This window comes from Mytilus californianus, unplaced genomic scaffold, assembly GCF_021869535.1.
Source record: "Mytilus californianus isolate M0D057914Y unplaced genomic scaffold, xbMytCali1.0.p SCAF_3, whole genome shotgun sequence".
Classification (NCBI taxonomy): domain Eukaryota; kingdom Metazoa; phylum Mollusca; class Bivalvia; order Mytilida; family Mytilidae; genus Mytilus; species Mytilus californianus.
Genome location: NW_026262679.1, coordinates 94,591,081 through 94,712,976, shown reverse-complemented (window position 1 = coordinate 94,712,976; position 121,896 = coordinate 94,591,081). Strand labels below are relative to the sequence as shown.

Below are 121,896 nucleotides of genomic sequence, written 5' to 3'. Positions count from 1 at the left end.
TTTGTTTGCATCCCTATCTTGTTTTTAGTGTAGTTTGTTTGCATCCCTATCTTGTTTTCAGTGTAGTTTGTTTGCGATCCTATCTTGTTTTTAGTGTAGTTTGTTTGCATCCCTATCTTGTTTTTAGTGTAGTTTGTTTCCATTCTATCTTGTTTTTAGTGTAGTTTGTTTCCATTCTATCTTGTTTTTAGTGTATTTTGTTTCCATTCTATCTTGTTTCGGCTTAGCATGTTTTCAGTGAAGTATGTTTGCATTTCAATCTAGTTTTCTGTGTAGTTTGATTGTGTCCCTATCTTGTTTTCAGTGTATTTTGTTTGCTTTCCTAACTTATTTTAGAAAAGTTTGTTTGAGTTCATATCTTGTTTTAGAGTAGTTTGTTTCTGTTTCAGATCGTTTTCAGTGTTGTTTGTTTGCGTTCCTATATATTTTTGTAGTTGTTTGTGTTTCTATCTTGTTTTTAGTGTCATCTTATTTTTAGTTTAGTTTGTTTGCAGTCCTATCTTGTTTGAGAGTTTGCAACCATAAATACCCATTTAAATTTACCATAGTGCTAACTTAATCTATTTTATAATAGAATTTAAAATATGGTGTCAAATCTTTCATATGGATTTTTTTGTAAAAAAAAAAGATGCAACATTTGCAGATATGTTTACTGGTCTTCCTTTATAAATATGCATTTCTTTAAACATAATTTAAAAGCAGTGTAAGGGAGGTAATCAAAATGTTGTATTTGGATTACCTCCCTTACACTGCTTTTAAATTGTCTTAATTGTTCATTAACCATTACTTTATACATAATTTAAAAGCAGTGTAAGGGAGGTAATTCAAATGATCTATTTAAATTACCTCCTTTACTCTGCTTTAAATTATGTTTAGTACTATAGTATTTGTCCATTAACCAGGACACCCTTGTTTTCCCCCCTTTTTTGCCCCTAATTCCTAAACGATTTGAGCCATAACCCCCCAAAGCAAATCCTAACCATCCCTTTGTGGTATGGAAACTTGTGGTATAATTTCAGAGAGATCCATACACCGTTCCACAAGTTATTGTCTGGAACTAGAAAAATGCTTATTTTTGGCCCCTTTTTGGCCACTAATTCCTTAACTGTTGGTACCATAACCTCCCAACCTTCCTTTTATGGTATTGAACCTCATGGTAAAATTTCATAGAGATCCATTCACTTAAACTAAAGTTATTGTGCAAAAACCAATGTGTCTTCGGACGATGATGACGACCACGCCAACGTCATACCGAGTATAAAAACTGCATTTTACCCCATGTTCTATTTTTAGCCATGTCGGCCATGTTGGTTGGCAGAAGGGGTCATCGGACACATCTTTAAAACTACATACCCTAATGATGATTATGGCCAAGTTTTGTAAAATTTGTCACAGTAGTTTCAGAGTAAAAGATTACAAAAATTTACGAAAAATTGTTAAAAATTGACATAAAGGGCAATATCTCCTTTAGGGGTCAATTGACCATTTTGGTCATGTTAACTTATTTGTGGATCTTACTTTGCTGAACATTATTGCTGTTTACAGTTTATATCTATCTATAATAATATTCAAGATAATTAATAAAAACTACAAAATTTCCATAAAATTACCAATTCAGAGGCAGCAACCCAACAACAGGTTGTCTGATTCATCTGAAAATTCCAGGGCAGATAGATCTTAACCTGATAAACATTTTTACCCTAGTCAGATTTGCTCTTTATGCTTTAGTTTCAGAGATATAAGCCAAAAACTGCATTTTACCCCTATGATCTATTTTTAGCCATGTCAGCCATCTTGGTTGGTTGGCGGGGTCATCGGACACATTTTTTAAACAAGATACCCCAATGATGATTATGGCCAAGTTTGGTAAAATTTGGACCAGTTGTTTCAGAGAAGATTTTTGTAAAAGTTAACGACGACTATGACGACGGACACCAAGTGATGAGAAAAGCTCACTTGGCCTTTTAGGCCAGGTGAGCTAAAAAGCATTGCAATTTTTATGGTGGCTCGTAGTGCCTAGCTTGTAGCATAGGGTGTTGCATGCCCTTTTTAAGAGTGATAAATTATGAATTTTTTTTTTAACAACAATAAATAGATATATTTTAAAAGTGCTTTTCCTTCACTGATATTTTTTTTGTGTATGTTCTTTATTGTACATTTTTTTAGTCCACTGATCAAGATTAAAAAAATCTTTTTTTAACTCCGCCATAAGTTCATGTATATGTAGTTAGTCAGAAACCTTGTCAGTGGCTATTTTTTTAAAACATGTATCTAAATGTTTTTTGACATTTTGAGAACTTAGTGTTGATGGCTGATCTTTGATTTGTTGCCATATTTTATACACTACTTTTTAAGACTTTGGGTAAATCAGTGCTTTACATATTGTATAGACACCTGTCATTTGTTGAAGACCATTGTTGACCTTTAATGGTTAAATGGATGAAATCATGCTTTTTGATCCTGACCAATCTCTTGCCCGGTCAAACAAAATACTGAAGAATTGATATTACAGAGTAGGAGATTATTCAGTTAGGACTAAAACTATAATTGTGACTTGGGCAACATTTTTTCTTTGAACTGCTTGCTTGTCAATTAACGTTTTTTTTTAAATGACTAAGTATGTCAGTCTAGCACAAAGCACGTCCATCTTCACATCTCATCAACCTGTTGCTGTCTCAGATAAGGTTGAAAGATTTCCAAGAGGGCATTAACAATACACCAACTTTGATTTACACAGGTTAAATTACTATTATAGAATATTTATTGTGTATCCCCATAGAAAAATTCAGTTTACACAAGTTCCAGATTATGCAGCAGATGTTCAGGTTAAACAGGTTGTACTGTATATTGATTGATTGATTGTTGGTGTTTTAACGCCACTTTTAAGCGCCACATTTGGGCTATTTCGTGGCGGCCAGTTTTTATTGGTGGAGGAAGCCAGAGTGCCCGGAAAAAACCCCACCGACCTTCGATAGGAAAACTGGCAATCCTAGTGTACTGTGTATAGAACCAGCTTAAAACATTGTACTGTATATAGAACCAGCTTAAACAGGTTGTACTGTATATAAAACCAGCCCTCAGCAGGTTGCACTGTACACAGAACCAGCTTAAACAGGTTGTACTGTATATAAAACCAGCCCACAGCAGGTTGCACTGTACATAGAACCAGCTTAAACAGGTTGTACTGTATATAAAACCAGCCCTCAGCAGGTTGCACTGTACATAGAACCAGCTTAAACAGGTTGTACTGTATATAAAACCAGCTTTCAGCAGGTTGCACTGTACATAGAACCAGCTTAAACAGGTTGTACTGTATATAAAACCAGCCCTCAACAGGTTGCACTGTATATAGAACCAGCTTAAACAGGTTGTACTGTAAATAAAACCAGCCCTCAGCAGGTTGCACTGTACATAGAATGGCCATAATAATAAAACATAAGTAGAATAAATGATCAAGATATTTTATTTGTTTAAGTTGATGTAAACTTTTTTTTTCAAATCTTATTGAACGTTTCTAGAAACCTTAAACAAAACCACTATATTACAGTAAGAACAATAACTCTATGGTATCACACAACAACTGTAAGCAGTTCGGATTTCTACGTAAAATTTGCATACTGTGCCTCTTAGGCATGACTTAATGATATGAAATGCGAGATCAGAAATTTGGCAAAAATGTTGCTGTACTGCCCAATAGAAAGTTCAAAGTCAACAATTAATAAAAGTTTTAAAAAATGTTACGTAAAGGAAAATATTCTTTATAAGTAAATCATTTGGTATTGAGAGAAATTTGGCATAGATTTGGTAGAACGGCCCAATAGATATATCAAACTCAACAATCTGTTGAATAAAAGTGTTTTTTTTTTTTAAAGTTGCATAAAGAAAAATTCCCTTTTTAAAATAAATTATATGGTATTGAGATAAGAACTAAAGAATAACTGAACTTTTATTTTATTTTCATCAATTGGTATTTAAATGTCACAACTGGAGTTATGATGAAAGTGTTACATGAAAAAGATTATTGATAAGACTTATATTATTTTTTATCATATATATCAGTCAGATAGACAAATATTTCAACTTTAAAAGTTATTCTACAATTTGATTAAATGAATTTTTTTTAGGTAAATGCAATGTGTTTTTATTCAATTAGTTGATGCATAATACACAAACTTTTTTTATAACATGATGGAATAAAGTCTCCAAAAACCAAACATGAATACTTTAAAATAAATATTTTGAAAAATTTTAAGGGTAAACAATCTTGTACAATCTGAAAATTGTTCCCATACATAGGAAACTACACTAAATCTGTTACAATTTGATTTAAAACATTTGTCATAATAAACAATAAAGAAAAAATTAACTAAATTGAGATTCTTCCATATTGAGGGGCAAGCTGTGAATAACAAACTTTTCTGAAAACTTTATTAATATTCAAAATTCATCAATGTCTAAGTTCATCCATTAAAAAAAATGTAAATTGAAAAAATGAAAAAATGGTATGGATTTTCTTTGCAAAAATGTAAAGCAAGGGTATTTATTACAAATGATTCTATGCAAGTGCATGACGAAGAAGAATAAATAGACTGGGTTACAGTTTTCTTGTGACAAGAAAGATAAGAATAACACCAGTTAAACTTTTAAGCAATTAATGCACACTGGTGATTTAGAATTATGCAATTTACTTCTTTGAGGGGGTATAACCACACTGACTGGCTGTTAAGCGTTCAGACAATTGGTAACATAATAATTAATGTCAATGTTATATTGATCACTATAGATATATATAAGTGCTACTATGAAAAAAGCTTTCCGAGTTCTTTCCAATATTTATATTTATACTAAGTCTAACTAAAGCATAGGTATATAATGATTGTTGTGTCCATTGGTTTGTCCATAAATTCATCTGTCTACACATTTTATACACAACTCCTGTTCAAATAGTGACTGGATTTCCTCAAACTTTCAGAGAACATATATTATTATAACTATAATTTATTAACAGTTACTGAAGAAATATAATTGAAACCTTGTTGACATGTTTGGCCTTGCTGCTATTGGCATGCAATTGTCTCAGTTTTTACTTTGATTTATGAGATTTGAACATTGTTATGTTGCCTCTATTCAAACCAGTATATTTAATATAAAGCAGCAGAATTCGTAAAAAAAGAAAAAAATTCTCCAGGAAATGAAAATAAAAATCTTTATCCCAGTCAAGTATAACAATGTGAACGTGACCAAACTTATAAAACTTTAAAATCTGTCGGAGTTTTCCCACAATATCTTAAGACTAAAATTGACAGCAGTTTATACTGAATTCACCGTTTTAGAGTCTAAAGGACTATGGGTAATTTAATTGTGTGTACACCAAAACAAAAACAACGTTACGTCATTGGTTGAATTTCAATTTGTTTGGGACCTTATTAGCCAACCAGTGTTTTGGTGTATGCTTTTGAAAATATTACCCAGAATGCATAAGATTCTATATATTGTTCATGACTAAGATATATTTTTTTGTGAAAATGGTTACTGATGCTCTTTTATAATCTTTATCAATACCCCATCTTATATTTTATGCAAATGTACATAATAATAATAAAACAAAATTATTTACATGTTAAAAATTCTGAAAGACATGGTAACATCAGATACCGGTAATTATTTTTCAACAGATAAACAAAAACTAGATCATATAATTAGATAATCACACATGCATCTTTCATATTATTTAATAAAATTTTAATTTCGTTATTATATAAGTTTGGATTGCAATTTTAATTACTGACCAACAACTAACAATTCGTCATTATTTATTTGTTATCCAGCCATATTATGAACATATAGAATACAGCTGCCTTTAAAATGGGGAAAAAAATCTTTGGAGAACATTCATGAGGTATGCTGCATGTAAATTTTCATGTTTCACTATTACTGATGTAAGAAAGTCATTGAAAAATAAAAATTTAATATGGTATGATGGAAAAATAAAAATATGACTGAATGTTTACAAAATGGTTGGAATGTTTGCATCTACAACAGGAATAGGGTACTTGAAACAGTTTATTATTAGATTTAAGCCCATTTCTACACCAACTGATAGCATTAAATGTTCACAAGAGTTATCTTTCCTTTCCTACGACACAAGTACTACACATTTCATCTTCAAAAATACAGATCAGAAAATAGCTAATTGATTCCACACATGAAAGCGAAGTTGGCTGATTTTCTAATACTTTTTCTTAATAATAAGTCATTGAAAATGTGTGAATGTTAAGAATTGGTTAAAACTACATCCACTTAGGTTATTTTGGAGATATATTCTCTAAAAATAAAAATTCACAATAAGCCAAATGATCAATATTGCATCGAACAGGTAGTGATAAAAACTTCTTACTTAATAAAATCTGTACATGCAAATAATTCCTTCCAAACAAAAACCACAAATCAATTTCAAAATTTATTCATCAAAACTTTTTTTCCAGGTCGAACTCAAGTTCAAACTAAACTAGTAAACAAGACAAACATATTACTAAACTATTCAACATTACACAAAAATAACACCATCTTTAAATAATTGCACAAATTATAAAACAATCATTTATTCTTCACGATCCTTCCATTTCTGTTTACATATAATCCATTCATCCAAACATAACCACATACACATCAATCACTCTGTTGTCATACACATATGCACCAGGTAACTTCCTTCTCACTTAGATAACAATATGGAGAGCTCGCTCCGGGTCATGTCCCTAAAGAACATTATCCTTATTTTACACTTTTAATGCATCGGAATTTAAACTGATCTTACAAACGTTGCAGATTAAGCAAAATTGTCTTTTTTCTATAAATAAAGCTGTTAATGGCTTTTGTAGATAAAAATTTTGTGCTCAGTGATGCGGAACTTTAGCGTGTCCCATTTTTTATCCCCGACTGTCTGATATGCTACTATTTATTGTGAATCCTATTCTCCATTTGGTATACCATTTTTTGCATTCAGTTTTTGTTCTTTTTCTAGTGCTAATCTGTTAGCTACAGCAGTAACAATGGCTGCTCCTTTACCACTACCATCATGAGACAACATCAATTTGAACTGAAAATTAAAGATGAAAAGATTAGGTTTTCATATATTTAACAGATACATACACTTACCAGTAAGGGAAACAATGTATTTCTTTGTTATAATACACTTTTTTGGTTGTGTAATAAAAAATATGAATAAACATAGATGTGAGGTATATGTCAATGAGACAGAAACCAAACAAAAAAGTTTATTTGAAGGTGAATAGAGCAATCTGTTCTAATTGCAGCCTATTTAAAAATTTGTGAGGACATTTCAAGTACTTTGAATATTTTGATAAGATATTGTACTCTTTCCAGGTTCTAATTTCTCAAAGAGTATAACATAAGGAGATGTGATGTGGATTTAATCAATTATAGTTCAATATACAGCCTTTAACAATGAGGAAAACCAATACTGCATAGTCATCTCTAAAAGGCCCAGACATGACAAAATGTGAAACAATTAAAACAAGCCTGATTTAAGACAAAACAATAAAAAGATAGACCTTGTTTTTAGGAAATGTTTATAGCCAGAAGAGGACCCAACTGTCGCAGATTTAATTATTGTTAAAATTGTGTCTGTCACAATTATTCTTCTTTGCTGCAACAATCAAAATATAACATTATCTTCACAAGACTGTTTCATGACTAATCTTACTTTCCCAATGTAAACAATCACATCACTACACTGATCATCTGATCATTTTTAACCAATTACTACACTGGACCATGTGTTCCAATATACATAAAATTTCACTTACTGAGTAGCAGAATGAAAACAAATATTCAAGCATTGTCATGCTAACCATACCTCATTTATAATTCAAAGCATGGGAAAACAGGAAGTAGGTGTCTGACAGATTCAAAAAGGGCTCACATGTTACATCTCATCACTGCCAAGCTGCTGACCAAATACAAAGAAATTTTTTTCAGTTGTACTGGAGAAATGTGTGATAGAAACTTTAAAGTTCATTCAACATATTGAAAAATTCAAAGTATTGGCAAACAGGAAGTAGGTGTCTGACATATATGCTCACGCTTTTCAACTCATTCCTTCAAGCTGCTGACCAATTATGAAATCATTCTGTAGGTAGTACCTAAGAAAAGTGTTACTAAAATAGGTTGGTAAAATGTACAGATGGACGGACAGACTGACAAGGAGAATGCAATATAGCCTTCACTCTTAGAGTTGGGGTATAACAATCATTTCTAATACTCACTTTAATACCGGGATTGACTAGTTGTCTGATTTTTTCTTCCATGAGATCATGAAAATGAGGATGAAATCTGTACAATGATCCATCAACACCTATTGTTACCTCTGGTCGATTCATTTTATTTAGTAATGTTGCAATTCCTGTAAAAAAAAGAATGAAATCATGAAGAAATATTCATATTTACGAACGTGTAATCATTTCTGTTTATATATAGAATAACACACAACTTGAAAGTAAATGGAACTATGCAGATATTTTTAGGCACATTTGATAATGTGTTTTGTAGAGCCAGGATTAAAAAACTATCAAACTACACCTTTTTTTCTTCAGAAAACATCAAAAAATAAATTCAGCGTATCCTTAAAGCAACAAATTAAAAAACCCTTGCCAAAGAGCTTTAAAAAAATGGTTGGCTGCTGAGGTGAAACTCGGTAAAAGTAAGGGAAAGCTAGGTGAATAAAGTGTTGTGTAACTTAATCAATTTAGATTCAAATAACTTAGTTTTTGTTTTTCATTTTTGTCATAATCAAAGAAGACATGAAAATTTCCAAAGGAACCGGTTAACACATGAGGAGTTTGTGCTGTAAGCTATTTCATTATTTATTTATTTACCTGCACTGGCAAGATAAGCAGCTCTAGTTGACACCAGTGAACACACATACTGTACAATTTTACAGTCCTCATCAGTATACTTATGTAAATTTAATTCTGCAAATACTTGTTTTGTACACTTAAAATCGCTATCGTCACCGTCACTGAAATACAAAAAAAAACGTTGAATTATAAATGTGATGAAAAGAATATGATTGTAATTTTCATAATTGTTGAAATAATTGCGAGTAGTACTATTCCTTAAGACGAAATAATGCCTAACTTGATTTAGGTAAACTGGGGAACATTATTACCCCTGCCAAGGCTAACATTACAGTAATTTGCAGTGTAACAAAGGGGAACAAGTCTTTAACAATGAATGTGAAATTAACTAATGTTCCTAGTATGCTATGCTATGCTCATATATTACATCTGTTTCTTCTTCTTAATGGAAACTAAATAAGACATGATACAATAAACATACCTTTCAATTTCAGACACATATTTGGTATAGAATCGGCCTCTCTCTGATAATTCTTCAGAACCTTTTCCATTAAACAACAGTTTGGCTTTCCTCAGTTTCTCTATCACAAGTCTAGCAATCTCTCCCATGTACATTCCTGAGATCATTTTTTCGTATCTGCAAACAAACAAAAATAAATAGAATATAAATTTTGTCTCTGAGCTTTAACATGTCAAAACTTACATTGGAAAGAAAAAAATAAATATTCCTTAAATTATTCACACTTCAGTACATACTTTAAGCTCTAATCTTTTCATCATTTTTCTTCTGAATATTTAATTGTGCGATATGAAATCTTGTATTTTTTCTTCTCTCTGTATAAAGCAGAGAAATGTATCAAAACAGTTTTCACATAACTTCATACTTAATCCTTTATGTTTCATTTTCCCCAATTTATAAACTTTAAATTTCAATGCGTTTATACTGTAAATTCAGAAATGTTCACTACACTATATTTTCTTATACTTACATTTGTTGACCAGCATTGATTGAATGCTTATCAACTTGTTTGTCATAATCTGTCATTATAAAATCTAAACTACCATCATTCCCTAATGCTCCCCATTCTGTATTGATCATTACCTGGAAAATTGAAAAAAAAATATTATTCTCATGAACTTTTCTTTCTTTCTGATAATATTCCTATGTAACATAGGCCTGGGCCTGGGCCCTCTGTCGTAAAACTTTACTCAGTCCTAGGAGTACAAAATTTGTCTTCAAAACACTAAAGCCAGTATTTTGATTGGTTAATTTCTGAGTCTGAGTATGATAATTGTGGTCGAATTGTTTTTGACTTCAAGGCCAGGTATTTTGACTTTTGTCATCTGTATATCTGCTGGGGCAGAAATGAGGAATTGAAAATGATAAGTCGGAGGACCATTTAAATTGGGAACGGTCTGCTAAAGAAGGTGTATAAAACTGTTTTGAGAGTTTATTAAAAACACTTAATCTGATTTCTCAATTTTAAAGCCACAGAGAATTCACTGTAGTAATATGTAAGATCACAGTACTTTAACCAAATAACTTAATTTCTGTTAGTACATTACTGTGAACAAGAGTGCACACTCTGAAATGTCTCGCCTTCTTTACTAATCATTGATATTATGTTGATAGTCCTAAATATAAAGCTTTACTACAACGTTAACTATCACATAAACTTAACATGATCCAAGAAAATGAGGTCAAGGTCATATAAACCAAACAAGAAATACATGTACACCTTACAATCATTCAATACACTAAATATAGTTGACCTATTGCTTATAGTTTCTAAGAAACAGGCTTAACCAAGAAAACTAAACATGGACAAATGAACCATGAAAATAAGGTCAAGGTCAGATGAACCATGCCAGGCAGACATGTACAGCTTACAATTCTTCCATACAACAAATATTGTTGACCTATTGCTTATAGTTTAAAAAAAACAGACCAAAACACAAAAACTTAACACTGAGCAATGAACAGTGAAAATGAGGACAAGGTCAAATAAAACCTGTGAGACTGACAGGTACATCATAAAATATTTCCATACACCAAATAAAGTTGACCTATTGCATATACATGTAGTATTAGAAAAAAAGACCAAAACTCAAAAACTTAACTTTGACCACTGAACCATGAAAATGAGGTCAAGGTCAGATGACACCTGCCAGCTAGACATGTACACCTTACAATCATTCCATACACCAAATATAGTAGACCTATTGCATACAGTATAAGAAAAACAGACCAAAACACAAAAACTTAACTATAACCACTGAACCATGAAAATGAGGTCAAGGTCAGATGACACCTGCCAGTTGGACATGTACACCTTACAGTCCTTCCATACACCGAATATACTAGACCTATTGCTTATAGTATTTGAGATATGGACTTGACCACCAAAACTTAACCTTGTTCACTGATCCATGAAATGAGGTCGAGGTCAAGTGAAAACTGTCTGACGGGCATGAGGACCTTGCAAGGTACACACATACCAAATATAGTTATCCTATTACTTATAATAAGAGAGAATTTAACATTACTTAAAAATCTTAACTTTTTTTCAAGTAGTCACTGAACCATGAAAATGAGGTCAAGGACTTTGGACATGTGACTGACAGAAACTTCGTAACATGAGGCATCCATATACAAAGTATGAAGCATCCAGATCTTCCACCTTCTAAAATATAAAGCTTTTAAGAAGTTAGCAAACGCCGCCGCCGGATCACTATCCCTATGTCGAGCTTTCTGCAATAAAAGTCGCAGGCTCGACAATAAATCATGTAGTCTTGAGTACAAAAAAATATTAAAACTTTTATTGTCTGTTTTTTCTTTAGTCAGGGCAAAATCTTTATTCAAAATTATATTTTAGTGCATTAAAAAATGATTAAAAGAAAAGGAATTTGGAAACTCTTTCAACAATAATTTTTCTGCACATGATGATTTGAATTACCTGATGTGGTTCGTCATTATCACCATCCCACAATTCAGTATTTTCTAACGTTTCTATATAACATGCATTTGTCCCTGTACCTGTAAAAATAATAAAAATCCTAAATGTATTCTTCAACTGTTATTTCAGATAAAAATAAACTGATATAATTATGACGTGTTGGAAGGTTATTTTTATTTAACCTTAGAACCATTTCGTCAATAAGGGATCTATATAAAACATGATAATCTGGACTTATAAAAATATAGGGAGACAATAATGGAGTAATTTCCCTTAAGCCTGGTCTACTATTCCAACAAGTGAAAAATTGTCCTGATGCGGCATGCAGAACTCAAATTCATGTCAACCAAATAAAATCACCTCTTGATCTTACGAAATGTTGTCATTTGATAAAAGTTTTTCACTTATAGTTATTATCCTTTTAAAACTAGATCAATCCTTTTTAGATAGTGATCATGTGTACTTTTGAAATAAGTATAATTCTTTAAAAAATCCATAGACCAATGTTTTTGTAATAAACTTTTGTTTACAATTATAATGTGTAGGTGTATCAGCTGTTACTAACAAAAGAGAAATGTCATATTGTCTGACGTATGCTATTCTGGTTGATATTTTGTAACTTAATATCTATAAAATGCTCCCCGATGCACAGCTTGATACGACCGCAGAGGTCAAACCCCTGAACAGTTGGGGCAAGTATGGACACTACATTCAAGATTGATATAGCTCTGAATTTGGATTGTGATTAAATATTTGACACATCATAGGTTTCTTACAGAATAAATATGGTCAAAGAACTGAAAAATTTGAAATTGGACTTTTACCTATTTTGGTCCAATATCCAAAATCTGAATAACAGTTAGATTCTGCAATCATAGAACCACAAGACTTTAATTTTTGATGAAATCAAACAAAGTTTAATTTTGGACCCTTTGGACCTCAATGTGGACAAATTTGATAACAGAGTCCTGAAAATCCAAAATTTAAATACAAGGTTAGATTCAGCATATCGAAGAACCTCATATCAATTTTTGAACCCCAATTTGGACAGATTCAGCATATCCATGTACAGCAAGAATTTAATTAATTTATTTATTAATGGACAATATGAGCTAAGTTCACAGCTGTGACAATAACCCTCAAAATCAATCCCAACTTTCCTTTTGAAGTATGGAACCTAGTGCTAAAATTTCACAGCGATCCATACACTTATACTCAAACTATTGTCTGTGAACCAGGAAAAATGCTTGTTTTTGGCCCCTTTTTGGCCCTTAATTACTAAACAGTTACAACAATAACCCCCAAAGTCAATCCCAACCTTCCTATTGTGGTATGGAACCTAGTGCTAAAATTTTTAATAGAGATCCATACACTTATACTCAAGTTATTGTCTGTGAACCAAAATGTCTTCGGACAACAAGAAAAATGCTTGTTTTTGGCCCTTAATTACTAAACCACCCGACAATAACCCCCAAAATCAATCCCAACCTTCCTATTATGGTATGAAACCTTGTGCTATTATTTCATAGAGATCCATACACTTATACTCATGTTAATTGTCTGCGAACCAAAATGTCTTCGGACGACAAATTTCTTCGGACAACGACGCAGACATCGCCATAGCATAATACGAACGCAAAAATTTTGAGGTCAGATAAAAATTAATATATATATATATTAAGAGTAATTATATATATATAGCATTCTGAAAATTAGTTCATACAGAATAAATATATTTATTAAAGTTATTGGTCACATGATGTAGTAACGGTCAAGTGACTGTTTACTATAAACATGTGTTTGTGTTTATACTAATCACATGGTTGTGTTTATGTTAGTTATGATTGGATGGCATATACCAGCAATGCGGCTTTTAAGGGTATATGCAGCTCATGAGATTCATGAAAAGCGCGATTAAGTATTACTTAAGGGCTTCATTTGAGAAATTAAAATTATTCAAAGTTTGCCTATAGTTTACGTAGCAGCAGTTCATTATCATGTTTACCCACCCACCCACCTTTTTGAGTGGATTATTGTTAATGTGGGTAAATAAATAATAAATAAATTAAATTATATTAATATGTATTTTTCCTCTTTTGTAGATAAGATTTTGATTGTGTATTCTATTAATACAAATGTATATGATTGGATTGGTAGTGCTTGCCTGAATTTATAATGAAGGACTTTAGTTTGATGAATAATGAATGTAATTAATATTAAAGGCTGCTTCACCTATTAGCACACTTATCCTATTTATGTGTTGTTTTATTTATTAAATAATTTATATTCGTTTGAGCTTGATAAATTAGAATATAACAAACAAACCTACCACAGAGTTCTGCAAAAAATGTACAAAATAAAAAATGAAAACAATTTCCAAAACATCATTCATCATTAATATAGTGCCTTTAAAAAATCTATAAAACTTACTTCTTTTCAAAATTAATAATGAACAGTAAATTTCAATCTATATTTATACATAATTTCTAAAATTAGAAAATGATAATATATCTATTTTTAACTATAACTCAACTTATAATTTCAATCAATTGTACAATACTGCTTTTTACCCCTTTTTGGACCCTTAGTATTAAACAGTTTGGGCCATGAACCCCAAAATCAATCCCAACTTTCCTTTTGAAGTATGAAACCTTGTGCTAAAATTTAATAGAGATCCATACACTTATACTCAAGTTATTGTCTACAAGCTAAAATGTCTTCGGATGCTGATGCAGACATCACCATAGCATAATATAAATGCAAAAATTTTTGTGGTTGTATAAAAATCCTTACTGTAATGTATATAAAGTCTGTTTAAACCTTTCATATAGCCGTCACACAAGTTTAAACATTGGTAATTGTTATACCTCACATCAGTGAAAAATATTTGATAAATCACAAGGATTAAATCACTGTAAATTCAGAAATATTGCAATGTTTTTATTATTGTGTAAATTGCAACAGAAAGTGATTGGAAAAAATAAATTTCAGTAGCATTTTTTGTATGCAACATTTTCTGAAATCTCAATAATTTATTTAAAATGTATGTCGATAGTTCAACAATAGCAATAATAAATGGACTCTGAATTTACAGTATCAAAAACTATAGAAAATTATTTATAATATATCAACAAAATTTAAAAACAGAGTAGATTATAACATTCACAATACAATAACAGGTATGGATTGAGGATTTGATGTTTGGAGGACCATATTTTGACCAAAAATTGGCTGTTATTTTTCCTATAAATTACATTTCTGTCTGTTTTTAGCGGTAACTGAATCAGTGTCTGAATTCTTCTCTTTTTTTATATTTTATCATAGCAGCAATTTTTTAAATTTCCCACTTATTGTAGATTTTTGTGTACTCAATTGATCTTCCCACGTTATCAAAAATTCAAGCAAACTAAATTCATTTGTTTTTGTGTTTCCATTACGTAATATATTCGGTTGCTGGTGATTAGAAATAGTCATTTATAGATTTTCCGTTTATTTCATTACACACATTATTTCAGTATTTGTACCTTGGAGGTGTTTCTTTTTGTTTGTGCAGATAATAAAATATACCAATATAATCTCATATTGGCTTAACCAATATCCCTATCAAGGAAATAGAAAACAAAGTTTGTCTACATCCTTGTTGACAGCTGTACTTTAAATCTAAATACTCACATTAAACAATTCCTTGGAGGAAAACTGCTGTACATCATGTGAAGATTTTTAATTGATTACATAATTTTAGATTCATTTGGAAATCCTATTTCTGATTTTTTCTATCATAAATAATATTTTGCACTGTACTTTCAGTCACTTTACTTGGCAGTAATGCTCTGTAACAAAAGTTTACTGCAATCAATTTTCTATTTGATTTTTAAGGGTTATCTTTCATTTTCTAATTTTTTTAGGGAGGTTGCAATGTTGTTGGAATACTCTATTATATAGGTTTTACCCAGTATCTCCTTTATTCAGAATCTTATACAGACTTTCTAAAAAAACTTACCCAAAATTAAACCCACAGCACATTTTCTGTCTTCATGTGCACAAGACATCAAAGCACCTACAGTATCATTTATCACAGCTAAACATTCTACATCTAAATCCTGAAAAAAAAAACCTACAAGTTTTATCAATTCACTGAAAAATTATTTCAATTCAACAGTTAAGATTTTAAGCATGTTTTCATAATTATAATAAACATACAATAGTATACTGAACGATTAACAAAAAATTACAAATTTCTTCAATTCAAGAAGGTAAGTGTTTTTTTATATAAGAAGACATAATGCCCTATCAATGCTGCAAGTTTCATAAAGGTCAGTTCAATATATAAAAGAACTTGAGAACTGTAATATTCTAGTCAGCAGCTCCAAACTAGTGTAATTTTATTCAGACTAGTAAGTATTTGCAAAACTTTGTTTAGACACTTAACAAAAATGTTGGAATATTGGTCTTCGGACTAGTAGTTGGAAAAGATTTTGTTGCAGAATGTTGTACACTAAGAAATTGATCCTGATTACAGAAACGAATGTAGAAAAATCAAACTATAGTCCAGTATACCGAGAAACTTTCTGACCACAACACTGGAGACATGACATCCAAAAAGTTTCTGACCACAACACAACACAAATGGCTTGAGAAAATTTCTGACCACAACTCTGGAAACATGTTATTTTAGAGGTATTTAACTCTAAAGGCAGTTATGATCACAAATTGGAGTTCAATAGAACATTTTAACAGGTTATGAAATTAAAGTATCTTATTCACATGGACTAAAAGTTTCACAACAGACAACATGTTTGATATTTTGTGTGGACTTTAGTTGCTGAATTTCAAATAAATATTAAAAGTTTTGCTTATTGGATTTTTTAGCCTTTTGGTGAAAATTAGAAAAATTTTACAAAAGGAATATCACAATCAATATTGAATAAAAATTCAATTTCTAAATGACTTTCTTCAGTAATTTTATTCTTTCACTTGGATAAGTCTAATGTAAAAATATAGGACTTTTTATTAATTATGTTTTATCTCCTAGACATGCCGTTTAAATCCCCCTTTTGTTAAAGTAATCTTTTAATAAAACACTTTTTAAATTTTAACACTTATTCCCATGTTCTTACTATTTAATAAATCACTTATTGTATTGACAACTAAACTCTTCTTTTAATATATATAAGGTGAACAAAAAGTCATTCCCATTCTATTGTTCAATATATTTTTTATACACTGTGGATTTATTTGTTGTCATGGGTACCAATTGATTACATAATTTTAGATTCATTTGGAAATGTTCACATCAGAAGAAAATAAAAATTGAAGACAAAATTATAAACAGATAAACAAATAAACTTCAGACCATTCTGTATTTTCAACACACGGGGGTTTGTTAAAATCCAGCCATAAATGCCTTCAAAGCTATTGAAATATAGTAAAAAAAGATTTAGGTGACGGATACTTATTGCTAGTAGCTACTACCTGAAATATTAAAAATCTACACCTACCCCTCTTCTTTCTATAGCTTCATGTAACAACTTTACAATATCATTCCCTTCCACTCCGGCACATTTGAATCCTTTCGTCCAATGAGTTAAGATGGCTTTATTAAGTCCTTCTTGCCGACATGGGAAAGAAAATGTAAATCCTAATGGAATCTTATGGTGTAACAAATTATGATCTTTCATGAACTTATGTATACATTCTGCTATATGGTCAAATAACTGCAAAAAAGACAAAAATATATAACCATTATGTTGTTTTTTTTATAAATAAAACCAGTATTTTTCTTAGTGCCTATTCTACGTAGAAATGACAAAATTGAAGGGTTATGAGGTTCTTCATTTAAAAAGTATAGGTGGTGAGATATTTTTGTTTGCAGGAGCAAATCACAGAATAATTCAAAATTTTATACTTGGAAGACATTTACAAAATTTGCATTCTGACATTTACCCGCATCCAAATCAACTCTAATCAGACCCAATTACCCCTTACCCATTATATTCTAGAGGATTTTTCAGGCACTTGGCACTTATCTAGTTTAGAAAACTTCAGTTATAAGAAACCTATAATATAAATAAACCACTAAATAGAAACACATGGAAACTAAAAATAACCTTTCTCCCTTATTTCTCTACAAGGTAAAACACCATCACATATCTTCACTGTTTACGAACTAGAAAAACTCATATTTCTAATTTACTTGCATTATAATAAGTATCATCTGACTACACACATATTGTGATTTATGATTTGATATATTAAAACAACATCCTTTGTATAGGCTTTGTAAGAAATGTACTCTAAATCTGGTTGAAGATGAACAACATTTTATTACTAGTTGTCCAGCATACAATAATGATAGGGAGATATTTTTCAAGGAGATAAACTGTATCTGTCCCAATTTTATATATCTTTCAAATGAGGCAAAATTTGTTTGGTTATTTACTAATGAAAATTTGTCTATACTTAAATATTTAGGGAGCTATATTATTACATGTCTAGATGTTAGACGAAATGTTAATTAATGTATGTAATAACAATGATAATTGTAATGATTTTATAGTTCTGATCCTGCCTGGAACTAAATGTATGTGATTTTTTTATAGAATGAAGATAATAACATCTGTCTGAACTCTTTAATGTTTCATTTTAAAATATAAATATGTTTTTCTGTTACAAATCATGATGTATTGTTTTATGTGTACATGTTATGCTGCCCATCAAGGGCCCTTGATTGGAATAATAAATATTCTTATTCTTCTATTCTTATAGTTAAGTGTGAAGAAACATAGATGACTTAGTACTTTCACAGTGGTCTCTCTTTATATGATTTAATTAATTGTTTACATTAGTACAACACAGTTCATTTCACTTACATTTGTAGAGATAATGATTTTATTAAAATATAAATAAATTTTCCTTACTTTTGTTGCTCTTTTTTACTTCAGAATTGTTTGGACCATTGTGGATATTTTGGACCAAATTATAAAATATTGTGAACCTTTCAGTCAAATCTAAATAAAAGCAATGTTCCATGTGAAGTTTTAATACAAATACATAAAACATTGTTGACACTTCATTTCTGGCTTTGTCCACATGTACATGACAAAAGCTTTGATTTATTTTACTTCAATGACAGGTATTTCACAACAATGGGTATTTCATTGTACCACACATCTATATTTGTACATGAACCTGTTCAACAGGATTAGCTATCAGAAGAAAAGGTCGAGACTTTTCTGGTGTTATTTCAAGGTTATGTAGGACATGAAGCATCCAAGCATGTACAAATTTATCAAATGAGTAATCAACCAGTTTAACCCCATCACTGCTTCAAATTTGACATTTTGGAATCAAGTGTTGTTTGTTCTTGTTTGACTTTGTATGTTTAGTTTCTCAGAGGAGTAAGGTATTGGTGGTTGGAGAGATCTGTCCAATATTTTTGGTAGTTCATTTACCGTATATCTTTTGTTTGTATTTTCTATTGTACCTAACAGCTAAAACCAAATGAAAGTTGTATCTGGTACTCTTACCTGTATCCCTGTTCCAGTCATGATTGTTTGTGGGATGATATAGATTTTACTCTCCATGTTGACCTCCTGACCGTCCAGTGAAATGAGTAGAATACGAAAGTTAGTTCCTCCCAAATCTAAGGCTAATACTTTACCAGTTTCTGCAAAAAAAAAAACCCATAATTATCATGTACAATGTACAAGAATAGTATAATAAGAATACCAGTATCCAATCTAGATATCAACTGTAAAGTATACTAACAAAATATATTCCTTTATTGTAATAATATGTTAAAACAGAGCTATTTTGAAATTGACTGTTAAAACGTCATGAGATTAACCTGTTTATTCATGTATCTATGCAGACATTGCAGAGCTCTTTCATGAAAAGGATTTGAAAAAATAAAAAAAAGATTATCATTTACAATAGCAAAACAGCAGACACCAAATGAAAATGTCTACTAAAATGTGACCTTAGTTTAAAACAAACAAGTGAAACAGTGAGCTACTGCTCACTGATGATACCCCCCACCCAAATATTTAGGTAAACAGAAAGTTGTTGAGTGATGAATCTGAAAACACATCACATGGTATAGCTGACTTATATAAACCCTGAAACCAAATTTCAGAAATCCTTATGATATAGTTCCTGAGAAAAATGCGACGAAAAATATTCATGGGACGGATGGACGGACTGATGGATGGACGGATGGACTGACAGATGGATGGACAGACAGAGGTAAAACAGTATACCCCCACCTTTTTAAAGCGGGGGTATAACCAGCATGACATACTGGTAATCTTTTTTTGTATAAATTTTTTACAAAATATACATACATGCAGAAAGTGGTACTCAGTCTCTACAACTTAACATTTAACTACTAACCTGTTCCGTCAGGTACTGATCTGACGTATGTGGGAAACATTTTCACAGCAGCTTTAGCATTTGTCTCTTTTCCCAATCCTTGGTTAAAGCTGTCCAACATAACATCCATAATTTTTTGATAGTCGTCATCTGACAAGATAAATGGTTTGACAACATTTTCAACCTGAAACACAAAACAAAAACATTTAATGCAAAACACTTTTTATTCCTTTGCTTTCCAACACTGTATTCTTGAAATATTAGTCATTCCTTGAAAATATGAAGATAATCATTGACAAATAAGCAACTGTAATTCTTCCAGCTTAAATTGTCCACAACAGTGTTATCTCAACAAAAATAATATGTAGAAAGCGCATTACTAGAACATTTGTATTCTAAAACAAATCTTAAAATAATTCATAGATATAGCCGTCCTCACCGAATCACTTGCTAACTGGTTACCCATCTTAGTTTTATGTCCAACTTCTTCATCCTGTCTGATGCAACTGAACGGTAAAATTTCCAAGACAGTTCCGGAAATAAGATGACCAATCAATTATAATAAATTCTTGGTCATCTATATTTTCATCATAACACAGAGGTAAAATAAAGCCTTGTCTACTTTGAATATGAACATTAATTCACCAACTCCCTTTAGATATGAATCCATTGCAATTCAAAGCAGCTTTCCAAATACAACCAAAAAATTCCATACCTCTTTCATTGGAATAATAAATTCTGACAAAACATCAAATTAGCTTTGCATTTGTGCTGTTAGAAAAGCATTCTGAGGTTTATGCAGTGCATGCATCTGTATTTTTAAATTAAAAGACAACCTTGATCTTATTGATCATGATTTAAGTCAAGCAAACCTTTACAGGGCTTTGTGTGGATTAAAATCTACTCATCCAACTGTATTGTACATGACTGCACTGCATGTATTTAGCTTTCCTAATACATGCAATACATGTGTATTTCTGGTAGACAATTGTCCAACATTTCTGACATAAACCAGAATTACAGGTATTGTAGGTCTACAGGTAAGACATAAGCTAAAGCCTACAGGAATTCCTCAAACACATGTAAGCATGTGGGTCTAACATAAAACAAGTTTGTTCAGGGAAATCTGTGTTTACTTGTAATTCATGGGTTGATATATGTCAAGTACAATCATTCTCTTAGTATTTCTTGTAAGATCATCCCATATCCTTATATGACATGTATATGCAGGACATGTATATGTTTTTGTCACATCTCTTAATTTCATGTTGCCAATCCTACCTCCTAATCCTCTGTTAAGAGTTTCCTGAACTCAAAGTCTACTTCATATCCTCTTCAACAACATATAATACAGATGGGAGTAACTTTCCCCTCTTTCCCTCATGTGTTTCTACTTATTCATAGCCTTGTACTTTCTCTTCCTTTTCACTCCTTCCATGTTTGTTTCCTCCCTTCCCATCGCTTCCATCTCCCTTACAATGAATCCCTTGTTCTCTAATTCTTTAAAAAACGTTCCTTACTCCCTTTACTTTAACCTTGCATGCATTACAGAATTTTTTGCCAAGTTTTTAGAATGAATGCAAATGAATATTTGGATATTTACAGTATTAAAATTGTTTGCTGTGGGTTACACCATCTTCCTCCCTAATCTTTTCATACCATCCCCTTTCTTAAGTATTCTAATATTCTTACTTCTCTACTTTCAATTCAGAATAATTTGCATAGGGTTATTTCATTCTATTCAACTAGAGAGACAATTTTTTACCCCTTTTTTCACACCAAACCATCCAATCATAATTTCTCAAATAAAATTCAACTTTAGCCTATCCTATACAAACCAATATTATAAAATGAACATTTGTTCAAAGTTTTACAAACAAAAACAAGCAATAAAACTATCCCATTTTTTCTAGATCACACTTATATTCCAGGTTAAATGTTGACCTTGATGTAAATATTTGACTTGACTTACTGTTAATGGTGTCCCATCACTAGCCAACTTTTTACTCTTTCTTCGACCACTATAAGTTTTAGTAATTCGCACAGGTACATTTTCTTTATCAATCATATTCATAATGTAGATTTCACAAAAGGAAATAGATTACTATGAATGAAATGGATTTCACAACAAACAATCAATACTCTCACGTAAATATTCCCCTTATGAATAATAAAATAGAATAAATATGTAGACAAATTCACACACTTTGACGTCACAGATTAATGAATTTACAGCATACTTGAAGTAACTTTCTTCAAATATTAAATATTACACAAAAATGTATGTACACAATAATAAAGTGTGCAAAAAGGTTGCTCTCTTATTGATGTTAATTGAATCCAGTTCAAGAAGGCCACTACCAATCAGTCATAACACATAAAATACTATTTTTATGTTTCCTGTGTGCTCTTAGAAGCTAGTAGGTGATGACTTCTACATATAACTAGTTCCCCTCAATTACAAATCAAATATATATATAATGGTTGGTATCCTGTTATAAATGTGTAAACAAAAATAAATGATTCAATCCTATGTTGACCAATATCCATCTATTCATATAAACAAAAACAAGGTTTTCAGAATATCACCTACAGCCTGGAGGTAACCAATTCTTTTTAAACTATAAATAAAACTTAAATAATCCACAGCAATGATCAGTATAATAAGTAAACAGATTCTATAAATAAAACACAAACAATCCAGAGAAGTGACCAGTAAGTAAATAAACAGACTTTCCAAATATATCCAGTTAATACTGAGAAGTGACCACTGGTGTTTTGTCAATATAAACACAAAATGACCAATGCTTGACTTAAAGGTCAATCTAACTTTAAAACAACAAAAAATTTACTTATAGCTCAAGCAAGTGAAATAGCTATTTGGATTGAATGTTTACAAATAAACACAAACAAAATTTTCTTAAATTATATGTTAACTTTGCCAATCCAGAACATCCTAGTTACATGCAACTTTTGGAATTTAATTAAAATCAGTTTCCATGCGACTTGAAGCCATAAAAGGGCATATGACGTAATATCTAGATTACATTCCCATCTTTCTATAAACTAATTGACCACCTTTAAATCGATAATTGGAGAATTTCTGGAAACCACCCAAAGCCTGGCAATCAAATCAATAATTACAAGCATTCCAACAGTTTTCAATGTCATTCAAGGGCATATTGATTTATTTTTAAATATATCCATGTGAATGTGTTAAAAAAGTAAGAATATCATTGAACTTATAGAATAAGTTAACAAGACTTCATACCAAAATTTCAAAGGATTTGTTTATGTTTTTCAGTGCTTGTTTACATTTTCTTTATTTGTATCTGTTGCATCATCATGTAAGAGGAGATAGTGGAATACCTAAATGATTTTAAAATGTTAAACAGGTGTTGCAAAAAAAAGTGCCCAGAGGGTTACACAGAAATTATGCATTAACATTTAGTGAATAAATCCAACATCAACATGTTATTTATGTTAATGCCTTCTTATATACTTATTGCACAAGTTATATTTGACACAGAATGCAGAATTACTGCCCTTTCTTCTTAAAAAATGCATGAAAATAACTTGTCTTTTGCGTATTGCTTCTCCATTAATCAGTAAGTCAAAGACTCTTGTGTCCTGAAGCTAGCATGTACAGTGATCAGATCTACACTTTTCATTATTTGGTTTGGATTATCTGGGGAGAAGTTTGGCAAAGAACAAAAATTGTGAATGCCCTAACTGTCATTTGATTCAATTCCATTTCCCAATTAAGTTAGTTCTTCTAAAAACCAACACTATATCCAAACAATACACAACATACTTAGAGGAAACAAGATTGGTTCAAAAAGCAACCAAGATATTCAAAGAACAATCGTCCAAGACTAGCAAAATGTTGTCCATGACAATTGAAAAAAGGCAATTGAACATAGCAATAAACAGCTGTACCATGAGCGCATGATACGCCTGTCGCTTTTTTAAAGAATAAAGTTAAATAACTTCTCAATGTCATTTCAGAAATTTATAAAAAAACTAAAGGGAGGTTCGAAAACTGGAAAATCACCCCCTTTTTATGAATAAAAACTCAGAAAAGTAATATCTAAAATTTATAAAAATCGAAAGGGAGCTTATGTCAATAGATATAAACAATTCACCAAACTTTCATGAAAACTGCTGAAAGCATTTTTGAGTTATTGTCCAAAAACTGGAAAATCCCCCTTTTTTTAATGAATAAAACCCCATAACTCGGAAACGTAAAATCTAAAATTTATAAAAATTGAAAGGGAGCTCATGTCAATAGATATAAACAATTCACCAAAGTTTCTTGCAAATTGGTGAAAGTATTTTTGAGTTATAGTCCGAAAACTGGAAAATCCCCCTTTTTTAATGAATAAAACCCCATAACTCAGAAACCTAAAATCTATAATTTATAAAAAATGAAAGAGAGCTCACGTCAATAGATATAAACAATTCACCAAAGTTTCATGCAGATTGGTTAAAGCCTTTTTTTGAGTTATTGTCCGACATGTTGACAATGGACAGACAACGGTATTCCATAATACATCCCGTAAGCGGGCGTATAAAAAAGGTTACTTACTCAACACTAGTAATTTCTGCTAGTACTTCATATTTAGCTGACAATGTGAGTTTTGAAAATAAACATGATAATTCACATGTGTGTTTATGTTTTTCATTCTAAATAAATCTAAAGGTTTAGAAAAATAATGTAATTTTTCATTTTTCAAATCCAAAATCCAGATTTGATGCTATCATATGCATGTACATTTAAAAAAAACAAATTTTACATGTTTTTATTCTTAAATTTAAAATTTCTTTTTTATGGTTAGACATTATGTATACAGAAATTTCATATTAAATATATTTTAATATTTTTTTCTAATACAGTTCAAACACAGTCCTTAACTGATTAAAATATTTGCTACTGGACATAAATATAAACAATTCATCAGAAATAAGAGATGTTGCCCTTCATCTGTTTACTAAATTTTACGTCAATTTAATGTTAACTTCATTTATTAGTTTATTGGCTTTATTTCAACTATGTCACTCTAGGTGTTTAATATTATGTTTTGTAATAGTTTTATTTTGACTGTAATTGGAAATTTAAAATTTACTCATGATTTGTAATTGGCATAAGAATAAAACATTAAAAATAAAACAAAAACATTAATTGGATTTTTACCAGATGAGATAGTTGATTTAGAGTTCATTTTAACAATTGCAATGTAAAGCATGGGCTTTTTGCCAAGTAGGCTAGGTTATGTTTCATAATTATAAGCTCATTATCATATTCATAATTCTAGGCACCTGCATAAAAGAAAATGTATATATCTTAATATCTGATATATTGCCAGACAAATGACACTAAAAACATGGCACTTCTTTGATCATCATTATTATTAATAAGGATCATAAATCTTCAAATTAAAAAAAAAATCTTACAAATGTATTTATAGCAATTTATGAAAATGATTAGTTACACTAAGTCCATCTTAACATTTTTATATTTTTTTTGCAATTTCTGTTGAAGAAAATAAAATCATAACATATATGCCTGATTGTTTGTAAAAAATTAAGATTTTTTTAAATGAGACAAACAAACAGAGGTATCTTTAAAACAAGAGTCTATGTTTTAATATGAGTTTTGAGTTTTTTAGATACTTTTAGCATCATGGCAATGTGATGCTTTATTGATTTAATGGAATTATATCTGAGGATTTAGAATTTTATAATAGAATGCATTATGAATGTGCTATAATTTCAAGAAAAAAAGATTCTATGTAGAATCCCTTGTTGTCCAGCTTTCTGAAATATCTGAGGAGAACCTTGCCTTGGATGTACTATAAAAATCAACAAATTTAAATCACATATTATTACAATTCAATAACACAATTCACAATCTAATTAAAATCAAATCTCCGCACTAGCTCATTTTGTATGTTTGGTCACTGCCTGGAGTGAGTGCAGAGATTTAATTTTAATTAGATTGCTCAAATCAAAATTTGAATTTTCCATATTATCGATGTCTTCTACAGATGTGTTTAAGAATCTATAATTATAATAAATTGGTTATTTTGTTCTGCATACCACAATTGAAGGAATCTAGTTATGGTCTAGGTAAATTTGTTATAATGTCAGTTTGAAACTCATCTAAACCTTTTTAAATGTCTTGAATCCTAAAAATATGGTTTTATTGGGTTCCATTTTCTATATTAAATTAATATAAAATAATCTCTTTTTATTCCTATTGTAATAAAAGCAAATCAATTTCTATTTTAATATTTCTAATACATTTATGCTTGATGAGATTTCATCACAACAAAACAGAAAAACAAACTTCATTCTTGATCATCTATTTGCTTTCACTGTCTAAAATCCTTTTTAAACATGTTTATTTTTTATGTAAATTAAGGTGAGGAAAAGCTGATAAATGTAATAAAAATTCACCCTACACCTAAAATATACCCGGTAGGTCTCTTTACACTCGTCTGAACCTTAGATATAATTTTATCTCAAGTTGTTAATGGACCCTTCACAAAGTAATATAACCAATGCAGTTTGAGTGTTTAATCAAATTTCTTTTTAGTTCCTGATTAATTCAATTTTAACAACCTAAAAGAATGAAATTTCAATAATGCATATAAAACATTTGATTAAATATCTGCAAGATCCTGTCTGCAAGTCGTCCCCTGTTTAGATTTACCATTAAAGTCACCTTTATAAAATTTGAAGAAAACAATTAGGACAAAGTTTTAAGGAAACATTTTAACTAATTTTACAATTCAAGAATATATATTCATTTTTAAGAAACTGTAAAATTATTATTTGTAATATTTCCTTCTAGAGGAAGTCCTGGATTAAAACTTTATTATGACTTAATAAAATGTGCTTAAACTGCATTGACAGTTATAATTTCCCATGCTTATCAATGAATGGAGTGCTAAATAAAAGATCCTCAATTAGCAAAAATTGTAAAATTAGTAAGTATAATAGGCACAATATAGCTCCAAAAGGTTTCAGTAATCAATTGTTTATCACTTTACAATAAATATCTAACCTGATTTTCAGACTTGTAATAAGTTGGATAATTGTTGATACACTTATCCTTTTAGAGAAAAAATGAAGGAAAACACATCTTTGTCCAAAGAGGAAGATTCATAATCACAATTCAAAGTCTTTGTTTAGTTTAATGGGTCTGACTTCTAATTGAACCGTTCCTTATTTTGTCAGTTAGAATTTTACTGTCAGGAATCGAGGGAGTATACCTCAATAACACAGCAATCAAACAATGTGAACAAATCAAACAAAACAGTAGGCAAGGTTCGGGGGACTTTCTAGAAATTTAGGCCACTTTGTAGCATCTCCCACCAATTACAGGTGGAAAATGACAAAATACAATGTAGTGATAATGTCATGCTCTAACCAGTCCAAAATGTCATTTTGCACCAAGATCAATAATGTATTATTTTATTGAGGACTTATTATAGAAGATGTCAATCATTACATCATCCTCTATGAATTTTGTATTATCATCCTATAATTCTGATAAATATATCAGTTATCAAATCAGCCAAAAATATTATTGTCCTTGTCAATGAAAAATGAAAAGTCATCTTGAATAAGATATTCAAATGAAAGGTCAATATTTAGGAATTTGCAATAAAATTGTCCATACCTGATCAGGATGTATGGGACAAGCCCATCGACAGAATGCATTTATATCCATAACATCTAAACTCAAAGGACACTCCAATTCACAATTATCATACATTCAAGTTGACCGTAAAACAAATCTTCAAATCTTCCCTAATGCGTAAAAATATTTCGGGATCCAGACAACGCACTAATTTCGTGTTCATTTTTATGTATATACAATGTACCTTATAAAAATGAAGATGTGTAACAGTCCTAATTAATCTGTGTTAAAGTCCATCTGGCTATCTCTAAGGATTTTTTTCTAGCTTGAAAAGGGTTAAATGTAAACAATTAAATTACGCATTTCAATGAATCATGTGTTTTAAATTTCTTTTTCTGAGAAAAAGCTTGGATTGTATCGCATTCTGGTTTAAAATTTAACACTTGTTTAATGCAAATTAAATCTAAATTCCTTTATATGCATGCATCCTACATGTATTTTATGTTAAGTTCTGCACTCATTAAAGTTGCTTACTTTTGGATCAAATAATATTTGATCAGGTATTATCAACTTAAGTGTAAAATTTATAAGATTTTACTTCGTTATGCAATTTTGGCAATATACAACTTACATGGTGTACTATTTGAAGAGTCTTTCAAATGTGGCTGCTTAAATCAAATGTATCCCTTAGCTTATTTCTTATCCTAATTTTATCACCAACAGTTATTTGCTAAGAAAATGTGGAAAACACTTTGATTTGTTACTTCATCAATACAAACAAAGAGATTGGTAGCAAATTGTTATTAGCAATGAAATTTGTTTTTAAACAAGAGATAAATCAAATTGGATGGTCACAGTGACATACTTCAAAATGAAAACAAAGCTGAGAACCAACTAATAGTAATGCACACCTGGTAACAGTGACCTACATTATACTTACCAGTATCACTTATTCTTATTTTATGTGGATGCTATCAAATAATTTCATTGATGGTAATGTTTGCAAATATTTCCTCAAACCACAGCAAGAGGTGCAAAATGCCTGATACTACAAAATGTATTTCAAAAAGGTGTCAGAACCGTTTTTTTTATATATTTTTTTTTATATCGATTATTTTTCAAAAGATGTGTCTATTTCAGGAAGTGAGTAACAGTCGTATGATTTTTTATTTTTATTGTAACAGGGAAGTACATACAAGTGTAAATATTCTTACAAACAATTAGTGAACTCAGGTCCAATTCTTTTCTTGGAATCATTCCACCACATTCCTTATATGCAAAGTATATAGGTTATTGGAATTTCGAAGTGTGTCAACCTTTTCCATCAAGTAAAGACTGTTTGAAAACACAACATTTTTAAAAATATATACAAAAGATCTGATACCTTATCACAAGGTAATAGTAAATTAGAAAATTATTTCAACCTCAAGACTGACTTCGTAAAGGAGGCTTATTTATCAATTAAAGATTTTAATATAAGAAGAGCTATATGTAAATTGAGAATAAGTGCACATGATCTTAAAATTGAGAAAGATAGGTATAGTAAAAAATACATAGAGAGAAGTCAGCGTCTATGTCATCACTGCCTATCACATGGATCAAATTCTATTGAAGATGAGACCCATTTCACAGTAAGTTGTCCTTTATATAACGAACAGAGAAAATTATTATGGGATAAAGTAAACAGTTTTTGTAATAATTTTAAAGAATTACCCAAGGATAAAAAATATTTCTGGCTGTTCACAAATGAGCATTTACCAACTCTTATGTGCCTAGGCAATTATATAATTAAGTGTTTAGAAATAAGATCCAGGTGGATACAAAATATATAAAATTATTATGCAATTATTGTTAATGTTATGTAAGACACATGATGTGTTAGGCTCTGATCCTGTCCAATATATGATAGTATTATATTAGGATATAGTTTTTCTTTTTTCCAATCATATTGTGCTTAATATTGTTGTAAATGATGCCCTTTATGGGTTCTTGATTAGATTAATAAAATTCTCTATAAACATGGGACAATAAGTGTCAATTCTGTACTTAATCATAAGTTTCGATTAAGTTTTCAACATGAATTTTTTTTCAAGGGATGTTACTCTTAAAGTGAAAGTTAACTCAGTGCTTCGTAAAGCAAAACAGCAACAACAGCAAAAGGAAACCCATCTCTTTCATTCAGGTGAAAATAATTTATTCAGGACAGAAGTATGGGAATGCACCTTTACCACATTCCACTAACCATAATAATATTTCCTGATACTTATTACTACAATTATTTAAAACAAATCGATGCATGACCAGTTTCAATTCTTAAAAAGCTTACGATTTAAAAGTATACTATTAACAGTTAGTGCACAATAGGAAAAACAAGAAACATAAGTAAAAAATTCCTACCTTAAATATCATTTTAATTAAAAATATCTAAATATTTTGTATTGCATCATTTATAAACTTGAGGTCATCTGACACCATAACAGCCAATCAAATTCAAACATGCCATTGGTCAATAGGACCACTCATTTTCTAATAATTACGAAACATGGAAGATCTTAAAAGTTCTAGGTAATTTTGCAAATGCTACTGACGAAACATTTCAAAATATTTACACAATTTCTCTCATATATCTAGAAAGCATAGACTGAAAAGAATTAAATGCCTTTCAATAATATTGATTTTCACTCTATTCACAACATTTAGGCATTCTATTAGTAAATTATCGATTTACTTTTAATGTGGTGTGTTTTATTAAAAACATGTTCTAAAACATACATTCTATCATTCCAAGGAACAAAGACACACATCTGTTATCGGCCAATCAAAAACAAGGATGATGACAATCCTCCATCAAGGTCATTTGATGAAGATCAATATGACTACATGTGTTACCAGAAACATCTTATTGTTATTACATTGTTCAGATCACGTACTTTGTAAAAGTATTGATAATTTCTTATATTATCATGGAAAGTCTGCTATCAAGATTTAACTATGCATAATATTTCATAATAAAGATGTTCATACTAAGTTTAAGTTTGCTATGAATCATACTGCACAAGGAAACATAAAATGTAGTTTTCCATGTTTATGTAAATAGAGAAATATAAGACCCAAAACTTTGAGAGGAAAATTTTAATATATTGAAACTTGAAAGAGACATAAAATTTCAAATGAAGGCTTCAATAAAAATTCTTCAAATTGAACAAAATGCCAATTTAATGTTAAAACATTTTCAGGAATAATGTTATTAAAAAAAAAGAAGAAAAAAAAGCAGACTGTACATTAGTAGCTTGGTATTTCTATTCTCCTGACAAAAATCTAAAACAGTCTTACCATATAATCCTTATTGTGAGGCATATGTTTCAGCATAGCATGCAAAATAGCCTGATATTCTGGCTGTAACATCTGCTTGGCTGCGTGAACCATTTTTTCCTTGGAAATAATGTTCCCATCAGGCATTTCAATTTCAGGCTTCAAACCAATCACCCCACCATCTCCCTTTTCAGCCTCGGCTTGCATATTCATCATAGACCCTTCTTCAAAATTTTCATATTCTGCAGCCATTTTGCACAAAATCTTTTACTATCTTCTATACACGTCAAAAACTTTAAGTCTGTTTTAACAATAAAACCACACAGTTCAAAAACCTTCTAATCAATAAACTGATTAGTCACAGGAAGTTTTCTTTTATGTTTTTCTTTTTAAAATTATGAAAAAAAATTCTTCTTTAGTCAGTAGTCTTATAATGTTTACATGTGAATGAAATATTGAATAAGCCAATCAGACTATTTATACTGGTTAACTACGTCACTGACATTAGTACTCTTTATATATGTTTATGTCCTGGATTACCGTTTATAAACTTTATTATTAAGCTAGTTGTGTTGAGATTTAAAACCATGATTGGTTATTATAATTGTTAATTGTGACCTATGACATTTACAGGAAAACAGAAATAATTAAATATTTTTACAAGAAAACAATTGAGAACATGACTTAAATGACATTTTTTTTGTATTGATCTGAAATGAAAATTTAAGACTTTTTAAATCTATATATAAAAAGATCTTTTCATTTATAAAGGCTCAGAGACATGGAAATTGTCTAAAACTGCTTTACTCTTACAGAAGATTATTTGAAGCATATTCAAAAGTCTCAACTAATTCAGCATTTAACATTTTTTGTAGACTTTTTTAGATAATGGCATTCAAAAATATTCAAATGGTCCCCTAATAATAATAATGTATTTATGAAATTTGATATAGCTTTTTAAGTTTTATGCAAAAATGATTTCTGGTAACATTTATCTGCATTTAAATAGAGAAGGGCATTGTTCACCATTTAACAGGTTGGGACCAATCACCCAAATGGCATATTTAAAGTGCAAATTAAAAAAAAACAAATTAAAAATGCAATTTTATGCTACCACAACTTGATAATCTTTGTAATGGTCAAATAATTTCCAAATTGATGTTTCGTCATATAATTGCCACTGAACATTTTTGGATGTATTCAGATAATGAATAATGATGTAATTGTATCATCAAAACACAATGAGAGGACTTTTTTTATATCTTTAATTCCTTTAACACTAACTCAAGTTTCTTTCCATATTTATCATGTTTATAAAATCTTAGTTTTTCCTTCATATAATGCTGAATTTCTCAAAACTATCATAATATAGATGAAGAATTGATATATTAAGCAGATGAAAAAGCTATATATACAGTGACACTTGTGTCTTCTTACTGTAATTTTCTAAGTGTCAGACATTTAAATACAAAAAAGAAAGGTAACTGTATAATATGTAAGAAAGATGAAACTTTAATTCATTTGAAATATATAAATTTATTTTCAATTAGTTTCATCTTTCTTTTTTTTTTTAGGACATATGAACAGACAGATATGGTGATTGCATTATATGTAAGAATAAAATGCTCCGCTGGGGCGCAGCTTGATACGACCGCAGAGGTCGAACCCTGAACAGTTGGGGCAAGTATGGACACAACATTCAAGCTTGATACAGCACTGAATTTGGATTGTAATTAAATATTTGACACAGCATAGGTTTCTCACACAGAATGAAAGTAGTCTAAGAACTTAAAATTTTTTAATTTACCTATTCAAACCATATCATTATTATTTGCTTTTATATATAAATCAGAAATAACCAATTTAAAATGGAAAATTTTAAAGAAAAAAAATGAAAAAAAAATCCCCCCCCCCCCAAATTTTTTGAAACCCCCAAACTCAATCCCAGCCTTCCCTTTGTGGTATGGTACCTTGCAGTACAATTTCAGAGAGATCCATACACTTGAACACAAATTATTGTCTGGAAACTAGAAAAATGCTTGGGTTTTTTGCACCTTTTTGGCCCCAAATTCCTAAAAGTTTAGGGCAATTACCCCCAAACTCAAACCAAGCTTTCCCTTTGTGATATGGAACCTTGCAGTACAATGTCATAAAGATCCATACACTTACACACAAGTTATTGTCATGAAACTAGAAAAATGCTTGTTTTTTTGCCCCTTTATGGCCCCTAATTCCTAACATTTTGAGGCAATTACCCCCAAAAACAATCCCAGCCTTCCCTTTGTGGTATGGTACCTTGCAGTACAATTTCAGAGAGATCCATACACTTGAACACAAGTTATTGTCTGGAAACTAGAAAAATGCTTATTTTTGGCCCCTTATTCCTAAACGTTTTGGGCAAGTACCCCCAAACTCAATTCCAGCTTTCCCTTTGTGATATGGAACCTTGTAGTACAATTTCATAAATATCCATACACTTACACACAAGTTATTGTCATGAAACTAGAAAAATGCTTGTTTTTTGCCCCCTAATTCCTAAAATTTGGAGGCAATTACCCCCAAAATCAATCCCAGCATTCAAACCCTCAATCAGCATCATTTAACAGTAATATCTAAAAATGGAAATTACATAATAAAGGTATTAAAATAGAAAATGACATCATAGTCATGGCCAAAAATAAACAAAATCCTTAATCAGCAACATTTTACAGTAATATCTAAAAATAAAATTCCTTTGTAACCATAAAAGCCCATTTAAATACATCATGACAGATATTAAAATAGAAAATGACATCATAGTCATGGCTAAACATAGCAAAAACCTTAATCAGCATCATTTAACAGTAATATCTAAAAATAAAAATTTCTTTGCAACCATAAAAGTAAAATAGAAAATGACATCATAATCATAGCTAAAAATAAACAAAAAATTTTTTTATTACCAAATTTTAAATGGAGTTTATTAAACTAAAACAATAAATTTGCAACCATAAAACCCCATTTAAACACATCATAAAAGTATTAAATAATTCAACTACATCATAAGGCTATAAAAATAGAAAATGACTTCATAGTCAAGGCTAAAGGTAAACAAAAAACCTTCATCAGCAAAATTTTATATTGGCAAATTTCCAATGAAGTTTATTATACTAAAATTGTTGGCAAATTTCCAATGCATTTATTAACAATAAAGTTATTGGCAAATTTCCAATTTACATAATTTAAAAGCAGTGTAAGTGAGATATTTAAATGAGTTTGAATTACCAACCTTACACTGCTTTTAAATAATGTTTTGTACTTATTTGTCTATTAACCTGGAAACCCTTGTTTTTTCACCTTTTTTTCCCTTATTATTTAAAGGTTTGAGCCATAACCCTACCCCAAAGCCAATTCTTAAATTCCAATGTAACCTAAATTTACAATATACATAACTTCAATTTAAGTTTTTGATAAAATCAAACCACATCATTATTATTTGCTTTTATATCTAAATCAGAAATAATTAACCAACTTTAAGTGGAAAATTTTCACACATCACGCCCCCCCAAACTCAATCCCAGCCTTCAGTTTGTGGTATGGTACCTTGCAGTACAATTTCACAGAGATCCAATTACTTAAACACAATTAATTGTTGGAAACTAAAAAAAAATGCTTATTTTTAACCCCTTTTTTAGCCCCTTATTCCTAAACATTTGAGCAATTATCCCCCAAACTCAATTCCAACTTTCTCTTTGTGATCAGAATTAACCAACTTAAAATGGAAAATTTTAAAGAAAAAAAAAGGAAAAAAAATCCCCCCCCCCCAAAATTTTTTGACCCACTTCCCTTTGTGGTATGGTACCTTTAAGTACAATTTCAGAGAAATCCATACACTTGAACACAAGTTAATGTCTGGAAACTAAAAAAATGCTTATTTTTGCCCCCTTTTTTGGCCACTTATTAATAAATGTTTTGGGCAAACATTTTACAATAATATTTAAAACTGAAATTAATTTGTAACCTTAAAATTAAATAGAAAATGACATCATAGTCATAGCTAAAAATAAACAAACTATTGGTAAATTTCCAATATAAAATTGGCAAATTTCCAATGAAGTTTATTATACTAAAATAATTGGCAAATTTCCAATTTACATAATTCAAACATAGTGCAGGTGAGATATTTAAATGAGTTTGAATTACCAACCTTACACTGCTTTTAAATAATGTTCTTTACTCAATTATTTGTCTATTAAAATGGAAACCCTAGTTTTTTAACCTTTTTTCCCCTTATTCCTTAAACGAAAAAAAATAATTACCCCTTTTTTGACCCCCCCCCCCCTATGATTCATCACCCCCCTTCCCCCCCAAACCAAGCTCAATAACAGCCTTGCCTTTGTGGTATGGTACCTTGTAATACAATTTTAGAGAGATCCATACACTTGAACACAAGTTATTGTCTAGAAACTAAAAAATGCTTATTTTTCACCCCTTTTTAGGCCCCTTATTACTAAACGTTTTGGGCAATTACCACAAAACTCAATTCCAGCTTTCCCTTTGCGAAATGGAACCTTGTAGTAAAATTTCAGAAAGATCCATACACTTACACACAAGTTATTGTCATGAAACTAGAAAAATGCTTGTTTTTTGCCCCCTTTTGGCCCCTTATTCCTAAAATTTCGAGGAAATTAACCCCAAAATCAATCCCATCATCGACCCTTTGTGATATGGAATCTTGTAGTACAATGTCAAAGAGATCCATACAATAACAAACAAGTTATGTCTGGAAGTTACAAAAATGCTTATTTTCGGCCCCTTTTTGGCCCCTAATTATTTAACTGTTGGTACCATAACCCCCAAAATCAATCCCCACCTTCCTATTGTGGTATTGAACCTTATGGTAAAATTTCATAGAGATCCATTCACTTAAACTAAAGTTAGAGTGCGAAAACCATTGTGTATTCGGACGACGACGCCGGACGACGACGACGCCGGACGACGACGACGACGACGACGCCAACGTCATACCAATATACGACCACAAAATTTTTTTGCGGTCGTATAAAAACGAAACTTGAATCATCTAGTTTTATCCTTTTTGGAGTGTATCACCTATAACTTTTGTATGATATCTAATGCCATATAAAGAAAGTTCAACAGTATATCATTTAGAAGGTAATAAATTACCCTATTCAAGCTGTGAAGGACAGGGCAATGGACCAGGTAGTCATTAAATCCTGTCATAGGCTAGTTCAAAGTCAAGATTTAAAATTTGCAAATGCATTTCAAAATATACATTGAATGATAAGGTAAATTTTCTTACCACTGATAAAAATAGGTAAAATCAAAACACTTAACCAGAGTCTTAATTAAGAAAAAGACCTGCTCAACGAAAAAAGTAGGAGCACTTATTCTATCAAGAAAAACAAACTACTTCTAAGAAAAACGAAAACACTTGGTCAAGCAAAATATGAACCTTGTTAATACTTAAAGGCCAATTAAGTAAATGCAAGGTCAGACAACATTTATGGCAAACTATTAATTTTTCTAAAATGAAATAATCTGATGCAAAAAATACTTATTGATAAAAACTGGAATATATCATCAAAGGTTAGTTGTTACACACAAAATTTTCCTTAAATACTTTGGCTTCATAAAACATCCAAAACTATATTCAAGTCAGACAAATTGTATTTATTTTTCAATCCGTGGTACAAGTGTATAACATATGAATGCATCTACAAGCAACTGAGAAACTGAAAAGTGTGGGAAGTCCCAATATTTATATTTAACAAGCATTCTGAGAGTATTGCATGGAAATACATAGTCCCCTACCGATTAAAAACTCATTGTATAGGAAGAAAATGCTAACTTGATCTATAACTTGTCATGGTGTAACTATATAACAAATATCAAGTCAATATCTTCAAGCATGATGAAAAAAAGTGTTGAAAACTGAAGTGAATTTTCTAAGTCCAAAGACCATAACTCTGCACATAATCATCAAACCGGAACAAAATTCGAACTTGATCTGTAACTTGTCATGATAAAACTGTATACCAATTATCAAATCAATATCTTCAAACATGATGAAAAAAAGTGAGGAAAACTGATTATTTAAGTGAATTTTCCAAGTCCAAATACCATAACTCTGCACAAGATCATCAGACTGAAACACAATTGGAACTTGATCTGTAACTTGTCATGTTAAAACTATACATCAATTATCAAATCAATATCTTCAAGCATGACAAAAATAAATGGGGAATGTGTCCATGGGACACAGATGATGCCCCAGCTTGCATATCATATAAAGTTATAAAGGGACATAACTGAAGAACAATAAAAGTGACGCTACCCAAATTTGTACTAGATCTAAGTTTTGTGGTAATAAGTATTGTGTATAAGTCTCATATCATTTGGTTGAGGCTAACATAAGTTAGAGAACAGAAACGAAAAATTCAGCAATTTTTCCATTTGTAAACAGGCATAACTCAAGAATGGTACAAGTGATGCCACCCAATTTCATACTTGATCTGTATTATGTGGTAATAAGCATTGTGTATAAGTTTCATAACATTTGGTTGAGGCAAACTTAAGTTAGAGAATGGAAACGAAAAATTCAGCAGTTTTTATGTTTATAAAGGGTCATAACTCAAGAACGGTAAAAGTGACGCCACCCAATTTCAAACTTGACCAGTATTATGTGGTAATAAGCATTGTGTAAACGTTTCATAACATTTGGTTGAGGCAAACTAATGTTAGAAAATGGAAACGAAAAATTCTGCAGTTTTTATGTTTGTAAAGGGGCATAACTCTAGAATAGTTATAGTGACGCCACCAAAATTCAAATTTGATCTGTGTTTTGTAGTAATAAGCATTGTGTATACGTTTCATAACATTTGGATGAGGCAAACTAAAGTTAGAAAACGGAAAGGAAAAATTCAGCAATTTTTCCATTTGTAAAGGGGCATAACTCTAGAATGGTTATAGTGACGCCACCAAAATACAAACTGGATCTGTGTTTTGTGGTAATAAGCATTGTGTTTAGTTTTCATAACATTTTATTGAGGCAAACTAAAGTTAGAGAACGGAAACCAACTTTGGGACGTATGTACGGAGGTACAGAAGGACAGGGGTAAAACTTAATGCCCCCTCCCTACGGCGAGTCATAAAAAGTGTGGAAAACTGATTATTTGAGCGAAATGTTCAAGTCCAAGGACCATAACTCTGCACAAAATCATAAGACCGGAACAAAATTCGAACTTGATCTGTAACTTGTTATAATAAAATAATATACCAAATATCAAATCAATATCTTCAAGCATGAAGAAAAAAAGTGTGGAAAACTGATTTGCCGGACTGATGGATAGACATACATACAGACAGACAGACAGACGGAGGGCAATCCTAATGTTCCCTTTGACTTCGTTGGTAGGGGACTAATAAAATGACAATAATGAAATGTAAACTATTCCCTTATTCTGCAGAATATACAGCTTCACCGGAACAGGGTTTGGTCTTCTATAAACAAAAGTTCTATAAATTAATGTAATCTGTCACTGCATATTTTAGTTAGCACCACTGTAGGTTACATTTCTTCTGCTATAAAGTTTAATTGTATTTTCTAATTATAACACTGAAAAGTTCTGTCAATGGCTATGGGAAAGTCCAAGCATAAAACTATAAATCAGACACAATAGTCAGTAAAGTTCATTCACTTCGTTAAACAGTTCTGCAGTCAATAATTCTCCCTTATCTTATAGAAATAAATTATTCACTAAAGTAAAATATTGTCAAATTTTCAGTCCTAACAGTAGTATGCTTTTTATATTCCAAGCTTTTGTAAAAGGTACAAGTCCAAGGACCATAATTCTGCACAAAATAATCAGACCGGAACAATATTCGAACTTGATCTGTAACTTGTCATGATAAAACTATATATCAAGTATTAAATCGATATCTTCAAGCATGACAAAAATAAGTGAGGAAAACTGATTATTTGAGTGAATTTTCTAAGTCCAAGGACCATAACTCTGCACAAAATCATCAGACCTGAACAAAATTTAAACTTGATCTGTAACTTGTCATGATGAAACTATATACCAATCAATAAATCAATATCTTCAAGCATGACAAAAAAAAGAACTGAAAACTGATTAATTGAGTGAATTTGCTAAGTCCAAGGACCATAACTCTGCATAAAATCATCAGATCGGAACATAATTCGAACTAGATCTGTAATTTGTCATGATAAAACTATAAACCAAATTTCAAAGCAATATCTTCAAGCACGAGGAAAAAAAGCTTGGAAAACTGATTTGCCGGACTAACGGATGGACAGACAGACAGACAAAGTGCAAACCTTAAGTCCCCTTCGACTTCGTCGGTAGGGGACTAAAAACTGACTCAAATCCAGAACCGTTAAAGTGAAGTCCCATGCTTTGATACTTGAAATTGAATATTGGAAATATATGAAATAGTAAGTAAATAGATATTTTATAATGTAAAATCTGTTTAGTTTTGTTCTATACATGTCCTTGTGTAAGTAAGAAAAGTTTGCAGTGACAAATCCCAGTAATATACAGATGTACCGACAGGGGGACAAACATGACAAAAAAAAATGTTCTTATGTAAATGTGGGTCGGTAATAAAAGGTTGATATGCCAAATTTTCCAAATAATTGATGTAATTTGTTTAATATCCAGTGCCAGGTATTTCTTGCATATTCAATGCATGAACCTGAATATACATGAACCTGCAATAATACCTGTATATATAACAAGAGTGCACACCCTGAAATGTCTCGCCTGCTTTACTGACCATTGATTTTATTTTGAAAGTCCTAAATATAAAGTTTTACTACAAGTATCAAATTCACTTAACATGATCAAAGAAAATGAGGTCAAGATCAGATAAACCAAGCCAGAAATACATGTACACCTTAAAATCATTCCATACACCAAATATAGTTGATCTATTGCTTATTATATACTAGAAACAGACCAAACCATGAAAAAATTTATATTGTTCAATTAACCATGAAAATGAGGTCAAGGTCAGATGTACCCTGCCAGACAGACATGTTCACCTTATAATCATTAAATGCTTTAAACATAGTTGACCTATTGCATATATAGTATCTAAAAAACAAACTTAACCAGAAAAACTTAACATTGACCAATGAACCATGAAAATGAGATCAAGGTCATATAATAACTGCCAGACAGACATAAAACTATAAACAGACCAAAATACAAAAAACTTAAGTTTAACCACTGAACCATAAAAATGAGGTCAAGGTCAAATGACACTTGCCATTTGGACATGTACATCTTACAATCATTCCATACACCAAATATAGTAGACCTATTGCTTATAGTACCTGAGATATGGACTTGACCCACGAAAACTTTACCTAGTTAACTGATCCATGAAATGAGGTTGAGGTCAAGTGAAAACAGTCTGACAGGCATGAGGATCTTGCAAGGTACACACATATCAAATATATTTATCCTATTACTCATAATAAGAGAGAAATTAAGAATACTAAAAATTTTAACTTTTTTTTCAAGTAGTCACTGAACTATGAAAATGAGGTCAAGGACAATGGACATATGACAGACAGAAACTTCATAACATAAGGCATCTGTATACAAAGTATGAAGGATCCAGGTCTTCTACCTTCTGAAATAGTAAGCTTTTAAGAAGTTTGTTAACTCTGCTGTTGCTGCCTCCGCTGACGCTGTATCACTATCCCTAAGTCTCGCTTTCTACGACAGAAGTCACAGGCTCGAAAAAAATCTGATGGCCTGGGAGGCAACTTGGGAAAATTTCACTGCAACTGGAGAGTTAATGCATACTTGTGATTGTTTAGAAATTTTGACTTGTATTTAGTTTTTTGAAACAACATTTGTAATATGATTTTCCTGGATAATTTACTGTTTACATAATGTCTTGCGGCATCTATTTCATGCATCCTACATGAATCTACCTACCGGTACATGTATACAAAATAATATTGCACAGAAAATTTAGTAATATGCCAGCAATAAATATCTGTGTAGGTTTCAAAAATACATGTGGAATGTCAATAATCTATCTGCATGAACCTATGTGAATCAAAACCTGCATTTCATGTAAACAATCCTTTGAATATTTACTACTAAATATGACAAACAAGTTGAAAAAGATGTTATAATCCTGTAAATATCAATTCATACAGGATTATAGAAATGCGTAATAATTAAAAGATGTTAAATACACTGCATATCATTCTTTTTGTGTTAAATAGTTTATGAGCTTAATCAAATTAATATTTACGTCAAACGGAAAGCAAAACTGGCAAAATGACAAAATCTTCAGCAATTAACAATATTATTTTAAATTTTGTGGCCATAAATCAAATGAACAATTTCAAAACTTAAGTTAAATTCATTCCATTTAGTTTGATAATTATTAAAATAATATTACTAGTTAAACTGTCATGGTAGAAAATCAACAAAAAGTCAATATCGAGATGTGTTGTTAATTTCAATCAGACAGCAACCCAAAAAGAAAAACACAAATCCATCCTAGCCTAACAAGGACTCAATCTGTTAAAATCTGTATGGCATAGATATTGTTGTTTATCTTTGAAGACAATAGATCATGTTTTTTTTCATTTGTTCATTGTTTTGGGTTGTATTTCTCTTTAAGAAGTTCACCCCACATTTTCATTTGTTCCTTTAAAGTGTATTTGCAAATTCAATAATCATTTTGCAGAGATGAATTCTAAACCAAACAAATGTGCACAGACATATTACATCGATGTCTACAACTTTTTAATATGAAAAGTCCAAACAAACAAAATACATATCAAAAGCTATGAAATCATGATAAGAATCTCATTATAAACACCTATTCATACATAATAGAAGATCAACCTTCTTTATGAATGATAATAAATGCATGCAAAACAATTTCTATTCTCTTTGATGTTAATTAGTTTTTGACTTATGATAATTAGTCACAATTATTATAATTTACGTCAATGGTGAATTGTAAATGGCAGAATGACAAACACATTCAGCATATTATCACCTATATCAGTACCGTTTAATTCTTGTAATCAAACATGGACTTAAATATTTACATGTTTTGAAACTGGAATAAGTGCATTGGAACTCTGCCATTAGTTCTGAAGGAAACAATAGATATTGGCAAAGACTTATATATATGGTACCTTTCATGTAACAAAATTTATTGATTTTCTGCCAATTATCCATTATTTGAATTGAAAATGTCTATTTACCTATTTGGTACTGATCCAGGTGACATAAATGTGAGACAAAAGGTACTACTAATTGAACTTTTAACTTCTGTACCTTTTTGTTTACAATTCTGTCCAAATGTTTTTTTTATTTACAGTATTTTATGCTACCTTATCGTGATAAGTACAATTATTCATACATATCTACTAGTATATAAAAATTTCAATTAATCGGTATAGGTTCAAGGTTAAAGTCATGTGGGTAACGTCATGCAGTCTTTTTTTTTCGCTTGAAACTGTAAGTCAGACAGAGTTCCCTCCCATAACAAACATCCAAAGTAATTTGGAGTTATCTCCCATTTACACAAATCTCATTGAGAACATCAGAGTAGTCCCCCATTATTTAGCTGTAAAAATCTGCTATATCAGTATATTTTCTCAACAATAACAGGGAACAAGGAATGTACCAATATCAGTTGTTCACACCAAGTTAAGAAGGGTACCAGTGATGGTGCTAAAATGTTCATATACCTTCAACCCCCTCAGGTATATATAAATGTGCATTTTTTTAATAAATAAATATTTAAAAGTTAACAAAAACTTTTCCAATAACAGCACAATTCAAATGAACAAAATGTGCCTTATTATGACAAAAAACTGCTTCATAACTTAACCTTTTGACCAAGTTATAATAAATCTTGTGTATAAATATCTTCCAAACAGAAAACCAGATTTTGTCTTCATATAAACAATAAGATCTGCTTGTTCTTATAAGGTGCATATAATACATATAGCTTAAAGCAGACATATAATTATGACTCATTATGTATAATGCTATAAAGATTTTATCTGTGTCTATTCTGCATTGTTAAAACATTAATATTGCAAACAGCAATCCAAATCCTATACTTGGAATTTAAAAAGAAAACATGACTACCTGTACATCTTCTGTTTATGCAATCTTTATGAATATGTAATGCAATATTGGCCTATAGACTTTCCAACTGAGTAATCTGTCACTTTTTGATTAACTGAGGGAAAATTGTATCAAATATGAGATAATATTAATATACAAATAAACATTCTATATTATTTTTTTCTAAGATAGTAGTTTTTTTCATGAAAATGAGATTAATAAAATTGAGAATGGAAATGGGGAATGTGTCAAAGAGACAACAACTTGACCAAAGAGCAGAAAACAGCTGAAGGCCACCAATGGGTCTTCAACACAGTGAGAAAATCCTTAAAGCTCTTTAGAATTCAATTATGCCTGAGAAGACTATAAAATTGAGAATGGAAATGGGGAATGTGTCAAAGAAACAACAACCCGACCATAGAACAGACAACAGCAGAAGGTCACCAACAGGTCACATTTTTATTTTCTAAAATTATTATGAATATTTATGCATGAAATGATATTAATATGCAAGAAATGTCATGAATATCATGTAAATATATCCAGACTGACAAACAGGCAGACAGACAGGGGTAAATTAATATGCCCCTTGACATTTTGTCACAGGGGCATGTAAAAGGATATATATTATTATCAAAAGGGGGAGGTGCAAATACCCTCTAAGCCCCTCTCCCACCCTTGAATCCCCTATTGAATGTTGCAATGCATCTGCATACCAATTTTACCTAAAGCAATATATATAGAAAATTGTTAAATCAAGCACATAAATCTTAGTACCAGTGGAATTGTCATGAATTACTTAGAATCTAATGTATCATTGAATTAAGATATATTGTTGTGTAAAAGGAACTTTACTGTTTTTTGCACTCTGATTGGTCAAGAACGCTGAGATTGTTCAACATATTTCAGGAGGATGGAAATTGGATTTCTGAACTGGTCCGTTGAAACAGCACGCTACGAATAAATTATAAATCATGACCATGAGAAATTATATTATGGTGTAAAAAAGTTATCAAAAATAAAAACTTTGACGTTTTGTTGAGATTTCATTACAAAATGAAATGCATGAGTCTAAAAGATCCTTATAAATTTAATTTTCTTTCCTTTTTTTTGGGGGGGGGGGGGGGGGGGGAGTAAACTGTATTGTGTTAGAGGAGGGACGACACTTTGCACACGGCACGCAGATTTGTCTTATATTATCAATCGGTCGCAGTGGTATTGTGTCAATTATATCAAACATCTCGTGGTGTGGACTTCACCGTTATTGACACCTGGACAAGCAAAATTTGTTGAATCAATTAAACAAGAGTTCACACGCTGAAATGTCTCGCCTTCTTTACTAACCATTGATTTTATATTGATAGTCCTAAATATAAAGCTTTACTACAAGTAACACATAAACTTAACATGATCCAAGAAAATGAGGTCAAGGTCAGATAAGACAAACGAGAAATACATGTACACCTTACAATCATTCAATAAACCAAACATAGTTGGCCTATTGCTTATAGTTTCTAAGAAACAGTCTTAACCAAGAAAACTTAACATTGACCAATGAACCATGAAAATGAGGTCAAGGTCAGATGAACCATGCCAGACAGACATATACACCTTACAATCTATCCATACAACAAATATAGTTGATCTATTGCTTAAATTTGAAGAAAAACAGACCAAAACACAAAAACTTAACACTGAGAAATGAACCGTGAAAATGAGGTCAAGGTCAAATAAAACCTGCAAGACTGACATGTACATCATAAAATATTTCCATACACCAAATATAGCTGACCTATTGCATATAGTATTAGAAAAAAAGACCAAAACTCAAAAACTTAACTTTGACAACTGAACCATGAAAATGAGGTCAAGGTCAGATGACACCTACCAGTTGGACATGTACACCTTACAATCATTCCATATACCAAATATAGTAAACCTACTGCTTAAAGTATCTGATATATGGACTTGACCACGAAAACTTAACCTTGTTCACTGATCCATGAAATGAGGTGTAGGTCAAATGAAAATTGTCTGACGGGCATGAGGACCTTGCAAGATACGTACATACTAAATATAGTTATCCTATTACTCATAACAAGAAAGAAATTAACATTACAAAAAATGTTGACTTTTTTTTCAAGTAGTCACTGAACCATGAAAATGAGGTCAAGAACAATGGACATATGACAGACAGAAACTTCGTACCATAAGGCATCTATATACAAAGTATGAAGCATCCAGGTCTTCTAGCTTCTAAAATATAAAGCTTTTAAGAAGTTAGCTAACGCCACCGCCGCCGGATCACTATCCCTATGTCGAACTTTCTGTGACAAAAGTCGCAGGCTCAACAAAAAACAAGTAATATACAGAAGGGCTGATTATACAATATACATATACTTTGTACATACATAATAAACAAATTTGTTAGTTATTTCTTGGGAATAAACATTTTTATACCCAAACCAAACTGACTGTTTATTACCAAGGGCTATAATTTCGACATCGATAATCACTAAATTCTCATAAAATTAATTTCTTCAGTCGGTTTTAAGTTTTTAATCGGGACAATGTTTTGTAAAATACTAAATTTTAAATAATGCATTATTTCGTCATTTGACAGTTAACAAAACCGAGATAACACTAGAGAGAAGGCAATTAAGCAATCCAATACACAAATAATGCACGATTGAATAATGAAAAAAACTATATTTTTTCACCATGGCTATTCATAAGACAAAATTTTCATTTTGTTTTCAAAATAATTAAAATACATATGAATTTATATGCCTAAAATAACATATGTAGTCGCGGATTTGACAAATATTTTTGATATTTTACTTACTGGAAATCATATTTTAGGGACTTATTACGAAGCAACGGCTGGAGACTTAAGGAGACTTAAGAAGATTTAGAATGTTCGAATAGTGTTCTTGAATTGGCATAAATTTGAATAATTTTCACTTGCTAACATTTGTAAAATTAACAAAAATCTGTGCCTCGTGATTTCGCAGAGATCGAATAAAAATTCCCGCCATTACAGTGCATTTCTTTATTGATAAAATTTACTTTAAAAGGTAAAAAAATAATGAAAATATTTCATATAACGTGATCTTCTATCATTGATTAATCTTTTTATTTCAAAACTTTCTATATTTTCTGCGAGTGCAAGAGAGTATATTTGATATTTAAACATGAACAAATTGATCTTTTACCAGATTCAAAATTGCAGAGGGATGCTAAAATCATACCATGTGACCTTAAAAAATTCGCCCCTCCTCTGGTATTGTGTAGAAAACAGGATTGTTATTGTAACAATGATAGCTAACATTTGCTACTTATATGTTATTAAAACTTTTAATCAAGTAAAAAGCAAAAGCAAAACATTGAGTTAAAATTATTTCCTGGACAGGTGTTAATGCACAGTTGGTGCCATCCTATACATGTACATGGTATGTGTCATTGAACTGAAGTATGGATGATACATTGAAAAAAATCGCTTACAATGAATGTGAAAAAAATACTCACCGTTTCTTTAGACTCCTTAAAAATTAGAAGAAAAACATGTGAAGATTTTCGAAATCATTGGTGGAAAGATTGGAAAAGCTGTATGCACAATTTCAAATCCTATTTTAGTCTTCCATTGAGGTATATTGTGGTAGAAAAATGGATGCATAACTGCAGTTCTTTAGTATCTATGTAGTTGGAACTTGGATTACTGCAGTTCTTTAAAAAGATGAGCATAACAATTTCTTTTAAACTACAATTCAATAATTGTATCAAATCATGTTAATAATTTCAAGTTTTAAGTTACATTTTGGAAATAACCAAATTATGATTCATCTAAAAAAGTATATCCTTGTTGTTCCTGTATAAAACACGGAACCGATAGATAGAGTATCTTAGATCTTTGTCTCCAAAAATAAATTTTGTGAAAAGTTTTTTGGTGGCATTTCTTAGAATGTTATTTGCATTCTAGCTCATCTAATTTGCTTATTGATTTTGATAAAAATCATATGACCCTGAAGATGAATGGTTGTATGGCAGCATAGATTAATCTTCATTTTAAGATTTTTAGTCAGTTGTCAAAAGATGGCTAATTTTTCATTTTTTAAGGGAATTATTCTTTTAACATTTTAATTGGTGACACCATAAATAATCTATAATAATAAATATCATTGACTTATCATTGGTGGTTCCCTTTAAACTGACCTAATCACAGACACCGCTGAAAACTGAACGTCTAACTCTTTCCTTTGCAACTTAGTCATGGCAAAAAAAATGGAGCTTCATTTTCAATTCAAAATTATATATTCCCTATATTCAAATACCTTGTAATGTTTAAAAGCAATATAATCATGATAATGGAGATTAAACACACTTAATAAAATTTAATGTAATTATTAAATACCGGTACACATGATTGATTGATTGATTGATGGTGTTTAAACGCCACTTTTAAGCGCCACATTTGGGCTATTTCGTGGCGGCCAGTTTTTATTGGTGGAGGAAGCCGGAGTGCCCGGAGAAAACCACCAACCTTCGATAGGAAAACTGACAATCCTAATCAATAAAGATTGGAGTTGAGTGCACCCGCACGAGCGGGGTTCGAACTCACAACCTCAGTGTATACTGGCTAGTGATTACAGTAGTAGAACTACTTAGACCACTTGGCCACTGAGGCCCCTCCGGTACACATGATGATATAGCACTGATTTTAAAGTTTATTGCACATCACTTGCATTTTCTTGATCTATACAGATTTATCAGTGGTTGTTGTTGGTTCATGTCTGTCATATTTGTTTTTCGTAAATTGTTTTGTTATCAGTTTGGCTGTAAGTTTTCTCATTTGAATTGTTTCATATTTTTCATGTCGGGGCCTTTTATAGCCACTTTACTGACTTAATGGGTTTTTCTCATTGTTGAAGGCCGCACGGTTGCCTAAAGTTGCTTACATTCACTTCATTTTCAAGAACTTTGGTAGATAGTTGTCTCATTGGCAATCATACCACATATCTTTATTTTTAACATTAGTTGGATTTTTTTCTTTGAATAACTGAATACTGCTGCTAAAAATCTTTAAATACATGAGTTCATCCAAATCCTATCTTATGCAGATCTATACTTGTATGAATATTTATATAAATCTTCAACATTCCTATTACTTATTACTTTACAAAATGTTTACTTTTCCTTGCTTGTGATAAATAATATGTTTCCTCGTCTAAAATGTTCTGCTTATTCGATTACTTAATGTCATAACATTCTTTGTCTTATTTTAATATATTATGTAACCCTAATCAATTTGCCTTTTTGCTAAATGTTTTGTGTTTATATATTACAGGAGATGACATACTGTTAAATTTGTATGCAAAGAATCTAACAGTAAACCGCATCCAAGCTGATATAAATATGATGTAGATATTTCTGAACCACTTACATAAATGCAGCTAATAATTGAACATGACTATCAGATTATAAGTCAAATACAATAGGATATACATGTATACATTTTTTTGGGTACATCTTCATAATTATATTGTTAAAGCACACGATTGCTACTGTAAAAAATGCTTTTTGGCATATCATGAGGGTCTGGATGATGAAAATGAAGCCAAGTTAATTAACTGTTCTATTTTTTGAACTGTAATAATGATAATGAAAGATAATCATGACGTAAATTAATATAAAAATTTTATAAAAATTTTTAAATTTAGATTTTCATATGTACATTTTATCAAGTTTTGATTATTAAACACAGGTTTCAATTTTAATAAAGTTCATCTTGTTGAAATGTTCACATAAATAAAATCATTCCCTTAACTTTTTAATATACAAAATTATGTTAAAAAAGGGACATAACTCAAGAATGGTAAAATGACGCTACCCGTACTTGATCTGAGTTTTGTGGTTATAAGCATTGTGTAGTTTCATAACATTTGGGTGAAGTAAACTTAAGTTAGAGAACGCCGTTTTGTAAAGGGGCATAACTCTTGAACAGTTAAAGTGACGCCACCAAAATTCAAACTTGACCTGTGTTTTGTGGTAATAAGCATTGTGTATAAGTTTCATAACATTTGGTCGAGGCAAGCTTAAGTTTGAGAAAGGAAACGAAAAATTCAGCAATTTTCCCATTTGTAAAGGGGCATAACTCTAGAACAGTAAAAATGACGCCACCAAAATTCAAACTTGATCTGTGTTTGGTAATGATTTGATTTGATTTTTGGTGTTTTAACGCCACTTTTAAGCACTGCTTTTGGGCTAATTCGTGGCGGCCAGTTTTTGTTGGTGGAGGAAGCCGGAGTGCCGGAGAAAACAACCGACCTTCGATAGGAAAACTGACAATCCTAGTCAATTAAGATTGGAGTTGAGTGCACCCGCACAAGCAGGGTTCGAACTCACAACCTCAGTGTGTGTTTGGTAATGAGCATTGTGTATAAGTTTCATAACATTGAGGTTGAGGTAAACTAAAGTCAGAGAACGGAAACCAATTTCGGGACATACATACAAATGGACAGACGGACAAGGGTAAAACTTAATGCCCCTTCACTACGGCGGGGGCATAAATACTTAAATGAGTGATTTCTTAAATCACTGATTCAAGTAGTATTTGTCCAGAAATGTTGGAAGTAAGAGTTGTCTTTCTTCAATAATCACCTAATTCAGTAGTACAAATAAATCACTAGACTACTGACCATTGATTTTATGTTGATACAGTCAGGATTCTACTTCGTCAAAATTATCTCCCCATTACGCCACCTAATTTTTATAATCGTAAAAATGGAAGCCATTGTAGTGATGACGCGCTGTCAATTTAGCTCTTGAAAACCGATAAATTTATCCACATAGTATCATTACGATCCTTATATGCCAGTTGTATTTTAAAAGACAAATGTATCTACTAGTTATTGAGCATCATTTAATGTACTTTTAAGCATTTGGTCAACTTGAAACTATTGTCTGATCAGTTGTCAGAGGGAATTTTGGAATGTTAAAAAATATTTAAAAAAATTCTAATTAAATATTTCGTGGAAGGGCAGACTAAAAATTTTCAGAGGTTGAAGACTAATTACCATAGATAACACATACCAAAAAATTAAGTTTTTTTGAAGTTATGCATTTTTAAGATCCACCAGAAAAGTTTGTCGTCAAGTGCTTTTAGTAAAAAAATTGTTATTCCAACACGTCTACTCTGTTGTTATGACTCATTAAAGGTATTGCACTTGACCCATCTATTTCATCTTTTAGTACTGTAAATGTTCAATGATTTTGTATCAACCTGTTCAATGTTTTTGTATCAACCTACAGCCTAAATATATAAAAATAATAGAATCTAAAGCGAGATGACATGTATCAAATATTTTTTTTTTTATACGTTTTCAAGACAAAATAGTCAACTCAAACACACGTGAACCTAAAAAGGTGTACTTGACTTTCTCTTTTCGATGAAATTATTGCCTATTTTGGGGATTTTTTCCAAAAAAAACGTCACCGGGGGCAGAGATGCATATTGATGCTTTAAGAAGATAAATCTATTATCTTTCTTTGGAATTTTTTTAGGCGGAATTTATGCTTATGCACAAAAAAGATCCACGAGAATTTACACCTACCACAATCAACTGTTTTGTGAAAATTTGTCTATATTTTGAAAGTTTACAAATATCTCGAAGCTCAATTCAATAATTTAAGTAAAAACACATACATAAGATGCATAAAATACTAAATTAGGCACATTCATTAAACTTTTAAAGCCCATAGAAACAGATGTAAACAATTCGAATTTACCAACTTCGCCTTTTTTACCTTCTCTAACAAAGAGTTCCATTTCTTTCGTTTTAATTTCAACTGGGTTTTTGAATGGACAGTCCTAAATATAAAGCTTTACTACAAGTATCACATAAACTTAACATGATCCAAGAAAATGAGGTCAAGGTCAGATAAACCAAACCGGATATACATGTACACCTAGCTTACAATCATATCATACACCAATTATAGTTGACCTATCGCTTATAGTTTCTAAAAAAACAAACTTAACCATGAAAACTTAACATTGACCAATGAACCATGAAAATGAGGTCAAGGTCAGATGAACCCTGCCAGACAGACATGTACACCTTACAACCAATCTATGCATTAAATATAGTTGACCTATTGCTTACACATTGTAGTATCTAAGAAACAAACTTACCATGAAAACTTAACATTGACCAATGAACCATGAAAATGAGGTCAAGGTCAGATGATACCTGCCAGATAGACATAAACACCTTACAATCATTCCATACACCAAATATAGTTGACCTATTTCTTATAGTATTAGAAAAAAAAAACCAAAACACAAAAACTTAACTTTAACCACTGAACCATGAAAATAAGGTCAAGGTCAGATGACACCTGACAGTTGGACATGTTCACCTTACAATTATTCCATACACCAAATATAGTAGACCTATTGCTTAAATAGTATCTGAGATATGGACTTGACCACGAAAACTTAACCTTGTTCACTGTTCTATGAAATGAGGTTAAGGTCAGATGAAAACTGTCTGACAGGCATGAGGACCTTGCAAGATATGCACATACTAAATATAGTTATCCTATTACTCATAATAAGAGAGAAATTAACACTACAAAAAATCTGAACTTTTTTTCAAGTAGTCACTGAACCATAAAATTCGTAAGGGTTCCGCGGAACCCAGTGTCTCGCCTACTTTTTCTGTTAATCGCAGGCGCAACAAAAATGAGGAAGTAAATTAATAAAAATATTCCTCTTAATACTATCTTTTGATTGTAAGAAGCTTCTGTCCAAGTTTGGTAAAAATCTCGGATAGTTTATGAATCTAATAAATGTTTAAAAACTTTAACTGCAGACTGAATGTAATGTTAACTGGAAGAAAACAAAATTTCCTTCTAGATACTAGCATTTGATCATAAACAAGCTTCTGTCCAAGTTTGGTACAAATCCAAAATAGTATAAGAAAGTTATTAAAATTTTAAAAACTTGAACCACAGAGTGAATGTGTTGTTTCCTGGCAGAAAATCTAAGTCCATTAAAAGTAAAATACGGAAAAAATAGATTTATTTTTTTACAAAATTTCCTTCTAGATACTAGCTTTAGATCATAAACAAGCTTCTGTCCAAGTTTGGTACAAATCCAAAATAGTAAAAGAAAGTTATTAAAATTTTAAAAACTTTAACCACAGAGTGAATGTGTTGTTTCCTGGCAGAAAATCTAAGTCCATTTAAAAGTAAAATAAGGAAAAAATGGATTTTTTTTTTTACAAAATTTACTTCTGGATACTATCTTATGATCATAAACAAGCTTCTGTCCAAGTTTGGTAGAAACTCAGGATAGTTTAAGAAAGTTATTAAAATTTTAAAAACTTTAACCACAGAGTGAATGTAATATTTCCCGGCAGAAAAACTAAGTCCATTTATAAGTAAAATACGGAAAAAATGGAATTTTATTTTTACAAAATTTACTTCTGGATACTATCTTATGATCATAAACAAGCTTCTGTCCAAGTTTGGTAGAAATCCAGGATAGTTTAAGAAAGTTATTAAAATTTCAAAAACTTTAACCACAGAGTGAATATTTGTGGACGCCGCCGACGACGACGACGACGACGCCGACGACGACGCCGACGGAATGTAGGATCGCTATGTCTCGCTTTTTCGACTAAAGTCGAAGGCTCGACAAAAAATGAGGTCAAGGACAATGGACATATGACAGACGGAAACTTCGTAACATAAGGCATCTATATACAAAGTATGAAGCATCCAGGTCTTACATCTTCTAAAATATAAAGCTAGTTAGTTAACGCTGCCGCCGCTGGATCACTATCCCTATGTCGAGCTTTCTGCGACAGAAGTCGCAGGATCGACAAAAAAGTACATTCTCTTTCAAAACATACCAGCTTTAATAAAATAATTTAATTTCTCTGCTTAACATGTGATATTGTGAGAGAGGAACTGCTGCTCATTTTTTTTTTAATTAATAAGATTTATGCAATGCCACTTGCACATGTATGCAAAGAGATATAATATGTAGTATAATTTGTGAAATACAGTATGACCTGGTACATATTCTGATAAATGTTGGCCATAAAAATTATGTACATCATTTTACCACCTGTAGCTTTAATTAATACATGAGGTATTAATCAAATCACCAGTCAAGGGTAAAGGGAAATCCTAATTGCATTTTAGTGATAAAATTAAATAGCTTACAATTAAAGTGTATACATTGTGTATATGCTTTAGGACAATTATTTATACATGATCATATATAACTGTTTTTGTGACATTTTAAAAGTCAATAATTTGGATTTGACTTAGAAGCGAAGCTGTGACTGGATTATGTCACAAGCAGGGTTCAAGCTAGGATTTTGAGTGCTTTAGACAATTTGTGTGATACAAAAACTGAACTTTATTGGTTCACAATCAAAGAGATTTTTAAAACTGCTTTCCAAAAAGCCAAGTTTGTCAATAAACATTTTTTTTATTACTACATGTAGATCCAATACATGTAATATATATATATGTATGCTATAGAAAAATAAAGAATTTGAATTTGTATTTATACATGTCTCGAACAAGATCAATTATAAAATACAAAATCATTATTAAGTTTAGGATTTCTCTAATTAAATGATACATAATTATATATATATAACCATGATAATAATGCTACAAAAATAGGTACAAGTTGGCAAAGGAACAAGTCACAATATTAGGTTTGCCATCAACAATATCTAGGAAGAACACTGAATTATAAGATATAGGAACACTGGCTGTGTCATAAAAATGATTCAACAACTAGGTTGAGAACAAGAACACAGGAGAGCCAGGGAACAGAGTTGTAATGTCGTGAACAGTGTTGTAGAAGTTCCTATCCACCACCTGCTCCACTTCCACAACACCAGAACCCGTGGTTCAATTGCATACAACATCAGACAGATACGAATGAAACTAGACTGTTTCAAATACATGCATTCATTTATACCTGCCACTATCATATCTTGGAATAACATACATCTAAATATCCGAGCTTCCCCATCTGTGGACCATTTTAGACACACTATTCAAGCCGTCAGCGTGTCGACACTACTCCACAACTAATAAAGAACACCTTACATTTTAACTGTACATACTAACTTTATTTTTACTGTACATACTTGGAAGTTTTTAGCTGTTCATCACACTGGAGTATCTACACTCACAATGAGTCCATAGCTAGACGGTAAGATAGATAGATAGACAGATAGCGCATGGACATCACTAAGCAACCGTACTAATGTCACTATGAAATTTTTGAAACAGATAAATATTTGCATCCCTTATGATAGAGTTCACAAGCTAATGAAGCCAAAAAAGAAAGTAAAAATTGTTGCCTGATGTCAATAGTTCACAAATTTTTGAGTCCAGTCGGCAGTCGTGTTGCAGATTCATAAATTGTTATAGCCATAAGCCATAAATATAAGTAAAGGCTCACCACTAAAAATTAAAACTGATTTGGAAAGTTTGCTTATGGTTATGGCAATCCTTTAGTCTTATGAAGATGATCATAAGGAGGGGCTATTAATCTATCTCTAATGGTAGATGGAAAGGGGGTCGTGACGTGCATAGCAGCACGTAAAAAATATTTTTTTTCCTCAATTGTCCTTACCGATTTTTTATCTCTAGGCACTGGATTGTAACCTCTTTTGCTTGCTGGTATTAATGACACAATTTCTTCATGTGATACCGACATATTAATTAATTTACCCTTAAACAGTGACTTTCAGTCAGGAGAGCCAAACATAAATAAAGGAGTGTCTAATTGCGGTTGCTGATATCGAAACTGATATGTAAAAGTTCCGGCAAGTACTTCGTTAGCGGTCACATTTATAAACTACGAGGACAATCAAAACGTTTTCGTCACAAACTTTTTGTTACAAATTTGAAGAAAGAAAACTCAAACATGCTAAATGAATCTTGTGTACTTGTATCATAAATCAGGAACATATATATTGACTATATTAGATATACTGTTCCCAGCATAAATTGACCTTTCCAAGGACTTCCAATAACTCACTTAACTCTCTTGTTACCATGTTCTTCCGCCGTAAATTACATTATTATGCCCGTTAATGAATACGGCGTTCAGGGTGAAGTCCAGGAAAATTTGAGCGAAAACTTTTTTCAAACAACAAATCGAAAAGGCAGTAGTTCTAGAAAAAAAATATCTGTATATACAGTACAGTAAGATGTCCCAAATGGTCACTTAAAGTCAAGTTACAGTAAATGGACTTTGTCACAGATTTTCAGATAAAATTTCAGACGCTTTTGTAAATATTTGACAATCCAAAACATGTGTTTTACTTTACCCCAAATGTTGTTTTTCCATTATCCATGTGTATTTCTTTTTACTATTAGAATAATTATTTCTTTTCATTTCTTGTATTTATGGAGAACTACAGCAAATATATGTTTCACTGTTTTCTTCCTGTTAATTTTTACCATTTTTTAACTGCAACCATTTCAATATCCGCCAAAATATTTAATTGGGAATAAAGAATCCGCCAAAATAAAAAAACAGCCAAAAATGTTCGTATACTTTGTTGCCCCTAGAGTCGCGAAAATTTACACCCGCGAAAAAAAAACCCGCTATTCGGTAATACAATATCAGCACAATTCTAAAGATTTGGATAAGATAAATGATTTTCTTTTAAAAGAAAGATTATGTACGCGTGTTTTATAGTAAAACTTGTCTATTCAAGTCTATAAAACATAATCATTTTTTTTTTATTTAAAGTATCCTGACTTCAAATAACAACTTCATTCAATTTCTCTACATACACTACTATTTAATAAGTTTTTGACAGTCACGTTTGGGATTTATATAGTATACACCTAAAGAAAAAATAGTATCGCATCACCCTAACATTATTCATGGATCCAAAAAGTATATAAATTATGCAATTCTGTTTTTGACAAGACCACGCACAGGCATAAAGAAAATAAAAAGGTTTAGGAAAAATAACGAATTTGATAAAGTGCAATTTTCATTAACTATAAGTCCCCATTCAAATGCATTGATCGTCAAAAAAAAAGGGGGGTTCCAACCCCAGGAACCCCCCCCCCCCCCCCCCCCTTTTGGATCCACCACTGGTAAGTGGTAACAATAAACACACCAATGGTCAATACCGAATGAAACCATCGTTATCGATTCTAACCGTCTTCTCATTCGATGGTCGAAACCTACGTTGAATTTGCGGTTGTAGTAGTCTTACCTATATGCCTTGTGCAAACCTTGAAATAAATCATCGATTGAGCAAAAATCTGGGACATACATGATTGTTGTGGAATGGCATAGATGGTGGTGCGATACTTTTTTTCCAGGTGTATAGATGTAAATTAAGATTCAGTAAAATTGTTCCTTTATTGAAAAAATAAAGCATAATCGAACGAATTTTCCAGTAAAAGATAATGGTACTAGAAGAAAAATAGTTTAAATCCTCTTCTCGATATACACTTCAATATTTTACAAATGTGTAAAAATATGCAGCGAAACAGATAAAATTGCCTTTACTTGACACCAAAAAAAGCAATATTCTAATTTTCTTTCGAATTACATGAAATGATTGATATAAAATCAATTAAAAACAAATAATTATATTTTCTGGATGGATGAATGTCTGTTTGACGATGACCACAATTGTAATCAGATTGGACTTCATCGCAGTGACGGATGAAAGAAGCGTTGATTCTACAAAGAAACCACGGTAAATGAAAAAGATGACGTCACAGCAGTGGTTAAACTTCTAAAGATGAGAAGGAACTCGGAATCGATGACCAATTGTAATTGTAATTGGACATCTAGGCATAGTAGGAAACGTATACTTTTTATTAACTCGATTAGCAATAATTTACAGTTATCAAAATGACAATGTTTTTCGCTTTAAAATTCTATACACAAATTAACCTTTAGCATTGTGCAAGAGTTTTTTTGGGGGCGTTACTTGTAGAAACGATTACCCGGTACATTCGAATCATGATTACAGGGCATGCCCATCATTTCTGTATCACCGTGAAAAGCAACGACAACGTCACAAGTACTTTGAGCTTGCCAGGCTTTCCGTGAATGTCACCGACATGGAATAACGGGAATTTGCATTGATGGTAGATTGTTAGAAGTCTGTTAATTTCGTTCACAACTTTTCTAACGGTTGGGGAACTCGGTCCATTTTTTTCTGACCGAAAATTCATAAGTGTTTTCTTGCATTTTGGCGGGATTCAAATGATTGCCGCCAAGTTTGTTTACACGTGACGTGTTGCTTTTGATTCTCAGATGCCGCTGATTACCTAATTCTCTGGTTGCATGGTTAAGGATATTAAGAGATATTGGTGATCTCCCAGATTTTTATGAAACTAATTGCTGATTTCGCGTGCATTCTATTACATTTTTACTTCTATTTACCGCATATTTTGCTGTGTAAAATATAGTATGACAATATAAAAGTTACACCCCCACACATCATATATTAATTCAGATACTATTGATTGATTGATTGGTGTTTTACGCCACTTTCAGCACTATTGACTATTTCGTGGCGGTCAGTTTTTATTGATGAAGGAAGCCGGAGTTCCCGGAGAGAACCACTGATCACCACTGACATTCTGTAGGAACAAAACGAACAAATATTTTATTGCTAATCACAGCGCCCACAAGGAGCAGAATAATCAACATTAATTTCGTACAAATGATTACAAGTGATTCAATATGATTAAGACACAATGTTATAGATTGAAGCAAGTTCAATGAAAAGAAACTGATATTTAAAACTGACAATCCTAGTCAATTAAGATTGGAATCGAACGCACCTGCCACGTGCCGGATTCGAATTGACAACCTCAGAGTTGACAGGCCACCGAGTCCCCAATTCAGATATCACATACTCCAGTTTCCGATGAAAACTTCACAAAATTCCGAGATGTCGCCCATCATATGAATTCCAATACCCCATACTTCACAAGGTCCGATGTCCGAACGGGGCGTGGTCGTGCAAAATGGTACCCCAAAAAATGCCGAGCGAAACGAGAAGCCTGAAATTTTACTGGGACTATTGTACTAAGTTAGTATAATAGTCCCAGAATTTTACGATCATTTTAATTATGCCAAAAAATGATATTCTTTCACATCAGGGGCGTACACTCTCTACGCCCCCAACCCCGTAGTAACATAATCCACCCTCCTCCTTAATCAATTATAATATTGACATCCCTGGGTCACTAACGGATGATGAACCAATCAATGAAGCAATCATTTAATAAAACATTGAACCAGCCAATTAATAATCAATAAACTAATCATTAGTCATCCAATCAACTAATAAATCAGTCAATAAACATGACACATCAGCCAATCAATCAATCAGTCTGTCAATGGATCAAAATTCATGCGTAGTGATTAATTTTCAAATTTAAAATCCGTATAAGCAAGCTCGCTACCGGAATGCATTTCTCTTGTTAGTCACTCCATAATCAGGAAGCCGGATGATCAAAACTTCTGAACAATCGAGTCATGAATCAGCATACGAGCATTACATACATTTTTTTAACATTCTGATTAGTCATGTAGCTTTTGCAACATTTATCGGTTATTGAAATACTGTTAGAAACTGCTAAAATTTCACCATTTAGCTCTGGTCGTTGGAATTAAGGAAAATGGCGGCAATAATTTCAGGCTCAACTTTGTCAATGTTATTTTATGATCACTCATCTAGTCTTGGAAATAAGGTATATTCTTAGAAAGAAAACTTTTTATTTTGATAAATGAGCATTGTCGGAAATTTCACTGATATACACATGCTTATTTGGGCAGTAATCCGGTGAATGCAGGTCCAACTTGATGGGTATAAATACACCTTATTGCCACTTGTCCATCATAGCTGGAGGTATTGGGTCTGTTCGTTCCCATGACACATTCGCATCCCAAAGGTTCGACCCCTGGATTTGTTCGCACCATACACATTTGCACCAAATTTTTATTCAAATAGTTTGAATTATTAGATGTTTATAAGATGTATTGTATATATAAAAATATTTAAATTATGAATTTTTTTAAGGGAGTATTTTTTTTTGTGATTAGATGGTTAATTATTTATGATTACTGTTAATTGGTATTTACAAAGCTAATTTGGTATAGTTGTGAGTTTAATAATCATGATTGTTGTAATATACATGTAAATAGCTTTGGTGTAGTAACTAAATATTAGTGCTTGTTTTTAGAATGTTACTTTAATTTAAAACAATAAAATCTTATTATTTTTATTTTTAAGCAATACACTAACTTAAACATGATTCAAAAATTATTCAACACAAAACCTTTAACATGTTTAAAAAGGGTGCGAACATGATTTTGGGCAAACAGACCTGAATTCATAACTGGACAGTACATGCAGTACAGAAGATCCCATAAAACTTTGACATCACAAGAGAAAATCTCTGATGCCATAAAGGAAGAGTGATTGTTGTATGATGTCCATAGTTCAAGTGTCGTAAATTCTCAGTTCAATTGTTGCAGATTCCCAAATAGCGATAATCTGTTTAATAAGTTTCGATTGATTCAATTTGAGCAAGAGTTACCTCCCTTTTGATGCCACATTACAGGCCTGTTTGCAGAAATTCCTTCATAAATCAGCAAAATTAAATTTGTTATACTGACCCCTAGATTAGAAAGGGTTGTTTTCTGAACAATTTTAATGTCTTTTATCCTTGTTTGATCCATCACTATGATTGGGTAAGGATCTCTTATCAGACTTGTTTGTACAGTATGTTTCAACTTGGTTAGTCAAATAAGAAAATCAACTGTTTACCCCTTCAAAACAGTGACCAAGGGAGGTAACTCGAAACTCAAACAAATCATATCAAAACCTATCTGTTATAGATAATTAATTATTCATATTTGATTCATGAGTTTAGCAGGTGGAATAGGGGACTTCTGCCATCATGGATATCAAATTAGCGAAAATGATTGGTCCAGATTTTTAGAGATATTAGAAAATGATGATGCATAAATGCAATTATTTTGTGCTGCTTTTTATTGAAATGAGAAAATTTGAGATCTCTGAAAATTAAGAGTTCTGTGATCAAATTTTTATTTTTATTTTCTGAAAGCATTTTACATGTTTTATATGACAATATCATTTTAATTTCTTTCGTAGTCACATAAAACGGACTTATAATCCTTACAAAAAAAATGAAATTTTTGTATAATCTGAAGCTTGAAAAGCAGGTCAGTGCCACCCATACCTTTATTATATTTTTGGAAATAGAATGATCATGATGATATGATTTACATATGGCAAAGTATAAAATTATCAATTTTTTTTCTGTGTGTACTCCCATACTAACTTGCATTGTAATTCAAAAGCATACACATTCATATCATTTGTTCCCATTTCAAAAAATTTAGACATCCACACACAAATTTGTTCAGTTTTATTTTATTTGATCTGATTTAAAAAAAAAAAAAACATAAAAATAAGGGTACAGTCATGAAAGTGGCCTTTATTCCTGTTAATTACCACTGGCACTTAGCAACAAGAGAAAAATAAAAGTTGGTTGGTTAGTTGCTACATATGTGAAACTGATTCAAATTTAATAATTTGTGTTCAATATTTTTACATAAGACTAGATAAAAACTTGAGTTCAATTTGATTATCTAATTTTAAGTCGTTAAAGAAAATGCAGAAATAGTATGGAAAATTTCTTGATACTTGTATATCACACAGAGATTTCTTTTTCTATTTTTAACATCTAGCTGAGGTACTTGATCAAAGTGGCTACTGCTTTTTTTATCTGTATATCTAACTTAGAAAGTTTAGATTTAGCAATATCACCATAGTAAAGACAACTGCTTCTTTCTTTTACAGGAAGGATTATTAACAGGAAAAGTGATCAGCCATGTTAAAGATACAATTAGTGACTCCCAGATAAACAACGTTCGTGTAGAAACTAAGATTTGTATGTTCAATGGCACTTCACATTGGTTCAAAGTATAAATTTTTTATAAATTCATTCATGTATGAGACATGTTCAGGCAGTTATGAAATGTAATATAATCACACTTTTTATATTTACCGCCAGCTTGTTTTGAGGGCTATTCCCTTTAATGGATGTGGGCAGGTAGGCTTGGAATTTAAATTTTTGGACATGGGTTGGTAGTTGTAATCCCTGTATGTTCATTTTAAATCCATTTAATGTAAAAATTGTATGCAAAATTCCTCAAAAGAAAATATGTTGGTTGTAGAGGCATTTTTACCTTCCTACCATCCCACATCCATTTAAATTGAATAGCCTTAAGATACAAAAATTCTTGAATACTGGTAGCTGCTAGCAAACAGTAGTAAATAATTTTTTTTGAAAAATGAACACACTATAAAGTATGAAAATGATTTATATTTGGTTTTTCTGTTGCTGAATGAGGCATTATTTGATTGTCATTGACAGCTACCTACCAAAACTTTCACAACAAGAAAGCAACCAAGATCACAAATCTACATCCATGACATCATATTTTGTAATTTTCACACATTACCATATTTATAATAACTGGTTTATATTTCAGATATCTATGGGTGTACGTGTCAATCCAGGTTTGAATCCTTCCATGATAATAAAGGAAATTTGAACCACATTGATAAGGTAAACATTTAATTGAGATAGGATAATTGGGAGGCTTGGAATAATTGGACAGGAAGAAAAGCAGTAAGAGAGAGGGTGGGAGAAAGGAAGTATAATTTTGGAATAAGAAAAAAGTTACACTGATGCCAGATCTTTAGAAGTCTAAACTTTTTACACAACTTTTCTAAACTTGGGCTCAACACTATACTGGAAATTTGTATGAAGAACACATTGGTTTGGGGGTTTTGAATGTGTGGTTTAAGAAATTATACAGAAATAATTTAATTTTGGATGTAACACATCTTCTGATTGGCTGAAAGTTTTTTGTCTATCAGCTCATAGACATACTTTTGTCATGTGACCATGAAGTCATCAACGTTTTTTCATGATTTACTCCTTAAAATGGAATTAGATAATAAGGAATGAATGTAATATTTTTTCTGTCTTTTCTATGAAGAAACTAAATGAAAAATGTGGTGCACACTTTTATAACCTAGTTATTCAGTGTGCACCACATTTTTGATGTTATTTCTTCATAGACAGAAAAAATATTAGTCATTCCTTAATGAATTTCTGAAAAACATGCATTTTGTTAGATATAGCAGTTTGTGATTTTGATTTACAAGGCAATTCACAAAAATTGTTATCCTAGGAAGAAAAAACTGCTATCTTATTTGTCAGTAACATTTTTCTGTCACAATTTTTGGGGCAATTACAAATTAAAGTTTCTTGAGTCATTTTGTGTATGGCAAACAACTTCATCTGTTTATGTCATACCATGTGACTGGTTTTCAGTTTTCCTGTTTGCTGAAAACTTTTGCCTTCAAAATGTCATGCACATGAAATTTCCATAAGATTTAGTCAACAACAGTGAGAATGTGTATAATGATGTTGACAGTAAATTATTTATTAATGTTTATCAGTCAACAATATTGAGAGTGTATAATTATGTTTACAGTAAATTATCTATTTATATATTTCAGTCGACAATAGGATGGTATAGATATAGACACAATACATCTCACAGAATGTCCATGAAAGAAAAGTCAGTTCATCAGACCTTGTTGAAGAATATACCTCCTGACAAACAGGACAATTTCATCTTCATCCTATGTACCTCACAAAAATCAGAAAATGTTTCAACTTCTAACTTTGATTATACAGTTTTTAAATATAGTATCAGGTATGTTTGACTTGTAAATAATTTGAGATTTACATCAATTTTTGTCAAGCCTGCGACTTTTGTCGCAAAAGCGAGACATAGCGATCCTACATTCCGTTGTCATTGGCGGCGGTGGCGTCCACAAATATTCACTCTGTGGTTAAAGATTTTGAAATTTTAATAACTTTCTTAAACTATCCTGGATTTCTACCAAACTTGGACAGAAGCTTGTTTATGATCATAAGATAGTATCCAGAAGTAAATTTTGTAAAAAAAAAAATCCTGTTTATCCGTATTTTACTTATAAATGGACTTAGTTTTTCTGACAGTTAACATTACATTCACTCTGTGGTTAAATTTTTAAAAATTTTAATAACTTTCTTAAAATATCCTGGATTTCTACCAAACTTGGACGGAAGCTTGTTTATGATCATAAGATAGTATCCAGAAGTAAATTTTGTAAAAAAAAATTCCTGTTTATCCGTATTTTACTTATAAATGGACTTAGTTATTCTGCCAGTTAACATTACATTCACTCTGTGGTTAAAGTTTTAAAAATTTTAATAACTTTCTTAAACTATCCTGGATTTGTACCAAACTTGGACAGAAGCTTGTTTATGATCAAAAGCTAGTATCTAGAAGGAAATTTTGTAAAAATTTATTTCCTGTTTTTCCATATTACTTATAAATGGACTTAGTTTTTCTTCCAGTTAACATTACATACAGTCTGCAGTTAAAGTTTTTAAAACATTTATTAGAATCATAAACCATCCTGGATTTTTACCAAACTTGGACAGAAGCTTCTTACAATCAAAAGATAGTATCTAGAGAAAAATATTTAATAATTTTTTCCCCATTTTTGTTGAGCCTACGACTAACAGCAAAAGTAGGCGAGACACTGGGTTCTGTGGAACCCTTACGAATTTTATTAAGTCTTCAGCTGCAATTTATGACAAATTAAAAGTTAAATATTGAACCTAATATTACATTCATTTTGGAAATGAAATGAACAAATATTGAAAAATATCTTTATAACATAAGGGATATTAGGTTACCCAGTATTTTAAAGCAAGAACTCGTGAATTAATGCAAAAAATAAATGGAAACAAATTTAAGTACAGGTTTTGTGGAAAGGGGGTTTATATTGCAAATGATATCTGTCTGCAAGACTTGACTGTTGATTTTCAGATGTTGAAAATGTAAGAAGTAGACATTTTTAGAAACATGCCCTCTTACACAAATGTTGTAACTACAAAGATGGATAAAACAGACCTTGTGTCTATTTAGTTTAGCATTGACTATTCAAAAAATTGTAGCCAATATTGAAGACATAGTGCACAACCAGAAGGGGAATGCACTATGTCTTCAATTATGGCTACTCTTTGCATAGTCAATGCAAAAAAAAACCAACAATATTCTTATTAATATACTGACTCAGTTTCTAACCAATGCAGTATAAATATCTACAAATATCAATTATTAGAACTGAATGATTAAACCCAAGAACAATTCTTAAAAAAATTCAAGTAGCAGTTTTGTTCCAATTAAACAATTTTAAAATTTGTACTTCAGAGTGTATTGCAATTATTCCTTTCATACAGCTCTTTGAAGGTGCACACAACAATTACACTAAGCTCTGCCAGCTTGTGGGAGCAAAAACATATTATTAACAATAGCTGTATTGACTATCAGGCAATTGAATGCTTTTCCAAATATGATTTATTTTAAATCTATGCCAAAATATTGAACTTTCATTATCAAAGAACATTTTTACAGAAAGTATGATGATGTACTTATAGATTATCGTTGGTCATCTCAATGAGTTTGATTTTCTCACTTGAGCCGGTACAGTATAAATATCTACAAATATCCATTATTAGAACTGAATGATTAAACCCAAGAATAATTCTTAAAAAAATTCAAGTAGCATTTTTGTTCCAATCAAACAATTTTAAAATTTGTACTTCAGAGTGTATTGCAATCAATTATTCCTTTCATACAGCTCTTTGAAGGTGCACACAACAATTACACTAAGCTTTGCCAGCTTGTGGGAGCAAAAACATATTATTAACAATAGCTGTATTGACTATCAGGCAATTGAATGCTTTTCCAAATATGATTTATTTTAAATCTATGCCAAAATATTGAACTTTCATTATCAAAGAACATTTTTACAGAAAGTATAATGATGTACTTATAGATTATCGTTGGTCATCTCAACGAGTTTGATTTTCTCACTTGAGCCGGTACGGCGAAAGTGAGAAAAGCAATCGAGTTGAGATGACCAATGATAATCTGTTTATCGCTATTTTGCCTATGACCACGTTGATGTTTACATTGACAATGACACATGCACCCTTAGTTTCTAGGGATAATTTTTCATATCACTCTACTGTGCTGAGAAAGGAAATTATCAGTCAGTAAGATTAAAGGAAAATTTCGTAAAACAGCAATAAAGTAGCATATCATTCACACTGTCTTGCAATAAAGGTTCTAGTGCTGTCCATACCCAACCATCTTTATTACTGTATACTTAAATGCAAAGCACATTAACCAATACTGTAAATTCAGAAATTATTGCGAGGTTTTTATTAATGTGAATAATGCGACTGGTTGAGTATGGCAATAATAAGAACTCACATTCTGATATCTGATACATATATCTGTATGCAGTTTTTTTCTGAAATCGCAAAAATTAATCTCGCATTTTTGCCCATTCTTCAAAAATCAATAATAAATGAATGCAATAATTTGTGAATTTACAGTATTTAAGTTAGTCAGCTACTGTTTCTGACATTCCATTTGATTTCAGAGATAAGAAATATGCTGCTGTACCAGTGACTGTGATAAACCTTGGTGATACTACACATACAGAATATAAATGTGCTAAATCTTGTACAATAGACTACGATTCAGGGGCACTCGGTGATTTGTTGTCAACATTTGAGTAAGTGAAGTAGACTGTAAAGATTCTTTAGAATTGTGAGATTTTTTTGCTATGGTTTGAATGAAGGTTAAAAAACAAGGAGAAATTCCAGAGGTTGAAATTTTTTCTGGCCAGGTCTAAGCCAAGGACTTGCACCAAATGATTATAAACCAACCCAGGATAGAAAAGAGTTAAGCCCAATAACTTTTAAAAGAATTGATTGAAATTGTTTTGGGGGGAGGTGGGGCTGATTTTGCAAATGGGTCAACTGCTGATCATGATTTGATGATTTAAAGAAATAGTGTAACATAAATTGGCATGCAGGAAGTCGTTTTAGTTAAATATATTTAATGACATTGTTGTTTTAGACGTGAATTACTTGGAACTGCAGAGAAGACGTCAGAGGCAGCTGGTGTTCAGAAAATGGCTGAAAGTATACAAACACAACTACAGGTATTAAATTTTGAAATGTATTGGTTGATACTACTGCAGTGACCCAATCTTACCTCCTCTCTTCAAATATCTGACACAGGTCTACAGTGTTCCAGCTAGCATGAAATGGAGGGGCGCCGCGCCCCGCCCCCGATATTTTGCCCCCCTCTGCCCTTCTGATGCGCCCCTCTGTGCCCTTTTGAAAAAAGTTAAAAAAACGATCTTTTTTCCTCATATCGTCACCATTTTGTTGAGTTCTTTATACACACACTTCATTAAGACAACAGATTAAAATTGTTGACACTTCCTGTATATAATCACCTATTTGATTAGAGTCAATTACTTAATCAGGTGAAATTTACGACCCTGTCTAATCCCTTTGCCCTGAAGCACCAAAACATCCAAGTTAAATGAATTGATTTTTTAACACCTGCGATGCAAAATAGAATTTATAAAATAAATGTGAACGATGTTCATTTCTATTGCATTTGTTATTTATAAAATAACAGTCATTAAAAAAGAATCATTCCAATAGTATATTGTAAATCGTCAACACGCAAAATGCAGACGAAAAAAAGAAAAATTGACCAACTCGAAAATGACAAGAAGAAAATATCAAAGACTTACCAGTCTATTACATCTTTTTTTCAAGAATAATGACCATCAAAGGTAAAAAAATAATTTAATTCTTTACTTTTATGAAAAATCGAGAAGAAGAAATTAAGGTTTCTATCAGATATCGCAATTGTTCTTCTATTGTAAATTCCGCTGATTACGGAGCACTCGAAAGTCCGATTTTTATATCATTTTTCTTGAATTGAAATCCGTTTTGACTAACTTTAATATTGATATTATTAGATACGCTCAACATGAAATATACGGAGATGCTTGTTGAATTGATAATAAACTTTCAAAGTTGAATTAATTTATTATTGTGCCGATTACGGAGCTCTCGAAAGTCCAATTTTTGTATCAATTTTCTTATTGAAATCCGTTTTGACAAACTTATTGATATTATTAGATACACTCAACATGAAATATACAGTAGATTTTGACACTAAAGTCAGATAGTGCTTTCTCAATGGATTAATTGAAAATATAACAGTTAGATTTATGGATGCTGACACAATCGATCAGTTGGCCATTTCAGACCTAACAGGAACAGACAACATTGAAACAATGTATGGTTATACAGAGATAGAAGCTCTGGCAAATACATTTGACATGGACCCTGAAACTCTCCTTATTCAATGGCAGGACTTTATAGCTCTTGTGTCATCAGCAGAACTTACAGATCGTTCCTTGCCTAGTCTGCTAGAGCTATTTCATTCACCTTGTCATAAGGATAAAAACCTATTATCTATGTACCCTCTTGTTGCAAAACTATTCAGTGTTGCAATAATACAACCACTCAGTACAGCAGAGGTGGAGAGAATATTCTCTCAGGTCAAATTGATAAAGACAAGTCACAGGGCAAACTTGAAAACACAGACATTAACAAAAATATTAACTGTAAAATTAAACTGTGATGAAACTAAATTTGAAAAAATTCTTGATCAATGTGTGACAACCTTCTTCAAAGAGAAAAACAGAAGACTTGTCAATGTTGTTTAATATTTATTTGCATTTGAACTCTTCTTTGAAAAAATCTGTAGTTCTGAAAGAGAAATGAATATAGTAATGACTAATCTCAGTTTGATTTTAACTTATATGTTCTAAATAAATGATTTTTAAACTTGTATATGATAGTATAGAGTATTTAACTTAGCTACATGCTTGCTAAAAATATGTCATTATGTGGTAATATTAAGTATTTGATTTTTTTCAGTGAGAACGCGCTAAAGTGCCCTTTTTTAATAACACGCCCCTCTATTTTCAAATCCTAGCTGGAACACTGGGTCTAGATATCTTCAAAGGGATGTTATTTGATTTTATGATTATTTGTGATTTTACAAGGGGCAAGAAACTGCTCATATCTTCTCAAGTTTATTGCCTCTTTCAGATTTATTTTTTGTAACAACACAGAAAAATATGTTAAAAAAACTGTTTTTTGTGGTCTTTGAAAAATTGTCCAATATTTTATATTATTTCACTATGAAAATATTGATAGCGAAATCAACATTTGATTGGTTGATACTATCACACATGAATTTGAACAAAACTTCATATTCCCCTCTGAGCATCATATTTCCTTCTGAAGATTAGGACTACCTCATGTGACGTTACGCACAGTTAATGAACACAACGTTTTGAACATTTTTATGCCCCACCTAGGGACATTATGTTTTTCGGTCTGTTCTTTCTTCTGTTCGTTCGTCCGTCCGTCTGTCCCGTTAAAGTTTTTGGTCAAGGTAGTTTTTGATGAAGTTGAAGTCCAATCAACATCAAACTTAGTACACATGTTTCTGATGATATGATCTTTCTAATTTTAATGCCAAATTAGAGTTTTGACACCAATTTCACTGTCCACTCAACATAGAAAATGATAGTGCGAGTGTGGCATCCGTGTACTATGGACACATTCTTGTTTTAAATAGCGATAGAATAGTCATTATTGTGTCCAAAATTATTTCAGACAAATTCAATCAATTCAGAAAAAAACTTGTCATACTAGAAAAAATAATTAACTTTTGATCGGTTTTGTTGAATCAATGTTTTTGTTGTTGTGTCTAGTTATAAAAGCAAGCGATTAAGAAACATTGTATGTAAATTAATGTTTTATGTTCAGAAAATCAAAGAAATATAGGCAGTGGAATAAAACATTAATTTCCCTAGGCTTACGGAGATATAAAGATTTGTTCACCCTCGAAAAGTCATATTTCCCTCGGGCAAAGACTTGGAAAATATGAATTTTCTGGAGTGAACAAATCTTTATATCTCCCTCAGACAAGGGAAATAAATGTATAGAAGATTATCTAAAAATCAGATTAAAGGACAAAACATTCACTGTTTTATTTAGAATAGAGGATTTATCAACTATCTGTACTATTGAGCTTTTTAAATAATGATTAGAGTTTTTGGAGACCTTTAGGTAAATGAAACATTGTCTATAATAGATTTAAAGTGTTTAAATTATTCGATAATTTTATCATTTTCTTCCCCAAGTGTCTTACATATGGAGTGATGGAGTCTGACCAAGAGGCACTTGAGTTACAGTCAGAGCTGGAAAAAATGGAGCTACAGCTTCACCGAAAGATGGAGAAAAAACGTGCAATGAAACCTCTCCCCCCTAGTCCTACATCACCTGAATGTACCCTGCCATCTACAAGTCGATTGCTGAATGAAGAGGCTGCTGCCAGATCCAAACGTAAGAGTTCTTAGATTTAACTGTTAAGAAATATTTTTGGCAGCCTATAAATTGTTGGAGATTAGACATGGATGTAGATAAGGCAGCTGGAAAGTAACCAAGTTAATCATTTCTGTTATATGAAGATTTGTTTTCTATGATATACAATTTCAAGTAAAAAACTGCTATTAAGTAAAATTTCAAAACAATGGTTGATCAATCTATGTATTTGGGGTACAAGTCACTTTTAATTTTGAATAAGCTATTAAGGAATAATTGAGTGTAGCCTTTATAATAGTGTGATGAATGCACAATTATGTGTCAATAATTCAATCAGGTCATGTTTTAACAATATAATGTCTAAAATTTGGGCAGCCAGATAGATCAACTTGTTTCGAGTGAATGTGATAAACTGACCTTTCAATTCTCAAGATAGCCCTTTTCCAGGCTATTGTACCTACTAAGATGTCAACATAGAACTGTAATGTGAGTGATATCAACATTGTTCTGTTTGTCACCATGAAAAACAAACTATACCCTCATATTATAATTATAACAAGTCATAAATGTTTCACAAAAATGGAGGTTTCTTTTAAAAGTATAAGTCATGCAACATATCTCAATACTTCAATATTCATTCCTTTAGAAAGATGTTTTTCAGGGGGAATTCTTCTTTCAGTATTATTCTGCCAGATTTCAATATGTGCGGCATTTTACAGATGCTAGTTTTGGGGAAAAAAGTAATTATAAAGCTATTCTCTTTTTCTTGAAGGGTTAATCTAAAAAATGACATTATATATTGTGATCAGGGCTTCCAAAATTTCCTGACGACAGCCGGACATTTTTCAAAGAAATATTTTTGACGGTCAATGATCAGCTGGATACTTAAATGTAACTGAGAGGATGCATAAATTGATATATGTGTCTAAATAATTAGTAGTGTTATATGCAATAAAATTATTTATAACTGTTTTGTTTTCTTCATTCTAAAAATAAATAAAATATTATCCTCGGTATTGTGTCATTTTTCTGTGTATCGTAATACAGTAACCATCATTGCATCAATCAGCTTCAGTACCTGACTGTTCTCATGTTTTTGTTTCTGTTTATATAATCTATCTTCTCTCTGTGAGTACTTAACACTTTGTAAATTAATTAAGGCCATCTTATTTGAAACTGTTGATTTATGGCTTTAATTGCAGTACAACTTGATCATCAATACACGTGATACTTTTCTTTTTGTGTATTGATTACATGACCACGTGACTTATACAACTGATGCGGTATTTATAGATAACATTGAGGAGGCCCAATGAAGGATATTGTTTTAAACCGTGTAAAATCTACTGAACAGTGATAACATTTTTCTTTGTACAATTTCCCAACCTGATTTAGAAAATAAGGAATAAATAAAAACATACTCAGTTGATAAATAATGCCGAATATTTTAGACAAGTCTACACCAAATGACTTTAAATAGGCAATTATATGTGCAGTAATTGACACGGCGGTACCAGAAGACAAGTTCAAAAGTTTTGTAAAACTAATTTTCAGTTCACCAGCTTTGAGGTATGATAAGTACAAAATTAAATGTTTTTGCGTAGCCAGATCAGTTGACTCGTCGATCATAATTCCCACGGCGGGACCTAACTTTACGTCGGACATCACCTCTTTCTCTATAACATCGGAAATTATCTGAATAAATTCGGAGCAGGCATTGTTCTCTTGATATAATTTAGAAGTGATCACGGCACCATTTAACTTAGTTAAATCATTTATTGACTGAAATTTGTCCTTTGGCAAGTTTTCTTTAGCAATAAAGTAAGCATTACGGAACAAGGTGCACATTGCGTTGTCAGTCTTTTCATGAACTTCCTCAAATACTGATACAATTGGATTACTTTTGGAAGCTGTCTCTAATTTAAGAGCTTGAATGTGGTCATCTGCTATTAGCATGCTCTACAACGGCTGACTTTCGAAAATTTGTCGAACCAGGCTTTACAAAGTTATTTTTAAGTTTATGTTTTTGACAAATGTCACAAAACATGGCATTTAGCATACTGTCAAATCTTAACCATAAAAACAGTTGTAACCATTTATGAATAAAGCTTCTAGCATTTTTAGCAGATTTCGAATTTTGATCGGAATCGTCACGTTTACGTTTGTCCATGATGGCAGATTTGTAAAGTTCAATTTGAGACAAAGTCTTTATAACAGTCGGAGATTGTCATGATTGGATATTATTCTTTATGATTTTAATTATAAAAACAGTTTTTAATATGAAAACAAGAATAGAGAACGCCCCCCTTATTTATTGGACAACTCAGCGAAGCTATTCTCGGTGTTTTTCCTATATATTTTAGTAAATTTTCCCCTTGAGAGTACCCCAGTATTTAACACGATGTACAGTGTTAAATAAAATAATATATATCATACTTATTCATTTATAAATATCCTTATTTGAAGAATAACTTTTAAATATCAGGATACTTTTTTAAACTGAATGCTCATTTAAAATAATATCTACCGTATAAAGCGTAATTAAATAGGATGTTGTTCCATACACGCTTACATGTTTGACCTCATTTACCTGATTACCTTTATGTACATTGTTATGCATCATTAATTCTATTGATAAAGACAAGCTAAGGACACCTCATCAAAGGTAACAAACCTGTAATCAGTGAATGATTTATGGCTTCAATATAACTTATTGAAGGGATAATTGTTTGACAGCTTGTTGTTATTTAAATAAAAGAAAACGTGTTTTTCTACTTTTTATTGATGTACACAAGCTAAAGACCAAGCCGTACATTTATGTACCCAGACGATTAGACTAACTGAGACACTTCAAAGTATCTGAAATATGCTGCTTCTGTTTTATTAAACCCAATTATGACCGAAATATCTTTGTGAAATAGATTGCCACAATTATAAACTAAAATGCCCAAACGGACATGCCCAAAGCCCCAAACGGACATTTTTATCGATCGATAGTTGGTAAAAATTGAAATGACCGTTTCATGTAAATGCCTTGAATAACAAAATGTGGCACACCAATTCTAATTGACCGTTTGAGGCTGAGAGCAGCCGGTCTTTTTATGAAAGTTTCGGTCAAGTCCGGAATATATGACCGTTTTGGAAGCCCTGATTGTGATATGTAATTATATGTGAAATAATTTTATTTCTGTAATAGGTGAGCAAAAGAGAAAAGACCAGATGAAACTATATCCTAACTTGAGTGACTTAAAAGTTTCTAGTGGAGGATCACGACAGAGGCGCATGAGTGACGATAATTACTCTATAGACGTAGATAATGGAAAATCATCTGGTTTACATACTCAAATAGAACAAAAGTGCCATATATTGGACTCTCCTATTGAAGTTACTGAAGACACTCTTTCTACATGTTCTACAGAATTTAATCTATCTGTTGAAAATATATCAGAACCAGTTCCTAATCAGGTAGATGATAAACATATTGATATCCCATTTGCTGATAGTGAAGGATTTGACCATAGTCATTCAACTGATAATGAAACTAGTGCTAAAAATAAAAATGATGCAAAAGATGCTAAAAATAGAAATTCTGATCCTTTTTCATTTGTGGAAGGTATGCTTGCTAATTCTAAAAGTGTTAGTGGTGTTTTACAAAAGAAAATGAATCAAGACAAGACTGAAATAAAAAATACAAAACCCCAGATTGGCGAGTCAGGAAGAGTGACTAGGTCAAGGAATAGCCAGGCATTTGGAAATAAGTCTGCAGGGAATCAGTTGGAGAAACAATCCAGTGGTAAACAAAACAAGCAAGGTCAACAAAGGTCAAGATCAAGAGAGAAGCAGACTACAAACTTGTCCAATAAAAGAAAAAATGACCAAAATCGTAACAATGACCATAGTGGAAATGGGAGTGATGAGGATATTTTCGACACAAAAGATGAAAATGGAGAAAATCATGTCATAGATGTTTCGTCATCTCCTGTTTTTTAATCAAATTGTCATTTTTTAAAGTAGTCAAATCTTGTAATGTACAAATCAGATATTTTATTGCAATACTACAGACCAACTGAATGTCATGCTTATTGTTAAGCGCAATTAGTATAAAAATACCATGTAAAGTTCATCATCTGATTCTAGATTGGAAAATAACATTGTACAATTTACAATAAAGTCTGTGTTATTAGTAAGGCCATACTAAAACGTGTGTTTAGGATTTCCTTTTTTGGAAAAATAGGGAAAGACGGTAGGAATTTTTGTTATTTTGTTTAATTTTTTTAACTGGAGTACATATATATTGGGACCACCAGTAATATTGTCATGATTCACTACCCAAAGTGTCAATGAAGACTTTAGATTAGGCATTTTGAGTCTTTAAAAAAAAGGTGAGTAGGGAAACCCTAAACACAAGTATTTTTTATTTTGTCCTTATTGACGACAGATGATCGTGTTGTTGCTGCATAGCAATGGTCTTAGTATTGTAAATTATTTGGGACAATGCATTATCATGTTTAAACATTAGACAATGCTAATAATTGACTAATGTATGATTTTGGTAATCGAGTGAAATGAAAATTGAGGTATGGAGTCAATGTTAAAGTAAATTGAACTTCTATATTTTATTTTTTTTTGGTAATATTTCTTGTGTTTTTACAATCTTTAAGGACAATCTCATGTGATTAATACAAATGAGAAAGACTACAAACCTCAACTTTTATTTTTCATTTTCTGATTGTATTTTAAAAAATTATGACATATGTTCAAATAGATTATAATCAATTTCAAACTAATTTTTCATCTAATTGATTATGGTTTTTTCGTCAGATTGCTCAACATTAAATGACAGACAATAAAAACAGTCGACTACAAGTACATTGCAGTTAATATGGTAATGTTGCATTGTAGGAGATTTAAATTGGATGATGAACTTTCAGTATTGTGTATAACAAGAAATGAGTATGAAAACAAATACTGTGTATTCATTTAATTTTCGTAGATACCAATTTTCATCAATTAAGGAAAAAATGATTTTTTTGTAGATATTTGATTTCATAGTTTTGCCAAAGTCTGCATAAATGTATTAAGAAAATTTGTACTTGGTTGAATATTTAAATGCATGGTTTACCTTGATCCACAAAATTCACGAAAATTTGTATCTCATGAGTTATAATGAATCCACTGTTATGGGAAAAAAGAATGCATACATGTATATGTATCAGTATGTGATACTAAAATTAAAAAAAATGTTGGTTTGCATCACTTTAAAAAAATAAATTTGATTAAATTTTCATAAACCTATAAACAAGAACCATGCATCAATTACAGAAGTGTACATAAACCACTCAAAGTTTAAATATGACTTAAAATTGTTCGTCTTTTGATTTATTTGTAAAGAACAAATTTCCTAATATATTTATGTTTTATACTTTGGCTTTGAATTAAAACTTTTCTTGAAGGTGATCAAATAAACATGTACTATTCAACTACAATTAAATCTAGAAAATATAAATGTATAGTTATGTTAAAAGATGCATAGACAGTGACATAATTGAGAAAACAAATCAAGTCATGGGAAAAAGTTACATATTGAAATTGAAGTAAATTTTTAAAAGTACAAAAAAAAATGTAGCAAAAAATGAATTTTATGTCATCTTGAATTTATAGTATTATATTAACATGAGCTTTTATGAAATGGTGCCTTTTAACATTGTTAGTTCTATTATGACTCTGTTTATTTATAAATAGTTTTCATTTTGATGATTTATGATACGATTGTGAACAGAAAAGGGTTATAAAAGTTTGTATTTGAGACAACTGTTCTTCTTCATTGAACTGTTTTTTTCTTCAAAACTTAGAGCATTGCATCCTTTCAAGCATTAAATCAAAACAAATTTGGTCGCAAATCAATTAATTATTTGCTCCTTGTTTATTTTGAAGTAATTATAATTGGCAATCTTTAAGGTGAGAACAATAACTATTTTAGTTGTCAGTACAGTAGTTATATGTGTTATATAATCCCCTCCCCTAATAAAAAAAGATAATAAATATCTCAGATGTAACTGTTTTTGTTAAAAAAAACATTTTACAAAAGTTTAGGAGAAAGCATTTTCTCAACATTTCTACAACTGTTTAACTTTTATTTCAAGAATCCTATCTTTCAAAAATATTTCAAAACCAGTATGGTTTTCTGCACATACCATACAGTCCACACTAATTACCAGTTGGAGGGTTTTCTCAAAGCAAAAGTTTTGTTTTAAGTGTGGTGTTCTTGGTTTTCATGTGGTAAAAACTCTTAAGACTATGCATAGCATCACACACTTGTTTTATGAACAAGGTGATGGTGTTTTAACATGTTTAAATGCAGTCTTATCCACCATTTTGCACCCATACTTCAATTTAAACTATGTATCTGGTAATCATTATTATTTGTGTTATTGTTAAGGTTGATTTATATGATTACATATCACAGAATTTTCATTTTTTTAATCAAATACTCAGTTAATCCTGTAAATGTAACAAAACCATTTTGCTGAAAACACTTTTATTACCCATTGTCTGTTGTTTGATGATTCTGTTTTACCATAAAGTACAGTTAACTCTTGTTGTCTCGAACTCAGTTGACTTGAAATTTCGGATGAGTCAAAGTTTTCTCGTGGTCTCGAACTTTGTTCCATATAAATATATGTATTTCGACTCCTGATGAGTCGAAATTTCGGTTGACTCGAACTAAATTTACAGTCCCAAGGTTAACAAAGGCATTTAAAAGTCATTATTTATCTTGAACTAACACATATATGTCAAAACATCTGGGATTTAAATGGATTGAATAGTTAATCTGACAATACACGTGTAATTAAATTTAAGGTACTGACCACTGTATTGATTTATGACATTGTTTTTCCATGAGTGTTTACCTAAGATAATCTTTGATCACCATGATAAATAATTAGTGATACATTATTATAGTTTATGAAAATTTATTTAAAATATTTTAAAAACAATTAACTGTAATCATACATGAATGAGCTTGGCTGTGTATAAAGTAGGGATTAGACTTATGTTGGTGATCAACTCAAAACTGCTCAATCGACGTCTTTAATCTTTTTGAAGTTTCTCTAGCAGAAAAAGATTGAAATGAAATAAAATGAAGAGAAATCTAAATTTTCTAAAATCTTTTGTATACGAGAATGAACAATTTTGTCAACTTTAAAACGATTGCAAATTACTCTCTCGGATAAAGAAAACTCATGAAAAGTTGTAACTGTGCAAAGAAATAAATAAGAGACGAAAACATAAAATATTATTATAATAATAAAAGACCATAACATACAGATACATCGATCTGAGACCAGAATATTGATCCCCTACCCATATTCATACAGATTTATTTTAGCTTTACCAAGCTAAGCAAGAGCTGTGTCCCTTGGTCTTTCAAACTTCTGGTTTTCGTTTGAGTCGAACTACAGGTATCTCGAAAATATTTCTCTGGTCCGCCTGACTTCGAGATAACGAGAGTCGACTGTATCTTAGTTTTGTTTGAATTGGAAAAACCTACTGGAAACCATGGAAACTAAAAACTATTTTCATGTAAATAAATGATTTATTAGACTACTGTAAATTCAGAAATTATTGCGTGCATTTATTATTGCGATTGTAGAGGAAGAGACAAAAATGCGAGATTAATTAATGCGAATTCAGAATCATCTGCATAAAGATATGTGTATAAGATTTCGGAATGCGAGTTCTTATTATTGCGTTACTCAACCAGTCGCATTATTCGCATTAATAAAAACCTCGCAATAATTTTCTGAATTTACAGTATTTAAACCAATCCATACATTTTTTTCTCAAAATACATGGCACCCTAATGAATTGAAGCCACATGAATTATTGTATAACATCATTTTAAATTTTTATGGTAAAAAATGATTTCCATTTTGATCAGAAGTATTTAATAATTTGCTCAAATTTTCAATTAAGAATTGATTTAGTTGCAATTGTGAAGAAATAATTTTGCTCAAAATTGAATTAGAAAATATCTGCCAATTGTTCCATCATTTAACTTATTACTGCATATTTGTATAGCATACCTGTTTTAACAAAAATATAAGGATTATAGATAACAATTTTACCCAGTCTAGAAAAAATATATTGTACTTGTAAGAATACACTGTCAAAGGCAAAAATAAATGACCATGTATACTGTTAATCATTGATAAAGTAACATCCGTTAGCAAAGACAAATTAAGCAGAAAGATGGGTTTTTTCTTGCAGGTAAACGAATATGATAAACTAGGAAGTCGCCTAAGTTTTATATTTATAGCTTATGTAAATAGAGAATATCATATGGCTTTTTCAATATCACATCCTTATCAACCCCAGACACAGGGTTGATACGGTGTGTGATATTGAAAAAGCCATATCATATACACTTTATTATATACATGTACTTCAATTAGATGTTTTTTTTATGTGAAATGACGTTATACAGGTTAGGGGTTTGATAAAGCCTTTGCAACAGTGACTGATATCGATGGTGTGACGTTGTAAAGATTAAAGGTGTGATAAAGCCTTTGCAACCGTGACTTATATGGATATCATCACGGATGGCTGATACAACACAATTGCCGTTGACCGTATTACACATACAATTTATCTGTATTTACTACTAAGTATATAATAAATCTGTTTAAATAGTGCTGTGGATCATTTTTATTGATGGGATATGAATTTTTGTGGATTTCATGGATATGAGTGAACCACACATTTAAATATTCAACTGAAGACCAATTTTCTATGGGTAAGAATGTGGAATTTGTCAAACAACAAAAATCAAGTACTGTAAATTTAGAAATTTTTGTTACGTTTTTATTATCGAAAAAATTGTGACAGATAGGTTGTGCAAAAATTAAAACTCACATTTTAAGTTTGATAGCATTAGTATGCTGCATTTCTAGTATCTTGCAATAATCAATCCGACGTGTTTGTCCATAGTTCAAAAATTGCAATAATTGTGATGTGCAAACATTTCTGAATATACAGTATTCATGAAGATACATTTCTTTTTCAATAAATGAATACACAGTAAACATGGTAAATATAATAAGTATTTTCAAAATATTTTCAAATAATACAGCATTATTAAAGGGATACTCATTATCAATTAAACGATCAGCATTTACATTGTATATTTTCAAATAAAGTACATTCATGGGGATCTAGTTTAAAATCACTGTAACTAGCAATTTTTCACTGTTAATTTCAGTCATTTGCAATAAAATGTCACTGTATTATAGGGGTAGAATATGAAAAGTAGTAATTCTAAGTAGAACAAGGGCCGAAGGGGGCCATAAATACATATGTACCTTTACTAAATTCAGAATGTTAAGGAGCCAGGCAAGCTGCTGCAAGAAGTCCTGATTTTATTGGAGCCCTGGCCTTCACGATAACGCTTATTTTGATTTTGAAACCTTGTCATATATTCAGTAGATATGACAAGTGTGTTATATATCTCCATGGCCAGAGGTAAACCTTTGGAGGAATTGCTTCACACCAACTACAGTGGTTTTAACAGAATTGTCTTGTGTGTTTTATTGTCAACATGGTTATATTAGTTCTTTTTTTCATTAAAACTTTTTCATTTATGAAGGGTTAAAATTATGACCAATTATTTATTGAAAATATATGAAATGCAATATTTTAATTAACCATGAAAATATCAATATGAATATTTTCGGTCAAAAATTAAGGCAACTCCTCTGTAAACCATATTGTTGTCTATTTTGATTTTTACTTTTTTTCATTGTTTACCTTACTGCTATATTTTATTTAATTTTTTTGTTGAATTGAATGTTATTTTACATATTAATAATGGCATTAAAATAGTTTACTGTTTAGTTTTAGTTGCTGTATAAAGTTCATAAGGAATTGGTTGAACTTATGCACATTTCTTCTTTGAAGGAATTTGAGGCTATATCTACAAAGAGCCTTCGTCATTATTGCTCTTCTGGCTGATATTAGATATGAGTGTCAACACAATGCTTATTACCACAAAACACAGATCAAGTTTGAATTTGGGTGACATCACTTTTACCGTTCTAGAGTTATGCCCCTTTACAAATGGAAAAATTGCTGAATTTGCTTCAACCAAATGTTACACAATGCTTATTACCACAAAACTCAGATCAATTTCGAATTTGAGTGTCGTCACTTTACTGTTCTTGAGTTATGTCCCTTTATAACGTTATAAGCAAGCTGGGGCATCATCTGTGTCCCATGGACACATTCTCCATTTATTTTTAATGATGACCTTCCCTTCATTGACTCCTATCAGTCAAGTTTGGTACAAATTTGCCCAAGTGAAGATGAATTTAAAACATGTTTAAATATGACTGATCTTTATCAGAAAAAAGTGGGGCTATATTGCATTCATTCACCTGGTCCTTCCATTGGACCAACAATATTTCAGTCACAATTTTCTCCAGTATTACTGAACAGAATGACTTTGTATTTGTTCAGCAGCTTGACAGATACCTGTAACTTGTGAGCACTTTCCAGATCTGTAAGACTCCTACTTCCTGTTACCAACACTTTTCTCTAGTACTATTGAACAGAATTACCTTTGGTCAGCTGCTTGATAGTGAGGAGTTGTAATGTGTGAGAACTTTAAGGATATGTTGGGACACCTACATCCTGTTTGCCGATGCTTTGAATTTTACAATATGTTGAATGAGCTTTTAATTTTTCAGCACACTTCTCTCAAAAAGTAAACATTTTCACTGAACCATGAAAATGAAGACAAGGTCAGATGAAACCTGCCACGAAGACATGTACCTCTTACAATCATTCCATACACCAAATATAGAGGCCCAATTGATTATAGTATCTGAGAAAGACAAAACTACAAAAAGTAAACATTGTCCACTGAACCACACAAATGAGGTCAAGGTCAGATGAAACCTGCCAGTCCCACATGTACCTTAAAATCATTCCATACACCATATATAGTGGTCCTATTGCTTGTAGTATCTGGAAAACAGACCAAACCATAAAACTTAACATTGACCAATGAACCATGAAAATGAGGTCAAGGTCATATGAACCCTGCCAGACAGACATGTACACCTTACAACCATTCCATACACCCAATGAAGTGCCCCCTATTGCTTATAGTATCCGAGTTCTAGACAAAACCACAAAAAACAATGCATTGTCCAATGTACCATGAAAATGAGGTCAAGGTCAGATGAAATCTGCTAGTTGGACATTTATACCTTACAATCTTTCCATACACCAAATATAGAGGCCCTATTGCTTAAAGTATCTGAGAAATAGACAAAACCACAAAAAGTAAATTGTGCACAAAACCATGAAAATGAAGTCAAGCTCAGATGAAACTGGCCAGTCAGACATGTACATCTTACAATTATTCCATACACCAAATATAGTTGACCTATTGTTTATAGTATCCGAGATACGGACTTAACCATGTTCGTACGTCCCAAAGTTGGTTTCAGTTCTCTTACTTAAGTTTGCCTCAACCAAATGTTATGAAACTTATACACAATGCTTATTACCACAAAACACAGATCAACTTTGAATTTTGGTGGTGTCACTTTTACTGTTCTAGAGTAATGCCCCTTTACAAACGGAAAAATCAGTGAATTTTTCGTTTCAGTTCTCTAACTTAAGTTTGCCTCAACCAAATGTTATGAAACTTGTACACAATACTTATTCACTTTTATTGTTCATCAGTTATGTCCCTTTATAACTTTATATGATATGCAAGCGGGGGCATCATCTGTGTCCCATGGACATATTCCCCATTTATTTTTCAAGCAGTCAAGAAAATGAGGTCTCTTACCATACTTTTTTGTTAAATAATCAAGAATTTTCTAAATACACTTCCCAAATGTACCCAAAGGAACTTGCTTTAAATAAATCAAATATAGGTAAGAACTGTCCTTTCCTAGATTTAGATATTTCAGTTTTACATGGGAAACTCTACACAAAAATTTACGACATCACTTGGTGTCCGTCGTCCGTTAACTTTTACAAAAATCTTCTCCACTGAAACTACTGTGCCAAATTTGATTAAACTTGGCCACAATCATAATTAGGGTATCTAGTTTTAAAATTGTGTTCGATGACCCCACCTGCCAACCAACATGGCCGACATGGCTAAAATTAGAACAAAGGGGTAAAATGCAGATTTTGGCTTATATCTCTGGAACTAAAGCATTTAGAATAAATCTTACAGGGTAAAATTGTTCATCAGGTTAAGACCTATCTGCCCTGAAATTTTCAGACAAATCTGACAATCCATTGTTGGATTGCTGCCCCTGAATCGGTAATTTTAAGGAAATTTTGCAGTTTTTGGTTATTTTCTTAAATATTATTATAGATAGAGATAAACTGTAAACAGCAATAATGTTCAGTAAAGTACGATCTACAAATAAGTCAATATTACCAAAATTGTCAATTGACCCTTTAAGGAGTAATTGTCCTTTATAGTCAATTTTTAACAATTTTTTGTAAATTTTTGTAATCTTTTACAAGTCTTCTCCTCTTTATCTACTGGGCCAAATAGAATTAAAATTAGCCACAATTTTCAATAGGTATCTTGATGACCCTGTCATCCAACCAACATGGCCGCCATGGCTAAAATTAGAACATAGGGGTTTACTATTGAAGTCTATGTGAAAGTTGTAAAAAAACAATTTCAAATGGTCAAAACTTACAAACTAATTTAAATATTGATAAGGGGTCTTTAGTAACTATTGTAAGACTACAATGGGATGACCTGCTTTTAATTTAACTACTGGGCCAAATTTAACCAAACTTGGCCTCAATCATTATTAGGGTATCTAATACTGTTTATTAAGATTTTAACATTATTTTACATGATTTCCAAAACCACAGTAGATACAGGTGAGTGACACCGGCTCTTGAGAGCCTCTAGTTTACCCTCTTTTGTGTTTTGAGCAAAAACTAAAGAAGATAGAAACTAAACAGACTAAAAGTTCAGTAATACAAAATCAACAAAATAGAGATTTTTGTCATGGTCTATTCTCATCTACAATGTTAGAGAGTGTCCTTTGTTTGATATGCACATAGACCAAGGTGATCGACACAGGCTCTTTAGAGCCTCTAGTTGCCCTTGTTTTTATTTGTTACCACAAATTACTTAAACCTTTACTAAATTCTTCCATAGATACTAAGATTTGATTTGGAATTTTGGCTGTGCCTGTAGAAAACTTATTTCAAACGGAAAAGCACATCATAATTTTAACAGAGATGTTGTTTACCGATTCTTGGAAATTTAGATACGATCTGGGTAAACTTGTCGATCCTTTAAATTAACTTGTTCTAAAAGGTTACCAATTCAACACAGTAATCAGATCTTTGAAAATTGTCTTACTGTGAATTCATTATTATTTGTTGGATACCAATTTTCGTGGGTTTCGTTGGTACAGGTGAACCACGAATTCATATGTTCAACGAATTACAAATTTTCTATAGGCTTTGTACACAGAAATCGGCAAACCACGAATTCAAATATCCACGAAATTGTAAGTTTTCCTCAATCCACGAAAATTGATACCCACGAAAATAAATGAATCCACAGTAATTGGTATAGATATCGATTTTGTTATCAGTAAATTAAAACCAAACTTAATATTATTGTTATATACATATGCACATTTAAGGTTCTACGATCCGTCAATACCTATATTTTGGCATTGCACAAGCCCATGTTTTTCTTTGACTGTTAATGATGTCCTTACACTAAATCCATTGGATGTTGGATGTCACATGTACTGATTGATATTTTAGTCTTAGATACACGATTTATTTTATTAGTTATTATTGGCTTTGAACTAGCTGTCAGTAACTGCTAGTACTCTTATATCTGTACTTCTATTTTGTTGTGGGATGTATAAACTCCCTACCTCGTCTGGTCTGTGTTTTTGTTAGTTTTTCTGCTTTGTATCTATCTGATAAGTTGAGCCCTTTTCAACTGATTTTTATAGTTCTTATTTTGTACTGCTACACCACTGTCCCAGATTATGAAGAGGGTTTGGCGCCAGCAAATATGTTTAAACCCTGCCACATTCTATATGTGCCTGTCCCAAGTCAGGAACCTGTAATTTAGTGGTTGCTGTTTGTTGCTGTATATCATATTTGTTTTTCATTTATTGTTTTGTACATACATATAAATCAGGGTATTATTTTTATTGTTTGAATTGTTTTTCATGTCATTTTGGGGCCTTTTATAGCTGACTATGCTGTATGGGTTTTGTTAATTTTTTAATGGCTGTAGGGTGACCTATACTTGTTAACTTCTATGTCATTTGATCTTTGGTGGAGAGTTGTCTCATTAGCAATCATACCACATCTTCTTATATTTTTAAGAACAATGACAATGGACATATGATAGACAGAAACTTTGTTACATAAGGTATCTGCCTACATGATATTAAGTATCCAGGTCTTCTCACTTCTGAAATATGAAGCTTTATAATAATAGTGTATGCTGTCCCCGGATTGTTATCCCTATGTCTTGTATTCTGCGACTTTCTTCGCAGACAAGACACTAAATCAGCCATATCACTTGATAATGGGAACAGCAGGAACAAATTTATAACTAAACACCAAAAAGATTACCAATCAAGCTTGGATTAGATTTTTTTACTGTTCACCAGACTGGCAATGACAGATGACAAGTGATGGCAATAATTCATATTTGCCCTTTGGGCCATCTGTGCTAAAAATATCAAAATGGTTAATTTACGCATTAAAATGTATTCACTTTGCACAAAATTGTTGAAAATAAATGGGGAATGTGTCCATGGGACACAGATTATGCCCGCACTTGCATATAACGTTATAAAGGGACATAACTCAAGAACTGTAAAAAAAACAACTGCAAATTTGTACTTGATCCGAGTTTTGTGGTAATAAGCATTGTTTATAAGTTTCATAACATTTGGTTGAGGCAAACTTGTTAGAGAACAGACACAAATATTTCAGCAATTTTTCCATTTGTAAAGGGGCATCACTCTAGAACGGTAAAAGTGACACCACCAAAATTCAAACTTGATCTGTGAATTGTGGTAATAAGCATTGTGTATAAATTTCATAACATTTGGTTGAGGCAAACTAAAGTTAGAGAACGGAAACGAAAAATATTAGAATTGAAAAAATTTACATGACCTTATAATTGTACACCCATTTTCATGCTTTACAATGCTTGCAATTAAAAAATATACGAAACTCCAGATAGTGACTCCCATACAAGCCAATGGGTTAAAATTTCCAATTTCTGGTGTGCATGACAAAAAATATTCTTTTTATTCTTTAATAACAGTATCAACAATCAGATAAAGGTTTATAATGTACACATTCATCAAATTTACAAAGTACGAAATAAATGAATCAACCATACGGCATAATTAATTTTATCCATTATCTACACATTAAAACACTTTAGAAATTTAATACATTATTTCATCATCTACCACCATAATTGATATGGGAATCAAGCCATTTGCCGTCATGCTGGAACAATCGTCATGTAAAATTGCAAAAATTGAAAGAAATTTTCCTATAACTGTAGCACTTTGTAAAATATAGCACTTTCACAGCTGATAAGGTGTTAAATGTCTGTCAATGGCTACTATGACAACACCTGAGGTTTTATTCTTCCACCATCACCCTCTGAGACAAACCTTTTTCTTCCTCTGAAATGATGCAACAGATTAAAATTAAGACATTTTTTCAAATTTGAAAACTTAGACTAAAAAAATTTACTTCATTGAATTTCAGTTATACAAAAATAAGAGCAAATGTTATAATTTTAATCTCATAAAAATTCAAATTACTGGGATACTTTATGATCCTTTATTGTTTGGCAATTGCAGTTACATGTAAAATCTAAATTTTGAACTGAAAGGTGAATGTAATAAAGTGAATTTTAAACAATTTTTCAAAAGTACCGAAAATTTCAGTGTTTTAACAGTGGAACTGTTCTTTTTATAAAAAAAACTTTACATTTTCCAAAATAAAAACTCTTGATGTGGGATCACTAGGAAATCCTTGAAAAGTGTTGGTTATTGACATCAAAAACAGCATGAGATACTGCTATATATCAATGCTTATAGTTTGTCTTGAACGTCCTCTTTTAAATGTACATCTTGACCTTCAATTTTATTTTAACTGAATATCAAATGCAGTAATTTGCTATATAATTTCCTGTCTTGTGAATATTTGCCATATTTTCATTTTCCATTCAAGTAATTCCTGATGAAAGGTTAAATGTTTGAAATATTTCATATTAATAACAGTGAGGCAGCGACATTTACGTCTTCAACATTTAGGTTCAGTCTGTGGTTTAAGTTTTTTTAGACATCAATAACTTTATCAAAGCTTCATGGAATTTTAGGAAATTTGGACAGAAGCTTATGACCAAAATACAGTATCCAGAGGAAAAAAAATGGAAATATTTACTTTCATTTTTCCGTATTTTACTGATAAATGGACTTGTTTATTTTTACAGTTAACATTCAGATTTAGTTTGAGGTTAAAATTTTTCAGTCATCAATAACTTTATCAAAACTTCATGGAATTTTAGGAAATTTGGACAGAAGCTTATTTATGACCAAAATACAGTATCCAGGGGAAAAAATGGAAATATTTATTTTCATTTTTCGATATTTTACTGATAAATGTACATTTAACATATAGATACAGTCTTGGGTTAAAGTTTGTTACACATCAATTACTTTATCAAACCTTCATAGAATTATATAATCAAAGAGCTGAAAGCTCTGAGGAAAAATGACGCTACTGTCTCTAATATTGTGATATTTTTTATGCAAGTCTTGATTTTCACATACCGTAATTAGTTTAACATTCCAACATGTCTCGTAAGCATATAATTGATATTCGTATATGTGTGTGTTATGTGAAGATGACAACTGGCTGTTTTTTTAGTACAAATGTATAGGTCAAGACTACCTGAATGATCTACAGTATCCAATGACTACTGGCTGTTTTTTTCTATAAATAAATAGGTCAAGACTACCAGAATGATCTACAATATCCAATGACTACTGGCTGTTCTTTTGTACTAATAAATAGGTCAAGACTATTTAAATGATCTACAATATCCAATGACTACTGGCTGTTCTTTTGTACATATAAATAAAGACTACCTGAATGATCTAAAGTATTCTAAATAATGTGATTTTTGTCTTGCAATTACATTTTTCTAAATCAAGAATATAGACTACTTATACTAGTATCCTTTTCAAACCAAATGATTTTGAAGAGCCTGTTGTTATCAAGCTCTTATACCCCACATACATATACTCATTAAATAAGTTACTAGTGACCTAGTTATTTCTGTTACTTGAAGCAAATTATATTTCTGTAGATTTAGACAATAGTATAATATTGTTTTACTAGTTTTATTTCACCTTGAAGATTAGACAAATAGGGATACTCCTTTGATTTTTTATTTCATGTCAGTCAGGTCGCTTTATATGAAACTTGAAACCACTTCTCTGCCATATTGTTATTTCATAACAACTCTGCCCTTGACCATGTTGACCCATGTAATTGATATTCATTCTTTAACCATATATCATAGTCAGTTAGTTTTTGATTTTGCACTCCCACACCACCTTTCAGGTCAAATGTCTGTCTCCATTTAAGTTAATGACATTGAACAATCATGGTATTAAACACAATTTCAATAGTGATAATGCTGTTCTAGTAAGTCACCATATATTCAACTTTGGTAGCATTCCAGTTATTGAAATTTGTGTCAGATTAGAACAATGATCTAGACCTTTAGGAATGGATCTTACAATTTAATATGGAGCCATAGTATGGGACCCCTACACGGTAACAAAAAAAAACAAGCTTGAAAGGATACAACGTCAAGCGGCAAAATCTATCACCAGAAATTACAAGTCAAGAGAGGATGGACGGGATACGTCTCTAAAATGCTTGCCTAACTGGAACTACAACAAGATCTCCAGACAAGACGAACAAGGAGTTGAAGCCAGAAGTTAATATTTATGTAAAAAGTAGTTGAGGGGCTGATTCCCGCTATTGAACCATACTGTCATTCTATAATATTATTGTGTAAGTATTTCTGTATTGTCCTTGTTATTGGTCCATGTCTTGGTGTACTGCTGGCCGAGGACCAACAATAAGGCCAATACAGAAATACATGTAATAGTATCTTTATTAATTAACTACAGTGTTACAATATTTTTTTATTTCATTTCACAAGAGATAAACATTTTTACCTTGAAGTGGAACTATCCAAATCTCAGTTTCTTTTTATAAGATGCAATATCTAATAATTTGGTGCCGTTTCCATGTATCTTCGGCCTGTTCTCATCTGATGAATTTTTCTACCCTTTCCAGTCACTATAAAGTGTTACAACTTTAATTTAGACACAACACATAAATAGTAATTGGAAAGGTACTGCCATTGCATGTGTAATGCAAATATATTTTTTTTTAAATAATGTAAGAGTTGAAATTGATACAACTATCCATTAGCCAATTGACCAAAGAACGAAGGTTTGCGCAATTACAGAATGCATATGCCTGGTTCGGGTTTAAAAATAAAAGACCGTTTACAAAACATGAGAAGCGAAAGTAAACAGTAAAAATCGATTTGTACCATCGACATGATGAAATTATGAGGTCGTCAAGAAATGAACTTTGTGATAATTTACTCGTTCCCCAAACCTGAAATAATTCCATCGTCTACTTTCAAAATGCTTTTCAAATGAATGGGACCGTCTTTAACCTAAAATATATGCCATACTGAACGTTTCAGCTTGTTTATGGTGAGTAAATAAAAACTGTGTCGTACAAACAACTGTTTACTTTCAGTTTGAGTTTATCCTGACTTACGATCTAAAAACTAGAGACGTTCCGAAATCCTGTTTTGGCCGGATCAGAACTCGGCCAATACGGAAAAAAAATCTGTATTGGCCGAGTTGACATCTTATATTGCATATGCAGTTTTCATCATATTAAGTACAATAACAGTGTAGTTAATTAATAATGATACAGTTACAGACTCTGCTGCTATAACTTTGTAAACAAAGATTCATACGCACCGCGTGGGTATAACCGTATTACTAATTTCCGATTATTAAAATCTTCGTAAATCTGGATAAAGACCAGTTTCTATCCAATGAATATCAAAATGATTCCGATTATTACTTTTTTAATGATTGTAAAGTTGAAATGGCATGAAAGGCTGACATTATTTAGAACTATTTTGTCTAGCGATTGCTGATCATTGGAGGGTAAAAAGTCCAACACCATAACAAAACGGATCTATTTATCATGTATACATACCGATTGTTTACGATTGTATGACATGTGCATAAAAGTGAAAGCTCGAATAAATATGAAAAATATAACAAAGGGATAGCTCCAAATACCATTAATAACAAAAAACATATGGACAGGTCAAGATATCTTTTTGGTAAATAAAATAACGTATGTAAACTGGTTCCCTTCCGACTACAACACTTTGTTCGAGTGTAGCGTAATACAAGCAGATTCCAGTTAGTAATAGTATGTAAAATAGTAAATATGAAACCGAGTGCGGTAGGCGGAGGCATAATCAACTTCCGTTAGTTCTGGTCAATGGTATCGGAAACATGCCGCTGATAGCGTCATTTTCCAAAAACTTTGGCAGAGGTTTTTTTATGACTAATGATATGTCTGAAGCAAACTTTTGTTTACAGTTAACAATTATAGACAGTATGCGATTAAACTTTATTTACCTTCCTGGATTGTTATAAAACTTGGACAGAAGCTAACCTTCTAGACCATGAAATAGCTTCTTCAGAAAAAAATTCTTTTTTTTTTAAATCTATCTTTTACTGATAAATGGACTCACTTTTTAAGTCATTATTACAATTTTACAAGGACATCAGCAATTGCCGGCGAGACACATGGTTCTGTGGAACCACTTACAATTTTTTTTAAATTGATGCCGTTTGCAAGCATTTTATGAATACACATCTAGATCACTAAATAAACGCTGCCTCTCATCATTATTTTTAATTTACCTTAGAGGTAGTTCTTGGAATACGTCTGAACTGACTACTTTCTCTCTGTGACACATTGTGACAAATCTCTCCAACAGAGAATATGCATTAGGTACATCCAAACAGATGTCTGGCATTGAATCAAATACCCTTCGGAATCCCTGAAATGGAAAAAATTTGTCAGCAGATTCACAATATGAAAGTGCTTGAAATTACTGAAGGGTAAAAATTCTTTTAATTGAGAAGTGGGAACTAAAATTTAAACATTGAATTGTATTAAGCATTAGGGGTAATATGATGATTGTAGTCGGTTCTACTTCTGGTCTGTGTTTTTGTTAAGATGTTTTTCAGCTTTGTATCAATCTGACGAGTTAAGCCATTTTCAACTGATTTTTATAGTCTGTTCTTAAGATGTGCTGTAACACCACTGTCCCAGGTAAAGGGGAGGGTTGAGTGCTCACAAACATGTTTAACCCCACCACATTCTTTATGCGCCTGTCCCAAGTCAGGAGCCTGTAATTCAGTGGTTGTCGTTGGTTGTTTTTTGTAAATTGTTTTGTTATAAATGAGGCGGTTAGTTTTTTCAGTTGAATTGTTTCATATTTTTCATGTCAGGGCTTTTTATAGCCTACTATACGGTATGGGTTATTTTGTAGTTGAAGGCCGTACAGTTGCCTATAAATGCTTACATCTACTTCGGTGGATAGTTCTCTCATTGGCAATCATACCTTTTCTCCTTATTTTTATATCAACTAAAATTATGGACAAAGGAAGACAACTCCAATTTAAAAGATTACTTTAAACAGTGGCATTGTTGTATTTTTACAACAGATACAAGATTCCTGCACCTTGCACACTTAATTTTCTTGACAAGTATAACATCATATTGAATATCTGAGCATATATTTCACTGCTAAATTTCTTGAAATGTTCATGGATAGGATGTATATAATGTTATGATCAATGCACTGTAGTTTGCATATCTCAAAAGTAGTGATGAAGCTTGGAAAACTATCAAGCCAGCCACACTATGGTGGATAGTTGTCTCATTTGTAATATCAATACCATATCTCCTTATTTCTTAATTGATCAAACAAAATTAAATCGTCCACTTGAGGACCTTGTCTTGTTGAACCCATACTGATAATAAAAATTATCCTTTACAAAGAATAAGTGTGCAGCAGACCAATTCTAGACGCTTTCTCAATGACTGTTGATACTGACCTGTGCCATTTGTTCTGGTGTGATAATCACACTTTGTGCCAATGACTTTAGTAAATCACACATTCTATGAGCTGCCCTTTCAGTGGAATCTTCTAGTATCATAACTGTTGCCTAAAAATATAATAAACTATATCAATATTGGACAAGATGGATTCTTTAATCTGTTTGTCTGTTTGACTCCTGTCATCTGTCATCTGTCATATTTCAAAATAAAAAGAAATCTAAGGACTCTTGCCATTTACTTATCAATTATAATCAAAAGAAAAACCCAACTTTTTAAAATGTTTTGCCTGCTTTTCTGATCAGGAAATTATGTTGGAAGTCTTTAAAATAAAGTTTTAATACATGTATTATATAAACTTAACATAATCAATGATCCACACAAGTGTGATATTAAAAGGTAAAATGAACTTTCAGTTGATATTTTATAGTGTGTCTTTCTATGTTGTGATGTTACACTATTGTTTCAGAAAAAATGGTGAAGGTTTGGTACCATTAAAACGTTTAAACCCGCTGCATTTGTTTGCACCTGTCCTAAGTCAGGATTCTGATGTTCAGTAGTTGTCGTTTGTTGATGTGGTTCATAAGTGTTTCTCGTTTCTCGTTTTTTATATAGATTAGACCGTTGGTTTTCCCGTTTGAATGGTTTTACACTAGTAATTTTTTGGGGCCCTTTATAGCTTACTGTTCGGTGTGAGCGAAGGCTCCATGTTGAAGACCGTACTATGACCTATAATGGTTTACTTTTATAAATTTTTACTTGGATGGAGAGTTGTCTCATTGGCACTCATACCACATCTTCTTATATCTATTTGCCTGTTAGGCATGTACCAGATATTGCTTCGTTATAGGGAAAAGTCCTGTTGTGCTTGTAATGCACTGCAATAGAATTCACCTCCCAGTTTTAAGTTTTTATTTACCCCTTAATAGTTGCCATCATTCTTAGGTGTTATAAATATATCTTCTCAATGTTTGGTAACATGCGGTCTTTTACAGATTTTTTTTTATATTCCTGTCTTTTACCTGGGGATTATATTTGAAAATTATAATGTAATGTAATTTTGCACCAGATCTCCCTTAAATACCTACCTCATATACTAATTCATGGTGAAAATGAGGCACTTCTAAGTCTTGAAGACATCTAGTTGCTTCAGGAATATCCCCTGAAGACAGTAGCTCTTTCAATAATAACACCATCTGAAATACAATTAAGTTCGACATTATAATTTTGTTTGTGTTTAGTACCAACTTTTTACCATACATACAAGCCCCTGTCTTTATAGTTTTTCCATACATACAAGTCCCTGTCTTTATAGTTTTTACCATACATACAAGTCCCTGTCTTTATAGTTTTTACCATACATACAAGTCCCTGTCTTTATAGTTTTTCCATACATACAAGTCCCTGTCTTTAAAGTTTTTACCATACATACAAGTCCCTGTCTTTATAGTTTTTACCATACATACAGGTCCCTGTCTTTATAGTTTTTACCATACATACAAGTCCCTGTCTTTATAGTTTTTACCATACATACAAGTCCCCGTCTTTATATTTTTTCCATACATACAAGTCCCTGTCTTTATAGTTTTTACCATACATACAAGTCCCTGTCTTTATAGTTTTTCCATACATACAAGTCCCTGTCTTTATAGTTTTTCCATACATACAAGTCCCTGTCTTTATAGTTTTTTCTGAGCACAGATAAGTTCAGGGAAGAGCAATAACAGTGACTAAGCAAGAGAAAGAATGATATACGTAATTGGTCAAAGCAACTAATATTTTGCTAGCTTGAGTGTAGAGGCATAAGCAGAGTGGTTAATAAGTGGTATTGAAGTTATTTTACATACAAAACCTCTTCTGTTATACCAAAATTTTTTTTTAATTAAAAATTTGGCAACAAAATAACTGACACAAAAAAAAGACCAATCAAATTAAAAAAATATGATGATCTTTATTTCTATCTTTCAATACTGATTTTTTTCCCATTAATGTTTAAAAAAAATATATAAAAAACACATTCATACATTCAAGCCATTAGTCAGGCTATTGCAAACAGAAACATTTTAAGTCTGTCCAAATTGAAAAAAACATTTGACCAGTATTTAAATTAATTACACCTTACCTGCTTTATTAAAAATTTTACTGGACGGATTCCTCCTCCGGTTCCCCAAATATTGTCAAGTCGAACAATGCCATGTTTTCGACTCAACAACAGTTCAGCTTTATCAAGGGCTGACTGTTTGTGAGGACACTCCACTTTGCCTTTGTAACTGCTTATGAATTTTGGTGCAAGGCAGTCATCTGCAACAGCTCTTGCAATGAACTGTCCCATTATCTAAAAAAGAAACAAAAAAGATGATCATGATGCTAAGAATAATTTGTCTTGAAATAAGGTCCAAATAAACCTGAACAAAACACTTATATCAAAGTAAGATAGTTTTATGAACCTCTTAACATGTGTTTAAATTCAGAAGGTTAAAACGGCCTCAAGAGGTGACATGTCTGAATTACTTTTGGGCTTAAAAGAAGAAGGAGGGATGCATAATATTGTAGAAGTACCCAATGTCAATCTTATAACCTGACAAGTAAATTATTGCAAACCATTTTATTTAAATTGCTAATTACCTTATGCTACACACTTGAAATAAAGTTTAGAATTGTAGGTTAATAAGGGAATTGTTTTTAATTGATGCATTTGGCAAAATATTTTGGAAAAATGAAAACCAGAACATGATGAAATGATTTTGTATCCTAAGGTCCATAAATGGCAGTTTAGAATTCTCGTGAGTTCAAAATTTAGACAAGTGGTTTTTCTTTTGGACAAGTAAAATATCATGGTCATCTATTAAATTGTTTACCAAAAAAAACTGACATGAACTGCAATTGATACAGTTTACAGACCCTCTGTAAGAATATAATATTCCCAGATTGTTACAATATTGCGTTGGTAGCCTTATTTATAAGGTTAACATATTCACATATGGAAATATTTAGAAATAAATTTTGACATCAATTTACTTTCACATTTAATGAAGACATAAAAAGAGTCAGACCTAAGTAAAGGGACAGAACTCTTAGAAACCACTGGTATGTTTATGTAAACTGGTTTTCATATGCAAGTTCTAAGCTTTTAAGTAACACATTATTTTAAATCTGTTTCACATGAATGCTTAAAAACATTGATAAAACTACATATTACAAAAACACTGCTGAATTCAAATGAGTTATACCTTAACCCATGTCCACCCCTTGACATTGTAGACATTGTACACATACCTGAGGGGCATCTGGTGCATCAATGGTCAGATCTGCTAAATTATTTAACATATCATCAAATCCAAGACTGATGTCTTTTTGTAAGAGAAATTTTCCATAGAGATCAGAAATCAGAACAGATGTCATTTCTCGTTGTGTTGCCTTACGGTCTAATGCCAAGTTAACTGCCAGCTCTAAAACTTTTGCCCTTTTTTCTTTAACACCAACATGGTCCCTCAATGTTTGCTGCAATAGATATTTTTAAAATATTCTTTTAAGATACATAATAAACTACTTATAAGCAACTAATACAACAACATGAATATCTGTTACTGTACAAAATTTAATTGATTAACCTCTGAAAACAAGTGACATTACCTGAGTCAAAAAGTGTCAGTTAAAGCAAACTGCCATGGCATTGTAATCTAGGAAACATTTGTTTGATGGACAAATGAATGCAGGACATAGTGGTGACAATATGAGCTTCTTAACTCTCCAACCCTCCTCCCCTCTCAAAAAAAAACATTTTAAAGAAACTTTATCCTAAATGCCGTTAATGGCAAGAGCAACATCCAGAAGATATGTTAATGTGCCTCATAAATCTATTCTACAAATATTAAAAATTTAGCATGTTCAGAACAGTAAAAACTATTAACTAATGAAAGAGTTTTACCTCCACTTCAAAAGTGTCGCCATGTTCAAAATATTCTAATAACACTGGTTCTACAACCTTCATAAACTCCTCTTGTGTCATCTCAGGTTCAACAGAATCAACAACATATTCATCCTAAAACACAAAATTCTCTTCAAAATACTTTGAATTCCAAAATTTCTGTGTGCATTTATTATTGCCATTTGTGAACTTAAGTGTGAGAATAAAGTAAGAAATGCTGCATTCAAACAACATGCTATCAAAATTTAAAAATTGAATATTCAATTTTTGCAAATCCTATCCTGCTGCAATTTTTGCAACAATAAAAACATTGCAAATATTTCTGAATTTACAGTAGTAAAAAAATTGTGAAATGTAAGTTTTGTACTAAAACATGGCATATTTTTGAAGAAAATGATATTACCACAGAACAGTTATTGACTTTGCTATATGTAACTCTTTCCATTAGTGAATATATTAATTGTGTATCAGTTTATGTTCGTGTGTGCCTAATTTTCACTATGTTTATGACTGCAAAACATTTAGAAAACCTCTTGTTCATTTAATTTATGTACACCTGTATAAATGCATTGTGCAAGAGTATATTTTTCAGTATTTTAAAGACTCGAGTCTGTAATGTTTACTAATTAGTCAAATTATCATAGCAAGTTCTGTAGTGTAAACAACTGCACCCACCAGTATTCTACTTTTCTACTTTTTACTACCTTTATTTGGCTTTTTGCTTTCATTACCTACTTTTAGATGCTTTGTTCTATGATGTTGGAATTGATTGAGAAAATAACCCATGTACCAAAAATAAAACATAAATAAGATGATCAATATTTTCTCAAATGTGTCAAGGCTTTCGTTCAATGTACATATTATAAATCCAGACATATTCAGTCAATACTGTCACATGATTGACCTTTGTGTAAATAACTATTTTCTGTTTGAATAGTATTTTTAATCAAATATAACTTAACTATTACATAATCTTCGAGTAAGAGTACCTATCAAGTTTACATGTAAAATTATTCACATGGGTGTTTCTCAATGAATATAACCTTTGTTGACAAAATGCACATTTAAATACCACATGTGAGGGAAAATTAACAGTCTCTGCTGGTATTATATGTTCATTAAGTGTTTTTTTTTTTAAATACCCTATCTAATTGGTATTAACTTAACTTTTTCAATGATTCAAAAAAATTACAATTATATATGCGTGTTTACCTGACTATCTGAGTCGTAGTTAGGATCTTTTGCATCCCTGCAACTACCATCCTCAAATAATTCATCCCCTGGTGCACCCCATGTGCCTTTACCTCCAGCACCACCTGTAAACATAGATAAAATTTAATTAAATGCATTAGCTGGTTTCCTTACCCAATCTCTATTCATCTTATTTTCAGAATAAAAATTGAATTAAGATTTTTTAGATTCTTAAGCACTGTCACCTACATGTACATAGTACAAAGTATAATTATTTTGATTACAGAAATCAGCTATGATATGACCCATGTCAATTAACAAAGACCTATCACATGTATAAAATTTCTTAGCAGGGTTTTCTCACTGCTTTAAAGACCCACTGGTGGCATTGGTCTGTTTTCATCTCTTTGGTCGGGTTGTTGTCTCTTTGACACATTCCCTGTTTCCATTCTCTACTCTAATACATTGGAACAAACATGTTCCAGAAATATTAAAACCAGTATTTGTTATCCATCTGGTCTTAAATGAGAACAAGCATTCTGAGAGTATTGCATGGCAATACATAGTCCCCTACCGGTTAAAAATTCATTGTACTGGAACAAAATGCTAACTTGATCTATAACTGGTCATGGTGTAAACTATATAACAAATATCAAATCAATATCTTCAAGCATGACGAAAAAAAGTATGGAAAACTGATTATTTAAGTGAATTTTCTTAGTCCAAGGACCATAACTCTGCACAAAATCATCAGACCGGAACAAAATTCGAACTTGATCTGTAACTTGTCATGTTAAAACACTATACCAAATATTACATATCTTCAAGCACGAAGAAAAAAGTGTTGAAAACTGATTTGCCGGACTGACGGAAGGACAGACAGACAGACAGAGTGTAAACCTAAAGTCCCCTTCGACTACGTCGGTAGGGGACTAAAAAGATCAATGTGATGATAGCACTGCTTAACTTAGCCGGCTAATGCCAATTTACTTCTCAGAACTCTCGATATGCAAACAAGGAGACGTGGTATGATTACCTGAATGAGACAGCTACGTGTTTCCACCAAAAGACCAAAAAACAAGAATGTTAAAACAACTACGGGTCACAATATGACTTTCAACACTGAGTAATACCCATAGTATGTAGAAAGCTATAATAGGCCTTATATAACCTTTTTTTTAAAATTTTATGACTATGCGCCTTTTTACTTACATGATTATGTAAAATATAACAAGCAATAAAATTATAATGTCTAATAAAGCATATAAATAAATGCTTTCATATCACTGTCATACACTTATTGTCATTATAAAACAGATAAAGAAAACTTCTCTTTCACTGATTTAAAGTGTTGTATTCATTGAATTAAATATATAGATCTAATATTTTTCAAATTTTGTTTGTTTGTCAAATCAATTGGCCATGTCAATTAATATTAATATAACTATATGTACATGCAGCACCAATGATTTAAAAATATATTACTGAAGAATTAAATATTGCAAAGATTAAACTTCCAACTAGAAATGTATATATAACATTCAGAATATACAGTATTATTACTCAGTGAGTATTAACAATTGTCCATGTCCTGTTACCAAATCCAGTCTGGAAGTAGTTGCGAGAAAAGTAGCTTATAAATACCACTTTGTAAACATATTGCCACATTTTAAACCTCAATTATACTATTAAAATAACAACAAGTGGGATCAACAAGAATTATTGATCAAAATAAAGGGATTATTTTCAAATCAGACTAACAAACATGTAAGACTGTTACATAAATAAGTTTAATTTAGACTGATTGGTATTCGCTTAGTACACGGTCATCGCAAATATTGGTGGTCAATTTAATTTGGACGGTCACTTTCCTTGCAACAATTTCATCATATATACCTGTAGACTCTCAAAGAACTTTTGCATGGGATTTTGAACCAGGGGCAAATGCAAGATTAGTTTTTTTTTTAAATCTTAAACGAGATGCTGATCTGAAAAATCTAACACTTATTAACTGGAATATGAAATTTGGTCAATACTTGCATCATAGATTATAATATAATATAATTACGTTATTCATCAAAAGTCAATAATTTCACACTACATGTAAAACAGCTGCATGTGTTCAATTATATCTATAAAGATCATCAAGATATTCAAACAACTTTTAAAGTCTGATTGATGGAAATTTAATCAAGACTTATCTATAGAGATTACATGTAACATGGATATATATGGAACAAACATTAAACACCCAAAATCAAGGCCAATGAAATCACGACTAGTAAAAATTGGTACAAGTAGGAATAGACTGGTTTGTACTCTGTTTATTAACTTTTAAACACTTAAAATATGGCAAACAACTGAAACATTATTCCAATGCAAAATTTGTTTTGGACTGACACAACTTCATACTCATTGGCATACGTACCACATCTTATTTTGATATTGCAATCATGATCATGGTAATAATTTCAATGAACATACAAGTCTCTTTGATATTAAATATTTAAAGTTAATTAGGGGCACTCAATATGTAGATTACGGTACAACACACAACTTCTTTTATTCATATCATTTCCCAAATCAATGTCATACATAGCCCATAGGTACATGTACATATCTTACGTGAAAAACCACATCTTGCATAAAAAAACAAAAAAATACAATCATCACTTTTTGACACATAAGCAAAATTTAAAACTAGAGGCTCTAAAGAGCCTGTGTCGCTCACCTTGGTCTATGTGCATATTAAACAAAGGACACAGATGGATTCATGACAAAATTGTGTTTTGGTGATGGTGATGTGTTTGTAGATCTTACTTTACTGAACATTCTTGCTGCTTACAATTATCTCAATCTATAATGAACTTGGCCCAGTAGTTACAGTGGAAATTATTTTGTAAAAATTTACAAAAATTTACAAAATTTATGAAAATTGTAAAAAATTGACTATAAAGGGCAATAACTCCTTAAAGTGTCAACTGACCATTTTGGTCAAGTTGACTTATTTGTAGATCTTACTTTGCTGAACATTATTGCTGTTTACAGTTTATTCTATCTATAATAATATTCAAGATAATAACCAAAAACGGCAAAATTTCCTTAAAATTACCAATTCAGGGGCAGCAACCCAACAACGGGATGTCAGATTCATCTGAAAATTTCAGGGCAGATAGATCTTGACCTGATAAACAATTTTACCCCATGTCAGATTTGCTCTAAATGATTTGGTTTCAGAGATATAAGCCAAATCTACATTTTACCCCTATGTTCTATTTTTAGCCATGGCGGCCATCTTGGTTGGTTGGCCGGGTCACCGGACACATTTTTTAAACTAGATACCCCAATGATGATTGTGGCCAAGTTTGGTCAAATTTGGCCCAGTAGTTTCAGAGGAGAAGATTTTTGTAAAAGTTTACGGACGACGGACACAGGACGACGGACGCCAAGTGATGAGAAAAGCTCACTTGGCCCTTTGGGCCAGGTGAGCTAAAAAAACAAATACTATTGACAGAATCAAATTCACTGGACAAGGTAATTTTTTGGTTTTGACCAGAACAGTCTTCACATAACATCTACAATTACATGTACAAATGTATTCTTATTCTTGTACATATTTTTATGGCTGATGAAATCACTTTATTTGACTTGATTACTGCATCATATTTTATATGACAAAAACAACTTTTCATCTCAAGTGTTTGTTCATTAGGTGCAATGACTTGGAAAGATATCAACCATTTCTAGCATACATCTACAGTTTTGTAGCTCAAAAATGCATTAATTTAAAGAAAAAATAAATGTGGATAGTGTCCACATGTGGACATAGATGATGCCCCCGCTTGCATATCATATTAGTTATAAAGGGACATAACTGAAGAACGGTAAAAGTGACGCTACCCAAATTTGAACTTGAGCTGAGTTTTGTGGTAATAAGCATTGTGTGTAAGTCTCATAACATTTGGTAGAGGCTAACTTAAGTAGAGAACAGAAACTAAAAATTCAGCAATTTTTCTATTTGTAAAGACGCATAACTCTAGAACGGTTGTATATAAGTTTTATAAAATTTGGTTGAGACAAACTAAAGTCAGAGAACAGAAACTAAAAATTTTGCAATCTTTAAATTTATAAAGGGGCATAACTCAATAATGGTTAAAGTGACACTACCCAAATTCAACTTGATCTGTGTTTTATCAGTGAAAGTCAAAATTAAACATTGCATTGTATAAAGCATTGATTGTAGTTGATTCAACTATAATCATGGACAAAGGAAGATAACTCCAATTTTAATAAAATGCTTCGCTGGGCGCAGCTTGATACGACCGCAGAGGTCGAACCCTGAACAGTTGGGGCAAGTATGGACACAATATTCAAGCTTGATACAGCTCTGAATTTGGATTGTGATTAAATATTTGACACAGCATAGGTTTCTAACTAAAACTAAGTTTAATTTTGGACCCTTTGGACCTTAATGTAGACCAATTTAAAAAACGGGACCCAAGATTAAAAATCTAAATACACGGTTAGATTTGGAATATCAAAGAACCCCAATAATTCAATTTTTGATGAAATCAAACAAAGTTTAATTTTGGACCCTTTTGACCTCAATATGAACCAATTTGATAGCGGGGCCCACAAATAAAAAATCTAAATAAATGGTTAGATTCAGCATATCAAAGAACCCCATATATTCAATTTTTGTTGAAATCAAACAAAGTTTAATTTTGGACCCCAATTTGGACAAACTTGAAAACTGGGCCAAAAATCAAAAATCTAAATACATGTTTAGATTCAGCATATCAAAGAACCCCATATATTCAATTTTTGTTAAAATCAAACAAAGTTTAATTTTGGACCCTTTGGACCTTAATGTAGACCAATTTGAAAACTGGACCCAAAATTAAAAATCTAAATACACGGTTAGATTCGGCATAACAAATAAATAAATGTGGTCAAAGATTTTACAAATCTAATGCGCCATACTGTGCAATTAAAGATTATTTCTTGAAAATTTTCAATATTTGAAATTTGAAAAAAAAAAAATATTTGAAGAATAATTCTTTTTAATTTCTGAAATCTGAAATGAGAAAAAATTGACCCCCCCCCCCCCCCCCCTTTTCCCCCCAAAAAATTCTTTCCCTCAAGATATGGTCATAATCTCAATTCAAATTTTCAATGGAATTTGCAACCATAATTACCCATTTAAATTTACCATAGTGCTAACTTAATCTATTTTATAATAGAATTTAAAATATGGTGTCAAATCTTTCATATGGATTTTTTTGTAAAAAAAAAGATGCAACATTTGCAGATATTTTTACTGGTCTTCCTTTATAAATATGCATTTCTTTAAACATAATTTAAAAGCAGTGTAAGCGAAGTAACCAAAATGTTGTATTTGGATTACCTCCCTTACACTGTTTTAAATTATCTTAATTGTTCATTAACCATTACTTTATACATAATTTAAAAGCAGTGTAAGGGAGATAATTTCAATGATGTATTTGATTTATCTCCCTTACACTGCTTTAAATTATGTTTTGTACTAAAGTATTTGTCCATTAACCAGGACAACCTTGTTTTTCCCCCTTTTTTGCCCAAAATTCCTAAATGGTTTGAGCCATAACCCCCCAAAGCAAATCCTAACCATCCCTTTGTGGTATGGAAACTTGTAGTATAATTTCAGAGAGATCCATACACCGTTCCACAGTTATTGTCTGGAAACTAGAAAATGCTTATTTTTGGCCCCTAATTCCTTAACTGTTGGTACCATAACCCCCAAAATCAATCCCCACCTTCCTTTTGTGGTATTGAACCTTATGGTAAAATTTCAAAGAGATCCATTCACTTAAACTAAAGTTAGAGTGCGAAAACCAATGTGTCTTCGGACGACGACGACGACGACGTCATACCAATATACGACCGCAAAAATTTTTTGCAGTCGTATAAAATTTACTTGATATTTAGAAGAAAATAAAAATTTTGCAATTTTTCCATTTATAAAGGGGCATAACTCTAGTATGGTTAAAGTGACGCAACCAAAATTCAAACATGATCTGTGTTTTGTGGTAATAAGCATTGTGTATAAGTTTCATAACATTTAGTTGAGGCAAACTTTAGTTGAGAACAAAAACTAAAAATTTGCAATTTTTCCATTTATAAAGGGGCATAACTCTAGAATGGTTAAAGTGACGCCACCAAAATTCAAACTTGATCTGTGTTTTGTGGTAATAAGCATTGTGTATCAGTTTCATAAAATTTGGTTGAGGCAAACTCAAGTTAGAGAACTGAAACCAATTTTGGGACGTACGTTCGTACGTACAGACGGACAAGGGTAAAACTTAATGCCCCTACCGCTACGATAATGTGGTACAATGTCAAGAGAGATCCATACACTTACACACAAGTTATTGTCTGGAAACTAGAAAAATGCTTGTTTTTGGCCCTTAATTCCCAAACTGTTGGCCCCATAACCCCTAAAATGAATCCCAACCTTCTACTTGTGGTATTAAACATTGTGGTACAATTTCAGAGCAACTGAAATACTTATACACAAGTTATTATCCTGAAACTAGAAAAATGCTTGTTTTGGGCCCCTAATTCCTAAACGGTTGGGACCATCATATCAACCTTCCTTTTTTGGTATTGAACCTTCTTAAAAAATTTCATTGAGATCCATTCTCTTAAACTAAAGTTATTGTCTGGAAACCAATGTGTCTTCGGACGACGACGACATCATACCAAAAAAAATTTTGCGGTCGTATAAAAACACGCCTCGTTATTTGGTATTAATGATTATGCCCAGAAATTTTTGTCATTTTGTGTAATGTTATTTTTTAGATTGTGTTCTTAAACCCATATCTCTCTTTTTTAAATTATACATAGCAATGCTTAAATTTAACAAATTAGAAATACATTTTATATATGTTATCAAAAACTTGCAAATTTGCCAAAACAACAGAAATGTTTTGCCTAAAAAAAGTCATATTCAGCATAAGAAGGTAAAAACAATAACCTTTAAACGGAAGAAGCAAGCTAGATTTTAAGTTCTAACTGAAGGAATACATGCGTTTTTAAACACCCTTGACTTACAAAATGTGGCTGAAATATTCCTGAGAATTAATTTTCCTCTAGAGATCAATTAAAAACACTATCTGATTGCCAACAAACAAAATCAGAAACCCTACTAGTTGTTAACTCTCAGAAATATATAGATCATGAATGGACATCTAGGTGTTTTTTTGTTGTTTTTTGTAGTTTAGTTGCTGCCTCATTGGTGTATACTATACCCCACTTCCCCTTTTATTCATCTCTCTTCTTTTCTGCCAGATTATGAGATAATGGCAACAATCAACAAACTGATTATACACCATGAATTTGGTGCATATCTATGCATGGTCTCTTAACAACTAATACCTTCTGTTTATTTTCCAATGTCCTGTTGACATGCACATTGTTTCAACAAGTTGGGGGTCATAAGCTATGTGGGGTATTAAGCCCAAATGAGGTATAAATTTTAATTATTTTTCAGTGCAAAAAACTTAAATTTTTGAATTTAGCAAAAATATTGAAAATTGCATTTGTTTAGGTCAAAGTAGGAACTTTTGGTTAGCCACATTTCCAGTAAATGAACAAGTTTCTAGACTGATCCCTCTGAAAATCAGCACTTTTCATAGGATCAAACTCATAAACCATCAATTATTAAACTAGAGGCTCCCAAGAGCAAGTTTACAGAAATTACCAATAAATTCATTGAAATTGTACAAAATGACATTATAAGGACAATGACAAATCAGCTACAAAGTAACAACACTTGGTCAGCACCTCAAAAGAGACATTCATACCATGTTTGGTTTCAATCTATTAAGTGGTTTTCTAGAAGAAGACATTTGTATATATTTCCCATAGGGTCCTTTGTAAAACTAAGTCCCCTGCTGGCAGCCAACTTGGTTGATGGGTTTGCTACAAAGTAACAACACTTGGTCAGCACCTCATAAGGAACATTCATGCCATATTTGGTTTTATTCCATTTAGTGGTTCTTCAAAAGAAGACTTTTGTATGTATTTCACATAGGGTCCTATGTTAAACTAAGTTCCACGCTGGCAGCCATCTTGGATGATTGATTGGCTACAAAGTAACAACTATTGACCAGCACCTCATAAGGAACATTCATGCCATGTTTGGTTTCATTCCATTCAGTGGTCCTCTGAAGGAAAACATTTGTATGTATTTCCCATAGGGTCCTATGATAAACTAAGTCCCCGCTGGCGGCCATCTTGGATGATTAATCGCCTACAAAGATCAACACTTTGTCAGCACCTCATGAGGAACATTCATGCCATGATTTATTTCGTTCCATTCAGTGGCTCTCTTAAACAAGACATTTGTATGTATAATCCCATAGGGTCCTATGTTAAACTAAGTTCCTTACTGGGGGCCATCTTGGATGATGGATCGACTTCAAAGTAACAACATTTGGTCAGCACCTCATAAGGAACAGTTCAAAATGTAAAAAGTTAACGACGACGACGAACGACAAGTGATGAGAAAAGCTCACTTGGCCCTTTGAAAGGGCCAGGTGAGCTAAAAAGTTCCTAATGAAATTAATTGCCTTTTATTTGATCCTTTGCACTTTGCAATATTTTCCCTTGAATCCAAAAACCTTTTTTCAAAGGAAAATTGTATCCCATTTGCGATATTATATCTCAAATGGAATATTATAACCCATATGGGGGATAATCCCCTACCTGTTCAACACTGAATTTGCATCAAGAATGAGAAATGAATGACAACCCTTTCCTGTTTTCCTTTAATAACATTGCAAATAATATTTGTTTCCTTTGGTGACATAAACAATGCATTACAGCAGTTAACAAACATATTCACATTTTGAAACGTGTTATTTTGCAAACTGTATACAGTAAGTCTTATACTAAATTGTTTGTCACAGGAAAAATTGATTGATGTGTAATCAAAACAGAAGCACGTGTTTACCTTATTTACAATTTTCAAAACGAGGCTAGTTTGTTTACAAACACTGATGTGGTCTAAAAAAAATGCCACCAACAGGTTTTCAACAGTTTGCAACAGAATAGACTAGTTCCCTGATACATTTCGGTAGTTATATTTATCAATACCTTTTTTTGCTAGTCCTCGACCCAAGCCATCTCGAGATTTACGACTATTTTTTAGGCCCAGAATGACCGATTTATTATTATTTTGTTTGATATTTGGTAACACTCCATTGCCAGGTTGTCCTTCTCCAGAGTTCTGTCGATGAAATCTTTTTGCTTTTCGAACTATTCTTATTTCTTTAGAAGGACTGTCAATTGAGGAAACCATCTCATCTTCACCAATATTGCCATTGACTTCATCGTTTTCTATATCGACTTCGCCATTTTGGAGGAAATTTTCTTCAGAAATTACTCCGTTTGAAGTCATGTCACTCTCTGAAAAGTAAAATATGCAATTCTTAACTATCTATAGATATGCTTATCACAAGCAGATGGTTGCACAATTCGTATATTTTGCAAAATATGCTTACCTTCCTTCCTATGCTTTCACTTGTTTATCAGCTGTTATTGTGTTTAGCGCAGTTTGTCATGTGGTACTCAGTCACCAATCTGATTGGTCGAAATTATAAGTAGCACTTTCTCAGTCAGTAAACTGGCCAAGGGTGAATGTTTGCTGTGGGCAACAAATAGACTCAGTCACCAATTGATTGGAATTCCGGCGCCTATTTAAAAAAAACATATAAAGTCAAATAACTGCAAAAATGAAAATAATAATTGTTGATTATTATGAAATTTTCCCCATAAGGCATTATTATTTTGCGACGGTAATAAATTATAAAATGATAAGCCCATGAAACATGTTTTAAAAAGTACGCATTGCATCATGTTTAAAAAAGTTAATTTGTCGAATGCCACGTCGCATCGCAAAACTTTTCAACTCTATACTTTTAAACAATAGACTTTATTCATTTAAGTTACTTGATTGAATACAACAGTCGTGTATTGTTTTACATTGTCATTTCGGGGCCTTTTATAGATGACTGTGTGGTATGGGCTTTGCCCATTGTCAGTGAAGGCCGTACTGTGGCCTATAGTTGTTAATTTCTGTGTCATTTGGTCTCTTGTGGAGAGTTGTCTCATTGGCAATCATACCACATCTTCTTTTTTATATGATTGCATGATCAGTACTGGCTCACCGTCACTCAGCAGATTCACGGTTACTGAAATCTATTACCTATGGTTATAAGTTTTTTTCAAGCCTGGCTAAAGGAGGCACATATATATTACATCAATTTTTAAGTTAAGTGATCCTTTCCTGAATAATAACTACAGACCTGTTAGCATTTTCCCCATCCCCTCTAAAAGAAAAATTGAAAAGGTGCTAGCTGAGGCCATCAGAATTTTTCGAAAACATCTTTGATAATATTTTTGTGCATTCAGGAAAGGGCATGACTGTTAATCAATTCCGTGAAGATTTGAAATTTGTTATTCAGTGGAGCTTTTAACTGCCTATCCCATGACATTCTTGTTTGTATACTGTCCATGCATCATCTACGGCAGAATATTACTAAGTTTTAATAATTATATTTGCAGTCGAGGCGGATTTAAGGGGGGGGGCATGTGGTCCGCCCCCCCCCCTCAAGGAGCTTCATACTGAATATGATAAATGCAAAGACTTTTACAAGTATCACTCCAAACGTTAATTGAGTGCCGAGGCCAACCCCCTTTTCGACACCTGATCTGTCTAGTATAAAACAACATGCAGATAAAATAGGTGATATTGCAAGTAGCTGGGTAAATAAACAGAAAGGTGTGCCACAAGGACCAATATGACCCGTTGCTTTTAATTAATTTTAATTTAATGGTTACCTTATACAACTATGCAATATTTTGATTGACTTGTTTTTTTTTAATTGTATGCAAGCAAATCTTGACAAAATTCCAGGCCTATTGCTGTTGTTAAAAAGTTAATTTTAATATCCACATCAAAACCATCTGTAAAAAAACCCATGTTCAGCAACTTCATATCTTGAAGAGATTTGGTAAACATCGATGTAAACTAAGTGAACTTACTATTTTTCATTCTTTTATATTGTCAAGCTTACTTTTGTCTCCTGTCTATGCACGTTTGTTCTATTGCCACCACAAAAAAAAAAATAGAAAAAAAATAAAGAAAAGGCATTACGATTTGTGTATTGTGATTATGTCTCTACATATATGAAGAAGGGCTTTTAGTCAAGGCAAAACATACCTAGCCTACATGTTCGAAGGGTAAGTGGCTCTGGAGACCTACAAAATTATACATGATTTGGTCCCACCTGTATAATCCGACTTAAATAATAAACAAGGCCATAGATATGATTTCAGATGCTCTAATCTTTTATAGATACCACAAATGAGAACAACAAGGTATGGTAAGCAATCTTTTAGGTATGCTGCTCCAATTCTCTGGAACTCCTTCCCCGAAAATACAGACGATGTTCCCGGCAAATTTCAATGAATTCAAGTCCATGATCTCGTGCTAGAGTGGCAATTACAGCGTTCCGTGTGTTTCTTGCAGATATTGACACACTTTCATGTTTGCATGTATACAGCTGCAGGGTATCTAAAAACACATTTCCTTTGTTTGTTTGTTTGTTTGTTTGTTCGTTTGGTATTTATTAGTTTATTCTGCTTCTTGAGTTCTGCTTATTTCAAGTACTTTGTGCTAATAGTTTTAGTTACTATAGTATATATCTATATATATATATATATATATATATATATACAAGTCCAAATTGAAAACAACGTTCAAACCTATGATTGTGTTGGATAAAAACCGCAATTTTTACACGTGTGCATGCAAAACAAATTTCTTGTTAGAGGGGTCTAAATACAGCACATACAACATTTTCCAAAAGACCAAAAAAGATAAAAAGTATATTTTAACAAAACGCATTTGACTAACAGGTCAAACAACGGATGTTCTTAAACCCTGCTGACTGCCATTGGCGATTGCCAAATAAACGGATCACTAGATGTAACAAAATGGATCTTATTTATTAATTTAATACCAAACAGAAAACAATAAACTTGCGGAAAAGATGGTATACCGCAAACAAAAGGTGCAAAAATTAGTACACCATATCCGGATTTCGACAATTAATGTCTCTTCAGTGATGTTAGGAATTGAAAGGCTATTTGGAAGGCCATATAATTTACCTCAATTTAGGATAGACTCTTGAATTTTGAAGAGTCGAAATAGGATGAACGGATCATATAAACCCGAAGGCAAATATAATACAAGCCCAAACGAAAAAATATAAACAAGTCCAAATTGAAAACAACGTTCAAACCCATGATTGCGTTGGATAAAAACGCAAATTTATATATGTGCTTGCTATTTTTACTATAGTTTAATGTGATAAATAAGTCAGAAACCTGTTGTTCAGTGGCTGTCGTTTGTTGATGCGGTTCATAAGTGTTTCTCGTTTCTCGTTTTGTTTATAGATTAGACCGTTGGTTTTCCTGTTTGAATGGTTTTACACTAGTCACTTTTGGGGCCCTTTATGGCTTGCTGTTCGGTGTGAGCCAACTCCGTGTCGAAGGCCGTACTTTGACCTATAATGGTTTACTCTTAGAAATTGTGACTTGGATGGGGAGTTGTCTCACTGGCACTCATACCACATCTTCTTATATCTATGTGTAAACTATTGTATGTATGCATGTGTTGTCCTATGGTGTTTAAACCGGTACAGCATATAATATACATGTTTATATTTTTCATATATGTCGGTTCAAAAGCTCAATTAGAGCTTATGTTGTAATTATTGTTATTTAACTTGAAGACTTAAGATATGTGATTTGATTTGATAGTCCTGGTCAGTTTATCGAATACTCCGCTATGACGATGTCTGATGACTGCTAAATACTTTGTCTTGCAGTCCATATCTTTTTGAGGGGATACAAGACGGGTTAAATAAACTTTAGGGAGCAACCATTTGTTTTTTAAGGTAGAGTAAGGCTAAGAAGAAATTCAAAATAAAAGGCAGGATCGAAAATTTTGCGGGAAAAGAATCCAGAATGATCCATGATGGCTTCCCAAAACAGGGATAGATCCAGAATTTCATTTAACAGGAGCACAAAGGTTTTTTAAAATTATATAAAACAATGTGTGTTTTTTTAAATACGGTGCAGTGTGAGTGACGTTAGACGGATTTAAAAACACCCCCTCCCCAAGAGTACACCATAGTTACGAAAAAGGCCGCAGTGTCTCTATGTTATGATAGGACTTCTCCTCAAAGTGAGATCTATAAGTACGCATGCAGATGTAGCTACGTCCGGTCGAAATTAGAACGCCGGAATATTTATGATTTGTGTAAAGGAAAATATCACGCTCTTGCAAGACTGAGGGATCCGTAGACTGCACATTGCAAGGCGAAACCAACATATCAACTTTTTTATGTACCAGTCCAAAAATCCCATCTTCCATCCTTGTTAAACCACTTTGCATTCCTATTTGTTAGATTTATTTGTTATTTGTCAACTGAATGTTATGAATATTTGTCAATGAACTTGAAGCAAATAACAACCTATAAAATTGAGAATGGAAATGGGGAATGTGTCAATAGATATAGGTTTCTTCAAATTATGGAAATAATGAACATATTTTAGAAAATAAATATTCACGATTTAGACAGAACGTACCAAAAGAATAAAACAAACATAAGTGGAAGTAAAACCGTCCCGATCGCCGCCAGTGACAATATCTTGACAAAACACGAAAAATGACCAAAAAAAAACTCCAGCAAATAGCTCCACCTTAACGCTGCAATTAAAGCTTTTAGTCACATTATTGATACAATTCATCTAAATTGTTGTGAAATTTGGAATTTCTTAAACCCTTTTTACTTCCCAGGCAGTTTTGAAATGGAAATATTCGGGGGGAAAATATTCAAATATGTATTGCGAAAAACTTTATTTCGGCAATTTTGTTAAGGCTAGCAGAAAACAAGTACTTTACTTTTTAGCATTGAATCCTAATAATGCCGCTTTCATCTCCGTTCTGATATAGGTAAGCGAATTTCAAAAAAGAACTTCTTTATTCATCATTTTTCTTTTCTTCAAAGAGCATATGAATGTGCAAAATCTCTGAACGAGGCTAATCGTGGGTCTTTTCGGTTTTCAAAATGTGACAAGATTGAACACTTGTTTGTCAGGCAATCTATTTAAAATTATATGATAACATTCGCTCATTTTTTTATGATTTGTCGCTTCGAGTGCGGAGATTCAACTTTAGTTAGATTGTCAGGTAAAAATCTTTCAAATGTTAGTGTAACAAAATAAGAAAACAACATTACACTCAGTGATATGTGGAAACAAAATCAGCCAAATCGCTAGAAGATATAATATATCTTACTGTTTCACTGTCTTTAGATATTTTTATCACTCATAAATAAAATTTCAGAAGAGGAGAAGGCTATACAAATTACGATTTTTTTGTCGATCAACAAATTACAAAAAGAAACAAACATATTACTAATACATGTGTATACTCTCCAACACTGAGAACCAAATCTGCGGTGCAATTCAATTCAGATTGGATGGAAGATGGAACCACCTACATACTTCACTATCGTCAATCCTTTGCAAATTACAGGAAATATTTAATGAGGTACAGAAGTCGTATTTGTTCAAACGTTCAAATAAAAATAACACTTTAATTTATATGCGTCCGAGGCGCTTATCCAGATTTCCCTTCACCAGGAAGCCGATACAATTGAAGATAATGATGTACATTGGAACCGAAACACGAAAAGAGCCAATTAAATGACTAAAAGGGATCTAAAGTAATTGCCAAAGCCGTTAACGGTAAACTTTGCCTGAGGGAGTTGAAACCTTAATTTCCTAATAATTTCTAAATTTATCAACGGAAAATTTATGAAAGGTTTGTCATATTTCATTTTAGTACCGAAGGAAGCAGTGACTACTGAGCTGGTGCTCGGGGACTTATAGCCCACCATGCAGCATTGGTATCGACGCTGTGCTAGAAAAGAAAAATTACACTTTATAAATTGTATGCGTCCGAAATGCTTTTGTGGATTTACCTTCATCAGGAACACTCAAAGCTAGAACTAATGAAAATCAATGATGTATATAAGTATACCGAAACGCGTGAGGAGTTATTAAAAGCAGACATGCATGAGACAAAATAGCTTAAATCTGAAATTGTTTAACTTGTAATGTGCATGAGAAGGTAAATAACTTCTACAGCGACACAGTCCCTTGGTGCTCTTTGCTTGCTACCCAGAACCTCAGATATTCTCCTTTCTGCCAATCTACAAAAATATTGATGTGAACTGGCCATGGATGCTTTACCGTATTTGTTAATGCTGTAGCACCGACTCTTGGTGCTTCTTGCAGACTGGCTATACTCCAATTGATTAAAGTGTAAATGAAAATAGCATCACTCATTCATGCACTCAAATAAGATAAACTGTTCAGCTCAATGGATTCTACCATACATTCTGTCTCCTCTTGTCTGAATGTTAAGTGGATTGACATAGATTCTATCACACTATTCCGTTGACTACATAATTGGTCAGCTCAAGACGGTTAACATTTGGTTTCAAACTAGCGAGATTCATCGAGCATTTTCAATTTTGATAAAAATTAAAAACTCGAAAGTGGAAAAATATTAAGGTCGACGGGGTCGTGGTAGAATCTATTTCTCTAATGATTTAATGGAAAATGCTGAGTGCAATGATCCAAAATAATAAGACGGGGGAAAAAGAAAACACAAAACTGCGTGATCAACATATGGCTTAGTTTAGCTATAAAACCAGGTTTAATCCATCATTTTCTACATAAGGAAATTTCTGTACCAAGTCAGGAATATGACAGTTGTTTTCCATTCGTTTGATGTTGTTGAGCTTTGATTTTGCCATTTGAAAAAGGACTCTCTGTTTTGAATTTTCCTTGGAGTTGGGCCCAGGTAACAACCTGCCTTATAACCCAATCACCATCTCAGCTGTATGATTTTTTATTTATGGTACAAATGTTATGGCGCTTCAAATGTTCTAATTATGAACAGATATGTCATGTTCAGGGTGGGTATCACGAAAAGATATTAGTCGAAAAAAAGGTAAAATTTCCTGTGTCGAGAGGCGGAGAAAATAGCTTCTCAAGTATATATAAATATGGTATTTTAGCACTTGGGGTATCTATTCTGAATATGATATCTATCTGTTTAAGTACACTGACTATCTTTAGAGATGATTAGTTAAATTTCATCACTCATTTGCTATCTAGACATTTGCAAAGTAGCAGCTATTTTATATTTCTATGAACACAAGTTGAAGGCCGTACATAGTTGCCTATAATTGCTCACATAACACTTCATTTGAACTTTGGTGGATGGTTAGTTGTCTCATTGGCAATCACACTACAAGCTCCTTATTTTTACATGGAACAGGTTTTTATTTTTTTGAACATATATTTCTTTTTTATACACATATGTTTACTTTTACGAATACATATTTCATTTTCATGAATACAAATGATTTTTTTTTTTATTTATAAACAAATATTTAGAAAGTTCTGTTACTATTGTCATTTCTTGTTCTGCCAGATTTTATGGTTAATACGAGAGAGTAACATTAACAAATTGTTACCCGCTTAATAATGTGTTAAAATATAATGCTACCCTCATATTAAGCATTAAACTGAAATTTTAATGAAGTATAATAACAAAATTTATTAAACTGGTCATAAGTTTTAAACAAGAGACAAAAAATACCAAAGGGATATTCAAACTCACAAAACACAACACAGAAAACTGAAGATTGAGCAACACAAACCCTATTTGTAAGTTATAACCTTTAAATGCATACATATTTAGAGAAATAATATGTATACACATTGGACTATTCACTTTTATAAACCGTGATAATGCTGTTAACTGTAATTTATCAACCTAGTTGTTCTTGAATCAATCATATTGTTAATTGTTCATAATTCATTAAGAAAAATCAGTTGCAGAAGACTGCGTAACAGGATCATATTTTACAAAGTACATGTATAACACCATATATTACGTAATGTAGGTATTAAATTATACTACATTATCATAAATCAAAACGTTAGACATTACATTTCTTTAAACCTTAATAAGAATCTTTTCTACTTTGGTAAAACATTGATAATTTAGAAAAAAACAAATGATATAAAAACTAGAGGCTCCAAGGAGGTGTCTTCCTTGAATGCCAACATTTTATATGACATGAACTAGATTTAGCTACCTGTAATTTACCTATCTGTTTACAGCAGAATGCATTGAGTGTGTAGGTAAAGGTAGAATCTTTGGTTAGCTTGCTTGTTAGCTGAACCGTGAAGTCATTATTAGGTCAGGTATACTACCCTCCTTTCGGAGTAGTCTAGTCCTACAAACAGATAGATTGGTTATCTGCCGGACTAGTCTACTCTTAGAGGAGGGTAGTTTACCTAACCTATTAATGACTTCACGGTTCAGCTAGCAAGCAAGCTAACCAAAGATATTACCTTTACCTAGAAACTCAATGCATTCTGCTGTAATGAGTAAGATTGTTTGGATAAGCATGCACTTTTGTTGTGATTACTACTTACACCTATTCCTCGAACGCCAACGTAATTTTACAGGTAAATTGTCGGTAGATCAAAGGATGTTGGCATTCAAGGAATAAACCTCCAAGGAGCCTGTGTCGCTCACCTGATATTTTTGTTTACAATTTATGCATAAAATAATGCAACCATTATATTTTTGCTTTAGTTTCAGAGTAATAAGCCAAAAACTGCATTTTACCCATATGTTCTATTTTTAGCCATGTCAGCCATGTTGGTTGGCAGGCGGGGTCATCGGACACATTTTTAAAACTTAATACCCTAATGATGATTGTGGCCAAGTTTGGTTAAATTTGTCTCAGTAGTTTCAGAGGAGAATATTTTTGTAAAAGATTACAAAAAATTACGAAAAATTGTTAAAAATTGACTCTAAAGGGCAATAACTCCTTAAGGGCATTAAACCACACATCTTCGATCATAGTACGTGCCTAAATACCATTTATGTTGATTTCATCAACAGTTTTTGGTAACATTAGTAGGTTCTTCTTGCGTTTGTTGTACATGGAAATCTTGCAAGATGGGAAAGTTTGTTATAATATAATTGTGTTGAATTGGTAATCTTTAACAATAATTTTATTTAAAGGATCGATAAGTATACCAGGGTCGTATATACATTTACGAACTCGGTAAACAACATCACCGTAAAAATTACGATGTGTGCAACCCGTTTGTAATAGGTTTTCTATCGGTAAATGTAAATGTTCATCACAAAACGTTTGTTTAAAAACACCTTTTTAACGTTTGGCTATTTGGTATAATATGGAGGTATAAGCTTCCCACTTACATCTTCTACTACACTATTTTTACATCCAGATATAAATAGTGATATCAGCTTGACGTGATCTAAACTTTCAGAGAATGAAATAGTACATCAAAACATAATCCGTCAATAAGAGAAGATTGAATTATAGATTACAGTTGGATGTTAGACTGTTCATCCGTCCACACTTCGTACAAAAGAAAAAGAATGCTGTCATAAAATTTCATAGAAACTGGTATGGAATATTTGAACCGGTTGTAAAAAGCTCCCTTGCGATTTTGAAAATTATGTCATTCCAGAGTTACAGGACTAAAACCAACAGATTTTAGACAATTTTTCACATATCATGCATCAATTAGAGTATGTTGGGTCGATTTACCGTTGTGACTCTACACAATTGTTGGGATAGTAATTACTGAATTCTTCAAAGATACAAGGATTATAATTTTGTTTTCCAGATTTTGTCCGTTAAAGATTCACTCGAATCCAAAAAGTAAAAAGGCCAAATAAAGTACGAAGTTGGAAAGCATTAAGGACACCAAATTTCGAAAAGTTTTGCCAAGAAACTGAACGCGACATTGTCAGGGATCTTGTTTCACGTAGCATACATCCATACCATCATAATACGCATCATTTTCAGTGTCAGTATTTTACCGAAGTTAAAATTTTATAAATTGGTTACTAGTAACATGATACAAATCCAAAAACTCAAAAAGTATCAAGACTGGGTGCGTCGACAGTGTCAACATCTCAAGACATAAAGCAATCCTGATTGCTAATGCATACATTGGTACATGTGCGAAAAGCCAATAAATGCAATCAAAAGATCAACTATAGTAACTGATTGCTATCATTTGAGACATGCAATAACCTTTTATTTTTGTACTGGATAAAATTGTTTGACATCTGTGTAAAGTAAAGGGATTATGTGTTTTTCCTTTTTAACAGTAAATGTTTTCCAAACGCAGCAGTGTACTTGTTTAATGTTTAAAGTACTCAGTTTAGAGGGAGGGAATGGATAACGTGAAATTTGAATTTTTTTACATACACATGTTCTGTACATATAGCAAACATTCTGTATTTTATTGCTGACAAAGCAGATCCGTTAACTGGTAATCATTTATATTTAACCCCCACCCCTATGCTTATTTTCTTATGTCACAATTTTGCCGAGTATTTCAGTGACTAGCATTTGCATTTTTGGTTTTACAAACGTATGAAGTAAAACCTTAAAATCGAAGGAGAGAAATAAGCACTGACCCCGATAAATCCAAATGGAAACATACATGGAATTTGATGCGACTGTCATACAAGTGAGAGGTTTAGCTAGCTATAAAACCAGGTTCAATCCACCATTTTCTACATAAGAAAATGCCTGTACCAAGTCAGGAATATGACAGTTGTTATCCATTCGTTTGATGTGTTTGAGCTTTTGATTTTGCCATTTGATTAGGGACTTTCCTTTTTGAATTTTCCTCGGAGTTCAGTATTTTTGTGATTTTACTTTATACATCAGATCTTTTACATCATATGCACTGGTCTTTTGCAGTGTACCACTTAATTTTACAAACAAACAAACAAACAAACAAACATCAATCAATCAATCAATCCATCCATCCATCCATACATACAAACAATCAAAAACAAACAAAATACAAACACTAAGTTTAAAAAAAAAATCTAAAATAATATCTCAAATCTTAGACTGCATATTGTTCAAAGAATTTTCCTTTTAACATTGTTTCACTTGCATTTTTTTCTTGTCAAAAAGTTGTTCTTACTAGGTATTGTCCCAAACTATATAGTTTCTCGGCATTCTATCCGTTTAGTTTTGTTTGTTCTTTTATCACTTGTTGTCGACAATTGTTCAAAGCCCAAATTGAATTCTATTTACAAAAAAGAACCAATCTGATTAAAATCTGCTCCGTTTTGGTATTAGTTTAAATTATAATGCAAATAAATAAGAATTATCCTCCGAATCGTCAGAGATAAACACATGACTTACTTCACATGACATATCCCATTGGAATTTTCCCTACCATATTTCAACAAGGTGTAGTTTTTGTTCTTCGGAGTTCCTCTTCAACTGTTGATCTTTTTCATTTTCTGTCTTAATTTATTTAATCATCGAACCATTGAAGAGACAATGCAGAATATAAGATCACTAACTAATGGAAAGGCGCCAGGTGTAGATAACTTACAGACTGATTTTTAGAAATCTTATGTAGATGCAATGGCAAAAGTCTCCCACAACCCTTTTATAAAGCAACGTTTGAAGAGCGAAGAAATACCAAAATAGTATAAAAAAATGTACCAGCCTTATTATTCCGAAGTTATTTCAAACACATCTTCATCCTTCAAGATCTATAGTAAAACAGTGCATCGAATGGTACAGATCCCTATTTATTTATCAACCTAAATAAAATTCAAATTGGCGTTTGATTGTGTACATCGAGAAACCTTGATAAAGATTGTGGCAAAGTACGGAATTACTTGTAAAATCTTAGTCATAAGGATTGTAAAAACATTGTATTATTCTTGAGTTGTGAAGCTTACATCAAGATAAGTTACATTCAAAATGTTAAATATGGGGTTAGATAAGGATGTCTTATGTCAGGTTTCATTTTGCTGCTGGTTATATATATATTGGAAATGAAAGAAAACAATACAGAAAAAGCGTGGTCTTAACTTGGACATATTAGACGTGTAAGAAGATCTGGATTTAGCAGACGATACAGCCCTTCTGTCAGCAACAAGGAGACAGTAACAAAACAAACCAAATGATACACTATAGTTGACGCTCAGCTGGATCACCTAGGTTAATTCAATTTATTTTAGTGTGAAACACCAATGCAACCATTCACCAATATATTTACTATTTAAGAATTGAATGCTTCTTTTTGTTAATTTATTTGGGTGTAAAAGCGTTGACCGAAGTACATTTTGTATGAAGCGCGGAAGCGCTTCATTCTAAAAAGCGCTTCATTCTAAAAATGTGCGCACAATCAACGGTTTTTTCAACCCTATAAAAGTACTAAAAGAAGCATTCAATACTTATAATTACATTTTTTTGTTAGGATCATGAAAACACAATGTCTATCAAGTTTTTCTTTTATTTACCTGTGTACTTTATTGTGCCAATGTGGAAGATGGTGTCATCATGAATGTTACATTTCATTTTGAAATGAAGGTCAATTTTAGAATGAAGCGAGATTGCTGTTAGCTAATCAAAATAACGTATTAAAATGAAACATACATGTAATGTAATTATATATATATGATAGGACCAGACACTAATTTAATATTTCGACATTTAAAGATCGGAATACGGTCGCCATCACGAGTTGGTTGACCGTTATGGAATAACCGTTTCACAGATGATATCGGATATGTTCCTTATGTCGTAACTACAATACCCTTCCCTTTTCACGAATATGACTTACCGAATTAGACTATTTACCGGATTTGTAATAACATAAGCAACACGACGGGTGCCACATGTGTTTTTTTTGGGGTTCGTGTTGCTTAGTCTTTAGTTTTCTACGTTGTGTCATCTGTACTATTATTTGTCTGTTTGTCTTTTTATTTTTGGCCATGGCGTTGTCAGTTTGTTTTCGATCTATGAGTTTGACTGTCCCTCTGGTATCTTTCGTCCCTCTTCTTTAACACACAGTACTTTAATATGATTAATATTGTACAAATGTTTATAAATTATACATTATATAGAATCGAATACTGTTTTTAGAAAAAGTTATACGAAAAGAAAGCAAGTGACCATCACATTTTGCATAAAGCGCGAAAAAAAGCGCTCCTTGATAAAATGTGATCGTCACTTGCTTTCATTTCTCATAAATTTTCAAAAGCACAGCATTCAATTCTTATATTTACAGACATTCGAAATAACAAAAAAATATATGTTATTCACATTTTGAATCTGAAAGTAAAACTTCGAACGCAAAACATCAGCAGAAATTGTCTAGTGATATAAAAGCAGTATTATTCAACGTGAAGCCAATTATAATACGTCATATAACTGAAATAGACATCTGAAGATAGTAGATTATCATTTGTATGAACTGTAAATATAATATATATATGTAATCTATTTATTTTCTTCATCAATGAATAGTATGACAGAAATGCCATCATTAGGGGTTCATATGTCACATCTTAAAAATAATACTAAGTAATCTATAATTTTGATAAATTAAGTAGGTTTCCTAAACATGTATGTTTGCAACAGGTAGCTAGCTATTGGTTCAGCATGACAAACCTTGTTGCCATTATTCGTCACACTGCATTAAATAAACTCATCATAGAGGCACTGAAGATTCGAAATGTTCAGCTGGCGTACCAAATCATAACATCGTTGAAATGGAGACGGTCGTCAGTTTCTCATACCTCGGAGTTGTTAAAGATACCAGCAAAATCTGATATAATAAATAACATAAAAAAGGGTAGAGTAGCATTACATATGCATGAAAAGTATGAACAGTATGGGCGTCTAACTAATACAGCAGGTACACTAAAATAAAAATAAATAAAAGCAACGTGGAGACGCATGTGCAGATATTGGTAAGAGGATACAGGAAGAGTTAGCTCAACATGCTACAGACAGAAAAGGATATGGACATCTTCCGTTCGCGCCCTTATTGACACACACTTCTAGTAATGGGAGTTGTGAGTTGTAAGCATTTTGTTTATAAATAGACCTGTAAACTACGAATTAAAAAAACTCAAAGATACCAGCATTATGATTTTGTACTCCAGACGCGCGTTTCGTCTACGCGACTCAACTGTGACTGTCGAATCCAAAATGTTAAAAAGGACAAATAAAGTACGAAGAAGAAGAGCCATCACGACCCAAAATTCCGAAAGGTTTTGCTAATACAGCTAAGATTTTCCCAGGGTAGAAAATCCTTAGTTTTTCGAACAATTCAAAGTTTTGTATTGATATTACCAAACCAATGATAATTCATATCAACACAGAAGTGCTGACTACTTGGCTGGTGATAGCCTCGGAGAGGAAACTTCCATCAGCAATAGAATCGACCATAATACATCTGATTTGTCTCTAAAGGAGTTGAAGTCGTTATTATAATGTAATGTGAAACACAAAGGCGAAGGTATGATAAGGCAACTTTTTCTGGCCCCTTGAATTCGAAATAAAGATAAAGTGCTATAAATTTATCAAAAAACATCCTTCAGCTGTTATAAGTCATATTTCTGTCAGATATCAGTGTCTTTATCTTTGAATTCTGTTATATTTTTACAAAAGAGTTTCAAAACTATAGCATTAAGTGAAAAATTACAAAATCTACTAAAATAGCCTCATTTTGAGATTTTGTAATTATTATCTGATATATTTTAATAACAATGGTAACAACTGATAAAACTATCTTTTTGATTTAAGCCTTGGCTCATATCAATTGTTACCAAAACTACTAATATAGAATTACCTTTTCACATCAAATATGTCAATTTCGACATGTTTATGAGAGCATGGTGACACCACAAGCGACCTTTCTTCACTAAAATATCATTATTGTATCAACCTGTCCATTTATCAGTAGGAATGACATCATTTTGAGAAGCTTGAATAATTTTACTATTTGTGCAATTTTAGTGGCCAAATAATGGCTTTTATCATATACCTTCTCTTTTATTCATGAATATCAATTATATGGTCATTTTCATAAATTTACTGTTTGCAAAAGTATAAATTATTAGAAATACTAGAGATTTTCTTATCCCAGGCATATATTACCTTAGCCGTATTTGGCACAACTTTTTGGAATTTTGGGTCCTCAATGCTCTTCAACTTTGTACTTGTTTGGCTTTCTAACTATTTTGATCTGAGCGTCACTGATGAGTCTTATGTAGACGAAACGTGCGTCTGGCGTATCAAATTATAAGCCTGGTACCTTTGATAACTATTATTCAATAACAATGGAATACACTTTTTTTTTAATTTCACAGAGTATAGGATAAGATAAGATAAATTTTTATATCCAATAGAGGACCCATTATGGGCATAATCAGTACAGTGATTTTTGTTTATATTAAATAATTGCAATTTAGACAATACACAAGAAAAACAACTCAAACATATATGCAGGACATTTATCAGAAATTTGGTGAAAGGTTAACAAGCCATTCCTAAATTTAGACGTGAAAGGTTTTAAACATTCCCCGCACCTCACAACCATATAATACAATTGGTTTAATTGTATGGTCAAACACATGCACACTAGTTTTAACAGAACGATTCAGTGACAATAAATCCTTTGTTAATTTAAAATATGCTTTTAAGGCTTTTTTATAGAGTTTTTCTTGCGCAACGGAAAATGATCCTGATGCACAGAAGTGAATACTAAGATATTTGTATCTATTTACATATTCAAGCAACATATTATTAATCTTAAATAAATGATGGATATGCCTAATATACATGTAACTATATTAATAACTATGAAGTTTCAGGTTTATTTTCCTGAACGACCAAGACTGTTTAATGAAAGAAAACGACTGAAGTATTAAGGGTATACTATGAAAAAGTACGTAAAAAATGCCAAGGGTTGAATTACAAATTATTTCGTCAGTAAGCTTCTAAAAAATGATGCATTTGAGAATATATACATATAAAACTTGGCGATGGTCTTGATGTATATACATAACAATTTGTATACTGTAAGTTTGTAGCGGCAACTTAAATGTAAAGCGTAGAGTTTATACCTTGAGGGTAAACATTGAACCGAACAGTTCAGTCTTAAGTTTAAATTTTTTGTTTAATAAACAACTATTTTGACATATCCGTCCTTCTCTAACGTAGTGTCAAATTGGGGTTTCTATCGTGCATATTTTTTTAGGGAAAGATGTAACCCCTTGTCCGATGTGGAAAATGGAAAGAAAAATAGTTTTAATACACAAATAAATACTTAGAAAACTATTTAATAACCATCAGAATAAGGAAGAAAAACAGGAACAGCTTCACGAATGATGGTAAACGGTGAAAAGCGAGCATTTTGCTGCTATCCTGCAATGGTTCTGTTGGATGAAAGTATGCGTATGTTGGAACATTACGATGTGAAAGAAACTTTTCCTTACATCCACTGAAAAGAAGTGACACCTGATTCCGGCATTTCTTTCAGTGCAGGTTCTGGAAGAGCAAATAAGGAATGTGCATGAGGCATATGAAGCACACGATCGATTATGATGAAATGGGTATACTGATCGAGAATAAGATGCAAATGATCGAAA

At 31.8% G+C, this 121,896-nt stretch overlaps 3 protein-coding genes across 8 annotated transcripts; 1 reads left to right on the top strand and 2 right to left on the bottom strand.

The window, feature by feature from the left end:
* Nucleotides 1-3,445: 3,445 nt before the first annotated feature.
* LOC127735482 (hexokinase-2-like) lies at nucleotides 3,446-55,128 on the bottom strand. 6 transcript variants are annotated; one of them, XM_052245656.1, is made up of 12 exons: nucleotides 54,984-55,125; nucleotides 46,841-46,855; nucleotides 20,228-20,390; nucleotides 19,363-19,502; nucleotides 17,335-17,550; nucleotides 15,837-15,936; nucleotides 11,837-11,916; nucleotides 9,869-9,981; nucleotides 9,361-9,516; nucleotides 8,898-9,040; nucleotides 8,289-8,425; nucleotides 3,446-7,099 (listed from the first exon to the last, which is right to left on the bottom strand). In XM_052245656.1, exons 1-12 carry the CDS (start codon nucleotides 55,065-55,067, stop codon nucleotides 6,971-6,973), a joined length of 1,476 nt encoding a protein of 491 aa, XP_052101616.1. In that variant the 5' UTR covers nucleotides 55,068-55,125; the 3' UTR covers nucleotides 3,446-6,970. The 6 variants fall into 6 exon arrangements, with proteins under 6 accessions (XP_052101616.1, XP_052101618.1, XP_052101614.1 ...); XM_052245658.1 differs by lacking the exon at nucleotides 46,841-46,855 and having other exon boundaries at nucleotides 54,984-55,128; XM_052245654.1 differs by lacking the exons at nucleotides 46,841-46,855; nucleotides 54,984-55,125 and adding an exon at nucleotides 31,188-31,616.
* Nucleotides 55,129-58,840: 3,712 nt separating this feature from the next.
* Nucleotides 58,841-79,683, top strand: LOC127735481 (uncharacterized). Its single transcript, XM_052245653.1, has 8 exons — nucleotides 58,841-59,095; nucleotides 61,234-61,324; nucleotides 61,929-62,005; nucleotides 62,968-63,167; nucleotides 65,959-66,093; nucleotides 66,441-66,525; nucleotides 69,610-69,811; nucleotides 72,987-79,683. The coding sequence occupies exons 1-8, from the start codon at nucleotides 59,024-59,026 to the stop codon at nucleotides 73,778-73,780; spliced, it is 1,656 nt and encodes a 551-aa protein (XP_052101613.1). The 5' UTR covers nucleotides 58,841-59,023; the 3' UTR covers nucleotides 73,781-79,683.
* Nucleotides 79,684-85,134: 5,451 nt separating this feature from the next.
* LOC127735486 (programmed cell death protein 4-like) lies at nucleotides 85,135-105,861 on the bottom strand. Its single transcript, XM_052245664.1, has 10 exons — nucleotides 105,770-105,861; nucleotides 105,363-105,674; nucleotides 96,246-96,349; nucleotides 95,034-95,147; nucleotides 94,382-94,606; nucleotides 93,228-93,440; nucleotides 92,194-92,301; nucleotides 91,105-91,215; nucleotides 89,902-90,041; nucleotides 85,135-85,530 (listed from the first exon to the last, which is right to left on the bottom strand). The coding sequence occupies exons 2-10, from the start codon at nucleotides 105,664-105,666 to the stop codon at nucleotides 85,467-85,469; spliced, it is 1,383 nt and encodes a 460-aa protein (XP_052101624.1). The 5' UTR covers nucleotides 105,667-105,674; nucleotides 105,770-105,861; the 3' UTR covers nucleotides 85,135-85,466.
* Nucleotides 105,862-121,896: the final 16,035 nt, after the last annotated feature.

Bases quoted from the DNA above. Each gene is read 5' to 3' on its own strand.
- LOC127735482 (XM_052245654.1), bottom strand. From the start codon at position 31,418: ATGGCTGCAGAATATGAAAATTTTGAAGAAGGGTCTATGATGAATATG. The intron at 17,551-19,362 runs GTAAGAGTACCA...TCTTTTTTGCAG, and splicing joins TGACTGGAACAGGGATACAG to TTATTTGACCATATAGCAGA. The intron at 7,100-8,288 runs GTGAGTATTAGA...TTTAATTTTCAG, and splicing joins TAGTCAATCCCGGTATTAAA to TTCAAATTGATGTTGTCTCA.
- LOC127735481 (XM_052245653.1), top strand. From the start codon at position 59,024: ATGGCGGCAATAATTTCAGGCTCAACTTTGTCAATGTTATTTTATGAT. The intron at 62,006-62,967 runs GTAAACATTTAA...TATATATTTCAG, and splicing joins ATTTGAACCACATTGATAAG to TCGACAATAGGATGGTATAG. The intron at 63,168-65,958 runs GTATGTTTGACT...ATTTGATTTCAG, and splicing joins GTTTTTAAATATAGTATCAG to AGATAAGAAATATGCTGCTG.
- LOC127735486 (XM_052245664.1), bottom strand. From the start codon at position 105,666: ATGACTTCAAACGGAGTAATTTCTGAAGAAAATTTCCTCCAAAATGGC. The intron at 91,216-92,193 runs GTAGGTATTTAA...TTATATTTTTAG, and splicing joins ACCATGAATTAGTATATGAG to GCAACAGTTATGATACTAGA. The intron at 85,531-89,901 runs GTAAATTAAAAA...GCATCATTTCAG, and splicing joins TTCCAAGAACTACCTCTAAG to AGGAAGAAAAAGGTTTGTCT.